This window comes from Schistocerca gregaria, chromosome 2 (genome assembly GCF_023897955.1).
Source record: "Schistocerca gregaria isolate iqSchGreg1 chromosome 2, iqSchGreg1.2, whole genome shotgun sequence".
NCBI lineage: Eukaryota > Metazoa > Arthropoda > Insecta > Orthoptera > Acrididae > Schistocerca > Schistocerca gregaria.
Genome location: NC_064921.1, coordinates 182,570,478 through 182,705,723, shown reverse-complemented (window position 1 = coordinate 182,705,723; position 135,246 = coordinate 182,570,478). Strand labels below are relative to the sequence as shown.

Sequence of the window (135,246 nt, the reverse complement as noted above, 5' to 3'; positions counted from 1 at the left end):
CCTTGTCGATAGCACTTATTAGTTCATGAGTATAAAGAGCTAGTTGTGTTTCACGAGAACGATATTTTCTGAATCCCTGCTGACTATATGTCAATAAATCGTTTTTCTTCGTGGTACTTCATGATGTTAGAATACAGTATATGTTCTAAAACCCTACTGAAAATCGAAGTTAGTGATATAGTCCTGTAATTCAGCGGCTTACTCCTTTTTCCCTTTTTGGGTATTAGTGTGACTTGAGCAACTTTCCAGTCTTCAGTTACGGATCTTTCTGAGAGCGAGTGGTTGTATATAATTACTAAATATGGAGCAGCACTGTTATTCATGACTGCTGCCCCTCGTAATTCTCAAATATTTTATTAATATACTTTCAAAGGCTCTTCTCTCTTCCACAACGGAGCCTGTGAGATTGCCAGTGGGTCCAATACATCGTTTGAAGAAAGTATTATTTATTTTTAATAAATTAGTCCATCTTTAACATACATTTACTTCACATGGTTTTCAGTCTATATGCAAAAATATATTTCATCAGTTGTAATGAGAAAAAACATAATTATTATCAGATGCTAAAGAAAAAGAATTATATCAAATGTGATTTAATTTTCCTTCTTAAACTTATTCCATTGTAAGAGTGTTTTCACGTCAGACACGATTTCACTCTTATAAGGGAGGACTGGAAAGCGAGATACAACACCGAATAAATTGCGGTTGGAACAACTGGATGAAAGTGAGTGGAGTGTTATGTAACAAGAAGGTGAGCATTGAGTTGAAAGGGAAAGTGTACAAGTCGGTGGTAAGGCCTGCAATGATATACGTGGCAGAGACATGGCCAATCACAGTTGCACAGGAAAGGAAGATGGAAGTGGCGGAAATGAGAATGCTGAGGTGGATGTGTGGGGTAACAAGGAAGGACAGGATCAGAAATGAATTTGTTAGAGGAGCTGTGAAAGTGAGACCCATGGGGAAAAAGATACAAGAGAGCAGACTAAAGTGGTACGGACATTCACAGAGGAAAGGGGAAGAGTATACTGGAAACAGAGTTGAAAATATAAAGATTGAAGGAGGGAGAAGGAGAGGAAGACCAAAGATGAGGTCGAAGTATAAGATATCCGGGGACCTAAGGGAGAAAGAATGTAAGAAGGAAGAGGCAATGGATAGAGTACTATGGAGGAGAAGGATCCATAAGAGCAACGCCGAGCCTACGTGGTATCGGACAAGGCGACAATAAAGAAGAAGAAGAAGAAGAAGAAGAAGGAGCAGTCAAACGAAAACCAAACACCCGTCACAACGAAACCATGGAAGAGTTGGAGAAGTAATTACTACACACGTTAAGACGTTTATCTTATTGAGAGAGGAAATGATCAATTCCTGTTCCATAGAACGTGGTCGTCGGCTGACGAATCCTAAACCGAAGCCACTGTCGTACTTCCTCGTCCTACTGAAACCGACGTCCAAAAATGTCTATTTGAGATCGTTAAATATTTGAAAATTGCAAGACGAAATATTGATGCTGTACGGAGGACGTTGCAGTGTTTCCCAACAAAAACGCTGATGCGTAGCCATTGGCCAATTGGCTGTGCGAGCTGGCGTTATCGAGCCGTTCGGCGAGCACTTGGGTGAACAGCTCTGGACTACTTTGGCAAAGAAGATGTGAGATATTTCCACTGTTAATTATGCGAAGCGCCCTAGGGCTCGAATGGTTGCACCATATAAGCTCATGATCAGTTTCGTCCTCAATTGAAGGAGCCCCCTACTCGTTGAGTTCCTCGAGCTTGGGACCACAAGCAATGGGCTATACAAAACATTTCACAGAAACTGCTACGAGAGGCGCCATAAAGTGAAATCGCCCAGGAGTGCTGTCGGACGGAATCACCCCGTTGCACGATAACGGCGTCCCCAACGCAGCCAATAGGATGAAGGCGTTGCCTCAGCTATTGGCGAGGAAACGACATCCTCCGTACAGCCCAGATCTTTCACCACTTGAGTTTCACATGTTTGCTGAGCTTAAGAAAGACATGCATGGACGTCGATTTCATTCGGACGAGGAAGTGCATCAATGGGAGCTGTTGTGGATCCGTTAGCGGCCGAACGCGTTCTATGGAACAGAAAGTGACCATTTCTCATTCCACAGTTCCGTTGTGGTGGATATTCGATTTGCATTTTAGTGCCCCTTATGTTTAGAAAGCAACTGCTTTCATCTCGAAATACTCGTATGAATAATACTCGTCTGCATAAATAATACTTTGTAAATTTTGCTCTTTACAGATTGTAAGCAGTATTTCCTTATAAACGTATTATACCATTTACTTGCTGTTTTTTACCTCTTCTTCACATAATCTGAAATTTACTGCTTTCCTCGTAGATGTTAGTGAGGTTGAGATCGAAAGGAACTAGGTTTCAAGATCACGGTTTCACGGTCACTAAACAGTTTATTGCCTTTCTTGAAGCTGCCTTTTCCTTCGCTACATCTACCAAAGAGACTGCTTACACTACCCTTGTCCGCCCTATTCTCGAATATTCCTGTGAGGTGTGGAATCCGCATCAGGTGGGACTGACGGATGACATTGGAAAAGTACAAAGAAGGGCAGCTCGTTTTGCAGTATCTCGAAATAGGGGTGATAGCGTCATAGACATGATACGTGAATTGGAGTGGCAATCATTAAAAGAAAGGCGATTGTCGTTGTGACGGGATCTTCTCGTGAAATTTCAAACACCAGTTTTCTCCTTCGATTGCGAAAACATTCTGTTGGCACTCACCTACACAGGGAGAAATGATCATCACGGTAAAATAAGATAAATCAGGGCTCGCACAGAAAAATTTAAGTGCTCGTTTTTCCCATGTGCCGTTCGAGACTGGAGCGGTAGTGAGACAGCATGAAGGTGATTCATTGGACCCTCTGCTAGGTATTGTATTGTTTAATAGCTGAGTAATCACGTAGACGTAGATGTAGATGTAGCTCAGGCGTCTTGAATTCGAGAGCAGGTAGTTCCTGTAGCTACGAGTTGCATTGAGGGGTGCAGATGTCACAGTATACTGGTCACTAATTATAAATCTCCGAGAAGCCTAACAGGAAGACCTATTTCCTGTCAGTCCTGACGAAGTCGCCTCTGCAACTACCAGGAACAATAGCATAGGGTATCTTACTATGGAGTGTAACACAATTGCCGTCAAGGCCCTATTTCTCATCTGCAGCATTAAAAATTCTTTTAGCAAACTGCTGCCAACTTTTCGTTGTGTCAAAGGCTTTCCAGTGTTTTACACAATATGAACAACGTAATTTGTGTTTCAAACGTAAACGTAGACAGTAATAACGATTTTCCCCAAGTCATTAGTAACTTGCACAAGGTCCACTTCCACTCATCCTGAATTCTAAGCGCCATGTCGCGAATGGCGATTTGTCAGTTGATTGCCAGAATATGAAACTAAAATCACTTCTAATTTTGGAAGTTCAAATTGTTTCTAAGTACTTACGTTCATTAATCCAGATTAGAAAAGCGTCATCACTACCTAAAGTTTGTTTGCTAAAACTATTGATATTTATTTATTTATTAGTGTCAGAAGCATTTTACAATATATAAAATACTGTACAATATTTACATGTTGTTTGTAGATACATTTACAAGATAATTATTTACACTTTTGCCGCCCAGAAGTTAGCGACCTCTATTGCATTTGGCGTTGCATGTAGCAGGTCTTCTGTTGTGCATGTTGCTGGACATTGGATACACTGGAGCAGGTGGAAGGTCGTCTGCGTTGCTCCACACTGGCAGAGTGGCGGCTCCTCTAGGAAACCCCATTTGGTCAGATTGCTCTTACATTTCGTGACATTCGAGCGTAGTCTGTTGAGGGATCTCCATGTACTCCAACTCTCTGTGTAGCCAGGTGGTAGTCTTTCGCTTGGCGTAATCCATCCCACAGTACTGGTATGCCTTGCACGCCATAGTGCGATTCGGCATTGCTGTGGTGCCCCAACTAGAGCCTCGGTAGATCTGAGGAAGTTCTTTCTGGATTTTAGTCGTGGGTTTGCTGGCTGATAGCCATATAGGGCGTGAGCTGCAGAAGTTTCTGATTTTTCCTTCTCGCTTTATGCTGCTACCTCCCGGCGGATGTCAGGGGGTACAATTCCCGCGAGGCTGTACAGTTTATCCATTGGAGTATGCTTCAGGCACCCGGTGATGATACGACAAGTATCATTAAGAGCAACATCTACTGTTTTGGCATGGCAAGAATTGAACCACACTGGGTTTGCGTATTCTCCGGCAGAGTAACACAACGCAAAGGAAGAGGTTCTCACAGTGTTGGCGTGTACTCCCACGTTGTGCCTGTTAGCTTTCTAATGATATTGTTCCTGACTGCCACTTTTTGCTTGGTATTTAGGAAGTGCCTCTTGTATGTTAATGCACGGGCAAGGGTGACCCCTAGGTATTTTGGATACGTACAGTGTTCTAGTGATGTTTCTTCCCAGGTGATTTTGAGGGTTCTAGCTGCCTGTTGGTTTTTAAGATGGAAAGCGCAAATCTGTGTTTTTCCAGGATTTGGTCTCAACTGGTTTTCCCTGTAGTAAGCTGACAGTTCTCTCAATGCTTTGGACAGATTCTCTTCAACAGTTTCAAAGCAGCGGGCTTGGGCAGTGATAGCACAATCATCTGCATAGATGAAGCTCTGTGTTCCTTCAGGTAGTGGTTGATCATTTGTGTAGATGTTAAACAAAGCTGGAGGAAGCACACTTCCCTGGGGTAATCTGTTTTTCTGTGATCTCCATCTGCTTCTCTTGCCCTGGAATTCAACAAAAAAATTTCTATTTTCAAGGAGATTCCTTATGAAACAGGTTAGCTGGTAGTCTCTAGTGGCATTGTATAGCTTCATTAGAAGTCTTCTATGATTAACTGTGTCATAAGCTGCTGTTAGATCTATAAATACAGTTCCTGTGATCTCTTCCCTTTCAAAACCATCTTCGATGTGCTGTGTTAGTTTCAACACTTGAGATGTGCAGCTCTTTCCCTGTCTAAATCCAGCCTGCTGTGGGATGTATATTGTCTCTAGCTTCTCCGTTAGTCGATGTAGTATGAGTCTTTCAAGGAGTTTATGCAGATGACATAGGAGAGATATAGGGCGGTAGCTTTTAGGATCATTTTGGTCCTTGCCTGGCTTGCGGATAGCTACAACTTTGGCTTTCCTCCAGATTTTAGGAATCTTGCAGGATTGGACACAATTGTTCATTAGGTCTCTCAGCCATGCTTTTGTTATCGGCCCAAAGTTCTTTATCTGCTCAACTCTTATATCATCGAGGCCTGCCGCTTTCCCATTTTTGCAGTTACTCAGAGCGAGATCCACCTCAGTCTGGGTAAATGGTTGAAGCTGAGTATTGGTGTCTTGGTCAGGTCGTCTCTCACATGTCTTTTTACCAGGCCTGGCTGAAAAAGGTGGTTTTCCATTTTGTACGAGTTGGTGTGCAATTTGATCAGCTCGGACATTCGCATGCATATTCGCCTGTGAAGAGTCATTATTCAAGCGTTTTAGAAGCCTCCAGGCCTCTTGACTATTTCTACTCATATCACAGTCTTCCATCAGTTTCTCCCACTGTCTTCTCTTTGCCTCGGAGATTGAGGAGAGGGCAGATCTAGCTATTTGGGAGGTCTCCTCACTGAATGGGTCTTCAGAGTATTGGGTATAATACTCCTCGAGAAGTGTAGCTGTTTCTGAAGTTACGCCCTGCATGTAGTTTGTCTTGCAGCCTCTTGGGATACATGCTCGCGAGCAGAATTTAACAAGCTCAACAAAGTGTTCAACTCTTCAGGCACAGGCTTAATTGTTTGAACTTTATCGTCCAGCATTTTTGAAAGTTTTGGCCAATCTGCCTTCTTAAAATTATACCTTCGTCTAAAACCAATTTCTCGGGGTCTTATGATGGGAAGAAATCGGCACATTATTGGTCTATGTTGTGTGTTACGTATGGGATGACACTGATTTGTGGCACTGTTGCGCTGCATTTTCACTCACAAATAAGAGGTCAGGGTTGTACCCTCGTTGCCACCTTCAACTGTCAAAGGATGGAGGAAGTTTGCTATCATGAATGAGGGAGAGGAAGTTAGTTTCCGCCCAAGATATAACGGCTTCTTCATTTTCATCTTCTCGGGTGTATCCCCAGGTATGGCTGTGGCTATTAAAAATCCCCTATTACCACAGATATCTTCCGTGAGTCAAAGTTTTTACGAGGAACAAAGGAGAATTTTTCGGAAGGAGGCCTGTACACTGACGTTATCACACAGTTGCTGAGTTCCAAGGTGATGATCTCGATGTTATTGTCATGTGTGCAATAGGCACTCAAGATTTGGATTTCAGGCTTGACGAAAATAGCACTTCCATATTTAGCATGAGGTATTTCTGCAGCTAGCTGCAAACCAGGTATTTTCGGTCGTTTTTGCTGGGTATCTCTGTGAGTTTCTTGTGTGCACAGTACATCACACTTCTGTTCACGGCACAGTTCTTGAAGCAGCTGTTGCTTAGGTAGTGACATGCCTTCAATATGTACTGAAATAACTGTCAGAACAGGTTCTAAAAAGAACCGTTTGTTTAAACGTATCTTGTTTGGACTCATAAGTGCTTCTGGAATGCTGATGTTCATTTCAGTACCTATTTCAGATACCTGTGCAGGGGCACCACGTGCAGGAATCAGCTTCACCCCCAATATTGAAATGAACATAATCTGGTACATTTTGTTAATATATTTTCTTTTCCAGTATTATAATTAATTTACGTCTTAATTTTAGGTAGTAGACCAGTGTGCATATGGGACAAATGGACCTATTGTTCGTATTTCTAAGTTCAAAGGTCCAATTCCTCCTTATCTCCAAGGTCAAGGGCCAATTTCCTCCCAGATATCTCCCCCCATTGAGACAGTAGTGTGACTTTTCTTAAGGCCGAGGCCAATATCCACCATCTCACCCCACCCTTTGCTCTCTTAGGCCATTTATATGGGTCTTGTCATCCGTGTTCTGTGCACCTTAGTCGAAGGACCAGCAACAGAGATCAGCCACCACACGGGATAAGACAAGAAAACTGATATGTAACTATTAACCAATTACTCTCATTATTTATTGTGTACATTCAATACGAGTTACAAATTTTCTTCTTTTTCACTGCCATAGTGCAGTGTAACGAAAATCAGCACCAGCTCATATGCTGGATTATGACTCACAGCTGTTCAGGTTTCCAATATATGCACCGTCTCTCATTGAACAACAGCACTTAGGCGGGTTATCTCATACTTCAGAACAGAAAACAGAGCAGTTTGCTGCTGGTAAATTGACCAATTGTAGTGGTAATGGCAGCTAAATATAATTTGACTGCCAGTGGGTCCAAACGTGTAAATACAGGTATAGAAACAGAGATTGTCATGTAGTAACAGGAATCAAGAATGTTAAATGCGATGTTAAAGTGGGATGGGAATGGGATGGGCTATGTCAGAGTACATAGATATTCAGATAATGTCCGAGGATGACCCAGCCCTTACTCCTATCAACACCAGTCTCTTTGATATTACGACACCCATCATCGAGTTGTATGGAGATGCATCATTAAACATAACTTCTGGCGACTCATCCTTTTATTTAAATATGTAGAGTGTTGTGAACTTGTGTAATCTGTAAGATATATTATGCATTGAGACAGACATGTTGAGTCAATAGAAACTGTATTTAAAAACTGTCTGTACTGACTAAGTAAACTATCTTTGTGACCACAGTGTACACGTGAGTAGCTTGTAACAGTGTATAAATACGTGTGTCCAGGCAGTAAAAAAGCCACCTACAATAATCCGACAGTTATTAAACCATAAAGACAGAGTTTAGAGTTATTTCGGTTGTTTGATCAGTTTGACTGTGATGCAATCTGAATTTATTTTGGAAAATATTGCAGTTTAAATGTTGTGTAGACAGGAACATAGAGAATAATATTTTTCGAAGGTTGTGAAAATTGTGTATGACAATATGTAATAAAATAATATTTTGTTATAAAATAGCTCTTTCGTACCACATTGTGTCAGTTAGTGCGATCAGAGATTCTATAAAAATATGCAGTCACAGAAGGGCATTGAGTATGATGTTTGTTTTTGGAAGAGAGGCTTATACAAAAACAGCATGGGTCCACTACCATCAACTTCCTAAGTTTTAGGAACTGTGAATTTTCTTGGTAGGGATTCCTTTAAGAAAGGTGTATATACAAAAAATTATTTTATTTGTTCATTTCTACATCAGTCTCACAGGTCAGTTTAATGAAAATTGGTTTATCAGTCTGACATTATGCTATCAAGCCATAATGTTTATAACCAGGTTCGTTCTTAGATATAAGCATGTCACCCTGAAACACTACAGGTACCCAGTGAAAGCTATGTAAAATATAACGGCACCAGTTGAGTTCAAATTATGATGCCTTTATTTATGTTTCTTATAAAATTACAAAACCATCTCTCACATATTTTCAGATATAAGCCACTTCAAGAGGTAATAATTATTAATATTTTCCTCCTCCTTTTCGTCAGATCCATAGCTTTCCAGTTGCAGTATCGCGACATATTCACAAACAGTTAGTTGCCATATATTTAAGATACAATGGCTTAGTAGAGTTCTTGAATTACCAACATCATACAGAACTCTTTTGCCTTTATGAATGGACAAATGTTTCGGTATTCCTTCACTGCGGTCATTTTAATTATCAAATAGTACTGTAATTATTCATTTTAGACGAAGCATCAACTGTCGCAATCTTAACCATTTTAAACAACTATATGATGGCACGATCAACAGTGATGAACATAATTTGGATACCAGCGATGCTGCGGCGTGGTATTGAAGCAGTGAATCCTTGGTAGGACGCTGGAGGGAATTGGCACCACATCTGCACACGCCACTAACGTAATTCCCATAAATTCCAGGGAGGGAGGCAATGAGCTCTAACGGCACGTTCAATCACATCTCCGGTGGGTTGGTTAAGGGACATATCTAGTGATTTGGGAGGCCAGCACATCAACTGGAACTCGCCACTGCCTTCCTCGAACCACTGCATCACGTTGGTCCGCAACAATTTGCTATACCCCTTGATCTTCGTGGTGCTTTACACAAGCTCTACTGGACCCACGGATGCCAACGTAAATCTCACACTCAGCATTATGGAGCCACCACGAGCTTTTCTCCGTTCCGCAGTATAGGTTCCAAGGAGCTGTTCCCCTGGAAGACGACGGATTCGGACCTCCCACTGGCATGTTGTGGAAGACACCAGTATTCATCAGACCACACAACTCTCTGCCACTGCTCCAACGTCCTGTGCCGATAGTCAGGTGCCCATTTCAGTTGTAGTTGATGTCGTGGTGTTAACATTGGCACACATATGGGACGCCGCCTGCGGAGGCCTATCGTTAGAGAAGCTCGGTGCACTGTGTGTTCGGAAAACTTTGACTCTGCCCAGAATTAAAATCTGATGGTAACTCAGCCGCAGTTCGCCGCCTGTCTTGTTTTACCATTCCGCCCAGCCTAAGACGTCTGGCGTCTGTAATGACGGGCGGTTGTCCAAACCCATGACATCACGTTGAAGACACTCACCACAGCACTCCTCGAACCCCTGATAAGTCGTACACTTTCTGAAATGCTCGTTCAAGCACCTGGGCCATCAGAGTCTTCCTTCAGTCAAATTCAGACACAACGCGCGTCTTCCCCATTCTACACACGCTTAGCACGCTCAGTGGTAGAATATCCATCGAGCATGTGTCTGAATCACACAAACTCTCAATAGATGACCGTACAGTTGTGTTCTGCACGGAAAGTGGCATTCCGGTCAGCAGACAACCACGCCAACGATGACGTCAGGTCACCTATTACACGGAATGGTGTGAGCCGCGTAGTCCCACACCCACAATTGCTGCGTGTACAGTAAAACACGGGGCAATGTGGCACAAAGAAGACATGTAGCTGAGTCTCTGCGGGAAAAAGCCATAAAAAGGAATGGAAGAAGGACAGTCACAAACTGATGTGGCCAGGTGGCTTATTGCGAATCGTTCTGTTGTTTCACGGATATGGGGACAATTTATAGAGACCAGGGCAGGGCCGACAGTATGTGATATCAGAGAGAGAGAGAGAGGTGTTATTTGCCTGAATGGCACGACGGTACCACCTTAGTGCTGCACAGCAACTGCTATTTGAACTTGAAGCATCCACTGGACGTGTTGTATCGAGACAAACGGTCACAGAAGGCTTCGTCAGTGTGGCCTTTACTGTCAGAGACATACTGTATGTGTACCCATGATGCGTCTTCTCAGAAGAGAACGTCTAGAGCGGAGTCGTCAACATATCATCTTTCGAGCTGTGCCCCGGGGTTCTTTTCAGAGATGAGTCCCGATTTGGTCTGGAGAGTGATTCTCCAAGCATTAGCGCCTGAAAGGAACGTGGAACACGATTTCGGGACCGATATAGAGGAGGATCCCATATGGTGTGGGCAGGGATTATCTGGATCAAAAAAATGGTTCAACAGGCTCTGAGTACTATGGGACTTAACTTCTGAGGTCATCAGCCCCCTCGAACTTAGAACTGCTTAAACCTAACTAACCTAAGGACATCACACACATCTATGCCCGAGGCAGGACTCGAACCTGTGACCGTAGCGGTCGCGCGGTTCCTGATTGTAGCGCCTAGAACCGCTCGGCCACTCCAACCGGCATATCTGGATCACTCGAATATCTTGTAGTATTACTTTTTAATTAGTAGTATTTATTTTGCTTATTAAATTATATCCGACATTTAAGTGAACATCGCTCCACGTCCCTGAGATTGGTGCGCCGATCATTTCATTTGCATCCTGCCGCAGTTTTCACGCGAGTGACTCCAAGAATGATTCGGCCCGCCGTCCGCTAACAGTGACATCGTTGTGCGACCTACACCAGCCGCACACAGGCCCGGCTTCGTTCAAATTATTGATGGTGGTCCATGTTATATTTTTAATTTTCACTAGCCGCTTCACGCCAAACCCGGCACCGAGCGTTGCAGTTTCATCGTGCTGCACCGTCCGATTGCGGGCGATAATACGCACTCGACCGCCATCTAATGGACCTCTTCTCCTTCTTCAATAATTTGGAATGCTAATTTACATTTTTGATTCCGGTTTAAGGCTAGGAAACGTCTCAATCTCTTCGTGAAGTCGTACAGGTGAATGGGCAAGGTTTAACTGTTGTCAGATATCGTGACGAGATCTTGGGACCTTATGTGCGGTTGTTGCGACCCGGGCTTCGTACTGATGGACGATAACGCTCGACCTAATACAGTTACCGATTCGAATCCTATACAGCATGTCTGGGATGCACTACGGAGACGGGTTGCATCATGTCAGCATCCACCGACCAGTCATTCATAGCATGCTCCCTCAACGTCAGACCTGTTTTGGTGCTAAAGGTTGTCAACCTACTGCCGAGCCCAATAACCAGTTGTCGGAATGTGTCTGTAAATCCGTTAAGTTGGAAGAAAAATGAAGAAAATTTTTGTCTAACGCTATGCATAAAGCAGTTACTTATGTTCTGTATTCTTTACATTGTTTCTACATTGCTATCATCTTTTTATATTATTTAGTGGCAAAATAAACTCAAACCTTGCCAAATTTCTGTTTGTTGTTTTAATTTTGGACACCAGTGTATTTCTCTCTAATGATCTGCACAGGTTTTTCCAGAAAGTATTTTGGCAGCCTCATAAAGATAAGTGTCTAATTTTGTAATAGCTGTTAATTGAGTTAGTATTATATTGTCAGTTGATTAGGGCGTTTTCTAACTTATCTACGTTCTAACGTACCTAGCGAACACTTCTCCAAGCGTATTTTTCTAGGAAATAAAACATTTCTCCTAGGCCGGTTTTCGCTTTTTTCAGACGTAGATTTGCACAAACAAGAAACTTCTCGCTAAGTATTAAGTGCAGAATTTAAGTTTTGTTCGTTCCACGTACATAAAGTAGAGCCTTATCTACTCAGGTAATCAAAGGTTTAAAGTTGTATCTTTTATGTCTTTTTAAAAAGTAGAATTGCGCATTGCGCTTACGCGATTGCAGGCCAAATTTTTCTAGTGTACAAATTCAGCGTTTTAACTTAATTTTTAGTGCATTACGTTAGTGAATTAATAGTACATACATATATTAGTGTCCTACATAACTTTAGTGTCTGCTGGAATCTGTAGACAGTAGAATATTATCGTTATTTTTTAATTAAATTCCGTAAATAAAATGATTGTAAAGAACCATGAGGGCAAAGTTTTTCAGCTTCTGGAGGAAAGTTAGTCGTGTAGTTCTATGCAGCTGTTGTGACACATGGTTTCAATGGGAGGAAAATAATGGAATGGGCATTGGGGAAGTAGCTGGGGTATTGCGAACTACGTTAATGAATAGGAAAATATCTAGACAGGAAGGGAAGGTCAGAGCCCTTGACGTTCAGCTGGATAGTTCCACAGAGGAACTGATGAGATTAAGAGGGAAGGATGGTAAATACAAGCGGGAAGAGGTAGCTTGTACAGAAACAGAACAGTATGTAACAGTTTCATTAGTGGCTCAGGAAACAAATTTGAGTTGCTACATCATTTAAGAAAGGAATAAGCTGAAGTAGACTTCTGTGTAGTTAAGGCGTAACTAATTTTCCTTAGGAAAGCGACTTTTCCAAAGAAAATAATGTACACAGTAAGAGTCAAGTTCTGTTCCTACGAAGTAGCCGTGGAAGAGGTGTGGTCCAGATTTTGTAGGAAAAATTAGGTGACAGGTATCTGATGAGAAACTTTTTCAAGACGAGTGCATGTCTCTTCCAAGTGGTAGAGGATGTAGGATCTTTGTGTCCTTTGTGGAAAGGCTTTACAAAGTTGGATCATGTTGTGATTGTGAGTGGAGCATGAATTGTTATTGATGTGGATCTGGGCTACAATATTCAGCATGATCGGCTAAAAAAGCTTCTTTAATGAACGATCTCTGAGTCATGCCAATATGGAGTTGCACTGGCTACTTTTTATGGCTACTATGTCAGATATGGGTTTGGTTCTTGTCGATGCTATTGGTAGGTGTGATTTCAGTAGGCATGGCCTGCATCTCAATAAGATAAGGGATCACAAGATTCTTGTAAAAGAACGGTGAAAAACAATGTTTGCATATCGCATCAGAATAACAGAGAATAAAAGAAACTAAATGAAATTGTATATTTAGTTGATTTAGAAACAGAGTATGAAGGAGATATAGTATGCCTGTCTGAACATCATGTATTCACATATATGGAAAAGGTAACTGTAAGCAGATATAAGGTTTCAGCACATGTATGTAGAGACAATATGGAAAAATGAGGAGTTGCTTTATATGTTAAAAGAGATCATAGTGTGAAAAACTTAGAAACGAAAAAAAAATTGTCTAGAGCAACACATAAAATCATATGTCTGTCAGCTCCAACTTAATAATGGTAATTTTATAATTGCAACTGTGTGTACGTCACCACAGGGAAATTTTTGCAATTGTTAGAGTGGGATGAGGTGGACCAGCAACCCAATCCTAATTTAAGTATTTTTGAAAACATTACCCTTAAGAAAACAGTGAAATGTAATTATAAGAAACCATGGAAAAATCATGGTTTACTGAAGAGGTAAAATATATTGTAATTGGAAAGTGAAATATTTGTGACAAGAAAAAGCTGTAATAGCCCAGAAACCTTTAAATATTACAAAAACTACTGTACTATGTTAAGGAAGACATTAAAAATTCCGTGAGTACTATGTGTGAGATTATAACTGAGACAATTTGGAATATTGTTGAAAGGGAAACAGGGCAACCAAGAGTACTGGAAGACTGTGTTACTATTAGACTGAATAGAAAGTTTATTATCAAACAATCAGAAGTTAAAATTTTTTTAATAATCATTATTAAAATGTATTTGGGAAAATGGGATCCAGATGTTAATCAAAAAAGACAAAACTAAATTTGGAAGGGACAGTTATCATGCAATTTTATAAACTTAAATTCTACTCTCCTCACCTACTGAAGCTAGGAAAATAATAAGCTCACTCAGATGTATTTGCTCACATGGAATTGATGGCACCTCCAGCAAAGTGCTAAAAGCCAGTTCCCAACAAATAAGTAGGATTCTCAGCCACATTTGTAATAGCTCATGAAACAGGGGAGTTTTCCTGATAGACCGAAATACACAGTTCTTGAACTGTTGCATAAAAAGGGGGTACGTCTGAGACCAACAACTACTGCCCAATCTCACTTCTGACAGCTTTACCCAAATTGCTTTAAAAAAGTTATTTATTCTACAATGGCTTCACATTTTAAAAAAATTACTAACAAAATGCCAATTTGGTTTTGAGAAAGGATTTTCAATAGAAAATGCTACGCATTCTTTTACTTACCAAATATTAAATGCTCTGAGAAACCATTCATCACCAGTTTAGATTTCCTGTTAGCTCTCAAAAGCTTTTGACTGTATAAATCATCAAATCATTCTAGATAAGCTTAATTATTGTGGTATAAGTAGAACAGTGAAACAATGGTTTAACTTCTGTTTAGTTGGAAGAGTACCAAAGGTTGAAATAAACTGTTCACAACATAAACAAAAATCAGCAGATTCCCAAAACTGCGCAGATATCAAGAATTGGATCCCACATGTTTCAGTCATGGGTCCCTTATTGTTCTTAATATATGTTAATGACTTGAAACACTGTATTGACGAAGATGCAAAGCCAGTTCCCTTTTCTGATGTTGTAAGTTTAGTAATCACATGCAACAATCAATAATTGGCTAAAAAAATTTAAATAATGTCTTTTAGAAACTTATTAAGTAGTTCTTTGGAAATGGACTCTCGTTAAATTATTATAAAATGCAGTGTATGGAGTCCTGTATAGTAATTGGCACAGCACCACCGATAAATGCAGAGTTTGATCCGAAGTCTATAGGTAAGGAAGAATAATCCAAATTTTGGGAGTGTACACTGATGAGAGATTGAACCGAAGTCTAAGGAAGAATAATCCATATTTTGTGAGTGTACGCTGATGAGAGATTGAACTGATAGATACAAACTAGAGATCTGCTGAAATGCCTGAGTTCAGCTACTTCTGCTGTTTGAGTTATTGAAAATTTTGACGATTAAAATATAAGTTAGTTAGCTTATTACGCCTAAATTCATTTACTGCTTTCGGATGACATCATACTTTGGGATAATTCATCATTAGGAAAAAAGTATTCACTACACAAAGGCGTGTTATCGTATAAAAGCTTGAGCTTCATCTTATTTTGACGTAATGCGTCATTAGATAAAAGTATTCATTACACAAAAACGTGTAATCGCAATAATGGCACGAGTTAAGCTAAATCATCTTGAAGACGTTTGTTTAAGGAACTAGAGACACTCTCAGTAGCTTCGCAATGTATATATTCACTTAAGAAATAGTTTTATTAATATCCCATCTAATCTCAAATCTAATAGATAGGTGCATAGCTTGAACAGAAAGGCTGATCCTCACTACTTTGGGTTAAATCTAACTCTCGCACAGAGAGTGGTGAATTATGCTGCCACAGATATCTTTGGTCAGGTACTAAATAGCATGGAAAGCCTTATGGATGGCCAACCAACACGTAAAAACAATTTAAAAGAATTTTTGAATGACAATTCGTTCTACTCAGTACATGAAACTTTAGATTCAGATCAGTAATCTTAGAAACAAGAAAAGGAAAACACTTTAGTAATGGAATGTAAGGAGACCTTTCATTAAAATGACAGATTATACATCATTACAAATTCTTGTATTCATGACCCATTGAACAAGCACTAATCAGTTATAATCCAGACCTTGCAGGTTCTCTCACCTAAATGGTTGGTAAAAATTCTGTGAATCTATTCCATTGATCAGAATATGATCCTCCAACCACGTACATGTAGCTGCAGATGTCACCGTTCCTTCCTTCAGTATCACACCACCAGAATAGGCTTATGTAAGTTTTGACTGTATCAGTTGAACTCTTACAAGTTTTAGACTGTCTGCTATTAACAATCATAAAATAATGTTGTTACTGCCAATGTACTGAGTGTTGTGAGAATGAGTGCGAACGCCCTCATTTATCTAGGGACTCCTCAGTTTAGTATCTAGAACATACACACACGGAAGTTACTCACAGCGTGGAGGAGCGGTTGGGGGAGGGGGGGAGATTGTGTTGTATCACAGAGCGCCTCAGTTGATCAATCGTTAAGACACTTCACCTCAAATGAAGCAGAGTGTGTCTGGTAAGACACTAAGCTATACACGCCACTCACTTGTGTATGATCCATTGTAAAGGGATGCTCCTACATCCATCTTACAAAGGATGTAACTGTTGAACTGATTAAGATGATGACCGATTTTACTTTGCTTGGTCAAAACTAGCCTTTGAAAGTGGTTATAACACAAACCCCCAGTGCCATAATTAATATGTCACAGATGATTTTTGCTCATTTTATAACTTTAATGGCATACATTTCCCATTACATATCAGGACGAAACTGAAGTTGAGAGGCACAAACAGCAGGTATCAGTTACCATTTATGACCTGATGCCAGAAGAAGAGTAAAAAGAAGAAGAAAGAAAGCCAGAAGGAGAGCACAATTTGCAAAGTAAGAGGTAAAACGTGAAGTTGCCGAAACCCGTACTTTTCTAGATTTGCTGGTAGGCGGCGAAAACATATAGATCCGTCGATTGAAAAGGAGGAAGAAACACTACATCAATATCGTCTTCACTCTCAACCAAGTAACCATCATGGTGAACGCCATTATCTTTCTATCTGCCTGAACTAATTTACTACGAGTGAATGTTTAGCAAACCATCTGATACACCGTTCTGGCTGAGGATCAGTACATATGCAAAATTCCTCAGAGGGTGACCAATTTTTAAAGTTTTAAAAACTTCAGCCATCAGGAGCACTGCGCCATTGTAGTATACACTGATGGAGTGCCTCCTCGCTTCTGCTGTGTGCTGTGAGGTGACCCAACTGCCTTCCATTATACCTTCAAAGTATGGCAGGTACCTATGTGACAGTGTACAAAGATGTACCCACGGTTGATCTTAGTCTTCACCATATCAATGTATACGTCGTAGAAATTAATGCAAAATTTCTGCTTACTAAGCACAAAGAATTTAATTTGATCTACCACATCAACTTTCAAATGACCAAATTGAATGATAATGATGCATTATACAAGCAAACGTTGACCATCATATTTGTGAGCAGCCATTAGAAAGAAAATCAGAACCTGCATGTAGGGACCACTCTCATCTAGCAGGGGTGTCCTACAGTGCAGCAGATGACGCATGCAAATTAAAATACCAGTTGCCACAACACATGTCCGTTTTCTACCACAGCGGATGTGATGCTCATTTCCTTTTTGAGCTCTTCGCTGATTTCAGCTAGAGAAATTATCAGTTCAGTGCCCACCCCAGAAGTTGAAAAATAAGTTTTATCCTCCAAGCGAATCACCAAAAACATTACGCTCTTGTTCGTAGACTCGCTTCGATATATGGCGTACACTACTTCAGAGGCAGTGCATCCTCCAAGCGAATCACCAAAAACATTACGCTCTTGTTCGTAGACTCGCTTCGATATATGGCGTACACTACTTCAGAGGCAGTGCATCAGGACGTGGTGCACTTCACTGGATTCATAAATCGTAATGATGCAAAGATTTTGCTCGTAACAAAGAAAATATTCCTGTACCAGCAGTACCTTGATTCAAAGCAGAGATTCAACAACACCACATTCCCTGACATAACCACATGCACCGGAAACCTTACAGACAAAGCCATAACAGATCAATAATATGGGCATGTGGATAATTATTGGCAGGAATTCAACATCTCTAATTTAGGGTAGTATGAAGATTCTTCTATGGACATCAATGGGCACTTGCTCGTACCTGCCGATATTTTCGGATATTCTGAACTCTATGCATAACCACGTACATACTGGATACTGCCTTTTAAAATACATTGCCAGGGCTTTCGTGAGATGCCATGAGGGAGAAGACATGTATCAAGATCGAACTATTAGCTGATGTCGACATATTGTTCTTTTCCCAACGCTGGATTTGCTGGAAACTTTGTCCACAGACATGCTGATGCTTATACCCCACGAAAGGATAAGCATTTCAACACAACCGGCAATCTGAGTTATCACATCCTATACATAGATGTAAACAACTCATACAGGCCTACTATGCAACAATCTCTGTCACTTGGAGGACGTGGAGGTTGTGGCTGCTGATTCTGGTGTAGGGTGTATTGCGGAAGCACACAACCATATCATGACAGTGACTTTGCCACTATGTCCAGAGAGCCTAGGTCCGTGCCTTAGTTCCATCCTGAAGTTTGTGCTGAGGGTTAAACAAAGATATGTAACGTGCTACACTACTATATATGTATATGAACAGCTTTCTTCACTGACTGGAGGGTTTTCATGAACACAAAGTAATAATGTGCCCCCTCAACAGATACAGCACATCTAGACATGCATCCTATAATCCTACTAATGACTACAAACGATACTGCTGTCAGCATATGAACTACAAGGTAAGTGGGTCAAAGGATGTGAAACTTGTTGGCCTCATATCAAAAATGTACAAGTACCACCAAGACACATGTGCCACGGAGGTGAGTGAAAAGTGTGCATTACGTGGCCTCAGCTGCACTCAGAAAGATGATTAGAAGGAGTGCCTGCAGTGTGGTGTTGCCACTGTCCTGCACAGGGTAATCAAATTAAGCATTTGATCGCTAGGCCACGTGACACAATCAACTTGAGTACTGACAAAAATGGCATTAAAGACTGCCATAGTATACAGTATATGGATTCTCTATTAATTTCTTTCGTTTTACTAGTATTAGCGTATAAGATATCTTTCTATACTGGGGGGACCATTGATCGTGACCGGGCCAAATATCTCACGAAATTAGCGTCAAACGAAAAAACTACGAAGAACGAAACTTGTCTAGCTTCAAGGGCAAAACCAGATGGAGCTATGGTTGGCCCGCTAGATGGCGCTGCCATAGGTCAAACGGATATCAACTGCATTTTTTAAAAATAGAAACCCCCATTTTTAATAACGTATTCTTGTAGTATACATGAATGTTTTAGTTGGACCACTTATTCGCTTTGTGATGGCGCTGTAGTAGCCACAAACGTTTAAGTACGTGGTAACACGTAACATTCCCCAGTGTGGACGGTACTTGCTTCGTGATACATTACCCGTGTTGAAATGGGCCGTTTACCAATTGCGGAAAAGGTCGATATCGTGTTTATGTATGGCTATTGTGATCAAAATTCCCAACGGGCGTGTGCTATGTATGCTGCTCGGTATCCTGGATGACATCATCCAGTGTACGATCATTATAATGCATGTAATTTTTTTAATGAAGGAAGTTCTATAGCGTAAGTAATGATTTCCTACTTCTTGAATGTGTACGACTTGAACACAAATATGTAGTGAATTAATTTTATATTCCACTTGGTATATGCGTATGGTGTGAAAAGAAAGAAATACTTTCATATCGATGTTTGCAGCCTTTTAATATACAATATATGAGAAGCATTTAATTTCACATATACACTCCTGGAAATGGAAAAAAGAACACATTGACACCGGTGTGTCAGACCCACCATACTTGCTCCGGACACTGCGAGAGGGCTGTACAAGCAATGATCACACGCACGGCACAGCGGACACACCAGGAACCGCGGTGTTGGCCGTCGAATGGCGCTAGCTGCGCAGCATTTGTGCACCGCCGCCGTCAGTGTCAGCCAGTTTGCCGTGGCATACGGAGCTCCATCGCAGTCTTTAACACTGGTAGCATGCCGCGACAGCGTGGACGTGAACCGTATGTGCAGTAGACGGACTTTGAGCGAGGGCGTATAGTGGGCATGCGGGAGGCCGGGTGGACGTACCGCCGAATTGCTCAACACGTGGGGCGTGAGGTCTCCACAGTACATCGATGTTGTCGCCAGTGGTCGGCGGAAGGTGCACGTGCCCGTCGACCTGGGACCGGACCGCAGCGACGCACGGATGCACGCCAAGACCGTAGGATTCTACACAGTGCCGTAGGGGACCGCACCGCCACTTCCCACCAAATTAGGGACACTGTTGCTCCTGGGGTATCGGCGAGGACCATTCGCAACCGTCTCCATGAAGCTGGGCTACGGTCCCGCACACCGTTAGGCCGTCTTCCGCTCACGTCCCAACATCGTACAGCCCGCCTCCAGTGGTGTCGCGACAGGCGTGAATGGAGGGACGAATGTAGACGTGTCGTCTTCAGCGATGAGAGTCGCTTCTGCCTTGGTGCCAATGATGGTCGTATGCGTGTTTGGCGCCGTGCAGGTGAGCGCCACAATCAGGACTGCATACGACCGAGGCACACAGGGCCAACACCCGGCATCATGGTGTGGGGAGCGATCTCCTACACTGGCCGTACACCTCTGGTGATCGTCGAGGGGACACTGAATAGTGCACGGTACATCCAAACCGTCATCGAACCCATCGTTCTACCATTCCTAGACCGGCAAGGGAACTTGCTGTTCCAACAGGACAATGCACGTCCGCATGTATCCCGTGCCACCCAACGTGCTCTAGAAGGTGTAAGTCAACTACCCTAGCCAGTAAGATCTCCGGATCTGTCCCCCATTGAGCATGTTTGGGACTGGATGAAGCGTCGTCTCACGCGGTCTGCACGTCCAGCACGAACGCTGGTCCAACTGAAGCGCCAGGTGGAAATGGCATGGCAAGCCGTTCCACAGGACTACATCCAGCATCTCTACGATCGTCTCCATGGGAGAATAGCAGCCTGTATTGCTGCGAAAGGTGGATATACACTGTACTAGTGCCGACATTGTGCATGCTCTGTTGCCTGTGTCTATGTGCCTGTGGTTCTGTCAGTGTGATCATGTGATGTATCTGACCCCAGGAATGTGTCAATAAAGTTTACCCTTCCTGGGACAATGAATTCACGGTGTTGTTATTTCAATTTCCAGGAGTGTACATTGGTAGAACCAGAATCAGCATTTTGATCTTTACTTCGATCCGTTAGTCCTGTACAGCACTCATTATTTTCCTTGTATGTGCACGGGGACTAGATAAAACACTTAATTTTCCATAATTATAAATTCGTATGATTTTAAGGTAGCCTCTGAAATCACATCTTTATCGAAAATATTACTGTATTCCAAATAGAGTAATGTACAAGAATACTGCATTTCAAGGAATTCAGATGCACTTCGGACTAAATTTTTTTGCAAATGTCCCCAATGTCTCCACTTGCGCATATGCGGTTCTGGACACCCGATTGGTATTTTGTGTGCATTTGATCAGTTCGTTCAACGAAAATAAAACAGATAGAAACTGAAAACACAATATCTGTGTTACTATAAGATGTATTGTAGGTGGAAAGTTCCAATAAATGCAGTATTAAAACTCAAGCAAGTGTGAACAAGGAGGACCATTTTGGTTTACCGTTTTTTATGCACCCACAATATAACGCAGTATATTAAAGTAAAAAGATACAGGAACTGTAATAAGAAGAGAAAACTGTAATAACTCTTCCTTCCATGAAAGCTGAAAAATTTTATCATCATAAAACTTAAAAGAGGTGTCTCAGCTCCACAACCATTCATCATAACAGAGATATAGGGTATGAACGTATATCGATTTGTAGCAGAAATGCGCAGCAGCGATCCTAGTTATTACGGACCACAGCATGTGTGTTTTCGTCTCTATTTCGTTCTCATTACAACAATTTGTCTCACAACAATTTGGCTTAGGTAAAGTAAGCACTGTGGAGCTTGTGCCAGTTTTGCGAGTGAAGATCATTACATAGGACAGACATGTGATATGACGTCACGCGCACTTCCGCCGATTTTTCTTCTGTGCCCTTGGCTGAAGGGCGCAGAACTGTGGTCGGGTACGCGGTACGGAGGACAGGTACGTAATGTGCAGAGTACAGGAGGAACCGCAGTTAACAAAAGATTTCTCATTGTCGCAGATGAACTTTTCCGATAAATTCACTGAATTTCTTAATTTTGTGCACATGGGGGCGTAGCATACTGTAGTCTGTCAGCGCGTTACTTGGCAGATACATCTAACTTGTAAGGGAAATTCCATTTTAATTGTGTTATTGCCATTCCATTCAACTTTAGTGTTATTCAGTCCGCCTGTGGAATGATTTGGTGAAATCATTAGTCCTGATTCGTACTGGCCGTTTCTTCAAGACAAACTTTGTTCGTTAACACTACAGAGGGCATGGGTTGCAGCGTCCTTCCATTTTTGCCTAGTTATTTGTAATTCTGCAGTCACTACAAATATGGAGATTGCGTTCCAATGCTTGTAGCAGTCTGAGTATATAAATCTTCTGTGAAGATTCTGGTGACGCTCTGTGCATTTCCTAGTCGAATTTTTTACGCACCATTTGCATTCGATATATTTCCTAGTTTGATTTATGGGATGAATGAGTGTTCTGTCGTGAGTGTTGAATTGTTTACCACAAATATTGGGTTTTGTACAAATTATATATATATAATGGTACTCCACATACACAGTTCCCACGGACTGAAACGCCTTTATCCCATGGCACTTCTTTTCAATTTATTTGTGAATTCTGAACGTGAATTTCGGCGTTTACTTAAGTAAATCGAAAAATTTAAGTGACAGATGGCGAATAACATACTAGTCAGGAAAAAATCGCTTAAGATATATGATTTAAGTGTATTTGTTATTCAGAGGACTGTTGTTACATGGTCGTCGAATAAAATCTTTTAATGTGGGCCGCGCGGGACTAGCCTAGAGGTGTAGGGTGCCGCAGTCATGGACTGTGCGACTGATCCCGGCGGAGGTTCGAGTCCTCCCTCAGGCATGGGTGTGTGTGTTTGTCCTTAGGATAACTTAGGTTAAGTAGTGTATGATCTTAGGGACAGATGACGTTAGCAGTTAATTTCCATGAGATTTCCCACACATTTGTACAATTTTTAATAAGGGGCGATGAAAAAGAAACATTCGAACCTGGTCTGGGAAAGGTTTCGAGATATGCCTTATGTGGGTTCATGATAGCAGAGTTACTTTCAAGCATTGAAATTGCAAGAAAGTGAAGTTCGAAGCACAGTTTTAAAATTCAGAAGTTTTATTGGATACATTGTCATTCGTCTCTCATCATGCCTAATAGAGAGTCAGAGTAACATATGTGTAGAACAGGAAGTTTTCTTGTACTGTAATTATAACTTAAGATTTACAAAGTCATGTTGATAACAAAGTCATGTTGTTTACACACTATCTTAGTAATACAAAATCTTTCCCGATAACGGTTATCTCGAACAATATTTGAGAGATTCCAGATCAATTACTAGCGCTTGAGAAAGTTGTTATGTACGTATTCGTTGCAGCTACATGTCTACACGATTTGGAGGACACAGCTTGCTAATTGCGGGAGGAAAATATCAGTACAGAACTGCTGGCCTGTGAGGTGTACCCTATGACAAGCTGTACGTGCAAACGTGGTTCCTGTTTGGATTTAGTGTCACATCGCTGCATCTTGCTTCCCGTTTGTTGATACGCTGATAACGGAATCACAGTTCAGTTTTGGTTTAAAGCAGCAAAATTCGGTAAGAGGAATTCGTAGCCAATCAGGACATGGGTATATTAGTAACCTCCTGTCATTGTTACAGCATACGCTTTCAGCTGCGAAACTGGGAAAAATTTCGATGATGATTCCAAGACGGTATTATACTTGGTAAACTGTGAGCAGTACTACGACAGCAAGGGTCTGACTCGAACTTCTAAACGTGTTCCCCTAACAACCGCTTCTGCCTCACCATTGCTTTGTACACACTCGTTTCACTGTCCTGTCATCCACCTATTAGGACATTTCACAGAACAGTTTTTCTGTACCACCGTTTCCTACACCCATTCACATAGCAACACTATAAGCCGGGCACAACATTGTAATGGACACACAGCAATGGATAGATCGTAATTTGCAGTGATAGTTGTGGGAATAGTGTTGTTAAAGAAACTTATGAGATGGAACTGGCAAATTACTTTGTAAACAGAGGTGGATACTTTTCTCTGCATCTTACCAAGGCCCTCACTCTGTCTATTATGTAACAAAACAAGGATCGTGTTAGAGCCACCTGCACGCCGATTGTTGGTTAATACTGCACTTTAACATCTGACACTAGCCATCTTTGCCTGTGTAATGGTACTGTTAGTTTATGAACGTGTGGTCTTCCAGCATACGCCGTCTTCTGGTTTTTTGGTTGGTGTAGTGTTATCCACCGAGAGTTTAAATTGCCATGCACTGTGGTTATTTATACCTTGAAAATGGCAGCGTGTTAAGTTGTCGATGTATCGGCGATTGCTGGGAACCCAACGGGGCTACAGTTGCCTAAGTTTTTTAATGTGGAAGAATCTCAAATGTCTCGTGGGCTTATTTCGTGTTCCACCAAGAATTCTCAGAAAGCAACTTCTGAGAAACTGGTCTCTGAAGAGGACTAATCCAATGCCGTAACCCATGCCTGATAAACTTTACATCGTCGTGACGTCGCATCCTTCCTGTTGACGTTTATGCTGGAACCATGCAGGGTAAGAAACTTCGGTCTATCGTGTACAGCCAGTAACCGCAGTGGAGAGGCGCCTACTCTTCAGGCTGTCCTCGGGCCTCGGCCCCTTTCTCACAGACCAGCAGCTCCGTGGCGCCCTCTTCCTCTTTGTCGTGCCCACTCCCGCCCCTGCCCTCGTGCCCACCGCCAGCAGAGAGTCGGCTGCCGCCCTGCCGCCGCTGCCGCCCCTTGTCGGCGAGCCAGCGTAGCTGGGGCGCCAGCAGCGCCGGGTCCAGGCTGGTGGGCGACGTGGCACCTGTTGCGAAGCTGGCGGCGGCGCCCACCAGCATCACCACCAGCGTACCGAGCAGCGTGTAGTACATGTAGGACACGCGGAACAGCGCTGGCACAGAGCCCGTGGCTTCTGGCCTGTAAAGCAACAACAAAGACACCTACTGTAAACCTAGAGTAATGTTCAAACGAGGCTGAATCTCTGGGGTGCAGAGTGTAAGACAATTCCCAACTATTGTACACTTTGTAAGTAGCCTGTTTACATGTTTATACACTACTGGCCATTAAAATTGCTACAACACCAAGATGACGTGCTACAGACGCGACATTTAACGGGCAGGAGAAAGATGCTGTGCTATGCAAATGATTAGCTTTTCAGAGCATTCACACAAGGTTGGCGCCGGTGGCGACACCTACAACGTGCTGACACGAGGAAGATTTCCAATCAATTTCTCATACACAAACAGCAGTTGACCGGCGTTGTCTGGTGAAACGTTGTTGTCATGCCTCGTGTAAGGAGGAGAAATGGGTACCATCACGTTTCCGACTTTAATAAAGGTCGGATTGTAGCGTATCGCGATTGCGGTTTATCGTATCGCGACATTGTTGCTCGCGTAGGTCGAGACCCAATGACTGTTGGCAGAATATGAAATCGGTGGGTTCAGGAAGGAAATACGGAACGCCGTGCTGGATCCCAACAGCCTCGCACCACTAGCAGTCCAGATAACAGGCAACGATTCGTGCAGTCAACAGATGGGGACGTTTGCAAGACAACAGCCATCTGCACGAACAGTTCTACGACGTTTGCAGCAGCATGGACTATCAGCTTGGAGACCGTGGCTGCGGTTACCCTTGACGCTGCATCACAGACAGGAGCGCCGGCAATGGTGTACTCAACGACGAACCTGGGTGCACGAATGGCAAATGTCATTTTTTCGGAAGTATCCTGGTTCTGTTTACAGCATCATGCTGGTCGCATCCGTGTTTGGCGACATCGCGGTGAACGCACATTGGAACAGTGTATTCGTCATCGCCTCGCTGGCGAATCACCCGATGTGATGGTATGGGGTACCATGGGTTACACGTCTCGGTCACCTCTTGTTGGCACTGACAGCACTTTGAACAGTGGACGTTACATTTCAGATGTGTTACGACCCACGGCTCTACCCTTCAGTCGATCCCTGCGAAACCCTACATTTGAGCAGGATAATGGACGACCGCATGTTGCAGGTCCTGTACGGGCCTTTCTGGATAGAGAAAATGTTTGACTGCTGCCCTGGCCATTACATTCTCCAGATCTCTCACCAATTGAAAATGTCTGGTCAATGGTGGCCGAGAAACTGTCTCGTCACAATACGCCAGTCACTACTCTTGATGAACTGTGGTATCGTGTTGAATCTTTATGGGCAGCTGTACCCGTACACGCCATCCAAGCTCTATTTGACTCAATGCTTGGGCGTATCAGGGCCGTTATTACACCCAGAAGTGGTTGTTCCGGGTACTGTTTCTCAGGATCTATGCACCCAAATGGCTTGAAAATGTAACCACATGTCAGTTCTAGTATAATATATTTGTCCAATAAATACCCGCTTATCATCTGCATTTCTTCTTGGTGTTGCAATTTTATTGGCCAGTAGTGTATGTTGGCAGCGCGATACATTACATTAATAACTCTGACAGCTCTGTGCGCCCTCTGTAAGAGACTCTGTGGCTGGTCGGACTCAAAGTTAGGAGTGAACAGCCAGCAGTGAATGGAAGTTAACAGCCAGCAGTGATGGCAGTTGGAGATGAATAGCCAGAAGTGATGGAGGTTGGATGTTAATAGTTGGCAGTGATGGAGGTTAGAAGTGTGAAGTGTTAGCACGAGCAGTCGGCTGGACATGTGCCCGTCATGGAAATTTAATTTTGCTGATGATTATTGGAAATGGATTTCACATTATTAAGGTAAAATTCGCTAAATACATTGTTTGCTCTACAACAAAACCTTTTCTCTGTTAACAACATGCCTTTTAATAGCTAGTCCGTACAGTAGTTAAAATCTCTTTATTTAGCTTGCTGTATTGGTACTTGCTGTATTGCAGTAGTTCGTGTAACGAAGATTTTCTGCAACATAAGTGACTTATGAAATGTAATGGTTATTGTTAGGATGTCTTCCAATTCAGGGCCATTTCTCGTGTTAATTATTTGTGCAGCCAGATTGCGTATCGTTGTATATTATGGACCATAAATCAATAGAATAACTTTGAGCTGTATCTGTCAGGGAGAGTTCTGTAGGTCAGCGTTGAAATGACAAAAATATAGCAAAGTGATAGTACGTACAATTTCACTCAGCAGTTTAAAAACACTGAGTAAGCATGCAGCAGTTTAAGTAAAATCTAATAGAGACGTTTCAACTTTCTTGGAGAAGAAGCAACACACAGCCACTGCGCACGTGCTTGGAAATCGGCCAAACACAGTGCCACAATCTCTAGTCTGCGCATTAGCAAACACACACACACACACACACACACCGACAGACAGACTGTGTGCATATGTCTGGACACCAAGAAAACGCTGAACTACACAGTTTCATACAAGTACATTTATCATGATAGGCACAGCAATGCTGAAGGCCCAGTCACAATATACAACATAAGACTAATACAACTGCATAGGCTCCTGCAGCCAGAGTCAGTTGACATAAAAGTTGTCTGAGTATCGTATCGTGTTACCATGTTATACGACAGTAAGAATAGTTTTGTCATAAGACGCAATGCACAAAAGTGTAGCACTGACCCTAGTCAATGCGGTGCTAAGATTAGTAATCCTTGCAAGTCTCTGCAACACGATTCTATCCACGGACTACAATTCAAAAATGTGTAAAATCTACAAAGTCCCACTTTTCCTGAAACTATACATCTACTCATAGCTGTTCGTCAGTCTCAGTTTGCATTTCTGCAACACCCGAATCCTTCTGTCCCCAATGCAGCCAAAAACAGCTCACCAGGAACAATCCATTTCCTTTAACCATTATGCCTTCCATCCAAATTCCTCTTCCGATCCCATGTACCTCCCATATCTTCAACCTAATAGAAAATCAATATTTTTTAGTCCTTTTGACCAGTGGAAACCCTAGAAATGATGGCATTCCACATCCCTCTACAGGCTCCAGGCATAAAAAAATCACATTAACTGCTTTCACTTATTGCCTGATCTCTATCAGGCATGCCTCTTCACTATTAACAATGTCAATTCCCGTATCTTCCATTTTCTTCTGGTCTTTGACCTCACTTCTCACATATGTTTCCAGCTGCTAAGTTTGTGTTCAGTCCATCTCAAATCATTCCGAACAGATACTTCTAGATACATGAGCCTTTCGAATGACTCCATTTTAGGAATTTCGAAAATCGACATTTCAATACAATTCAAGAGACTTATAAGCTGCTGAGCTAAAACATTATGCCTTCGATGCAACAACGTGTTGTCCCTAATTGCAACACAATGCAGCAGTGACTCTGCATTGCATGGGTTCAATGAGTAGGGATGTGGTACACAGAGTCAGTGTTCATGTAGCTTGAAACTGCCATGGTGACTTCTGTTAGTACCGCAGGTGCCATGAAAGCTTTATTCCATATCACCTATAGCATAACACAGCTGACATCAGCCAGCATCCGTGGTGAGGTGAATGTTTCCAGCAGCTGCTCACATAACAGCGTATCCAGATACGACCATAGGACTGGTGTAACAAGATAAGTGATTGATCTCATCAGGCGATACGTTTATATTGCCCCATGGTCCAATCTCAACGTCCCAGGAGCACAGCGATAGCAACTGACGTAATTTTTAGGTTATCACGTGAACACATGTGTATCATCTGCCCCAGAACACCATGTTCAACAATATACTTTTACCTCTATATCTACGTGACTTCTCTGCTGTTCACAATTAACCCTAGTATGCATGAGCGTTAGGACCTATGTTATTCCATGATGGGAGCTTCAGAAGCCCCCAATGAGATTTCTATCTACGTTTATTACGAATACTTACTTTTATTTGCGAGTGAATAACGTCTTACAAAACATATCTGTATTTAGTTCAAATTAGGAAAAATTTAATTTCAGTGAAATAAGTCTGAGTTTAATCTTTACTAATCTTATTATTTTAGCATATAATAACTTATATAAGCACTTATATAAACTGGAAATATCGTCTTGGTGAGGTAAAATGCAAATGTGTGCACAAAGCATCCGAATACAAAATAAAAAGATATATAGCTAAGTTATGTAGCAACAAAAAAATTATGCTACGCATCCGTTTGTCCAAATAAGGATAAGACTGCTTGTCACCAAGTTCAGCACATTACTGGAAACAAGCTTCACAAACAATCACACTATGTTCATTGCGTACACAGTTAGGACAGTTGAACAACACTGATCGATTTTCCTTTACAGTTAACATGGACACAAAAAGCTTCTCTTCGGGTCGTTTATCTTTGGTGGACAATATCCATTTCCTAACCCATTTTGACGCCACTTTTAGCCAGTGCTTATAGTAGGAATCTTTGTAAATCTGGAGTTTTGGTTCTAGACTCTATATGTGGACGAATAATTTCTGAGCCCAAGTCTTTTAAGAAACTCCCATTTTATGTGATTTCCCATTTCGATATTCTGGGTATTGATTTGTGAATAAACAGAAAGCATTTATACTGCAACATCCATTAGATTAGCCTATTAAACAAACGTCATCTTCTTTTTCTATCTTTGAGAAGTGCAAATACATGCCTTTTGGTCATGAGAATCTACACCCGATTTTGTTTCGTTATAAAATAAAATAATATTTGGTTTCTTTTTTCAGTGAGTTTAATCAACTGCAGTGTCATGATGCGTGGAATTAATTTGCATCACGCTCTTATTGTTCTTTCATTACATAACTCACAATAGTGAAATAATCTCTGACTCAAAATGCTGAAGACAGTATAAGTCGTGTCTCACTTGGTATCATTTCATGTGGAATTTATTTTGTTATGGTGAAGATTACCGATTGCTATTATTTTCTGCTTCAACAAATCTGCAAACAGGGAAACACTAGTAAAGTAGTTGTCCATCGTGATATTGGTTGACCTTCCTCTAAGCGTCTTTTCCAGGGTGTTTACCACATGAGCTGCAAAATTAGCTTGACGAGGGTGACCTGGAATTTTTTTCTTGAGTACATAAGCTCATCTATAGCGTATGATGTCAAAGAGTCACACAGCCAGAATATCTCTATTTCATATTTTCCTGGTTTGCTTGGAATAAATTTTAGAAATCTGCAACGCACTCTGAAAGACACTAGCTGCTCATCTGCTGTAATATTCTAGCCTGGATGAAATTTTTGTCTACAGTTGTTTGTGAATAGTTCACACTCGCAGAAAGCTGGCATAGTAGAATCTTAGCTTCTAGCTTGTCGGGTTTGTCGTCTGTCACTCTACCTAATGGCTACCCTTATTTCTTAACACCTATCTATAGAAGAAGTTGGCATTTGAACTGGGCTGCCAGTAGAGTTGTGAAATAATTTTCTTATAGAAATATCCCAGCCTCTGTAACTGTCAGTTAATAGGAAAACCCCTAGAAATGAATTGATTTCTTTGCTTGTAACGTTACACAATATTTAACCTGTTGAAGCTGCTGAGCTTCGTCCGTCCAGATTTTTACCTTGAGCTATTTCATCCACAATATTATTTCTGATGAAGTAACTCACAGCACCTTTTGCCGTCTGTGTATTAGTTCCCCTAACATGATCTGGAGAAACTTTCACTACATTGTGAGTAAGCGTTCTGCTAGAAGGAGGTGCTGATTCGCTCCACTGAGTTTCATCGTATCTGATAAAATAGCGGCCAGTTTGGGCTGCACTTGCTATATTATTTGCATTTTAAGGGTGGATTAAGCATGGCACATTATTTATGTTTTCAAGCTGCGGTATACTTCATACATTATTTAAGTTTGCAGGCTGCGTTGTATTAATAGGCAAAGCTATCATTGGTAAGCCTACATCACTTACATCCCAAGAGACATCACTAATATCTTCAGATTCTGAGCTCTCCGACGTATGTCTATAAACAGTTTGTTTCATATTTGGAAGCAATACTAGACTCACATTCGTCCAACCATTCAGAAACAATCATTGAAACGTTTGGCTCATTATTAAATAAGTTTCCTTTTTCTAGACGTACTAGATGGTTCCATAATGTAAGTAACGAACGTTTCTTGGTTAGAAAGGACGTCTAGATTGTTACTAACTCAGAGAAAAAGAGAAGAAAGAAAAACAGGGAGAATAACGTAATTTATTTACATCAGTTAAGAGAACAACACCTTTTACATCTGAGGTCAAGTTCATCAATGAACATGGAGTCCATTATTGTTATATCTAGAGCCTAGCAAGTGATACAATTTGCCAGTATAAAAACATTACAGTTATCAACATTCATAGGCTGTCAGAAGATCGTTTGCTAAAGCATTAGATTACAATAGGCCTGAAAAGGCCTGGTCAGGCATTACGTGCATAACGTTAAGAAAATACTTTTTCTGAGAATCTTTGCCATATTTAATACAGTTTTATCATGTTTCTTAATCGCAGACGTATTTTTAAGTATTACATAAGATTGTGGACACCTACATATGACTTTAATACGATTAAAAGGATGATTACATCACTTTCGGTCCTGAGGGCCCCTATCATGCATCATGTTCATCTAACCACCTTCAAGCTGTATCTCTTTTAGTCCACTTTCGAAGAGTGCACAAGACAAACGAATAATTTAATCTTTCCATTTGAGCTCTGATTTCACTGTCCCACAACCACTTCTCCTATGAATCTCAGTCTGACATTTGCTTGTTATTTTATTTGTTTTATGTGGTCACTTCACTTAAGGTTGCTCTGGATACATACTCCTAAACATTTTACTTTATTTTCTGTTTCTACCAATTTGTCACGTAGCCTGACTTCTTTTCCTATGCAAATATGTTGCATTTATTACGTTTAGTGTCGTACGCCAGTTCCTGCGTCATTTATCAAACCTTTGGAGATCCTTCTGCAAATCGTTGCAGTCTTCTGACGTTGCTACCTTCTTATAGACAACCACATCACCTGCGAACAGTCTTAAAACGCTTCCAACGCATTGTACTAGATTATTGGTATGCATTCGCAACAATAACGGTCCTGCCACATTTTCTTGGGGTACTTACGGCGTTACTTTTACCAGCCGTTGATTTTGTACCGTTGAGACCGACGCGCTGAGCTGCGTCGGCAAGGAAATTCCGAATGCACTAGATAATCTGATCCGATATTGGATAAGCTCGAATTTTTTTCTCTAAACGGCATTAAGGGGCGTGTTATATGCATTCCTGAAGTAGAGGAACATGACATCGACCTGAGCGCCTATGATTAGTACGCTGTGGATAGCATGGAGAAACAGAGCAAAGTAGGTTTCACAGGAACCCTGTTTAAAAAGAATACTATTTTTATATCGGACAGTTTTATACTTCAAATACGTTATGAGCATAAAAGAGTTCCCATAAATCTGCAGTAGATTGACGTGAGCGATATAGTTGCATCCATATGTCCTATCGCTCTTCCTGAAACAGGAACGAGCTGTGCTTTTTTCCAGTCGGTGGGTACCCTTTGTTGCTCTAGCGACCTACGATAAATTTGTTGCTAGAAAGGGAACGAGTTTTCTGGCACAGTTTCTGTAGAACTTATAGGTATCTCATCTGGTGCTGAGGCCTATCCACCATAAAACCAATCTAGTGGTTTTTTTCATTGCTCGATCACTTAACTCAATATCTATCATTCTGAAGTTCGTACGATGATTGAAATGAGGGACCATTAACGATTTTAGGCGGTGCAAAAAATTTGGAAGACCGGATTCAGTATTTCGCTCTTCACTATGTTATTTTCCATTTCGGTGCTGTTATAGTAACTGAATTATTGAATACACCATTTCGAAGCTATTACAAAGTAGGTTAGACTAATACCTCCTAGGGATTTTAGTCACGTCGGGTGACAAAATTTTATTCTCAACGTGAAGTTTAATGATACTGGTGTGATACGCATAACCTAAGTATTTCATCCCAGACTTAAAGATACATGTTGCATTTGGTGCTAATCGTATTTCAGAGACAATATTTAAGGTAACTACCCGTTAGAAAGTAGCGAAAGAATCCTTTCGTTTTAGTATCCCTGCGTAACCGATGACTAAAGAATAGCTCGTGCACTTAAGTCACTTTACCGTATATATTAGACTTCTCATTGTTACAATACTTTCAGTGGTGAGAATGCCGCGCGGGGTTAGCCGAGCTGTCTGAGGCGCTGCAGTCATGGACTGTGCGGCTAGCCCAGGCGGAGGTTCGAATCCTCCCTTGGGCCTGGGTGTGTGTTTGTCCTTAGGATCATTTAGGTTAAGTACTGTGTAAGCTTAGGGACTGATGACCATAGCAGTTAAGTCCCATAAGATTTCACACACATCTGAACATTTTGAAGTGGTGAGAATGTATAAGTACTCAAATCATTTGGACGATACACGAAATATGTGATAAGCATATGTGTCACACAAATACGGTACAACGAATTAAGTAAGCTGTAGCGAAGCACTGCCTAGCTATTGAAAACAGGGTGAAGTATAACTGTACTAAGTGTTTAAAACAGCTATCGAGATCCGGCTGCATGATCAGCTGATAAATAATGATATCTGTTTCCAGTTAAGTTAGGCCTTGAGCATGCTCAATGTGCAACGACGATCAGTTGGAATGTCGAATCACGTCATGGTAGCTGAAGAACTGAGATGACACTATATAGACGTGTCTCCTCCACGTCAGTCGCGTACCGAGCCCTGCGGTTGCAGCTGAAAGACTATGATTGCCTGCTGTTCTGCTGTGGACTTCCGCGTCCACCTCGCCAGCTGAGCCGTCCACGGATACTGCAGACCTAAGTGCGACAGTGTCATCAAAGGGATGTACATTCTATTTCCCAGCGGAAAGAAAATAAATCATTTGGGGAGCGGTAGAAGTTGGCAAAAAACTTGCCGAAATATCGCCCCATTTGGAGGAAGCCATCTGACTAATCTACCCGATGTTCCCCGAATGGATTCTGACGAGTGAACTGAGTGCAGGGCAGTCATTGCGCGACTGAGTCGGCCCCCTTCCCTGCCCCATGAAACAATCTCACGCTATGCTGACGTCATAGCTCAAGCTACACCTCGCCGATTGCACAGCGCCTGAGTTACCTGGGAGTGGTGGCGGCAGCGGCCGAGGCGATGGCGGCCGTGACGTTGGCGGAGCACCCCTCGACGGAGACGGGCAGCCGCGGGTATTTCATCAGCCCAGTGGTGAAGGCGTGCTGCGCGCCCACCATCATCACCATCACCAGCAGCATCCCAGCCGCAGACCCGATTACAGCACCCTGCGACATACCAGCTAGGTTGAGCCTCACATGTATCCTACCGTTTGGAAGGATGCGAGTCACGGATGACTTTAATAACGAAACGATTCCTACTCAAACATGAACTCATAGTTTTCCAAATGTACTAGAGTTGCCCAGAAACTAGCGCACAGCACTTTTATCCTCATCCGAAAACGATGCTACGAAAGCGTAACGTTACGTACGTATTACTGGAAGTCTCATGAGTGAGCGCGCCAAGTTTCCGTCACCTCCGCCAGATAGCGTATCTCCAGGACAGTTTCAAATTGACGTCTGTAGGGACGTACGTTACAAGCAACGATCCGTCACTGAGTTATTGAGTTTCTCACTGCCGAGAAACAAACTGTGAAGAACATTCACAAACACTTGTTAAAAGTCTATGGGGCATCTGCTGTAAATAGTACAGTTAGTCGCTGGCCACGGAGGGTGAGGTCGTTATAAAGCGGTTTGGCTGAGCTCCACGATTTGCTACGGTCGGGGAGACCATCCACAGCTGTCACAGCTGACATGTTGTAGAGAGGACGGACGCATTACAACTCGGCAGTTGACGCTGCATTTGTCAGTCAGCAAAGAAAGTTCACACAGTGAAGCACTGGCTTCGCCACCAGGACAAGCATTGGTACCGACGGGGCATACATGTCCTAGTTTCGCGCTGGAAGAAGGCCGTAAAACTGGATGGAGATTACGTGGATAAGCAGGGTGTGTAGATAAAACACCATTCTTTCATGTTTGTAATTCTCATCATGTTCAATAAAGAATTGTTGAAGGAAAAAATCCGGTACATTACTTTCAGGGCAACGCTCGTAGCGTCCTTAGCCATTCAAAAGAATTGATACAGTGAGATTAAATTGTTTTCAACGTCGGGAATGGAAACGAAGCTTCTACTTGTCGATTGAATACTTTTTGCTAAATACACACTCAGAACATAGTCCACATTCAACATTCTTCAATCTAGGAGTTGCTGTCCTGTACTATTACTAGCTCTTGTCGAAGTCCGAAATAAATAGCGGGCGTGCAAAAGCTGATGGGACTACGTAGTACTGCAATAATTCAGATACAAGTAATTTTTCTCATGGGCGTGAAGTAACCTAGAAATAATTTTCGTGATGGGACGACCTCTAGCAAACAGTAAGTGAACTCATAGACAAATGGAGTGCCCGTTACTGATCCTAGCAAGATCACATTGCGACAGGAGACAGAAATCGCAGTATCACGCCAGACCAACGTCAGCAGAGCATACTGTTCCACCTTGATGACAGTGACGTGCAGATCCGCGCCAGCGGTCGCTGCGTAGCACATCAAGTGTTATACAATGCCCTAAGCAGTCACAACGCTTTTCCGGTATTTATTTATTTATTTATTTATTTATTTATGCATTTATTTTACCTGGCAAGATTAGGGCCTTCAGGCCCTCTCTTACACCTAACCAGGCATACTCAGATTGAACGAGTTACAGTTTCTACTTAACATTAAGGACATATAGCCTATTATGCAGTATTGATGTTAAAGAAAAAACTAGATATTATAACAGTAGTACAATGATAATTATAACAATAAAAAATAATTATAACAATCAATAATAATAATAATAATAGTAATAATAATAATAACAATAGTAATAATAATAATAATAATTACTATGTATATGAAAGTAAACATACTTTTCTTTTCTGAATGTCAGTCACATTGTTAGTTGGGAATTTTGTCGTTATGTTCTTGCAGCTTGTGAGTTATTCTCATCGAGCACAGACATGAGACGATAGAATGGGGTGAATGAGATATATAAGAGGTAGATAGGTTAGAGGAAGAGAAATAGAACGGTAAAATTCGAAGCTGTGATGGAGAGGAGAAAGAAAGAGATGGGAAGGGCACAAGAATGGTGGCTATACCGTCCCTAATATGTATGTTTTGAGTTCCCTCTTGAATGTTAAGTAGTTCTGGATAAGACGCAGATCACAGGGGAGCGCGTACCATAGTCGTATGGCTGAGATGGAGAATGACACGGAGAAAGATTTTGTGTTATGTAAAGGTACAGCCAAGATGATAGACGTATCCGATCTGGTGTTGCGATTGTGGAATGATGATAGGTGTTTAATGTGAGAAGATAAGTATTGGGGGCACCAGTGGCTAAGAAATGTTTCAGAAATAAACAAATGAAAAGTAATTGCTACGGCAGAGACACAACGGTAACGTCTCTAACGCCATTGCGGAGCATATATACATTTATATCGAAACGAACTAACATATTTCTTGTAAGAGGACAGTATTCAATAGTATTCAATGTAACTCTCTCTCTCTCTCTCTCTCTCTCTCTCTCTCTCTCTCTCTCTCTGCCAGTTGTACTCTTCCTTAGAACCTAATGTGAAATAGCTCTTACTATTAAATATCGTCGTTCTTTTTATCAGACTTTCATATTCTTAGCTAACATTTGTATTAACACACAAAACATTCACGACCATACGTGCATTTCTGTTTTACTTTTACATTATTATCATTATTATTATTATTAGTATTGCCATTATTGTAACTGTTACTGCTATTGCAATTACTATTTGTGTTATTATGCTGAAACATGACTCTCTATTCAATGTCAATATGTAGAAACTTCACAAAAAGCTGTTACAAAAGCGACGTATATACACTCACGTTTAGACTAAACAGAACACAGTTTGAATCTGCAGGAAGTTTCATATCTTCCAGGAGTTCGCAGGAGAGCTTCTGTGAAGTTTGAAACGTAGGAGACGAGGTACTGGCGGAATTAAGGCTGTGAGGACGGGGCGTGAGTCGTGCTTGGGTACAGCACTTGCCCGCGAAAGGCAAAGGTACCGAGTTCGAGTCTCGGTCCGGCACACAGTTTTAATCTGCCAGGAAGTTTCATATCAGTGCACACTCCGCTGTAGAGTGAAAATTTCATTCTGGAACACCTTGAACGACTAGGATAGGTACGTTCATATCCATAGGACATATACACTAGCATGTTGTGCAGAAATGATTAGGATTTCAGTCACCTCGGTTCGGCATGTTTATTGTTGACTTGTAGGCACAGGATCTGCCATGGGCTGTCATAAAACTGGTTCCATGCGTGAAGGCACCGGCGAGTATAAGGCGCGAACAGCGTCCTGTGGTACATCCATCCATGCTGTGTTCACCTGTTTCTAAAGTTCATCTCTGGTGGTTGTTATTCGGTCACAGGGCAGCACCTGTCGTTTCACCATATCCTACATATTTTCGATTGGTGACAAGACTGGGGAGCGCCAAGTCCGGTAATCTGGCGGGGTAGGGTAAGAGGCTGACATCCCCTGACACCAAGAAGGCCCATGTTCATGCAGCAAGATGTGGTCGTGCATTGCATTACTGAAAAATTGCGTCTGGGGTGTCGTGCGGAAAAGTTATGGCTACGGGTCGCAGGATGTCATTCACGTGGGTTACACTGGTATCATTTGTGATTTGTAGTTGCACCCCATTGTACCCACCACCACAAGGCCTCGAGTCAATGCTGTTAATCTTGTGCAAATACAGTCACTGTGATCCCGAAACCCCGTCTGCTGCGAACCAAAACCTGGATTCGTCCGAAAAAAATATGTGATTTCTATTTGTTTTAAGTTTTACATGTCTAGTTCCGCAGGTCAAACTGAGTAGCAAGTTTCCAAAGTCATGCAACGTGTTAGGCATGAAATTCCAACATAAAAGTAATAAAACTAAACTCAGCCCGAACAGGTCCAGAAGGCCTAACAGTACCGACCGCCCGCGTTGTCATCCTCAGCCCACAGGCGTCACTGGATGTGAATATGGAGGGACATGTAGTCAGCACACCGCTCCACCAGCCGTATGTCGGTTTACCGAGATCGGAGCCGCTACTTCTCCATCAAGTAGCTCCGCAAGTGGCATCGTAAGGGCTGGGTCCACCCCATTTGCCAACGCCCTCCAACCCTTCCAAGTGCTAGCCGTTCCTGACCCTTATATGATCTGACGGGAAATGGTGTTACCAGCGCCGTAAGGCCGTTGCCATAAAACGAATTATAGATAAAATAAAATGTTTATGGATTGAATAAAAGAAAAGTTGTAAGTTTTTGTCAACAATATTACACAGGAAATAGCTCAACTGTACAATTATCTCCTCGACAGAGTAGAAGGAGTGGCCCTTGAGGAAACTCTTCTGCTTAGATTTGAAGGCGTCGTGATTTCTGCCAAGACTTCTGAATGTTTGTGGTAGCTTGTTGAAAAGGGATGCAACAGTATAATGCACATTTGTCTGCGCAAGAGTCAAGGAAGTTTGATGCAAATGCAGAATGGATTTCTGACAAGTATTAACTGAGTGAAAGCTGCTAATTCTTGGGAATTAGCTGATATTGTTAACAAGAAACGACAGTAGAGAATATATGTATTGAGAGTCCAACATCAAAATACGCAGACTAATTAGCAGGGGTCGACAAGAGGTTCGAGAACTTAAATTACCTATTGCCCGAACCGCCCGTTTCTGAGCCAAAAATATCCTTTGAGAATGGGAAGAGAACTATCACCTACTTCAAAAAGCTTTCGAATAGTAAAAATGCAGCGTTAGGTCTTTGAAGAAGATCCTGAACGTGGGCTTTCCACGACAGTGGAAACCAAGAGATATGAACTGTTCAGTTTCACTAATCGTGTGCCACTCCTGTCCCCAGTGACGTCGTTCTATGCACCATTGCCGTCTACCATGTTTCTGTACATTCGCCAAAGATAGGTGGAGAAGCGGAAGACGCACACATAGCACATACCGAAATAAACGACGACGGATATTCACCTCCGATTGTGTAGGATGTGTTATACTGAAACTTCCTGGCAGATTAAAATTGTGTGCCGGACCGAGACTCGAATTTTGCCTTTCGCGGGCAAGTGCTCTACCATCTGAGGTACCCAAGCACGACTCACACCCCGTCCTCACAGCTTTACTTCTGCCAGTACCTCGTCTCCTACCTTCCAAGCTTTACAGAAGCTCTCCTGCGAATCTCGGTCCGCCACACAGTTTTAATCTGCCAGGAAGATTCGTATCAGCGCACGCTCCTCTGCAGAGTGAAAATCTCATTCTGTCTTACACTGTTCCACTGTTGTGCCAGAGCTGAGGAGGACGTAGGTTTGTCCTGCAATGTCATTTGAGTGTGGTTTCTATTTTCTCGGGTTAAGGTCTGGTTGATGCGGCCTGACACATCTCACATCTTGTCGTATTCCATAGCCTTCCGTGAACCATTCTGTACAGATCTGTTGCACTGCCGAAACACTTCGTCCCAGAAGAGCAGCAATGTCCAGGATGAATACATCACATTCTCTCATGCCAATAACACTGATTAGACGGTACGGTTCAGGTATATATCTACGAGGATTCCGCACGTCTCTGGCCGTGGGGTTATAGGCGCTTCAGTCTGGAACCGCGTGACCACTACGGTCGCAGGTTCGAATCCTGCATCGGGCATGGATGTGTGTGATGTCCTTAGGTGAGTTACGTTTAAGTAGTTCTAAGTTCTAGGGACTGATGGCCACAGATTTAAAGACCCATAGTGCTCAGAGCCATTTGAACCATTCCGCACGTCTGCTGTGAAATTGATCTGTTACTTTCGGTTTATAGCGACAACGAGATGCACAGGCACATTTTACTGGTTGGTGCTGTTGCGCCACGATATCGATTTTGACCTTGAACACGAATGCTAATCATTTCTGCAGAACATACAAATGTACAAGTACTGTCAATATGAAGTCCAAACTCTAGTCGTTTGGGTTGTTCTGATTTTTCTGAAGATGAGTGTATAAATAAAGAGAGTATTTCTAACAGAAGCAATAAAATAGATAAATAAATATCCCCGTTGAGAAATGCTGTGACTCACTTAACTCCCCTCTTGTGTGTGTTGGGAAGGGGAGGGGGGCGGGGGGAGTGTTGTGCGAGAGAAAAGGAAAGAGAGAGAGAGAGAGTTTGCAAGAATGCTAGTTTCTTTCTAAATCACTCGAAACCCAAATTTCTCTTCAGCAACGACTATTAAAGATTGTACCGGTTTATGAAACAGAATGCTATGAATGATAACCGTACCGAATCTGTCACATTCCAAATATACTGTCTGATCGAATCCAAACTTAGAGGTTGTGCAGGACAGTATACCAGGAGCAGGTAATTGTAAATTGCCGACATTAGGCACCAAGTAAGTCCATATGTGTACGAACGGTCAGCGTTTGGCCAAGTTCTTCAGCTAAATAGCCGCGACACAAAGTGGAAAAATCTGAATGCAAGGGACTTAATGGAATGAATGATTGGAGGGAAACATTGATTGGAAGAAAGCTGTATGCAGCTACGCGTATGTAGCGGAGCACGTAATCTGATCACAGGAGTGTATGATCGTCATGTTGTGGTAATGAAGCGAACAGCTTAGTCGAAATTTCGTGCTCGACGTTGGAACTCTTACTGTACGTCGCTTCCTGCATGCTAGATTAATACTGAGCATGTAATTTCGCCGGCCTCCCTTCATCCAAGAACCACCTCAAAATGCAAAAGACACGGGAACTACGCCGGTGCGTTGGTGGGTTTTCGGACGAAATTTCTTTCATCTAATCCTCATGTGATGGACGCGTAATTATCGGAGGCTACTGCTGTGATCAAAATCTGTTAAATATCAGTTTTCAGCCGCACAGGAGGATAAATGTAAATGATGTGTTTCCGTGAGGCAGTGTCTCTGATCTAGAAGCGTACGTATCAAGAGTAATCTTTTAACTTCCAGAGCGAGGTCTTAGAGACAGTCACTTCCTATGTTCCAAGCAACTTTATCTGTCACATTTCATCAGAAAATCTCCTTACCACGTACTGTGAGTGACGAAAGGTACCGCTTCCTTACTGTGCAATTAGGTTTTCAGATTTGTAGTCCTTGCCACTAATGGTTTACCTTGGTGAGCTGACTGCCATGACCCTGTAGCCACTGTTGAAACTTTGTGGAGTCACATACAAAAAACATTCCCCCGAAACTTGCCCCTGTATTTTGGATTTCATGCCAGTCTCGTGAGCAGCACAGGTGACTTTTTGACTTACTGAATTCCTTAAAAGATTCCCAAACATTTATGCATCATCGTATTCTTCTTTCCATAAATGTCTCTGGGGTTATCTGACAAACTTTACAACACGTGTACCCACCTACATACTGGTCTCAGACACCTACACCATCTCTGTATTCCAAGAGCGTAATAAAGGATTGGTCGTCTGATGGGGTGGAAGGAGATGGGAGAACTTTACAGTTTGTTACAATCTCGTATCCCGTTTCCTAATTTAGCATGTCATAACGGCACTTTTAATATTTTACTGATACTTATAATTATAACACTAACAACGTAATATGCAAAACTGAAGGTTGGTAGTAACTTTCGTTTGATGTGTAACTGCCAAGTGACGTGGCTCGATGAAACTTGGGCCGTACACTCAAAGAAGCGCTACAGTTCAGAACAAAAAGCCATCTGAAAGAAAAAAGTAGTATGATGAACAGAAATGAGTTTTTATTTAAAAAAAGGTATCACCCTGAAGTCACCGAGTTTCAAGATGGAACCCTGGTCTTTACTAAAGCTGGACATGTTTCTTAATAGGGTGTGTGATCGCCACACACAGCACGTGCTGCTATGCAAACCACAAGGTGGATAAGGAGTTCTTGTGGTTTGAGTTCCATTGCCCCACCAGGGCGATTTGCAGCTGTTGGTTATGTAATCATAGGTTCAATGGAACATCAGTTAAGAAAAATGCAGTGTTTGAAAAACATTTGTCACAATCATTCAGAAGCACATGTATCGTGCATCTGATTTAAAACTACAGCAGCAGCAAACTCTTTCAACTCTTACAGCTTCAGAATTTACGGGATAGGAAACTGAAGTGTGCATTGACTATTATCAGTATTTCAGTCAGCACTACGACTCTGAACACAGGTGTGCAATCTATGTGTGTGCAGATGGGTATGTGAGGAAATTCTGTTTCTGTCACTTTCGCGTTCACTCTGAGGGCCAGTGTACTTAGTGACGACTGGCAATGAGGCATCTTCTATTGTCTGTCTCGGCTTTGCTTACTATAAATGTAAGTTTTTTATGTGGCCAATAGCAGCTTGATGTATAAATTGCTAAAGAAATTAGAAGACCTTTGCGGTAAAAAATATTCAACAAAACTCGTAGAGTCCGCTTGTAGCTGCTAATCCTCGTTTATTACGAAATCAAAGTTTAACTAGTTTCGCGATAATTAATCACATCTTCAGGTTGAATTCCTGTGGCTTGTCAGTCCTAAGAAAAAAGCACCTTATCGTTGACATTTTCGAGGCTCTTGGGTTTCACGTTATCATAAGTGAGCTGCGAAATGCGGAAAAAGATATTAGTAAGTATATAGGAAGTTTTACGATTCTTTTTTTTGGTGGGGGAGGAGGGAGACTGTCAAGACTCTCTTAAATCCGCGTGTAGATGCGGAGTTGATCTAATAAGGAAATAAATAGACCAGTCCGGCTTGTGAAACACACCTTGAAATGTTTCGCACAGGAAAAAATACAACGAAAGAAATGCACTGTCAGGATCTTAGCTGCTAAGATGCATTGCCAGTAAACAAACAAAATTGAAGTTTCTCTATTTTGCAATACAACGAACCGCTCGCTACTACGGTTTGTACAGCATTTCCTGTCTAAAAAGGGCGATCCGGCGGATAAACAGACACAGATGTGATACGACATCGTAACGCCGCGCAGCGCGAAGTCCAGAGTGCACATGCGTAAAATTTTGAGCACTTAACCATATAAAAAAAAGTCTCAGATTGTTAATTTTTCGAATAACTAGCAATTCATATTGACACTTAATCAAATGGTTCAAATTGCTCTGAGCACTATGAGACTTAACATCTATGGTCATAGGTCCGCTAGAACTTAGAACTACTTAAACCTAACTAACCTAAGGACAACACACAACACCCAGCCATCACGAGGCAGAGAAAATCCCTGACCCCGCCGGGAATCGAACCCGGGAACCCGGGCGTGGGAAGCGAGAACGCTACCGCACGACGACGAGATGCGGGCGACAGTTAATCTGTTAGAGATGTAATTGTTAATCAACTGATTGGCGGGAAAATGAAATCAAAGTTGTGTAATATGTTATGTTATGTTACATAACAAAAGGATTCCTCCAATCTGGACTTTAATATGGTTTCATCAAAGATTTTATAAAAATTCCTGCAGTTCTATTCTCATGATAATTTTTGATTAATGTATATTTTACTAACAATGAAAAGTTCTTTGTTTATGCCCTGTAGACATCACGAAAGTGTGAAGTATGTACTGAATGACGAAAACAAACGTTTTCCTAACATATGGAACCTCTCATAAAAGAAAAAGTTTTGCGTTCATGTGCTTCACAGAAATTACTAGTTTCATTTCGAGAGAATTAGTATGAAGTAAGAAATGGTCATGGCCTTTGTACTGCATATTGTGATGCGTAGCAGGCATATTTGATCAAATTCTTGCAACGCGGTGATGCAGACTGACGATGCATAAATGACTGAAGTTTGAAGATACTGACACGCTGATAAACGTGAAAAGTCGAAGTGCCACCTTCAGTTATACTGTCCATCAATGTTCAGAAAAATGATTTACACTGTCGAAAGGTTTCTTTATTGAGAGGCTCAATCACACTATTACTTCTGGGTGGAATCAAAATTATATTAAAAGTCTTTTCTGTCCTCCAAAACACTGACGTGTCGTTCCGTCAGGCCAAGATTCCAACAAAGCAATGAATAACTTTCTGAAACTAGTAAGAAGACGCCCCAGTTGTACTAACGAAAATTATTCTCTCCCACATTTACATATTATTACAACGTCGATTACAAGACTGTAGTCTGTAACAACGGAATCCTTCTAGCATCGCTTTGTGGTCCTTTCGTCGATCTGTTTCTCCCGCCGTCTGTTTATAGTATGATTGGTCAGCCTCTATATGGTTCAAATGGCTCTGAGCACTATGGGACTAGACTGCTGTGGTCATTAGTCCCCTAGAACTTAGAACTACTTAAACCTAACTAACCTAAGGACATCACACACATCCATGCCCGAGACAGGATTTGAACCTGCGACCGTAGCAGTCGCACGGTTCCGGACTGCGCGCCTAGAACCGCGAGACCACTGCGGCCGGCCAGCCTCTATAAATGGAAATTTATGCTTCCATTTGTGCGAGGCTTTTAATTCCTCAATCATTTACACTACTGGCCATTAAAATTACTACACCGCGAAGATGACGTGTTACAGACGCGAAATTTCACCGACAGGAAGAAGGTGCTGTGATATGCAAATGATTAGCTTTTCAGAGCATTCACACAAGGTCGGCGGTAGTGGTGACACCTACAACGTGCTGACGTGAGGAAAATTTGCAACCGATTTCTCATATACAAACAGCAATTGACCGGCGTTGCCTAGTGAAACGTTGTTGTGATGCCTCGGGCAAGGAGGAGAAATGCGTACCGTCACGTTTCCGACTTTGATAAAGGTCGGATTGTAGCCTATCGCGAATGCGGTTTATCGCATCGCGGCATTGCTGCTGGCGTTGGTCGAGATCCAATGACTGTTAGCAGAATATGGAATCGGTTGGTAGCAGGAGGGTAATACGGAATGCAATGCTGGATCCCAACAGCCTCGTATCACTAGCAGTCGAGATGACAGGCGTCTTATCCGCATGGCTATAACGGATCGTGCAGCCACGTTTCGATCCCTGAGACAACACATGGGAACGTTTGCAAGACAGCAACCACCTGCACAAACAGTTCGACGACGTTTGCAGCAGCATGGACTATCAGCTCGGAGACCATGGCTGCGGTTACCCTTGACGCTGCATCACAGACAGGGGCGCCTGCGGTGGTGTACTCAACGACGACCCTCGGTGCACGAATGGCAAGACGTCATTTTTCGGATGAATCCAAGTTCTGTTTACAGCATCATGAAGGTCGCATCCGGTGAACGCACATTGGAAGCGTGTGGTCGTCATCGCCGTACTGGCGCATCACCCGGCGTGATGGTATGGAGAGCCATTGGTTACACGTCTCTGTCATCTGTGGTTCGCATTGACGTCACTTTGAACAGTAGACGTTACATTTCAGATGTGTTACGACCCGTGGCTCTACCCTTCATTCTATCCCTGCGAAACCGTACATTTCAGCAGGATAATGCACGCGCGCTGTTGCAGGTCCTGTACGGGCCTTTCTGGGTGAAGAAAATGTGCGACAGTTGCCCTGGTCAGCACATTATCCAGATCTCTCACCAATTGAAAACGTCTGGGCAATGCTGGCCGAGCAAATGGCTCGTCAAAATATGCCAGTCACTACTCTTGATGAACTGTGGTATCGTGTTGAAGCTGCATGGGCAGCTGTACCTGTACACGCCATCCAAGCTCTGCTTGACTCAATGCCCAGACGTACCAAGGCCGTTATTACGGTCAGAGGTGGTTGTTCTGTGTACTGATTTCTCAGGATCTATGCACCCAAATTGCGTGACAATGTAATCACTTGTCAGATCTAGTATAATATATATGTACAATGAATACCCGTTTATCTACCTCATTTCTTCTTGGTGTAGCAATTTTAATGGCCAGTCGTGTACATGTCACATACTAAGGTTTATAGCCCCTTGGTGGGTTGCAAAATTTTAAGCTTATAATTCAATGCAAGCAAATGATCCTGCCACGTATGTAACATTTTTCTATATTTGAAAACTCGCGCATCAGACACTATAGGTACCTCCCATTGACCTACAATCGTGACTACTGGCAAGAAGCAAGAGTTCACAGTACACACTAAAAAAATTGGAATCACGTCACATAAAATATATCTTTTTTGCCATTTGAACATACACTGCATTTATCATCCGTCCAAAAGATAATAGACGAACAGTACTAGATGCAAACAAGAAATGTTAGTTGTAGCCATGTTTTAGTAGGTAAATAAAATGTTTTATTAAACCTTCGGTTTGCAGGGGAGGCAGTTGTCGTGGCAGGCCATGGGACACAGAGACGAAGGCTCGGCTGCTCAAGAAAGACTCCTGTTTTAGTCGAGGTCTGTATCAAAAAAGACCAAAGCTGCTGTGTTCTGCCCACACAAGTGATGCGCCTCGCACAAAGGCTAGTGGCTAAAACTTAAGGCATGAATACGCTAACGTTTTTAGCAGAGGGCTGAAGCCGTCTTTGTCAGCAGCTTTAACCAGACAGAACTGCCTCGGCTCTGAAAGGCTGACAACTTCTCTCACATATGCACAGTCGATGTTGCTCTGGGACAAAACTTGTAAAGATTTGACTAGGGTCTTTGAAATCAACAATTTTCAAACCAGTTTCATAAAATATTCTTTTAGTGGCTGCCACCCTGTACACAATTTTGTCACTGAAACTATCAATGGAAGCTGAAATTCGCTTCAGTAATTACACTCACGATGTGCCGTGTTATAATTTTACTGATGTGCCGTTAGTGAAGAGTATGTGCTTGCCGTGTTGCACATATGCTGTACATTTCTCTAGCCATGTGGTGAGCTACGAATTTGATAACTGTTAAACATTTTTTTACAAAAATACTTATTGAGTATCGAAGCAAGTAAAATTTTGAGATTGTGTTTATTTTAGGTTATTCTTTCTCTTTAAATAATTTCAAGGTAGATTTCGACATGTCGGAAAGGACAGTTCCCTTGTAAAACTGGTATACTGAGCAGTGTCACAGCTGTATGATATCGGTGATGCCGGATGGCCACTTCTGTCTCTAAGGAGGCGGGTGTGGGAAGCTGTGCAAGTGCAGAGTCTGCAGCATTTACACAATGACAATATTACTGTTTATTATGAAACACTTCTATGCTGCCAGCTGATGACTGTGGCCCAGGACCACGGTGCTGCCCAGCAGACAGCAGAGGAGTACGCTGAGTCAGCGGATTGGTGTGCCACCACAACAGCGTCCTACTACGACAGTTGCCTTGCTGCGTAAATCTGTGTCAGCTGTGCAGTGTCAACTATGCAGACTAGCAAGCTTTACAGATGGATTCAAATGGTTCAGATGGCTTTGAGCAGTACGGGACTTAACAGCTGAGGTCATCAGTCCTCTAGAACTCAGAACTACTTAAACCTAACTAACTAAGGACATCACACACATCTACCGTAGCGGTCGTGCGGTTCCAGACTGAAGCGCCTAGAACAGCTCGGCCACTCCAGCCAGCTTTACAGATGGACTAGTCTGCACTGCACTTGGACGAATGGGTCTGGCTCGAAAGCGCAAACACCCCAATTTCAAATCAAGGCCATCGGAGAGTAGCTAGTGTGCTAGGCGGTGGCATATACTGGATAGCATCACATCAACGCATTCAGTTCGAAGCCTTGAAGCCATTGGGACTAGCTGACAACTCATAGAGACAAGGCTTCACCAAGATGTTGATGCCGCTTCATTAGGCTGTACCTGCGAAGCCGACCATTCGACCTATGACTAGCATGGAGACTACGCCAGTCGAATGCACGGTTCTTATGGAATGCTTCTAACTGCTGAGAGGGAAGCATGTATCCAGGGTGTCAGAGCTATAGGTACAGATATTGTGATAATTTTTACCTTATCACGTACCCACGCCAGTGTGTTAGTTTTTTCTTGCATCCAACAGATTTCACACAAATAATCACATAATTTGTTACCTGACGTCTTCTGCACTGTCACAAACGGGCCACGCTGTGGGATGTGCCTGTCTCTACAGACATTACATATTACGTTGATTTGTGAACACTTCAGTGTCTGAGCTGCTGCCCAAAATACAATAAACATTGATGGCTTGCATGTTCCACATGTTCTTCGAGGTATTAACCAAACTAATAACATACTACTTGTAATAGCTGTAATTATTAGTCTGGAGATGAGCAAATTACTTATGAAGATTGTCCAGCACACTGTTCATAGTCATTAATAGGAATATCTGCACTTATATCCCTAACATTCTCTGTCTGCACAGGGCAGTGGTACTATGACAGGAGCTTGGTTCTGTTCAGGCAGTCAGCTGTGGAAATGCTGCTCAGTGCCACAGCATGTAACAATCTGGCCAACTTCTGATGGTAAAATTCAATGTTGCAGAGTGATAATCAGATGTTATGGCAGTGGCCTTCTGTGGGATTACGTCGGTAGCTGGACAGCGTACACCTCATTTGATTGCTGAGGCTGATGTCGCAGTATGAGACTGATACTCACCCACGGAGTGTCTTCAACTATTATCATTCAGCGACATTAAACCACGAAGCACTAGATGTGACTCAAGAAGAACTATACTGTTAGATGCCTATACATTTAATACTGCCTGCGATTGGTGTTTTCTGTATGGGTTTTGCGTATTCTTTAATTACAAAACTATGCTTGATAACTGAGGACTAGATAGCTGAACATGGCTGTGATATACATCATAAAATCTTTTCTACACCCTAGAGAAAAGGTAAACAGAACACCTGGTCTTGTCAAATACACGGTAATGATGGATGGCTGCATTCATCAACTCTTTACTTTGGAATTCAAGTCCAACAGGTGCAACCGGTGCATGTAGCCACGTTCCTACAGCGTAACAGAGTGATCCCTAACCGAGACTTGACATATCATCCTGTCTACACTTGCAAGTTATAAGATGAGGAAAACGAGGCATCAGTCAAGTAAAGGTGAGCTTCATATTTTATAATTATTTGTATGATATGAGGGAACTAGGGAATCGACTAAGCAAATAACTTCTAAATTCATCCTAATTTAAAATCACTTTTACGTATAGAAACAGGCTTTTGTGCCTTAAAATTTTTCACTTATAACAGAGATAGCTGGAAGATATTAGGGGGAACAAGTCTGATTTTAAATATGCTGACGAAGTCGAAAAGATAATCTGAATGTAAAATTGGCAGTCTAAGGAAACTGGGTGAAGCTTTGTCTCATTCAGGCAGTAATTTTATTCCATTACTACGTAGGCCGATATACCATAAGAGGTATAAAGGGAAAATTTGCGCCAACATGAGTTACAGATGTAATGCAAGGGAAAGAAACGGGGGAGAATACACATATTTATAATCTGTCACTTACCTTCCAGTTAGCCCACGGAAACACCATGCCCAAAGTGAATGTACCAAGCAGAGCACTGTTCGCAATTCCAGATGTGCTGTATGCTAGCTGTGAAGAGAAAGAAGACCGCTCTGTCACAAAATATATATAAATAAAAAATGATTCATCGTTAAGAAAACCAATTATGTGACGGCGTATGAAACAGACAAACGTCATATTAAGAAGCTGTACATTTGATTAATGCGAAACAGATGTTTCATGGAGAAATATACTGAGCTCATTTATTCATTATGGTAGAGGTTGCGTTGCGTTATGTACATTAGGTTACAGAGACAGGGAAATGTAATGCCTTTACTGCATTTGCTCCATGTCTTTCTCGTACTGGGTTTCGCAGTGGAATCTTGACAGCACGTGTGATGTGCGTGTCAGCGAGGCATTAAAACTTACTAAATTGTACGTGTTCAATATCTACAGTTTCTGAATGATTTTTGTTCCAAGAGTAATGCACACTTACGGTAATTCATAGAATTTTCTGTGGTTCTTATTCAGAGATTGCGGATGTGAATAATATGCCAGCCTATAGAACAATAGTTATGGATATCAATTTAGTGGGTGGAGCAGACTAGAGTTCCAGATGTACCAGATGTGACATCTCGCTTTGTCTGTGCTCGGTGGTGATGACTGTCCCAGTCGAGATGACGTGGAACGCCGTCCCTCGACCACGACAATTCCACTCTGTAGGTATTATAAACACAAACCCCTCGCGTGGTTTGGTTATTTTTCCGATTCTACGGTTCCAGGTTCGAATCCTGCCTCGGGCATGGATGTGTGTGATGTCCTTAGGTTAGTTAGGTTTAAGGAGTTCTAGGTTCTAGGGGACTGATGACCTCAGATGTTAAGCTCCATAGTGCTCAGAGCCATTTGAACCTTTTTTTCTATGTGAGATAAAAAATAGGCGCCACAAACACAGCCAAAGTCACTGTTCTGTGTGTAGTCAACGAGTCAAATTACTTGATGTTAGTCAGCAATACGATACGGTGAAGTTCAGACATAGTAAGTCAGTCAGCAGTCTTCATGTAGTTAGAAATCGTACCTTGCGTACTTGGCCTTCTTCAACTCTTCGGACATCGCTGACCTATTTGGGAGAAATTAGGGAACTCTTATGCGAAGTCTGCTCATCACAATAGTGTACAATGGAAGTAAACATTCTTTGATTGAAATTTAACTTCGGTAGTGTCTGTCTGAAGTTGTCTGTTGGAAACTGATTAAGCACCTATCACTTCATCTCCTGATAAAGGAATGACGTACAGGACAGTCACATTAAGGGTAGCATTATAAGCTTTAATCTACATGTTCTTGCCAATTCTGATTAAATTTTAGGTTTAAACCAATGTACAAGTTGTCCACAAGGGGAATACTGAAGTGCCACAATATATTTATTCCTATAACATTGTGTACGACACGTAAATAAATCAGAAATAACGAGCTGCTGGATACAGTAAGAAATCAAGTACATCTAAATATGAATTAAACGTACAAAGGACATTCGCATATTTTCAAGTATCATCTTGAAGGAATAAATTTACTTAACTAATCTCTGTTTCTTTTTCAGGTAAGGTAGGGTGGGTACGGTGATCATGGTGGGAAAACAGGCCTGATGCCTCTCAAGTTCCAATACACGTCATCACTGCTGTCAGTGAGTCTGACAGGGTAGCCTAGTTTATTAACTATTTTGGTTAAGACTGGTTCTGGGTAGTCCGATGAAAGGCAAGTACGTTACCTATGTTTATGCTCGATACACAATGGTATAATCCATCATCCTATCGCTTTGTGACCATTTCGAATTAGTTAATCATATTTAAAATCATCTCTGATCTTTTCAGTGTACTGCCAAAACTCTACTGAAACGGTCTGTTGGAGCCGCTTTGGATTGTTTTGGATAGTGTAAAGTCAAGATGCTTCGAAAATATGTCCAGAAATCATAGCAACAAAATTTTATCCTGATGCGATGGCAAATGTGACTGAGGCGGCGAAGACTGGTAAGATGTCTCTTTCTACAGCAGTAAATCAATTTTTTGTTTCATAAAACACCCAGGAAATAAAAATTATAGGAATAATTAAATATGCATTATGTGATAGAAATATTATTTGGAACTTAGTGAGAATCATCAAAGAAGAGCAAGAAGAGTGATATTTTTGAAATGGGATAGCAATTTTATGGATTTACAGCGAATGACCTACACAGGTTAGCATTCTAAATGGTGGAGCGGCACGAAATACGATGTCTTATACTAATAGCCCGTAGAGGATACAGGCCGGGCGCTGACAGAAGTGTATGACTACATAAAAATGCGTATCAAGCAGTTCATATATATATTTTTGGTGTGGTATCTTATATAATATTGACTCAAAGAGCGTAAGCGGCAATTTTCCATCAATAACGATTTCCCTTAGAATGACCTCTTTACTTCACATTCCCCTTCATGCCAGCTCTGTTGGTATGTGTTGGAATCTCCAAGCTTCAGCAATGTTGCACGCTGCCAGTGGAGCTACATCAAAATGGCGCAGCTCATTGATGAATTGAAGTATCGTTGGGGTAGTTTTTTTCAGCATTTCAAGGAAAACGTCGCTACCGCAACCCATGCTGAATTGGTGGAAGTATGGATGTGCAAGAAACCAATGCATTATCTTACAACACAGTCGTTAGGTGGCACCTATACTTCCAGTATGGTCAGCTAAGCCGGAATGACGAAGAGTGAAATGGCAGACCAACTACCTGTAAGTCACTGGGAATCATAAGAGAACTGGAAGTCCTCTTGGCTTGAGACCGGCGTAGGTTAATAGAGGTCACAGTGGGAAACATTCAACATCTGCACGGCGGTTTGAACACGACAAAGGCCGCCTCATGCAGCGTCCGCGTCTATTCAAAGTCGTCCAGATAGCGTTCAAACCAGTAAAGCTGTGGCAAGCAGAACCAGATGCCTTCTTTAACCGCCCAAACAGCTGCACTGTACATATCACTATACTACCGACACAAAGTGGCGAAACATGCAGATTCTCCACCCACGAAGTAGGAGAAGATCCAGTCATCATTGGTCAACGTATTCCTTGGGCTTTCCGCGGTGTAATGTTAAAAGATTGTGCTCGTAAATGGCAAACCGTCTCAGCAGCATACCACCAACACCTCAGCTCATTCTGCTCAAGACACAGTGACACAAGTTGCTTCTTTGGCCTATCAAATTTGGTCTCACCCTTCATGTTCTTCTGTCACTTCTTCTTTCTTCTGTTGAAGAAACGATTGCATTAGAAGCATTTCCAGTATCATGTGATTTTCGACATGAGACGCTTCGGGAACCGCCAAGATGCAGACTTCCACTATCAAAGTTCCCACCAGGTTGACCATTGTTGGGAAAAATGTATCGTACTGGCGAGTGACAATGGGAATAAGACTTGAAACCATTACGAAGATTCGTAGTCGCATCATATACATGCTAGTTGAAACTTTACGTCTACCCTTAGAAACTATACGAGATGGAGAGTGCAGCTACAGCTTTAAAAATGGTTAATCACCGTATTATTCCAAACGAAAATGGCTCAAAACCTAGCACATCATACAAAGTGCTAAATGATTGGCTGGTCACAGTACTTTTTAAACAAGTTAATTCCTTCAAACGCCTGAGAACATGTTAGATTAAGCACTGACCTCTAAGACTGTGCCAAGCTGCTCCACCAGGAGCACGAGGATGCAGGCGATGATCCCCACGACGAGCACGATGGCCTTCATGATGAGGTTCACAGTCCGCTCCGTGGTCTTCTCCGACAGCCGCGGCTGCACAAAGTCCTCGTAGATGGTTCCTGCCAGCGCGTTCATCGCGCTTGACATGGAGCTGTGGAAATCACCACAGGCTCATTGCAAACTGTCTCTCCTGAAGCCGTACGGTCGACAGGTTTTTTGGTGTGTATCTAGACGAACACTGAACTTTCTAGGCCTACGAAGACAGGTAGCTGTATAATGAATAAAATTATCAATATGGGACAAAGCAGATTTCGTTTGCCTTTGAATCAGACTATATCACATGTCTACATGAACTGTGAATATTCTGCGGCAGTGAGAAAAGTGCACATGCTTCAATGCTTTGGAGCCTTCAGCACGACATCTACAGACCCTCGAACCATATTCGTGGACGTATGCCCCCTGAAGATATAAATATAAGAAGTGCTGCTAACTGATGGCGTAAGAAAAAATAATGCGAATAAACATACGAATTTTGTAGGGTATTAGCAACTAAATCTGTGGTAATATGTAATTGAGTATTTGCAGAATGTCAGCAGAGTTGGAAATCGTCAAACACAGGAACGAGAACGTCTAAACTTCTTGCTCATGAAACTAAAGACTTCAGGTAACACATTTCGCGTCAGTTCAGAGGTCCAGGGACAGCATCTTTGACCAGTAACCTAAACGTACAGGGTCCCGGTTTCTGTCCGAGCCAATATTTAAATTCTGTATGAAAAATTATTAGTAATGGTGGCTGACGACGTAAGGCATAAGAAGTCACCCTCATTCTGCCAATGTCAATGTTCTTCTCAAACAGCGCGGAGGAGTGAACGAAGGTTCAGGGCACTCTCTTGCCCTTATGAAGGGAAGCTGTCCTCAAAAGGGGGGAAAACGAGGGAAAATCAGTGACACGAGGAAGCAGAAGGCCATGGAAACCGCCGCGAAAAAGACACATAATCTGCATTTACATGACATATGGCCTATAACTGAAAAAGTATCATGATGTATGATGATTTCTCCAGTCCAGTTTAATCCTCCATTCGGGGCAGCAGGAGGGGACTGCCAAGGGGGAGGGGAGGGGAGGGTGACTCTCAGATAGTAGTGGAGTAACTAGCCAAAGAATAACATTCTACCAGATGGAGCACGGAATTCCAGAAAGTCTAGATATAGTGGGGATCGGTGAAGTAAACTGTAACGTAACAGGGTTAATACGCACTATGCCAAGCACCAAAAGCTAACAATAACAGTGGAAGACCAAGAACGAAGCACTCGGATTAAAAACTATGGAAGGCGGGGATACAGCATTTTGCCCTTCCTGTTCAGTCTGCACATTGAAGAAGCAATAGCGGAAATAAAAAACTGTTTCAAGAGTGAGATTAAATTTCAGGGTGAAAGGATATCAATGATAAGATTCGCTGATGAAACTGAAGAACAACTGCAGCACTTCTTGAATGGAACGAACAGTCTACTGAGTACAGAACACGGTTTGAGAGTAAACCGGAAAGATACAAAATTAATAAGGAATGGAACAAATGAGAATATGATGAAACTGTGAACAGGAAGTAGGGGATGTTAGGGAAATATGGTGCTTTGAAAACAGAATAATCCACGGCGGACGAAGCAAGCAGGAAGTAGAAAGCAGACCACCACAGGGAGAGAGGACACTCCTGTGCAATAGAAGTCTGAAGGTATCAAACATTGGCGTTAATTTTAGGCGCTTCTAGAAATTTACGTTTTGAGCACAGCACTGTATGAATTTTGGACAGTGCGGAAACCGGAACAGAAAGCCTAAACGTTCAGGGTGAAGTACTGCAGGAGATCATTGAAAATTACGTGGACTGATACTATAATGAATGTGAAGGTCCTATTCAGAATAGGCGAAAGAAGACAGGAATGGAAAACAATGAAAAAGAAGAATGTAGATGTACACGTGGTAAGTGCCAATTTCTATATAGTAAAATACTCTTGAAATGGGAAAAAATCTTCATGATTTCTAAAAAGTTTTATTGACTTTATACGAAGGGTATCGTTTAGACAAAACTCATAATACGACCATAATTTAATTTTGCACCATTACAACTGACAAGAACTTGCCAAGGTAGAGACTATATTCGTGATGCACTTTTATAATATCTAATCCCCGCTGGACGAACTTGATAAAGTACAGAGTGTCTAGCATAGGTGACGAATCGATGTTTACATACAATATTTTCACGACTGACCTATTGTTTTTCGTTACTGTCTCTTTCAGAGCGGATTGCAAACACGTGTATACCTTTGCTAATAGCCACAGTCCTATGGTATTTTAGAAATGGCAACATAGCTGCACTTGGAATGTTGTTAAATTTATTTTTTTAAGACTGCGAATTCACTATTATACTCCTATAGCCTGAAATCGGACGTCGCTATTAAGTGCCAGAAAGACATACTGACTACGTACTGGCAGGGATGAGGGAGAAATGGAAACATAGCGCCTTACAAAAAAAAAAAAAAAAAAAAAAAAAAAAAAAAATTAAGCACCCAGAAGAAGAAGAGAAAATGAAATGAAACTTGTCGGGAAGAAAGAGTAACTGATGTTATTTCAGAGATTACAAAATCAATTTAAGTTTACAAGGAAATCAGTCGTATGGGGCCACTTACCATATGCCACTGCGTCCCATCTTACTGCTGGATGTATCTACTGATTCGGTTGTGAAGGGTCTCATAAAAGCGTTTTATCCTCTTTTGGGGCTAGCTGTCCTACAACTGTTGTAACTGGCCTATGATATTCAGAATACTGCCACTTGATGTCAAAGATTGCCCTGCACATGATTTATTGCAGCCATACCTGCTGAATTTCTGCCCCCAAGAGTATGTAAAGATCACACTGACATTTAACAGAGCCACGTGCCGTGTGTGGAAGAGCAATGTCCTGTTGAAAATTGCAATACAACTCTGTTGTATCAGAGGCAGCACGTAAGGACACAAGATATCCATGACTTATCATTGTGGCGTCACAGTTCCCCTAATCACTTCCAGCTGTGTCCTGGCCTAATACCTAACATTCCATGGCGTTTCACGAAATGACACCAAGAATATCACTGCTGTGGGCCTCTGAACATTAGAAAAATGGGACTTCTACCGCCATCGCTACTGTAGTCGCCGAAGATCGTCATCTAGGGTGGTGCAGAGCCCTCATTCCTCGCTCATCACAATGCGATGCTAGTCGTCAACAGTCCATGCTTCACAGTCACGGCGTCACTGCAAACGCAGTAGTTTCTGTTGTCTTGAGGTCAACGGCCTTGACGCGGTGGATTCACTGGTTCCCTCCAGGTCACCAAATTTAAGCACTGTCGAATGTGATTGACACTTGATTGGATGACCATGTGCTCCTGACCTACCGTGGTCCAATCAACCTCATTAAGTCATTTGAGGAGTTTCTTCACACGGTAGTACCTGCTCCTGGTCACCCAATTGACAACTGTCAGGACAGCAGTGTGCTGCCCCAGGTCACACAGGTCACTCCATATCCACATTCGACGACGCCTGTCAGATGTGGCTGATATAGTGGTCGGTCGGTATTGCTGGGCCCTCTGACATGGGGGAGCGGAGTTAACGGTATGGGACGGTAATTTCCTATTTCGACTGCTACTAGCCTCCGTCCAATGGTGTGAGATGACACAAAAGGTGTGTTACTTACTCGTGGATGGGAGACGCAAGATGTGTAGGTGTTTCAATGGGCTTGGTGCGCAATGTAGCGATATTACCAGCTGCGGTCAGAGGTCATCGACTGCAAGCTTGACAACGAGTACGCCTACCCCTAAGCTCCCATGCAGTCCACCATGGGGCTGCTGACACGTCCAGATGCCCTACAAATCTGGATAATGCACAATTCGACCAATTCGACCAATTCGACCAAGAGAGTCACAGTGGTACAACAATCGAGTTAGAAAACTGCTGCGGATGCAAGGGGACATTCACAGCAAACATAAACATAGCCAAAGCCTGACAGACAAACAAAAATTACGTGAAGCGAACTGTAGTGTGAGGAGGGCTATGCGAGAGGCGTTCAATGAATTCGAAAGTAAAGTTCTACGTACCGACTTGACAGAATATCCTACCAAATTTTGGTCCTATGTCAAAGCGGTCGGTGGATCAAAACAAAATGTCCAGACACTCTGTGACCAAAATCGTACTGAAGCAGAGGATGAGACACTAAAGGCCGAAACAGTAAATGTCTTTTTCCTAGGCTGTTTATAGAGGAAGGCTGCACTGTAGTTCCTTCTCTAGATTGTCGCATAGATGACAAAATGGTAGATGTCGAAAGAGATGGCAGAGGGATAGAAAAACTATTGAACTCGTTCAAAAGAGGAAAGGCCGCTGAAGCTAATGGGATACCAGTTCGATTTTACACAGAGTACACGAAGGAGCTTGCTCCCCTTCTTGCAGCGCTGTACTGTAGGTCTCTAGAAAGAGCGTAGCGTTCCAAATGATTGGATAAGGGCACAGGTCATCCCCGTTTTCAAGAAGGGACGTCGAACAGATGAGCAGAACTATAGACCTACATCTCTAACGTCAATCAGTTGCAGAATTTTGGAACACATTTTATGTTCGAGTATAATGACTATTCTGGAGACTAGAAATCTACTCTGTAGGAATCAGCATGGGCTTTGAAAAAGACGATCGTGTGAAACCCAGCTTGCGCTAATCGTCCACGAGACTCAGAGGGTCATAGACACGGGTTCTTAGGTAGATGCCGTGTTTCTTGACTTCCGCAAGACGTTTGATACAGTTTCCCACAGTCGTTTAATGAATAAAGTAAGAACATATGGACTATCAGACCAATTGTGTGATTGGATTGAAGAGTTCCTAGATAACAGAACGCACCATGCCAGTGTCAATGGAGAGAAGTCTTCCGAAGTAAAAGTGATTTCAGGTGTGCCACAGGGGAGTGTCGTAGGACCGTTGCTGTTCACAATATACACTAATGACCTTGTGGATGACATCGGAAGTTCACTGATGCTTTTTGCGGATGATGGTGTGGTATATCGAGAGGTTGTAACAATGGAAAATTGTACTGAAATGCAGGAGGATCTGCAACGAATTGACGCTTGGTGCAGGGAATGGCAAATGAATCTCAATGTAGACAAGTGTAAAGCGCGGCGAATACATAATAAGAAAGATCCTTTATCATTTAACTACAATATAGCAGGACAGCAACTGGAAGTAGTTAATTCGAAAAATGATCTGGGAGTAGGCATTTAAAATGGAATGATCAGATAAAGTTGATCGTCGGTAAAGCAGATGCCAGACTGAGATTCATTGGAAGAATCCTGAGGATTTACAATCCAAAAACAAAGGAAGTACGTTACAGTACACTTGTTTGCCCACTGATTGAATATTGTTCACCAGTGTAGGATCCGTACCAGATAGGGTTGATAGAAGAGACAGAGGAGATCCAACGGAGAGCAGCGCGCTTCGTTACAGGATCATTTAGTAATCGCGAAAGTAGTACGGAGATGATAGATAAACTCCAGCGGAAGACTCTGCAGTAGAGACGCTCAGTGGCTCAGTACGGGCTTTTGTTGAAGTTTCGAGAACATACCTTCACCGAGGAGTCAAGCAGTATATTGCTCCCTCCTACGTATATCTCGCGAAGAGACGATGAGGATAAAATCAGAGAGATTAGATCCCACACTGAAGCATACCGACAATCTTTCTTTCCACGAACAATACGAGACTGGAATAGAAGGAGAACCCATAGAGGTACTCAAAGTGCCCTCCGCCACACACTGTCAGGTGGCTTTCGGAATATGGGTGTAGATGTAGATGCAGACATAAAAGTGAGTCCCCATTCAAACTCTGTCAACTGCTGATGATACCGTCTAAATTGAATACGCTGCATGTCCGTGTCTTTCACAGTGATCTTTCGAAATATTACGCTGTTCACGCCCCTTATGTACCTCACCAAGGCTCGTAAGATCTCTGAAGCGAACACTAATAATGTTCTGTGTTGGCCTTTCTACTTGTCACAGAGAGATGGTAGCCTAATAATTTACATTTCTCCAATGGCGTGTTCGTGTATGAAGATTTTTGGCAGACAGGGAATATGACGTCTGGTGTCACCGGAGAGGAATCTCTGGAAGCTGTTGTCTCATACCTGCGACACTGTTTCGACAATCTGTGAAGTCCTGTAGAATGACTGACCTCAAACGTTCACACGATTATATTATTTTACGAATTCTTTGACTTCGGGAAATACTTGAAATGATTCCACTGCCGAGACAATGCAGAAATGTATGGACAAAAAGCGATGATTTAACCTGTACAATGGCAGACAGTACGTCTGAGCGCAATCCTTCTGAGAATTTGCGGGGGCTGAGGACACTGTTGTAACCAAAACATGGGAAGTCCGGACCAGCTTTCTCTGCCTCATGTTGATGCATTTATGAAGGAATCGTAGATTGCAGGGTGTACTTTATTGACATAAGAACGACGCATTTCACTCGGAGAGGGCATTATCAGGCTATGTTAAAAGATCGGAAATTGTTCGACAAAAGCATCAGTCAAGAAGGCATGATTGCACACAAAACATACTAAAACGCAACCATATGATTCATGCGGCGTCATGCATTCTTGATGCTTTTTGGAAGTCAATTTCTGATCTTCTGCCTTATACTGATGATGCTCTATCGGTGCGAAAGGCGCCGTACTTACGTTAACAGCAAACATTCTCCAACCTACGCATGTTATCTTAAATAATAGGAATGGAAGATTGCTGTACACGGCGCCAAGAAGGAATGGAATATTGCATTAGATGTATTCGCCTTGTTTACACCCTCTTTGAAAACAGACACCAAACGCCCTTATACTGTATCCCTTAAAATTCATCTCAGAGTGCTATCATATCATCTTACATGATACATTACTGGCTCTTAAAATTTCCACACCAAGAAGAAATGCAGATGGTAAACGGGTAGTCATTGCACAAACAGATTATACTAGAACTGACATGTGTTTACATTTTCACGCAATTTGGGTGCATAGATCCTGAGAAATCAGTGCCCATAACAACCACCTCTGGCCGTAATAACGACCTTGATACACTTGGGCGGGGAGTCAAACAGAGCTAGGATCGCTTGTACAGGTACAGCTGCCCATGCAGCTTAAACACCTTACAACAGTTCATCAAGAGTAGAGACTGCCGTTTTGTGACGAGCCAGTTGCTCGGCTACCATTGACTAGATGTTTTCAATTGGTGAGAGATCTGGAGAATGTGCTGGCCAGGGCAGCAGTCAAATATTTTCTGTATTCAGAAAGTCCCGTACAGGACCTGCAACATGCGGTCGTGCATTATCCTGCTCAAATGTAGGGTTTTGCAGGGATCGAATGAAGGGTAGAGCCTCGGGTCGTAACACATCTGAAATGTAACGTCCACTGTTCAAAGTGCCGTCAATGGGAACAAGAGGTGAGCGAGACGTATAACCCATGGCACCCCATACCATCACGCTGGGTGATACGCCAGTATGGCGATGACGAATCCACGCTTCCAATGTGCGTTCACCACGATGTCTCCAAACACGGATTCGACCATCATGATGCTGTAAACAGAACTAGGATTCATCCCAAAAAATGACGTTTTGCCATTCGTGCACCCACGTTCATCGTTGAGTACACCATCACAGGCGCTCCTGTCTGTGATGCAGCGTCAATGGTAATGCAGCCATAGTGCATGCTGCTGCAAACGTCGTCGAATTGTTCATTCTGATGGTTGTTGTCTTGCAAACGTCCCCATCTGTTGACTCAGGGATCCAGACGTGGCTGCAGATCCGTTTCAGCCATGCGGATAAGATTCCTGTCATCTGTACTGCTAGTGATACGAGGCCGTTGGGATCAAGCACGGCGTTCTGTATTACCCTCCTGAAGCCACCGATTCCATATTCTGCCAACAGTCATTGGAGCTCGACCAACGCCAGCAGCAATGTCGCGATGCGATAAACCGCAATGGCGATAGGCTACAATCAGACCGTTATCAAAGTCGGAAACGTGACGGTACGCATTTCTCCTCCTTGCCCGAGGCATCACAACAACGTTTCACCATGCAACGCCGATCAACTGCTGTTTGTGTATGAGAGATCGGATCCAAATTTTCCTCACGTCAGCACGTTGTTGGTGTCGCCACCGCCGCCAACCTAGTGTGAATGCTCTGAAAAGCTAATCATTTGCATATCAGAGCAACTTCTTCCTGTCGGCTAAATTTAGCGTCTGCAGCACGTCATGTTCGTAGTGTAGCAATTTGAACGGCCAGTAGTGCACAAGAATCGAGCGCAAAACTCTAATATCCAAGCCGCAGCATGGGCGCAAACGCTGCCGTGGGTGCATAGCGACGTCACAGCTCCCCAGTCTGGAAGACGAAAGCCGCGCAGGAAACTGGAGCACACACCGCTTCCCCCGGCCACTCCCTGAGAAGGAACACCTCATCCGGATGGCGGTAGGATCTGGAGTCTACATAGAGGCGCCATTACAAATGTAATATATGTAAACCACCACTCCGCGGCTAAAGAGAGTTTAGTCTGAGGAAGGAACCTACAACGTGGCCGATACGTTGCTTACTTTAGATTTTTAAGTATTATATTTATAAGATGGCATAGCAGCATACCCAGAAAAGGTTTCGTAAAATTAACAGCGACTGCGTTATAGTTTCCTTATGGCAGGATGTCGAGACACGCGATTTTAGGGCAGAAAGGTGTAGAACGCTCGTCTCTTACCTGAGAGCAGCGCTGAAGACTCCGGCCACGTAGAGCCCCGGCAGCATGGGGACGTGGGAGGCCACCTGCATCACGTAGTGCGGTAGCAGCTGGTCTGGCCGCTGGATCGCCTGCAGCACCGCACGCCACACACCAGAAGGCACTCAGAATAGATTTAAGGTCCGTGCAGCAACAACAGAGTCAAAGTTTGAACGTCAGTGGAGCACCAAAGGGTTCAAGGTTTGCGGTACAACTTTTGCAGCTCTTAGAAAAGATACAGTTAATCAGTAACCTAGAGGTAGTGCTAAGAGAATCACCTCGTACTACAACAATACTATGCCTGTTGTCCTGTTTATCTCGACCACTTGCAAATAATTTTTTTCTCCAGAACAAAATAAATAATCTATGAAGTAAAATATGTTTGGTTATAAGAGGCAAACTACCCACCAAGTTAGGCCTTCTTGTAACTTCTACGTTAAGGTATTCAAGGAAATGCACATCTTTCATTGAGTAGGTCTTGTTCAGTTGAAGGTTATTGTGATTACAATGTACGCCAGCAAAGAGAAAATAGTTTTATTGGTCATCTATGGAGAATGTATGTTAGCAGAACAGTAAAAAAATAGGTAACTTACTGATTACAAACACATTTTTAGATTTAATGACGTTCAGATAACTCACTTGAAAATTCTTAGTGGTAAGTTGTAACAGGCCGTGTATGTGAAAAATAGTTGATTTCTCACCTTGCTCATTAAGGGGTCGCAGTCGTAGTACAAGGAATAAACCAAGAGACCAGTCGAGATGCTCATAATGTTGGTAATAATGATACCAATTGTGAAACCCATCAGGGATCTACAACAATAAATATCACACGCAACATTAATGATATTTTCTGATTACTTGATTTGTTCGAAATATCTAACGTAAAACCAGAGACACAAATTTTACTTTCCCTAAAAGACTATATTAAAAATTCTTGATTTGTACATAAACATCATTTATCTAGTTTAGCATTAGCTACGAGTGAGAATTTCGATAGAATTGTAAAGTCTGAGAAGTGAAAATGTTAAAGTCTCTGAGACTTATGTGGTGATATTACTTTCCCCGCAACGCTGACGTTTGGTTATTTCTATATAATTTTGTTCTGTAAACTGTATGTTAGCAGTACTATACGTCTTATGTAGCTATGGGGAGCTATTTTGTGAATGATCATTCTGAACACATTGTCTGCAAAGCATTATGGACACTCTTACAACACGGGTTGTTTTAGTGAATGGCAAACTGTACGATAGGAAGGTTGCGTAACGTTAGAGTTGCAAGACGAAATAGATAAAAGAGTCCTCTACAGTCGTACTCTTCTACAGCTGTACTGAGAAATGTAAAGGGAACTATCACTTCGTAAACCAGTGAAACAGTGCAAAGACAAAAAAGAAAAAAAGTCTTAAGAATAATTCTGTATGTTACTATCGGTACTAATTAGCATATGATATGATTTCGGAAAAACAAGAGACACATTTTGCTTTAGATTAGACTAACATAGTCTTATCAAAATCTTACCAAATACAGTGCTTCCTGCATACGCTCGAAGGGATCACATTTTGAGTCTCGGGTAGCCAATTTTCAGTCAGAGGATGTGAAGTTAATTTTATTAAGAGGAGTTAGAACGCAATCTAATTCTTTCACATTTTCGGATTTTTATCTCATTGTAAATATATATATAACTTATAAACTCACATGGAAGTACTTTATTTTATTTTTTAAAAGATAATACACACCAGTACAAAATGTTAAAATTTTTTCGTGCATTACTTCAAAATCTTATAAAATTTGTGTAATTTTTTATATAAAAGAATGTGGAATATAACGGTTAAATGTTGATCATGTTCAGAATGGAATGAACACCAGGTTGAGGAAGTTGAAACAAAGTTTGAGAGACAAGAAACTTTCTGATGTTAAAAGCTTAAGAGGAATGCTGACAAACAAAATGATTAATGAGGTAGAGCAGTATTATGGGATGGCTATTAGAAAAAAATATTGAGGATTTGGTGAAAATGAAGCAGGCAGTATGGGCTACCCTCTTCCACAGGCTGTCAGCTGATGAAAAGCCAGTACACCAACTTTGCCCTCCTGGACCTGATTCATGGTGTAATTATCGCAATATGCAGTACTCAAACAGTTCATACAGCCATAGATATTCCATCCCAGTAGCAGTCATGGATATTATTAAACCTATTCACAGAGCTGGCAAATTCTGAACTACTGAAGAAGTGTCTGCATGGTCACACTCAAAATCTCAATGAGTCGTTGAATAATATTATATGGACTCGCTTACCAAGAAAATGTTTTTGTTGGAATGAAGACTAAAAACTGGGGGCTCAGTGATGCTATTATTGCTTTTAATGATGGCAATATTGGTAGGGTGGAAGTTCTATAGCACATGGGAGTTAATCATGGAGCAAACTGCACCATAGAAGTAGAACGGATGGACAAGGCGCGCATTGATAAAGCAGTGTATGCAGCACACTTGGACACTAAGGAGTCCAGAAAGAAGAAAAGAAGAAAAAACTTGGAAAAAGGTCAAGACTATGATATACAGTACGGTGCAGGGTGCTTCTGAGTGACTAAAAATAATAAAATTAAGCTTATACTGAGTTACAGCCATTTGAAACGTAAGAAGCTGTTCCTTAAAATTTCCATTTTCTGTTGCATTTTCCCTAAATATCAGAAACCTCTTTGAGTAGAGTATTCAGATTTTCAGGAGTAACGACATACATATACTGAATCAACTGAACTAAATGAAGAACATAATGTTATCTATAATTAAAATTATTTAGGATAACCTACAAAAAGTACACACAATTTTAACTGTGTGATTAAAAAGTTGTATTTCCGAAATCAGTCGCTGAAATGCAATTATTTTAGTTCCGAAGACTCAGGACATACAGATTAATGTCCTGTAAAAGTTTCATGTCAATGGCTACAATGGTTCCTGAAATACAGGGAATCCAAGTCACTAAGAAGGAGCAGTATAAATAGAAGGTAAAGAAAAAAGTGCTCGAACTAAAATTGGCTAAAATACGGATTCAGTCTTTCTCTCCTACAAGTCAGTCTGTACACCAAACGAACAACAAGGGGATTAAAAGAAGAGTTTCGGAAGTGGAATGAAAATTCGGGGTGAAAGGATATCAGTTGTACGGTTCCCTGATGACAACTCCTATAGTCAGCGAAAGTGAGGAATGAGTGCATAATGTGTTGAACAAAATGAACAATTCACTGGTCACAAAACATGTGCAGAGAATAAACCAAAGAAAGACGAAGCTACTTAATAGCAACAGGAATGAGCTAGCGATAAACTTCACTTCTGTACTGAGTACACATGATAGACGTAGTGAAATAATACTGCTATCTTTGAAGTGAAATAACGCATGACGGATGAAGTAAATAGAATCTAAAAATGAGAGAACGCACTCAGCAGTCAGGGAAAACTTATGGTACAGACTGCCAGTCTACTGGTCGCTGCAAAGCCGAAACATGGTGATTTGTTTTAGTAGAACATGGCTAAGACATTGACTTTTAGAATCTAAAGCGATACAAAGGTCACTCTCCCGAGTCTAACGGGCTCATGTCACCTATAACAGCACTTACTAGCAACTAATAACGTTTACACTAACGGTAATACTACTGCTATTCCATCTGTTTCTACTGCTGTTGTTGCTAATAATAATAACAATAATACTACTTCCTACCGCCCTTACAACAAGAGATTCACGGGCATATCCACAAATTCAAAAATAACAGAGCTTCGAGAGAAGATGATTTCGTCAAAGAACTGTTAAAAATTTGGAGCGAATTCCCTCAATGAACTCACACAAACCACGACAGAGATTTCGCAGAGAAAAACATCCCCATGACTGGGAATGAAACATAATTTACCCCCTACACATTAAGGCCACCAAATGAACATGAATAACCGTCGAGCAAATTTCACTTCTGTCAGTAGGCATCCTGAAAAGGGTTCAGAAACAACTAGATCATAAAACTGGAGAATATCAAACCGGATTTCGGACTTACCGAAAGTGTATAGGGCACGTACTCAATTTAAAAACAACATTAAAATACAAAACGCTCAGGAATAGTACGATCAAATGCTTATTTGTGGACTTCTAAAAAGCATGTGATGCCGTCGATTGGTAATATCTTTTTCTTTTCCTCGAAGACTCGGAAATCCTATTCTCACCACACAAATACTCACCAACACTGCAACCGAAGTAAAATACATGATCGAGGTGTCAAAACCTTTCTGATCAAAATAAATGCATGGCAGGGTACCGGTCTGTCCCCTACCCTCTTTGATATGGTTTTAGGCAAAGTCATGCGAGAGTAGGAGAAATCTTAAGAAGCAAAACCCGTACGACATGGAAGACTTAAAACTGACATCCAAGTTTAGTGTCTAACTTTCGGAGATGTATGGCAGTACCAGCACACCACGAGACGGCAGTAATTAAACAGACCGAAACTCTCAAGAAATGCGATGAAGGAGTTGACCTCCAAAAATATTCTTCCTAGAAACCAAGTACGTCTTCTCTAAACATCCTGCTCGAAAACTGATTACAAAATGTGATCAAATGGAGAGAGCTCCAGACATCAAGTGCTTAATAGAAATTCTTGGACCTACGTGGGAAGAGAAACTGACACAGAAAATTCGATGTAGAAACTTAGCAAAGCTTACTGTAAATACAGTGTGCACACCGAAAAATGTATGTCGATAGACACAGCAAAATAATGCTCTGTGACGCATTCATGAAGCCTGAAATCTTGTACACCAGCGAAACGGTTACACTGCAACAAAAAGGTTATCTGGAAGAAATCCTAGAAGAAGAACGCAAAATTCGAAGATACTCAGTCAGACATAAATAAAGTACGTATACAGGCAATCCAAAAGACGGCTGAAAATCTACCTAATATCGCGGCAGACAATATACAAAGAGAACTGAAATTTTAAAGTAATATCCAAAGAATCCATCTACAAGATTTAGTCAAAAAATTCCTACGGCTGTAGAACAATAAGAATATACTCCAGATGCAGCACTCAAAAACCTTTTGCAAGCAACTGTGACAAACTGGAACAAATAAATGTAGTAATAATAATAATAATAATAATAATAATTTGTACCAGGTACAAAAATTTTTATGTACACAAAAGAAATCTTTCAAGGCACGCTATTCTGAGGAAATGAAATTTGGGCAGACTGCCGTAGCTAAGAGCTTTGAAAAGTGGGGAAGATGTGGTTTGAGAGATAGATATTTAGTTCATTGGTGCTACTCGCACGTATACAACATAGTAGTGCCTCAATGAATGTACCATCAACGGTCTTTTAAAAGTGGGCAAGGAATGGCTGATTGATAGAGTAGGACAGATATGCGTTAGCTCTAATTGTAACAGGGATTTCTACCATTTTATATATTAGGAGCGGTTCAACTCGATAATACGGTAGAGGAGACAGAGTGTAAGGATAGCTCTGCATAAAATGGTGATACGCCATGAAAAAGCACAAGTCATAGGTATATCGTACGCAGGCGTTTATCGCCAGTTCTAGACGCTGTGGACCTTTGTCACTGGACCTGACAGCATAACTCCGCTGCAATCAATCTTTAGAAGTATAACAGTTTGTACAGTTTCCTTTTCATATTAAAAGGGAACAGCTTCTCATATTTTTGAAGAACGTGGAGAGACGCCTTTCCCCTCTTGCACATTGCATCCATTTTTGATCTTAAACTCGTTGCTGAGGGTCATCACAATGAACCAATTGGACGAACTGGTTGCCAAGTTGGAGAGGGGAGGCTATAAATTCAATAGGACAGTGCCAGTTTTAAAATAAATGCAGCAGTTAACGAATGCTCCATAGTGGTAGACGGAACACAGAACTGTTGTGATAGCTGCTAGGTCACCTTTTGGCGGCTGCCAGGTCCGGGAGAGCGATGAACCTCTGGACCATGTCCTGGTTGATGGCGCGTCCAGCCATCCAATTGGCAGTCACGCCGAGGGTTACCGTCCAGAAGGAAGTGCGCACAAACGGATTCAGCGTCATCCTGTAGAAGAAAAAAATAGTGGCCTCACATCTGCCTCTGTCCTAAGTTTGACGCTCCTAAATGGTGAACGTATTGTTCCTTTGACAATATTCTGACTTGCAACAACCAAATGCCTTTCGCTACTAACAAGAAATGTGCCCAGGTTCGAGCGACTAAGGCCGACAAAAAATTATTTGAGAACTGAAAGATTCCATCATATTTTAGTAAACTTGTGTGCAAGGAGAGATGCAGAGATTTGTAATTGGAAATAGTAAGTGTTATGGCTGTCAGTCGCAATTTATAGTTATTGCACATCTAGATTTCGGACACTTTGTGGATGTTTTCAGGGTGACCGTGTGAAGAACGAGCTAAAACAAGGGAACGCGCATGGCTTATTAAATCTACAGTTGCATAAGCAAGCCACACATAAAATACATAGCAGTAAATGGAAGTTAAAGCATTAAAACACTTGTATATGCACACAGTCTCGACTGGACACGTCAGAGGTTTAGGTCAAACTGCGGGAGCTATTTACAACACAGCCCACTTTACTGTACGTAATACAAAAATATAGGTCCCTCCTTACATCTATAATGCATTGAAAAAGTATTAACACTATTTTGCCTTCACAAATCGCATGTTTTATCACTTTATTTAACGTTTTATATTTTTTTAAATACACTACTGGCCATTAAAATTGCTACGCCACGAAGATGACGTGCTACCGACGCAAAATTTAAACGACAGGAAGAAGATGCTGTGATATGCAAATGATTAGATTTTCAGATCATTCACAAAACGTTGGCACTGGTGGCGACACCTACAACGTGCTGACATGAGGAAAGTTTCCCACCGATTTCTCATACACAAACAGTAGTTGAGCGGCTTTGTCTGGTGATGTTCAAATCTTATGGGACTTAACTGCTAAGGTCATCAGTTCCTAAGCTTACACACTACTTAACCTAAATGATCCTAAGGAGAAACACACCCACCTATACCCGAGGGAGGATTCGAACCGCCTCCGGGACCAGCGGCACAGTCTATGACTGCAGCGCTTCACACCGCTCGGCTAATCCCGGGCGGCGTTCCCTGGTGAAACGTCGTTGTTATGCCTCATGTAAGGAGGAGAAATGACGCTTTTCCTTTCGTACACCCAGGTTCGTCGTTGAGTACACCATCGCAGGCGCTCCTGTCTGTGATGTATCGTCAAGGGTAACAGTAGCCATGGTCTCTGAGCTGAAAGTCCATGCTGCTGCAAGCGTCGTCGAACTGTTCGTGCAGATAGTTGTTGTCTTACAAACGTCCCCATCTATTGACTCAGGGATCGAGACGTCGCTGCACGATCCGTTACAGCCATGTGCATAAGATGCCTGTCATCTTGACTGCTAGTGATACGAGGCCATTGGGATTCAGCACGGCGTTGTGTATTACCCTCCTGAACCCACCGATTCCATATTCTGCTAACAGTCATTGGATCTCGACCAACGCGAGCAGCAATGTCGCAATACGATAAACCGCAATCGCGATAGGCTGCAATCAGACTTTTATCAAAGTCGTAAACGTGACGGTATGCATTTCTCCTCCTTACACGAGACATCACAACAACGTTTCACCACGCAACGCCGGTCAACTGCTGTTTGTGTATGAGAAATCGGTAGGAAACTTTTCTCATGTCTACACGTTGTAGGTGTTGCCACCGGCGCCAACCTTGTTTGAATGATCTGCATATCAGAGCATCTTCTTCCTGTCGATGGTTAAATTTCACGTCTGTAGCACGTCATCTTCGTGGTGTAGTAGTTTTAATGGCCAGTAGTGTAACAATTTTCGTAGATACAGAATTAAATATTTTTAATAGTTCTTTTAAAAAATCTTTTGATAATAATGCAGTATCTGTAATAAAATCAAATAATAACATATTTTTTAATAAAGTGAAATGTTTTTAAAGGCTTCCATTCCCTATGTCACCTCCTTAAGCAGTGAATTTCCGAAAACAATGATAAACGTAGTTTGTCATGAGAATCCAAATTTAAATTTTCATAGGTTTTGATTTAAAAGTGCTTTCACAATAAAACATTTCTCACCATAGTTAACCTGCTACAGTCTTGAATTTCTAGAAATACTGATTCTAATATTTGTTTTATTTTTAACCGACAAGTGAAATACCAAAATCAAAAAGACGTTAGTGGTTGTTTAATAATACTTTGGTTTCAAATACTTTTCACCCACTTTTCTGCCGTTGTAGGTGTTAAATCTAAAAAATTTGCAAGAAAGCTGAAACACCTATTGCCTTTCTTCTGACCGAGAAACCAAACACCAATTTTCGAAGGTCTAGCTTCGAAATTGCTTTAATAGCAACAGACTTCCCAAAAACCTTCCCTCCCCTAGTTCATCAAATCAGAGGAGGCATTTTGAAAAATTCATTCTTAAACGACGCTTACAATACATAAGATTGACACCCTTCCCCAACTTCTAGTTTATATCCTTATAGATTTGCGTTGGCGATGATGACTCGTTCGGTCAAGACACAGCGTTTTATACACATCCATATACGAGGGTCACTCCAAAAGAAATGCACCCTATTATTTTTTTTAAATCCATCTTGTCCAGCAGAAGGTGTGGTTTGGAATTTTTTTTCCTAGGCGAATTTGAATGATGCCATTCCACCGATTGCCTTTTCGTCTCTGGTGAAAAATGATGGAGCCATGTTTCATCACCTGTCACAATTCTTCCAAGAAATTCATCTCCACGATTCTCATACTGTTCCAGAAGTTCACTGCATACCGTTTTTCTTGTTTCTTTGGGAGCCACTGCCAACATCCTGGGAACCCACCTGGCACAAACCTTTTTAAAGGCAACACTTTCAGTATTCTGCAAACTCTTCCTTCCCCTATCCCAACGTTCACTGTGATGCGTCTGTCAGCAGTAGCAAATTCGTTAACTCTCTGCACATTATCTGGAGTGTGTGCAGTACCAGGCCTTCCACTGCGAGTACAATCCTCGGTATTGCCGTGCCCGCTTTCATCACGTAACCTGCTTGCCCACCGACTAACTGTACTGCGATCGACAGCAGCATCTCCATATACCTTTTTCAACCTCTTGTGGATGTTTCCCACTGTCTCGTTTTCACAGCACAGGAATTCTATGTTAGCACGTTGCTTCTGACGAACGTCAAGTGTAGCAGCCATCTTGAAGACATGCTGTGACGGCACCACACACGGGAACAGGTTGAACTAAGTTTGAATACAAGCGGGAAGGATGTATCTACACACTGTCAAACTTTCACACATGCAGAATGAAGACTGTATTTTTATAAAAATAGTGTGCATTTCTTTTGGAGTGACTTTTGTAGCCGGCCGGAGTGGCCGAGTGGTTCTAGGTGCTACGGTCGCAGGTTCGAATCCTGCCTCGTGGCATGGATGTGTGTGATGTCCTTAGGTTAGTAAGGTTTAAGTAGTTCTAAGTTCTAGGGCACTGATGACCTCAGGAGTTAAGTCCCATAGTGCTCAGAGGCATTTGAACTGTTTTGGGCCTTGTAGCTGAATTAGTGCGTGGCAGCTGAGGGAGTGACTCACTCGAAGAGGTCGACGCGGCCGCCCTGGTCTGCGATCCTCCAGACGTTGAGTGGCCCTCCAGCGGTGTAGAGTCCGAGCCCCATGACGCCCAGGCACGCACCGAGTGCCACCACGCTCTGGAGGACGTCCGTCCACACCACCGCCTTGAGGCCGCCCTGGAACACCAGCACGTTCGTCACTACACCGTGAGATTTCTGTTCTTTGTGGTTCGCATTTCAGCCTGTGGTAGATGACGTAATGTCTACTTGGGTAGGACTTGTTCACTACAGATTGGAGGATTCTTCTATCAGCAGTTATTGCGTAATTCTGTGGATGATTTGCTTTGTAGAGCCAATGTACACAACTGGCCATTAAAATTGCTACATCAAGAAGAAATGCAGATGATAAACAGGTATTCATTGGAAAAATATATTACACTAGAACTGACATGTGATTACATTTTCACGCAATTTGGGCGCATAGGTCCTGAGAAATCAGTACCCAGAACAACCACCTCTGGCCGTAATATCGGAATTTATACGCCTGAGCATTGAGTCAAACAGAGTTTGGATGGTGTGTAAAGGTACAGCTGCCCATGCAGCTTCAACACGATACCATAGCTCATCAAGAGTAGTGACTGGCGTATTGTGACAAGCCAGTTGCTCGTCCTCCATTGACCAGACGTTTTCAATTGGTGAGAGATCTGGAGGATGCGATGGCCAGGGCAGCAGTCGAACATTTTCTGTATCCAGAAAGGCCCGTACAGGACCTGCAACATTCGGTCTTGCATTATCCTGCTGAAATGTAGGGTTTCGCAGCGATCGAATAAAGGGTAGAGCCACGGGTCGTAACACATCTGAAATGTATCGTCCACGGTTCAAAGTGTCGTCAGTGCGAACAAGAGGTGACCGAGAGGTGTAACCAATGGCACCCCATACCATCACGCCTAGTGATACGCTAGTATGGCGATGACGAATACACGCTTCCAGTGTGCGTTCACCGCGATGTCGCCAAACATGGATGCGACCCCCATGATGCTGTAAACAGAACCTGGATTCATCCGAAAACACGACGTTTTGCCATTCATTCGTGCACCGAGGTTCGTCGTTGAGTAGACCACCGCAGGAGCCCCTGTCTGTGATGCAGCGTCGAGGGTAACAGCAGCGTTCGTTTCCGAGCTGATAGTCCATGCTGCTGCCAACGTCGTCGAACTGTTCGTGCAGATGGTTGTAGTCGTGCAAACGTACCCCCCTTTTGACACAGGGCTCGAGACGTGGCTCCACGATCCGTGGCAGCCATGTAGATAAGATGACTGTCATTTCGACTGCTAGTGATACGAGGCCATTGGGATCCAGCGCGGCGTGCGGTACTACCCTCCTGAACCCACCGATTCCATATTCTGCTAACAGTCATTGGATCTCGAGTAATGTCGCGATACGATAAACCGCAATCCCAGTAGGCTACAATCCGACCTTTATCAAAGTGGGAAACGTGATGGTATGCATTTCTCCTCCTTACACGAGGCATCACAACAACGTTTCACCAGGACACTCCGGTCAACTGCTGTTGGTGTATGAGGAATCGGTTGGAAACTCTCTTAATTTCAGCACGTTGTAGGTGTCGCCACCGGCGCCAACCTTGTGTGAATGCTCTGAAAAGCTAATCATTTGCATATCACAGCATCTTCTTCCTGTCGGGTAAATTTCGCGTCTGCAGAACGTCATCTTCGTGGTGTAGCAATTTTAATGGCCAGTAGTGTATTTGCACTAGCACTGAGTTTGCATTCATTGGGATTCGGTTATAGTGAAGGAGTACAGGAAATAGTTACAGGAACATATCGGCTTGCTAGAAGGAATGAGATGCCAGCGGCCGTGGCGTAGTGATAACACCATTCCCGTCAGATTACCGCAGTTAAGCGCTATCGGGCTTGCTTTCCAATTGGTGGGGTGAGCGTCTGCTCTGGCGAGCGTAGTTGGCAAACGGGGTGCACTCAACCCTTGTGGGGCAAACTGAGGAGCTACCTGATTCTAAAATAGCGGCTCCGGTCACGAAAATTGACAACGGCAGGGGAGAGACGTGCCGACCACATATCCCTTCATAGCCACACTCAAGGACGCCTGGTCGGTCAGTAACTTTGGGTCTACAGAGACCCTTCGGACGGAGGGGAATAGGAGTGAGAGAGCAGGAAGATTAATTGAGTTCTAGACAAAGTTCAGCTAGTCTGTTTAAGGCACATAAGAGCAGGAGATACACTTTGAAAAGTTAGGAGATACGGGAAGTTTCCGGATGGATTACATCACTGGGAAATCAGATGTTGCATTTTGAGACCTATCCAGTGAATGTAGACGGATGCTTGAAGTATTCTGAGGCAGTACGTAGTGCGATAATGAATAGTTAAAATGAAAGTTCAGTTGAAGAGTAATGAACATCTCTGAAAAGGGTAATCATGGAAGGTGGGAGGAGAAACAAAGATACAACGAAGGCTACCACAAATATAGGCCTACTACACTTGATCGACGAAAGAAGGAAGAACACAAATGTGTACGTAAATTCATCAATACAGAACTACAAATAACTTTTGAATGAAACAAATACGAAGTACGGGGAGATAAGGCGAAATGATTACAAGAAAAATATGAAGAAATCGAAAAAGCAATGACTGTGGGATTGACTCAGCTAACAGAAAAGTCAAAAGAACCTTTAGTGAAATTAAAACCAATGATGGTAATATTAAGAGTAAAATGCTAATTCCACTTTTAAATGCAGAGGAGAGAGAGGATAGCTGAAAAAAATACTCTGGAGGCCTGTATGAGGGGGAATTGTCTGATGACCTGACAGAAGAGGAAACTTGAATAGACAGGGAAGACATCCATTATCAGAGACAGAATTTAAAAGAGTTTTGGATGACTTAAGATCAAGTAGGCCTGAAGACACAGATAAAATTAATTCAGAATGTCTGAAATCGTTGGTGGAAGTGGCAATACAACGACTACTCACGCTGGTGTGTAGAATGTATGAGACTTGCGATATACTATCAGACATTGGGAAAAAACTTCATCCGCACAACTCCAAAGATAGCAGGAACCGACAAGATCGAGAATTACCGCATAATCTCGTTAACAGCACAGGCATCCAGGTTGCTAGCAAGAATGGTGTACAGAAGAATGGGAAAGAAACTGAAGGATTCGTCAGATGACGATCAGTTTGGCTTCAGGAAATATTTAGGCAGAAGACAGGCAGTTCTGACAATGGAAGTAAGACTGAAGGAAATAGAATTGCTCGTCCTGGAAAAAGCGTCAGACTATGTAAAATGGTGCAATACGTTCGAAATTCTGAGAAAAATAGTGGTAAGCTACAGGAGAAGACAGGTGATATACGTACAAGAATCAATAGGGAAGAACAAGATTGGAAGACGAAGATCGAAGTACCCGCATTAATGGGATGTAAGAAAGGGATGCAGTCCTTCGCCTCTACTGTTCAGTCTACATGTAGAAGAAGCAATGACGGAAATAAAAGAAAGGTTCAAGAGTGGAAATAAAATTCAATGTGAAAGGTGAGATTGCGAATTATACGAAGTTAAGGAATTCTAGCTAGGCGGCAACTAACCCCTGATGGACACATCAAGGAGGAAATAGAAAGCGGACTAGTAAAGTGGGCATTCCTGGCTAGCAGAAGCCTGTTACTATCAAATACAGACCTCAATTTCAGGAATAGATTTCTTTGAATGTCCTTTGGAGCACAGCATTGTGTTTTAGTGAAACTTGGACTGTGGGAAACCAGAACTGAAGAAAATCGAAGTCTTTGAGTTATGGTTACTGTTCAAAATCTAGTGGACTTATAAGAAATGAGGAGTTTCTGGAGAATCGGCGAGGAAAGGAATATTGCGTCGATTCTTGGAGGAACACAGACATATTAGTAATTTGAAAACAACGTATTAATTTTCCAGAATAGTACTATTTTGAAATATTAATACTTTCAATTCAAGTTGTTACGTATACTTGTGTAATGCTAGAGAGAGCTATAGAAGGCGAAATCTGTAGAGAAAGACAGAGATTCGAATACATGCAGCAAATAATTGAGGACGTAGGTTGCATGTGCTAAAAAAAAGGTGGCACAGGGATTCCTGATGAATCGCATCAAACCAGTTAGATGACTGATGGTTCTGAATAAAACAGTGTTAAAGTGGAGTGTTCCAAGAGATTTCTGTAGGTTTAGCATGATAATGGAAGGAAGACATTGAAACATGTTCCAGGATTTGTAGATGTAAAAAAAGCGTTGTAAATGCAAACTGTTTCCAGATGTACGATACTTCTGGGTACTGCATATACGTTGTAGGGAAGGATGTGTAATGTAATATACGTAGAAATCCGAATATGAGAATTAAAAATGGAAGACCAAGAACCAATTGCCCCTATTACTCGAAAACAGAATGTAAGACATGGGTGCAGGATGCAGTTCTATTGTTCCTATTGTTTAGTCTGTACGTCGAAGAGGCAGGGTGGAATTAAAATGGAGAGGGGAAAGGATATCCTTGATAAGCTGCTGTCCATAGTGTGAGCGAGGAAGAGTTGCAGGACTTCTTAAAGGCAATTGATGGTCTATAGATCGCACAGTGTGCTTTCAGAATAAACCGACAATATACTCAAGTGGTGGGGAGCAGCACAAATGACATAAGCCAAATTAACATCAGCACTGATGACCGCGAGTAGACAAAGTAAATGAATTATGCTACCTGAGAAGGAGAACAACGCGCGAGGATGCAAGAAGGACATACACCCCAGTCATAAGACAGGTAACGGAGTCATTACCAGTCAAAAGACGTTTACTAGTGTCAAAGATTGGCGTCAATTTGAGGAAGAAATTCCTGAGAATGGATGTGGATAATGCGCCGTGGAAAACCTGAAAGTGAATGAATGAATGTCGTATGACTAGGGCCTCCCGTCGGGTAGACCGTTTGTCGGGTGCAAGTCTTTCTATTTCACGCCACTACGGCAACGTGTGCGTAGATGGGGATGAAATAATGATGATTAGGACAACACTACACCCAGTCCCTGGGCGGAGAAAATCTCAGACCGAGCCGGGAATCGAACCTGGAATACTGCAACCAGTATAGGATTTATAAAATACAGTCTTGGTTGCGGGTATTTTTGTTTTCAAATTTCAATGGCGCGTTTCGCCTGAGGTAGGCATCTTAAGATTATCTGCAATGCAAAAAATTACGGAAATAGGTTTAGGGAAACATGCTGACCCCACCTTGTGCAAAAACGTACTCTGCGTGTAACACTTTTTGCAAAATTACATACGCAAGTCACGGCGCATGCCGTCCGTAAAACGATTACACGTTGTGAGTACATCGGTAAAATGCGGCTGGAATACCAAAAAGTTGAAAATCTTCACTTCCTGTCAAGTGCGTTCCCCAAAAGAACCGGACAGATGAAAAAATTTTGAGTAAATATTTTAGGAATTGATAGAATAGAAGTAATTAGCTTTGCAATGGGAGCTTAAGGAAATGTGAAAATAAATACCTTACTCGTTGCCGTGCGTAAAGGACGGAGAAAGTATGATAATCGGCCGCCGAGTGCAAGTAGTGCAGAGGAATCAGAGACATAACGTTAGCTAGACTGTTCAGTATCAAATGTGCAGGACTGTATTCATATAGAGAACGTAAATACCCTTATAAATCACAGTCCACATAATTCCTAAAATGATAGCGCTAAAAATTAAAGTTAAGTTTAAGTGTCCGGTAAGGTAATTATACGTTATGGAAAGGTCGCCATAAATATAAAAACCAAGAATTAATTAAGTCTTAAAGATAACGGAGTCGAACAAAAAGCCAATGAGATACCCTAATACTACCCAGCACCTATGTTAAACTTCTTTACAAAGGGACAAAAACTGATTTAGTTTTGATAATCATCGAGGAGGCCATCAAAAACATGCGGTAAGCGATCTCAGATTCCTCAAGTATATTGAGTTTTTGACCCATATGGGCATAACGCAAAATTTGTGTCTTACTGAAAGTAGGCGGCGATGTTCTGCGAATAACGAGTGTAGTTTTATCTGCCCTCTTTTCGTGAGTAGGTGTTCCTGAAACGTAGTTTTAAACATTTTTTTCGGTTGTCTAACAGTCATTGTAAATAATCTGAAGATGTTTACCTCAGGCGAAACGCCTCATTGAAATTTGAATATAAAAACCTACCCAACCAAGAGTGTATTTTTATCTCAGAAATTAGGACATTCTTTGCACAATCAGTGCGGAGAGGACTATATGGAAAACATAGTTCAGAATAAGGGACAGGATTGTCGGATATGTGTTGCGACGTCAAGGAATTTGTATTCGTGGGAGCAGCAAAGGATAAAAACTGTTGACGAAGACAGAGACTGGAAAATTTTCAACAAATAATTGAGGATACTGCTTGAAAGTGCTACACAAACAAAGAGTCACGTACACGCTGGGAATTCATGGAAGGCGGCACGAAATCAGTCAGATGACTAATGTTTTAAATTAATAAAAAGAAAACAGAAAGAAAAAAAGAAAGAAAGACAGTTGCAGGTTGGAAAATAGTACAAGTACACCGTGACGTATACTGGAAGAATGGTTTGATGTGTATGAATGTGACTAACTGGAATTGTTGATCTAGATCAGGAAAAGAACATCAAAATGCTATAAACTGTCACAAGTATTTTAAAAATCGTGCTGTTTCTGAGTGTTAATACGATAGGGCTTATGTGGCACGGAACTTCATCTTCAGCAGAAAAACTGAGTTGCAAAGATGTCTGAAAAAATAAGGCGTATGTTTACATGTCCAGCGATGTGCTGGACTGAGTGGATAAGGATTTCGTGTTCGCCTGGATTATGTCAGGGGCAGAGTTCCAGTCCATTGGGGGGTGGGGGGATGTGGGGGTGGGGTGTGGGGGGGGGGGGGGGTGTCTGTTGCGTGTAATACAAACTACTAAAGAAACTTTGCTCCTTCCTTTGGACGAGGTGGCAAACATCACTAGGAAGAAGTGAGAAAATTCGTTCAATTGTAACACATCTATATCTACATTTACAAGGGTACTCTACAAATAAGAGTCTGGCAGAGGATTCATCGTACCACCTTCACAATAATTCTCTATTATTCCATTCTCGAACAGCGTGTTGATAAAGCATATAGCTATATGTCTTCGTGAGAGCTCTGATTACCCTTATTTTATTCAAAATGTTCAAATGTGTGTGAAATCTTGTTGGACTTAACTGCTAAGTTCATCAGTCCCTAAGCTTACACACTACCTAACCTAAATTATCCTAAGGACAAACACACACACCCATGCCCGAGGGAGGACTCGAACCTCCGACGGGATCAGCTGCACAGTCCATGACTGCAGCTCCCAAGACCGCTCGGCTAATCCCGCGCGGCCTTTATTTTATTATGAATATCGTTTCTCCCTATGTAGGTCGACGCCAGCAAAATATTTTCGCATTCGGAGGAGAAATTTGTTGACTGAAATTTCGTGAGAAGGTTCCGCCGCAACGGAAAACGCCTTTCTTTTAATGATTTTCACCATAAATCATGTGTGATATCAGTGAAGTGCTCTGCCCTATTCCCGATAATACGAATTGTGCTGCTCTTCTTTTGACTTCCTCAATGTACTGTGTTAATCCTATATGGTAAGGAGCCCACACCGCGCAGGATCTGAGGACGCACAAACGTAGTGTAGGCAGTTTCTTTAGCAGAGCTGTTGCATCTTCTAAGTGTTCTGCTGATAAATCGTAGACTTTGTTTCGCCTTCCCCATTACATTTTCTACGTGTTATTTTCCATTTTATTTGATTGCAGTTGTTATTCCAAGTTGTTTAGTTGCATTTACGGCCTTTAGAGTCGACTGATTTATTGTATAACCGAAGTATAACGGATTCCTTTTAGCACCCATATGCATAACCTCACGCTTTTCATTATTTAGGGTCATGCCAATTTCCGTACCATACTGATATCTTTTCTAAATCGTTTTTCCATTCGTTTTGATCTTTTGACGTCTTCAATAGACGATACACAACAACATCATCTGCAAACAACCTAAGACGGCTGCTCAGATTATCTCCTATATCGTTTACATAAAGAAGTAGCGGCAGAGGGCGTATGACATACTGGGGGAACACCAGAAAGAACTTCTGTTTTCCTCTGCTACTTTTCATCAATTACTACGAACGGGGACCTCGCTGACAGGCAATCATGAACTCAGTCAAGATTATGTGAGCTGTTACATATGCCGTGAAGCATTCATTTAATATCGATGCTGTCATGAATGTCTCCTTTCCTGTTTGATGTAGCAGAGCATCTAAGACTTTCGAACTAAAAATAGGACAAGGCGATGATACAGTTCACAGATTGAAGGCTAATAGATGCAGTTAAATGAGGATAACTGTGAATTGTGAAGATTTCTGAGTAATACGATGCAAAGAGTTTACTTTGCTCGTTCTCAGACGTGATAGAAAAAAGAAAGTCAGGAAATATTAGTCTGAGATAGTATTATTCAAAGGTCAGAATTGTTTATCAGCTGAAAGTGCAGTGCTTTTCACTGAAATAAATATTTTGTTCAGCAGTCGACGAAAACTGTAAAATACCTAAGGAATTTCTTTCCATGTACTATAGCTGCACTTGCTTTTCACTTACTGTTCAGAAAACTAATTCTGTGCACATTGGACCGACTTTAGGGCTGTGTAAAAAATAACAATCCTAGCACCGTACAATAACTAACATTAAAATATGAGCAAAGAATGGTGGTCAAAACTTCTCGCTATCACATGGGGCAATTTTCATTTACGTTCATATTGTAAGAATCAGCTAATATGATGCTTAACTGCTTTGTAGACTTTTAAAGCATTTAAAATGTAAAATGGCGCAAAAACATCAAAATTCTGAGAAAAGTTTTGAATAACCTGTAGGAAAAAGACGGGTAATGTAGAAGAACGAAGGATATGGGCTTAAGATGGGCCGTTATTTGTAAACGGGGACAAATTTCAGAAACGGATACCTGAGAGGATAAAAAATTGAGATGTTCATATCATATGGCCGTAAATTGGTTCCAAGGAGGCAAATCCCCTTGGAGGTGGATGCAGATAGTGTAGGTTTTAGTGACGAAAAACGCACGTGATAACACACCAAGTAAGTGGGAATATTCTCCCTTTTTGATGATGCAACCTTGTTCTATTTGCAGGTGGATTTTTTTCTGATTAGCCGTTTCATGATATAATTTCAAAGCAAGACGCTGCGATTTTGTATACCGTTGTAGCTATTGTGGCAGAGAGAACACGGATGTAAAGCTTGAGCTGTCGTTGGTTACATCATATGTCTTTATTAATAAATACTCTCTGCGTTTGGCAGTCACGACTCTGTAAAGCAATTCGTTAATAGGTGCAATATATGTGAGACAATGGTGAAGCGCAGCTGTCACACAAGCTGGCTGTCACTATTGTGAAGCGCGATATGCACCTATTCACCAAGGAGGAATGGCACTTCATGGCCGCATTTCAATACAGGATTGCCTCATTCAGTTGCTGTTGCGAGTGAGGACAATCACATGGAATGCTGCAAGTGATAGCTTTCTGTACAGTTCGACAGATGATGTCAATACGCGTCAATAAAGTGGCAATGAAATGCGTTGCACATCTTGGCAGTAAATGAAAAATTATTAGCTCTAATAAATACTGCAGGAAAGAATCTTGAATGAAATAAATCTTACCTTACTCCTGCTGCCTGAGGTCTACCTGCTGCTACTACAGATGTCAAGTTGGATCGGCAACGTTTCTATTGTTACGTAAAGACAGTATGCTCTTTCTGCATAACATTCCTTCACTTCGGGGATTACCTTCCAGACCGAAGACACAAAGATGTAAAGTATCATTTGTCTTAAAATTCTTCGTCTCCTTAGCAACCCTGATGTTGACAAAGGCCCAAATAAGTTCAATGGCGTTGAATCCGCTATGCGCTACATTCAAGCACAGAAGTTTCTTTTCCTTGTCCATTAAGAGCAATGCACTTTCCAAAAGATATTATTATGAGCCAAAGATCTGTTGCGCATGTTCCAGTGTGTAAACTTCAGTAAATTCTTGCCATGGCAGGTCATTAAACAGAATCTCCACATTGTTGAGTTCCTCCTATGCAGTAACGCAGTCCTTTCTCGACTTCCTGGATGGGTTCCGTGATACTGAATTTATCATCATGTGAAATGGAACCTGGTCTACAACAATCGCCGATTTGTTTGTTAATTTTTTGAGAACGCTCCTAAATTACTCTTTGCTGTGTCTGGCATTCGTCTCAGAATGATAATCTGGTCCTCCTTTTTTGCCCAATGAAACGTAAGTCAGCATTCTGCACGAACCAGTCTTCGTCCCCGGTGTGTCTTCTTCCAGGGCCGCGTGGTGTCTGAATCCCGCCATTTTAGCCATTCCATACCTAATCAGTTTCTCTGTGATAATCATATACATTTTCCGACACATAATGTGTCTTTTGTTCCTGCCATCCAACCATTCTGGAATGATTTGCGCCACACCAACTATCAACAGTGTAATACACAGTCCATCCAATGTTTCGTAAGTTTTGATTTCCCGCAAGAACTCGCCACTTTTCCGTGAAAATTTGTTGTTTTCCATCAGCAAAGGTTGTATGTAGAATTTTTTTGTATACGAAGCGCATTTTTCGAATAACACTCCAAAGGGTAGTCTCATTTTTACTAGGAAAGTCTACCGCTTCATCCATCAACTTTTCCAAAACGGCTGCTGCTGCAGTTGGAAATAGCTTTTGCATATTTTTGTAGTAAATTTTTCTTCTTATGATTTCCTGTGTAAACTCTTGCAATGGAAACTTCTTTCGCCTGCCGCAATTAGATCTTCTTTTTTTTTTGTTTCCTTTTTATGTAGGACGAAGTTTCATTATACTCTCTCGGAAACCCGCGCACGGCTCTTGTTCGGTCTCTAAGAAGCACACGCACCGTAGATTTTTCACAAGTTTGTAAATGATGCGTGGTTTCATACAGGTACAAGGCAACCGACTGTGTTACGATAACTGTTTCAAACGAGTACACAGCAACGAATGTGAGCACGATTGTTATCTATCCGAGGGGAAGCCCAGCTGTAAATACTGTGACTATGAACAATTAAGTGGAAATAGTGCCTGGAGGCTACATTGCACACGCAATCAAGAGCGCGTAAGGACTCAATAGCAAATAAAATAATGATTTTATATTAGCGTTTTATGTAGATTTTTGTGCATAAAAATTACAGCTTTGGAAGGTAACAACAGAGCTTGTATCTACATTTCTCGTTAATCTCTACTAGGCAAACTGCGGTAATCTACATTCACCATTATTAGGAGAAAACGTATAATCTGAAAGCAAGGAAAATTTGCCTGTAAGTAAAGAATGATTGTAGCTTTGAACGGTAAAAAGGACTTGTAACTCCTAATGACGGTCGGTTTCTGTGACTCCACACAGTAAGTCTCGCCAAAAGTTGCTCGATAAAGGGCGCCTTCTCTTAAATACTAACGTGCATGTCCCCCCCCCCCCCCTCCCTCACTGAACTAAAATTTGACATTCGTGCACCAAAAATGTAGCTGTTCCCACAATTCCCACATGATGGCACTCGTAGATGTATGTCAGACTCTGTAACCAGAATGCTAGCTCAAAGTCAAGGGTCAACTACAACTACAAGTTTCTGTAGAAAATCATGCCGAAGATACTAGAAGCACGGGTAAGGAAGTACAGTTGGAAAATATCAAAATGCATTCAGGAATGGTAAAAGATATTTACCCCAAAACAACTGATAGAACATAGAGCCTTAAAAAACAAAAAGACATAGTAACTTTCGTTGCCTTCACAGAGGCATTTGAGTTCATCGACAGGAGGACTCCTACAAGGATACTGAAGAAGCGAAGACTGGTCAGCAGTAAACGGGAACTAATAACGGAGATTGTAATAAAGAGAAGGGCGAGATTTAAGGGACCACTATCTTGAATGTGTTTGAAAGGAAAGAGAAATGGACTTTCCCCATTTTCGTTCAGCGTAGTAATAGACGAGGAGCTCAGATAGCAGGGATCAATAAGCGAGTAATGAACAGAGATGTATACAATAAAGACGCTACAAGGCCAAAGTTAGGTACGCCGCCACTTATACATCTGAGACGACAACACTGGGATGAAATAGTCCACAAAAACCACAAAAAGAAGAGAGAAGAAAACGAGGAAGGTCCAAGACACAAAGAGACGGCGTGAGAAATGGCTGCGAAGACTTAGGAAAGAACTGTACCGCATCATGACTATAACAGTAGAAGTTAAATTGAAAATAACGAGGTTTGACAGACATGTAATCAGGATGAGTATGGATAGAATGGCGATATATGATGAGAAACAACAGAGTAGACAAGAGGAAAAACAAGACCCAAATGCGTTGCTGAACTCAAGTCAGACAAGGAGAGCAACACGATGGAAGGAAAGGAAAATTGGAGAAGCATGTGGGTACCGACAAGATCGACAACAGAGGAGGATGTAGTAAATGAATAGAGAGTCACCACGAAGCAGACATGAGAACAGGATACCGATGATCCCAGAAGTGGAAGGTAAAGGATAAAGATATTCTTGAAGGAGGAGGGCAAAATGTAATTCACGAAGGGGCTACCCGTAGTGATAAAGAGGCCGTAACGTCAGAAGAAGAAAGAGTGTAAGAGGAAGAAAAAAATAAATTGCAACTTCACTCGTAAACACCATGAATTCCTTCAGTTCAGATAACCTTCTACTGGAGGCTTTGATGCCTACAAAACACATTCAGATAGTGAATTTAGGTCGAAAAGACAGCAGTCAACATTTTGAGGCGTTGTGAAGAGAGCCCTCGGCTCACCTGTTAGTGGACTCAGTCAGTAAGCTGCTGCTATGTGTGTAAATAGTCATATCTCACGGACACTATGCTATGTTTAACGTATATCATTTATGTACTCACCAACATAGTGTAGAAGATACATACAGCGCATACAATAGGTGAGATCACGTGCACACTGATACCAGAAACTGAAAGAAAGAAACACAGAGAATTACAGACACTCGCCTAAAACAATAAGTGAATTGATATGTTGTTTGCGCTCATGTGCAATACAGTGTGATATGATAATTCAGAAATTCTTCTGGTAGTATAGTTGAAATACATTTGGCCAAATCAAATATTTCTGTTACTACTAGTTATTTTACGGATATGGCCCGCTAGAACTGAAGGTATACCGGGGCAGTAGAAACAATCTTCTATAATTTCATGAAGTGTTTACTAACAGATCAGTTATAGTTACAGTACATGCGTTTGGTGATAAATGTCGAACCAGCTGGTTCATTCTCAAGCCTGACCTTCGGAAGCAAGTGCCTAATCTTCATAGCCAAGATCAGAATGGTAATATATGCATTACAAAGTGATCGCAGATGACTGTGACAATCAAAATATGCCTATTTAGCAAATGTGATTCTGACTTGTTAAGAAATCACATGTTGATTGTGACAGGAATCTGCAGTCACTCCGCAAAGCACGTTTCGCCGTTTTGGTGTTTGTTATTAAGGTTAGGACATCCAGTGCAGCCCCAGTAGGTAAGGTCTGAGAATAAACCATTTGATTCGAAACTTGTCACCAAATATACGTACTGCAACTACATATTTGTCAATAAACGCTTCCTAGGATACTAAAAACGTTGCTGGTCCTAGATCATCAAAATGATTAAAGTGAAAAATTCTTCTACAATTTAGGACTAGTAACTGAAAATCAGGCAAAACGATTACCTTGGACCTTCAATTTCAACATACTATGTGTCTACATATCTGTTCAACAGTGTGTTATTTCATGATGTGTCTTAATAAAGAAATCTGATACCCTACCCATCCGCTATCTGTTATGTATCAACGTGTCAATGAAACATTGCAGGCAACTGACATATTGTCATTCATCTCCTATAAGGCGCTATATCTGCATACGTGATACGCTTACAAATACTGTTTTTATTAATTTCCATTGAGTTTAAATCTAGAAGGAGCTTCTGAGAAATCTGTTAGTTTATTTAAAAAATAGCTTTCTTAATTTGCTGCAGTGTATTGTATTTGAGAATTACAGCTGATAGTTACAGAAGATGGTGTAAGATGACAGTGGCGAAACATAATAAAAAAATGGATGTTAAGAATGGACGGCAGGAAAGTCCGTTGTAATGGAAATGAAGAATTATAAAGGCTGATTGACCTGCCTCTACCAATGCCTTCGAATACTACAGGAAATGTTTGCATACTCTCGACTCGCTAAGTGCCAACTATTAATCCTCTATCAGAATTGAACAGGATACTTGGGCTTCGTTTTTGGTGGAGGCCACGGTTTTCGAGTTATTCAAGAAAAACGCGTTTGAAGTTAACTTTTGTACGTTTTTCTTGAATAATCCGAAATTACAAGCTGTAGCGAAAACGCACCTCAGTAGGAAATTTAGCTTTTTTTTTTTTTTTTTTTTTTTTTTTTTTTTTTTTTTTTTTTTTTGTGTGTTGGGCTAACGGTTTGCAGGTAGGGAATGAGGGAGTATGGAAATCTTTCACGTCGTTTCTGACGGCATTACGAGTTGCATAAAACCAATGGTAGGGGCATCTGAATAAATCCACATGTTTTCAGACAACCACTTACAGGCATAAAGAAATATTATCAGTCATATATAGAACACTGGCCATTAAAATTTCTACATCACGATGACCTGCTACAGACGCGAAATTTAACCAACAGGAAGAAGATGCAGTGATACGCAACTAACAGAAGCTGAAATCGTCATAGGTGCAGAAAGCTACCTAAAGCCTGAAATAAGTTGTGCAGAAATTTTTACTAAGTCTCAGACGGTGTTCAGGAAAGATAGATTAGGCAGAATTGATGGTGTAGTGTTTGTGTCTGTCAGTAGTGGTTTATCTTGTAGTGAAGTCGAAGAAGATACTCCGTGCGAATTGGTATGGGTGGAGGTTATACTTAACAGCCGAAATAAGTTAATAATTGGCTCCTTCTACCGACCCCCAGACTCCTATGATATAGTTGCTGAACAGTTCAGAGAAAATTTGAGTCTGGTAACAAGTAAATACCCCACTCGTACGGTTACAGTTGGTGGGGACTTCAACGTTCCTTCGATATTTTGCCAAAAATACTTGTTCAAAACCGGTGGTAGGGAGAAAACATCTTCCGAAATTGTCCTAAATGCTTTCCCCGAAAATTATTTCGAGCAGTTAGTCCACGAACCCACGCGAATTGTAAATGGTTGCGAAAACACACTTGACCTCTTAGCCACAAACATTCCAGAGCTAATAGAGAGCATCAGGGATTAGTAATCACAAATTCGTTGTAGCTAGGCTCAATACCGTTTCTTCCAAATTCACCAGAAACAAACGCAAAATAATTTTATTTAAAAAAGCGGATAAAGTGTCACTAAATGCCTTCCTAAGAGACCATCTCCACTCCTTCCGAACTGACTACGCAAATGTAGACGAGATGTGGCTCAAATTCAAAGATATAGTAGCAACAGCAATTGAGAGATTCATATCTCATAAATTAGTAAGAGATGGAACTGATCCCCCATGGTACACAAAACAAGTCCGAACGCTGTTGCAGAGGCAACGAAAAAAGCATGCGAAATTCCGAACGTTGGCTGAAATTTACAGACGCGCGAAATTTGGCACGGACTTCAATGCGAGATGCCTTTAATAGGTTCCACAACGAAACATTGTCTGTAAATTAGATAGAAAATCTGAAGAAATTCTGGTCGTATATAAAGTACACAAGCGACCAGATGCAGTCAATACCTTCGCTGCTCAGTGCCGATGGTACTGTTACCGACGACTGTGCCGCTAAAGCGGAGTTATTGAACGCAGTTTTCCGAAATTACTTCACCAGGGAAGACGAATGGAATATTCCAGAATTTGAAACACGAACAGCTGCTAGCATGAGTTTCTTAGAAGTAGATACCTTAGGGGTTGCGAAGCATCTCAAATCGCTTGATACGGGCAAGTCTTCAGGTCTAGATTATATACCGATTAGGTTCCTTTCAGATTACGCTGATACAATAGCTCCCTACTTGGCAATCATATACAACCGCTCGCTCACCGATAGATCTGTACCTACAGATTAGAAAATTGCGCAGGTCGCACCAGTGTTTAAGAAGGGTAGTAGGAGTAATCCATCGAACTGCAGACCTATGTCTTTGACGTCGGTTTGCAGTAGGGTTTTGGAGCATATACTGTATTCAAACATTATGAATCACCTCGAAGGGAACGATCTATTGATACGCAATCAGCATGGTTTCAGACAACATCGTTCTTGTGCAAGGCAGCTTGCTCTTTATTCGCACGAAGTAATGGCCACTATCGACAGGGGATCTCAAGTTGATTCCGTATTTCTAGATTTCCAGAAAGCATTTGACACCGTTTCTCACAAGCGACTTCTAATCAAGCTGCGGGCCTATGGGGTATCGACTCAGTTGTGGGACTGGATTCATGATTTACTGTCAGGAAGGTCGCAGTTCGTAGAAATAGACGGCAAATCATTAAGTAAAACTGAAGTGATATCAGGTGTTCCCCAGGGAAGCGTCCTGGGACCTCTGCTGTTCCTGATCTATATAAATGACCTGTGTGACAATCTGAGCAGTTCTCTTAGGTTGTTTACAGATGATGCAGTAATTTACCGTCTAGTAAGGTCGTCCGAAGACCAGTATCAGTTGCAAAGCTATTTAGAAAAGATTGCTGTATGGTGTGGGAGGTGGCAGTTGACGCTAAATAACGAAAAGCGTGAGGTGATCCACATTAGTTCCATAAGAAATCCGTTGGAATACGATTAATCGATAAATAGTGCAATTATCAAGGCTATCAATTCAACTAAGTACCTGGGTGTTAAAATTACGAACAACTTCAGTTGGAAAGACCACATAGATAATATTGTGGGAAAGGCGAGCCAAAGGTTGCTTTTCATTGGCAGGACACTTAGAAGATGCAACAAGCCTGCTAAAGAGACAGCTTACACTACACTCGTTCGTCCTCTGTTAGAATATTGCTGCGCGGTGTGGGATCCTTACGAGGTAGGATTGACGGAGGACAGGGCAGCTCGTTTTGTATTATCACGTCATAGGGGAGAGAGTGTGGCAGATATGATACCCGAGTTGGGATGGAAGTCATTAAAGCAAAGACGTTTTTCGTCGGGGCGAGATCTATTTACGAAATTTCAGTCACCAACTTTCTCTCTCGAATGGGAAAATATTTTGTTGAGCCCAACCTACATAGGTAGGAACGATCATTAAAATAAAATAAGAGAAATCAGAGCTCGAACAGAAAGGTTTAGGTGTTGGTTTTTCCCTCGCGCTGTTCGGGGGTGGAATGGTAGAGAGATAGTATGATTGTGGTTCGATTAACCCTCTGCCAAGCACTTAAATGTGAATTGCAGAGTAATCATGTAGATGTATATGTAGATGCAAATGATTAGCGTTTCAGAGCATTCACACAAGGTTGGCGCCGGTAGCAACACCTACAACGTGCTAACATGAGGGAAGTTTCCAACCGATTTCTCATACACAAACAGCAGTTGACCGGCGTTGCCTGGTGAAACGTAGTTATCATGCCTCGTGTAAGGAGAATAAATGCGTACCATCACGTTTCCGACTTTGATAAAGGTCGGATTGTAGCCTATCGCGATTGCGGTTTATCGTATCGTGACACAGCTGCTCTCGTTGGTGAATATCCAATGACTTTTAGCAGAATATGGAATCGGTGGGTGCAGGAGAGTAATACGGAACGCCTTGCTGGATCCCAACGTCGTCGTAGCACTAGCAGTCGGGATGACAGGCATCGTATCAGCATGGCTGTAAAGGAACGTGCTGCCACGACTCGATCCCTGAGCCAACAGATGGGGACGTTTGCAAGACAACAACCATCTGCACGAACAGTTGGACGACATTTGCAGCAGCATGGGCTATCACCTCGGAGACCATGGCTGTGGTTACCCTTGACGCTGCACCACAGACACGAGCGCCTGCAATGGTGCACTCAACGACGAACCTGGGTGCAGGAAGGCAAAACGTCATTTTTTCGGATGAATCCCGGTTCTGTTTAGATCAGCATGATGGTCGCATCCGTGTTTGGTGATATCGCGATGAACGCACATATTAAAAGAGTATTCGTCATCGCCATACTGGCGTATCACCCGGCGTGATGGTGTGGGGTGCCATCGGTTACAAGTCTCGGTCAGCTCTTGTTCGCATTGACGGCACTTTGAACAGTGGACGTTACATTTCAGATGTGTTAAGACCCGTGGCTCTACCTTTTGTTCACTCCCAGCGAAACCTTACATTTCAGCAGGATAATGCACGACCGCACGTTGCACGTCCTGTACGGGCCTTACTGGATAGAGAAAATGTTCGACTGCTGCACTGGCCAGCACATTATTCAGATCTCTCACCAATTGAAGACGTCTGGTCAGTGGTTGCCGAGCAACTGGCTCCTCACAATACGCCACTCACTACTCTTAATGTACTGTGGTATCGTTTTGAAGCTGCATGGGCAGCTGTAGCTGTACACGCCATCCAAGCTCTGTTTGACACAATGCCCAGGTGTGTAAAGGCCGTTATTACGGCCAGAGGTGATTGTTCTGGGTACTGATTTCACAGAACCTATGCACCCAAATTGCGTGAAAATGTAATCACGTGTCAGTTCTAGTATAATACATTTGTCCAATGAATACCCGTTTATCATGTGCATGTCTTCTAGTTGTAGCGATTTTAATGGCCAGTAATGTGGAAACTGCAGTAGTCTAGAGTGAAATGATAACGCTGTTGATCGGACACATGTGGTACAATGTTTATTGTGGGAAAATGGTGAAAGTCATCACTTATTTGGTGCATTATTACATTATTGCAATTTCGTGTACACGAAGATGGTTAAAAACTATGGCGGCCCAATTAGGTATGGATCTCTTTGAAATAAGAAAAACCAACCTTCCGTTTCCTATCTGTAACTCATAATATCTCTAACGTAGTTGTGTTCCACTCAGAACGTAGTTCCTAGAGCGAAATATACCACGAGCGATCGTAAGCCTTTTGACTTGTCTGGTTATTTATGACCCCTATAACTTCCTCCTGTTTTCCGCTCTCACAGCAGCAGTTACACCCAATGCCCTGGTAATTTATGGTGTAAATTCCAATCCATATCTTCTGCATTTTTAGCGCTATACTCGTCCCTCTGGTAGTAAAGAAGCTATTCGATTAACATATTTCTTGATATCCTGTCTAGTAATCCGATTCCGTTCTATTCCTTTCCGCATGAGTATTACATAGAGCCACATCATATTTTTGGTTATCAGTCAATTTAATTTCTAGCATTTTTGTGTAGCACTCGTACGGTTTGATTCGTTCTCAAGTTGTCCCACAGTTTACGCTTCACTAAAACAATTCATATTGAGAAGCTACTTTATCATATATGATGTAAGTTTCATAGTAGAAGACTTGCCTTTGCTAGTGTGCCTCTTATATCTTCCTTTCGTTGCTTGCCATGTATTATTTTGCTTCAAGGTGGCAGCACTTATTACTCCTACTCTATGTTACCGAGTTAGGTAAGTGTCATGTGAACACAGTTCTACAGCTCCCTAATAACTTAGTCTAGCTTTCAGTTATCATCAATTAATATTTTGTGCTCAGTACGGTGTTCATTCCATTAAAAACATTAAAACTTTCCTTTCGTTTAAACCTAAACTGATAGCAAAAAAAAAAAAGTTCAAAAAGGCACTGAGCACTATGGGACTCAACTGCTGTGTTCATCAGTCCCCTAGAACTTAGAACTACTTAAACCTAACTAACCTAAGGACATCACACACACCCATGTCCGAGGCAGGATTCGAACCTGCGACCGTAGCAGCAGCGCGGCTCCGGATTGCAGCGCCTGGAGCCGCACGGCTACCGCGGCCGGCAAAATGATTGCACCATAGGACTATTGTACTGGAAGAGGGGAAAGTTGTGCTTAAGAGAGACCCAGTCAGATTTTTGTCAGTGAGTCGCTACAGAAACAGTCCCATCCCACATACCTGTCGTTGCTAACATCGTTTCTCTGCGCGGCAGGCCTAATCATAAGAAAATGTCCAGATTTGGCTATAGATAGGACAAGCTACCACACGAGCGACGTAAAATGGTTAGTGAAAATATTGCTCATTCGGTGCCATGTCCTGTATGAGTGTGGGTGAAGTTTCAGTACGTGGCTTACGTGTACGCCTACACCATACAATGTTCAAAATTCTTAGAAATTAAGAGGAAGCTGACATTGATTATTTGAGTCTTTAGTGGTCTGAGGACCTATTGTTAGATCTACTTTGAACAATACTAATCTCTAAGACTCGATCAGTTACATGTCAGTATCATATCTGAGCAACGACTTTCCGGTTCAGTTAACAGTGTGATTACTTCGTAGCTGACGTAACTTTTCATTCCCTAATACTAATCGCAGTAGCTTTCATTATCACCGACGACGCAGCTCATTCATCAACTACCTCCTCAGCATGAATTGGTTGAGAAATGTCTGCGGCCACTGAAATACCTGCTCTTCTGCGGGCGCTACGCTGGGCAGATTATTGATAAGACCGTAATTTCTACTATGATGAGCCAGATCATTATGTTCAAATGTTCAAATCTGTGTGAATTTCTATGGGACCAAACTGCTGAAGTCATCGGTTCTTAGACGTACACACTACTTAAACTAACGTATGCTAAGAACGACACACACACCCCTGTCCGATGGAGGAGTCGACCCCCGTCGGGAGGGCTGTGCAATCCGTGACACGGCGCCTCAAACCGCGCGGCCCTTTCCTCGTGGCCCAAAACATTATGATCACTTCCGCAATAGTTTGTTTGTCCGTCTTTGAACGAAATGCATCGCCGATTATGCATATCAGGGATTGGCCATTTTATTGGTGGGTTTGCGGAGGTATGAGATATTAGAAGTTTACGTACAGGTCATGTAATATGAGTAAATAACTGGCCGCTGATTTTCGTACGCCGTGATGGCGACCCAGGCCAAATTAGATCGCCGAGACAACTGTAGCATAGTTTGGCTCAAAGGCACGGAAAATGATGTTCTTGAAAGATGATATCGCCTGCGCGGAAGGCATAAAGCATGATGGGAAGCAGGTGGTTCGCACCTGCCAGTCTGTCTTCGATTACTACCACAGATCCCAAGCAAGAGCATAAGAATGTCTGTCCTAGCATACTGCTGTTCCCATCAGCCTGTGTTCATGGCGCTCTGCATGTTTCGAGCTGCCGTTCACCCCGATTATGGTGGGTGTGGAGACGAGCTACTGCAGCAAAAGTGTAATTTACTTGAAGGGTCCCGAGCCCACTGCTATCGTAACTGTCATTGTCTCTGAGTCAACATGTGAACACATACGTGTGATCTGCTGCGTAACAAACGTTTAGCGATGTATAATGAACGGTGTGCCCCGTAACACTTGTGCGTGCACCAGCATTATGCTCTTTCGTCAGAGATGCCACGAATCTACCCTACTTTACAGAGCAGACAATCCTCCGAACCCCACATTCTGTGCAGAGTCGTGGACGTCCAACCTTTTAGCGCCTAGCCAGTTTCGATTCCCGGCGGGGTGAGGGATTTTCTCTGCCTCGTGATGACTGGGTGTTGTGTGATGTCCTTCGGTTAGCTAGGTTTAGTAGTTGTAAGTTCTAGAGGACTGATGACCATAGATGTTAAGTCTCATAGTGCTCAGAGCCATTTTTAGCGCCTAGTGGTAGTTTCACTGTCCTTCTTCCTCATTCCGTAGATTCTCACGATAATAGCATGTGAACATTCGACGAGCTTCGCCGTTTTCGAGATACCCATCCACAGGTTCTCCGTGATAATAATCTACCCTTAGTCAAAGTCGCTTATCTCTATGGATTTCCGCATTTGCAGTTCATATCTTCGCTAGGGTTGCCCCCGTCTGTGTCTGCTCGCATACATACCTTTGTTACTGCAACTTTTGCCCTCGGCACTAACAGGCGGCATCCAACGTCGCGATGGGTGATGATCATAATGTTTTGGCTTATCGGTGTACATTTACCATGTCACTCTCTGATTTTTAGTAGTGCATATGAAAGCAATAAAATATCGGCTACATGTCCCTTGAAACTGATACAAAGCACTGTAATTCTTCCTCACTCCCACATTTCGTAGACGATAACATTGTCACCACCGTTCTTTTTTCCATACAGATCCTACTCTCTGAAGTTCCCTCTGTACCGTGGAACTTATTCGCTGATGTCTCAACAAGTGCTGTCATCTTGTCTCATCTTCCTGTCAATGCTTTCCACACGTAGTGTTCCTCGCCGAGTCTTAGAGAATCTCATCATTCTGTATCTTATTTTCAAGATCCTTCTATAGCACCACATCCCAAACGCTTAATTCGTTTCAGGTTTATCCACAGCGTGTGATTCATTTCCTTATGAGAAACTTCGACCTCAGACTATGGCCGATATTTGATATGGGGCTGTGCGACAGAATTAAAGGGTCATTTAGTGACAGAATTAAAGGATCACTTAGTGACTCCCACTGTGACGTATATGTTTCATATTTGACTCAGAGATGCTAAGAACTTCCTTTGTAATGGTGAAAAAGCTTGGCGCACTGCAACGTCACACTCGAGTTCGGTGATGCTTCAACAGGAGGGTGTCGTCACCTTCGAGGACAAAGGCCAAATCTCGGAAGTTCATGTAAGTTCATGTGGGTTAAAGAAGTCACATTGGCACCAAATTTCATCACAGTTTTTCTCAACGCCACCGTGGATGTGTCACATGATAAGAAGGTCGTCACTGAACCTATTCTCCACATTCCAGTTTCGTTACGAATGGTCTCTAGTTGATCCAATCTGTTGTAGCGGCACCACCGTTTATTATAGGAAAAGTTAGTTTTGTGTGATATTTAGAGTATGGGCCAGATTGCAGTATGTTACACTGATCAGCGGTTGCAAAGTGGAATGGGGGCCACAGGGCCATCGAACTGTTGAAAAGAGTAAAGACAGAGGTTCGCATGGAACAAGCTATAGGCAGAAGGGACCTATTGGCGCAGCCGAGTTGTGGGGTGTAACTGACTCGGAGCGATGCCTTAGCGAAACACAGGCACGCAGCCGAGTATAAATAGGTGTTGTTTTCTAACGAGATTCAGTCAAGTGTGGCAGCTCTCCTGGACGGTAGGGCGTGTCACTCCGCCGGGCTACACACAGCAACAGATGGGCGACAGCATCCCAGTCCACGGCGGGTCGTTGGTTCGACCCTCTGAGGCCGACGCGGGGTCCACAGCCAGCCAGGGCGGGCCACTCTTTGGCTCGCTACCGCGGACAGTCATCGCGGCTCCCGACACACGCCGGAGACTTTTGTGGCGAGAGGCTGCAGATTCCGAGGCAGGATCGCCGGTGGTCGTTGCCGCCGTGTTCCCAGCTATGCCAGCCAAGGAAGAAGCAGAAGGAGGGCCGGCCTACGGCTCCCGGTGGAGCAGCGCCGTTTCAATGGGGATGGTGGCAGTTGAGTCGGCTGCTGCCATAGCCATCCTGACGTAACCGGGAACCCTACAGCTGGCAAACAAGGCAGGCATGACACAGCGTTGCGTTGCACAGGTCGCTGGGGCAGTGGCCTCAGCATTGCAGGGCCTGTGACGCAGACCGAGGTCAATGAAGCACTGTGGTGGAAACGAAGATATCATTTGAAACGTTCGGTATGGTTTTAATACGGCATCTTTTGGTACCCATCCACTACGTTTTACATGAGGACAAACGTTGTAGTAATGCTGCACTGACAAGGTGTGCGATAATATTAAATAGAGATGCAGAGTTCTGTAATGTAAGAACAGAAGAAGCCATACAACCACTCTTTGGAGAACCACGAAACCACTTCTGCTGCACCTGATGACTTCCCATCAATTACTCCACACTGTGGGCTTTTTGGCACTAAATTACGCATATAGTTTCACAATTGAAATATTATTCCATCGGTACGCAATTTGATGAGCAGCCGTTCGTGACGAACTGTGTCAAAAGCTTTGTGGAAATCTGGAAATATGGAAGGAATTTGAGATCCGATTTCGTTAGCACTGATTACTTAGTATGAATAAAGAGGCAGTTATGCTTCACAAAAACCTTGAGTCTGAGGTTGTTATGCGAAAGTATGTCGATATATTTCATAATTTAGGATCCGAGTAAATGTTAAAGAACTGACGAACGTAACTGTAGATAACGTTGTGTCAGGGTAACCTTCTAATCTGAAGAAATGTCGGTTTTTCACAGCCGATCTGTCATAGTGATGTTACTCTTTTCCGCACTGTAGTAGGAGTTACATTTTACAATATCTCCAAGATGCGTTTGAAGGTCTGACTTGCTTTACTTAGAACGTGCTTGTTTGCTTATTATTTGTTGAGTGATTTGGAATCTTGTGGTAACGTCAATATGTATATGAAAGCCTATTATTCCGAAATGTGGTAGTTCTTATCTCATAAGACTTCAGTGTGATGAACATCAAGGGGAAGAATTCTCTTGAAAAGTTAAATTACAAACTAGACCTCGTCTGAGTTAAATTTTTCATTTTCCCATGACTAATTTTCACACCATTAACTACTGATTGAACTGTTTTGGGTGCTTCTCAAGTGACAGAGCCTCGTCTTTGTGATAATGTTCGTTTCTTCGTCTGAGACTGGTAGATACATGGCGGCTCATCTTCTAGACTCGTTTACTCACTCTGCGAACTACTACACCACTTCTCTTTGAGCCATTGTTTCCATGCAAAGCTAAGAGCTCATAAGGAACTGCCTCGTCGATTTATTCCTTATAAAATAGGAACTATAACAACCTTGCTGAAAGTTTGAGCCATATTGCATAATGCCAGTCTCTGAAGGACTGAAGTAATTTTTTTAAAACATCATCCTTGAACAAAGAGGCTGTAGTTACTCTTCGGTTTAGTCTCCTCTACTTTGAACAATATAAAAAAAAAAAATTTAAGGAAAATTTCGAGATTTTAATGCTTACCTTGGTTGAAGACTAAAGCCGGTACGTAGATGAAGAACGGGATATGAAGTACCATGTTGAAAGCATAGATCCCAGATGCTATTACCCGCAATGTCTTGTTATATCTGCGCTCCAAATACTGAAAGTAATGCAAAATTTCAAAGTACAACGTTAATACCCGTCAAATGAAAGTAAGGTGGAAGAAATATTGCAAAATAAAACACATTCCAAACATTTACCTTCACTGTATAGTAAATACATTAACGGCGCTGTATTCATTAACTAATACCGATCGCATCCTTTTTAAACTCTACAGCATCTACATAAAACAGACATAAACGCTATCAGCTCTTCCATTTATGGTAACAATATACTTTCTAATATATCTACTTCACGCATTTAGTAGTGTAGTAATAACTTTGTATTATTACATTGAAAGACTAAATAAAAAGACGCATAACAAAGAAATTATCAGAATAGTGCGGAAATTGTAGATATGATGTACATGTACAAACAAACAAAAGATTACAGTTTCCGGAAAATTGGATGATTTCTTCAAGAGAAACAACTTCACAAATTGAGCAAGTCTATAAGGTGTTGGTCTAGCTCTGGAACATATGAAAGCAGTTATTCGGCTGGGCTTTGACTGATAGATTTGTAGGATGGCCTCCTGAGGGATATTGTGCCAACTCTGTCCAGCTAGCGCGTTAGATTGCCAAAATCCAGAGCTCACTGGAGGGCCCTGCCCATAAGTCTCCAAACGTTTTCTGCTGGGCAGAAATCCGACCACCTTTCTCGTCACTGTATGGTTTGGCAAGCACAAAGACGCAGCAGAAATTCTCGCCGTGTGTGGCCGCGCATTATCTTGTTGAAATGTCAGCTCCTGATGGGTAGCCATGAAGGGAAACGAAACGGGGCGTAGAATATTGTGGACGCACCACTGTGCTGACACGGTAACGTTGTCCTATGGAAAGTAATGGCCTCCAGACTATCACTCGTGTTTGTCGATCCTTATGGCAGGTGACAGTCCGGTTGGTAAACCATTGCGGTCCGTAGCCTCCCCAGACAGATCTTCACTGGTCGTTGGGGGTGAGTTGGAAGCGGAACTAATCCCTGAAGAGAATTCTACTGCAGTCGACGAGTTTCCAGACGAAGTTGTCTTAGAAATTATATTTTGTAGTGTTTTAGACAAAGACCCGATTGCCCACTGAACTTCGATTCAATAATGTACGCACTGTTTACTTATACTGTAAGTTCATTAGGATGTTAACAATACTGTAATGGAACATCGTGTGATGTGTGTTACGATTCGTACAGCTATTGAAAGAAAAATTGTATGCATTGAGTATTAAATACTGTGAGTTGAATAACTCACTTCATGCAACGGCGTGACAATGTAAGTTGTGTATACTCTAATGGGACCTCTTGTTCTTAGTTTGACTTAAACAGTTCAGCACAGACTATCGCGCAGAGTACTCGACATTTAGTCCTGTTAGGAGAAGCATATATATATATATATATATATATATATATATATATATATATATATATATATGCAATATTTCCCTTTGTGACTCTCTGAATCAGCATAAATTCCAGAAATCAGTTTCCCAACCAATTAAAATATCTATTCCGTTTTAACTTCACAATTAAGAATTTTCCTTGGAGTTATAGTGACACTTCATTTTTTGCAGATCTGCGACATGACTTCCATCAAATAAGAGGTTGTTTGGCGAGAACGCTGAAGTTGAAGTTTGACCTACAGGTAAGGTGGCTTAGACCTTACACCATAGGTGATGTATACTGCAAGTTACTTCATTATACTGAAATCCACATGTCTATTAGCTTTAACGGGAGGTGAGGGGAGAGTGGCTTCCTTTTTCAAGTGACTTCTGAAACACTGATTAATTTACATTTGTCTCAACTGTAGTACCTTCGATAAACTTTTTTTTTCTTATAATGGTGAAACGTTTGCACTTGGCTGCATCGAAAGATATCTTTAAAAAAAACGTTAGTTCCACAACCAAATGGCCCTCTGTTTGAGTGTATTTGTTTGTACTTACATATTACGAACTGCATGATGAGGGTCATTATATATCTACAAAGTAAGGAAGTTCTTCCTTTTTTTCTGTTTACTCTTCAACATCGTTACTTCTTTTTGCTTCATCTCACAAGTAAGGTTTTCCACCAATCACGTAACGTATGTTTTCATACTTTGAGAGGAATTTAAAGAGTGTTTATTGGTTCTCAGATCTGAAACTCGATAAATGACAAAGATCTGTAGATGGCCAAGTGTTAAGATCTACCTCACTACAAGAGTTTTCCTGTATTAAAAGTTTTCTAATGTACTATAGTCTTTATCTTCATCTCATCCACAGATATTTAAGGCATCCATATTTTACGGACCTTACATGAGCTCAAGGCATAACGACAGTACAATACAGTATGAAATCCTCACAAAGCTATATTATTAACAAAAAGTAGGTGCAGTAATCTTATGTACCAAAAACTAACACAATATCTACAGAGGTATGCATAAATAAGTTAAAGTGAAACGCGTTTTGGAGACGAACTGAGCAGGTGGTTAATGGACTGGGGTAAGTGGACTGAGGACTGAGGGTAAGTGACTTCACGGCTTTAACACGCCTAGGCGAGACCCCACAAGAAAAATAAAAATTCACCTCTAACGAGACGGTGGTTGGCTGAAGCCATACTGGACGATGCAAATGCGACATGGTGGAGAGAGCTCCATTGTATTAAAGCATTTTGAGAACTAAAAATTTCTACATCTCTCTCATCTTGCAGCAGACCCCACAAGTTGTGGAAAATAGCGAGCGATTTGAGAGCTTTGCATCTGCGAAGTGTGGACGATATGCTTCATGTATCGTAGTACCGACAGCAAAGACGTAGTTAATTATTCCTGTGGGAATTTTTGCGGGCAATGAAATTTTGCGTGTTGCTCCGACCCTTGGTGAGTGTGCAATAGCCATTACTTCGACTAGGGAAACATTATCGTTCTACGGAACACAGGAAAGATGAGGCTGAGTGAATTCAGTCAAGACCAGAGCAGGGAATTACCGTTTCAGATTTTGCACATAGACAACGTTGTTGCAGATCCTGATTGGTAAAGTACCATTGCGCATTAAGCCACAGTAAATACTTAGTCAACATTTTGCTCACTCCAACCGGAGTACACTTTGACCACTGAATATCAGAAGCTAGGATACTAAACTACCCTTGTATTATGTGCATGACAGTTTTTTCATTGGTTTAAATGGTAAATTTATTCTCTACCAACTTATTGCATTGACCAGCTACGATAATGTAGACGTAAAGTTAATAGATGAAGATTTTTAATCAATCTTGCCTGTGAAAACATTTTTATTTGTAGAGATAACGATTTAATAATTGCCAGTTCAATGTATCCAAGAGTTAATTATTTTGTTATTGAGTGTTGAAAGTAATTGAACATGATTGTTGTGTATCACTTGACCCCTGAGAACACTGATGATAAATTAGATGTAGAATGAAAAAGGGAACAGGTGTTTTGACTTTCTAGAATAGAACTCAAACTTTAATTAATTCATGCATTCTAGTTACGAGACAGCAGCATTTCCAATTAATTTGTTATGATGTGCACCTAATATTAGCTGCTTTACAGGGTCACATTCATATTTATATATAATGTCTGTTAGAATGTCTGTTTACCGCACATTTGCGCGCATATCTTACAATATTTAGGTGGCGCAGACTGTTTCAGTGTCGTCAATTGGCGAAGAATAAAGTGACATGGTTCAAGTGGCTCTGACCACTATGGTACTTAACATCTGAGGTCATCAGTCCACTAGAACGTAGAACTGCTTAAACCTCACTAACCTCAGGACATCACACACATCCACGCCCGGGACAGAATTCGAACTTGCGGCCGTAGCGGTCGTGCGGTTCCAGACTGAAGCGCCTAAAACCGCTCGGCCACTCTGGCCGGCAATGAAGTGACATGATCTCTCTATTAAGAACTTGGAATCGGAAAAGTAGGCCAGTCTTACAAAACCATGTTGAAGGTATGATGCTAAAATCAGTCAGAACAGTATTCAACTTGCTTATTAAATGTCTGCTGCCACGGGATGATAGGTCCGACACTGTTCAGTACTGAGGAAATTGGATAATGTTTTATTTCGTCCATCCCAATTGCACTGATAGATTAATTTACTAGAGTGATCACCGGCCCTCAATGAGACGCCCATTTTCAAATCACAAACATTGTTATTAACTGTAACTACTCGCACAATATGGTGCCAAAGAGCATGAAAAGCTTCTGTACAGACAATATACTGTTGACAACAAGTACCTTAATTACACTCCTGGAAATAGAAAAAAGAACACATTGACATCGGTGTGTCAGACCCACCATACTTGCTCCAGACACTGCGAGAGGGCTGTACAAGCAACGATCACACGCACGGCACAGCGGACACACCAGGAACCGCGGTGTTGGCCGTCGAATGGCGCTAGCTGCGCAGCATTTGTGCACCGCCGCCGTCAGTGTCAGCCAGTTTGCCGTGGCATACGGAGCTCCATCGCAGTCTTTTAACACTGGTAGCATGCCGCGACAGCGTGGACGTGAACCGTATGTGCAGTTGACGGACTTTGAGCGAGGGCGTATAGTGGGCATACGGGAGGCCGGGTGGACGTACCGCCGAATTGCTCAACACGTGGGGCGTGGGGTCTCCGCACTACATCGATGTTGTCGCTAGTGGTCGGCGGAAGGTGCACGTGCCCGTCTTACCTGGGACCGGACCGCAGCGACGCACGGATGCACGCCAAGACCGTAGGATCCTACTCAGTGCCGTACGGGACCACACCGCCACTTCCCAGCAAATTAGGGACACTGTTGCTCCTGGAGTATCGGCGAGGACCATTCGCTACCGTCTCCATGAAGCTGGGCTACGGTCCCGCACACCGTTAGGCCGTCTCCCGCTCACGCCCCAACATCGTGCAGCCCGCCTCCAGTGGTGTCGCGACAGGCGTGAATGGAGGGACGAATGGAGACGTGTCGTCTTCAGCGATGAGAGTCGCTTCGGCCTTGGTGCCAATGATGGTCGTATGCGTGTTTGGCGCCGTGCAGGTGAGCGCCACAATCAGGACTGCATACGACAGAGGCACACAGGGCCAACACCCGGCATCATGGTGTGGGGAGCGATCTCCTACACTGGCCGTACACCTCTGGTGATCGTCGAGGGGACACTGAATAGTTCACGGTACATCCAAACCGTCATCGAACCCATCGTTCTACCATTCCTAGACCGGCAAGGGAACTTGCTGTTCCAACCGGTCACTGCACGTCCGCATGTATCCATTGCCACCCAACGTGCTCTAGAAGGTGTAAGTCAACTACCCTGGCCAGCAAGATCTCCGGATTTTTCCCCCATTGAGCATGTTTGGGACTGGATGAAGCGTCGTCTCACGCGGTCTGCACGTCCAGCACGAACGCTGGTCCAACTGAGGCGCCAGGTGGAAATGGCATGGCAAGCCGTTCCACAGGACTACATCCAGCATCTCTACGATCGTCTCCATGGGAGAATAGCAGCCTGCATTGCTGCGAAAGGTGGATATACACTGTACTAGTGCCGACATTGTGCATGCTCTGTTGCCTGTGTCTATGTGATCATGTGATGTATCTTACCCCAGGAATGTGTCAATAAAGTTTCCCCTTCCTGGGACAATGAATACACGGTGTTCTTATTTCAATTTCCAGGAGTGTATAATAGCCTACGTGTTCATTGCACCTGACTGACCCAACTGAATGGTGAATACGAAGAGGACAAAGACAACCATCGAGTTTCGAGTTCACCATTAAATTTTTTAACGGGAATAAGTACAACTCCGTCATTTTGCGCTGTCGCTCTTACCTCATAGGCAGACGTGACTTGCAGTCCGAAGAAGACAGGCAGGTAGATATAGTGGATGGTGAGGGCGGTGAGCAGCGCCGAGATCCACGACCACCCCAGCAGGCTGCCGTACAGGTACACCTCCGAGGGCACGCCAACCAGCGTTAGGCCGGACGTGTGGCTACGGCAGCAGCACCAGCGTTACAGTGACTGTAGCTACTAGTAACAGTTACTACTTCTACAGTGCTGTCAAATCAAAGGCAGAAACTGTGTAGGAGTTCGCTTCTAAAGCAGAGGCTAAAGAGTAGTTGCTGCCCGCTCTTTGAAAAGATGTTACTTAAATGGTTCAAATGGCTCGGAGCACTATGGGACTTAACATCTGAGGTCATCAGTCCGCTAGAACTTATAAACTACTTAAACCTAACTAACCTAAGGACATCACACACATCCATGCCCGTGGCAGGGTGCGAACCTGTGACCGTAGCGGTCGCGCGGTTCCAGACTGAAGCGCCTAGAACTGCTCGGCCACACAGGCCGGCTATTACTTCAGTTTCGAAGTTAATTGGTCAATTGGATATATTAATTTTAAGTTGCCAGAACAGCTAGTCACTCTACAGAATTCTCCCCTCACTTCTACTATCGTTGTACGTAGCGTCACCCTGATAGCGCATTTCTTTGACTACACAGTGATGTAGCGATGTAGTGCAGGGAAGCTGGCTCGGAACCCTCAGGACCATAGCTGGGTCGCCAGTTTTGCCGTTAAGCGGAGGGATACTCTACAGTCCAGACAACTTGGCACCACCATAGGCTCGTCCACCACTTTAGGGTACTACCTGACCACGTTTTGCTAACTGTAGGGGATGCCTAGTCAGGGTGGCGGTACTTTCTGGGCACCAAAGCATGCGTTGGAACTGGAGCCAGTTGTGGCAGGCCTCTCCAACGGAATATTCCAACCGAGCTTCGATAAAACCGCAGGGCACCCCGATTGTTCTCTCTAATTTTGGACTCCTTTACTCGCCTTCATCGGCTGCCTTCCGCCAGCACGTAAAACATGTGAAGAGCTTGCATGTGGAGAGCCACCGCGTCATCATTCCCTCTTGCTGAATAATCAGCCGTTTCCACTCACTGTAGGGGCTCCATGAAGTGACCGCTAGGTCACCTAGCTGCAGTTGTGTATAACGTAAGGTGTCAGACATTTGCAGCGTTTGGCCCATTGCAAGTATTTCGTTTGCTAAAATGCAAGTACTACATCGCTCAATCACCGTTCACGCCCAAGCCCAACCGCTGTACGTGCGGCGAGTTGCATCCTCAGGTGACGTCGCATGTTCAACATTTCTCTTCCGTTTTTGGGATATTTCTCGGCACTCTGGAGCCCATGTGTCACACACTGCCTCTTTTCAGTGTCATCCATGTCGCATCGATAGCTTTAAAATGTTAATATGAATAACTCTGTATAAACAACGTATTTACTTATCTATAAAATAAATGGTTTAAAATGATACTAGATGCGTGTCTTCAATATGGTTGACCATCGTGTAACTATACATTCAATTTTCTATAGCATCGCCAGATCACTTGTGCAGTCGAAGAGGACACATAGTATGTTTCAAATGGCTCTGAGCGCTATGGGACTTAACGTCTGAGATCATCAGTCCCCTAGAACTTAGAAATACTTAAACCTAACTATCCTAAGGGCAACACACACATCCATGCCATAGGCAGAATTCGAAACTGTGAGCGGCCGTGGTGGCCGAGCGGTTCTAGGCGCGTCAGTCCGGAACCGCGCGACTGCTACGGTCGCAGGTTCCAATCCTGCCTCGGTCATGAATGTGTGTGTTGTCCTTAGGTTAGTTGGGTTTAAGTAGTTCTAAGTTCTATGGGACTGATGACCTCAGATGTTAAGTCCCATAGTGCTCAGAGCTACTTGAACCATTTTTTTCGAACCTGCAACCATAGCAGTCCCGCGGTTCCGGACTAAAGCGCCTAGAACCTCTCGGCCACACTGGCCGGAGGACACATAGTAGTTTTGAATACATTATAATATTTACATCTACAATCTGCAATCCACTCTAAGAATCATGAGAGAAGCTAGTTATAACTATACCGCTTACTACAGTTTTTTTTTCTTTTCGCGTACGTACCACGGAATGTATAACTATGTAAATGGTTCTTTGCATAATGTAATTTTTATTTTTAATCATTTTGTGCCTCAGAAGCTGAATAATGCAAATGTTAATGAAAACCATTACGTCTTTTGAGCAGGTGGTTTTGCCACACCAAAACTAGTTTGGTTCTAAATCTACTTTCAAGGTGACATGAGAAATTCTCCAACAGACATCGTTCCTCATTCAAAATGTCAGAAATGAGGCATGCCGGCTTTGTAGGTCGAAGAAAAAACCTAGATTCTCGTTTATCGTTTCATTGCACTAGGAAGTTATCCATTTGTTGGTTATTTACTTTTGATCAGGTCATGAAAAGCACGCCGACGTTCACGATAATCGTCAAAAAGAATCAGTATGCCACGAAATGGTACACTGAAGCCCTGAACAATGACGATTTATAAGGGGCAGTCAAATGAAACGAGACAGTCGGAAGAAAGTAAGTGAACTGTTTATTATTTCAAAGGTAATCGCCAAAAATGTTCGTACATTTAACCCACTGTGACACAAGACGGTCAATGTCTTCATGGAAAAATATTTGCGGGCCCAAATGTTGCCAAGGTAATTCCCGATACGCTGAAGAAGTTTCTCTGACATGTCCTTACACGGAGGTACAGCCCCTGGCTCTCCCCATGAGAATCCCATATTCTTGTAGTCTTGAAGAAGGCTACGCTTCGGCGGTTTGGTTGGGAAACACTTCAGCATTCTCCGTACAATCCAGATCGTTCACCGTGTCATTTTCACATATTTGGTAAACTGAAGAAAGACGGGCGTGTATGTTGGTTTCAGTCGGACGAGGAAGTTCAAGAGCGGGTGCTGTTGCAGATCCGTCAGTGATCGATTCATTGGATCAGGAATTGATCATCTTGTCTCCAAGTGGGGTGAATGTCTTAACGTGTATGTGGAATACTTGGAATTGGAAGCATTCCACGGTCCTGTTCTGGTGGATGTTAGGTTATCATTTGACTGCCCCTTGTACTGGCCTCAGAACTATCCTCAAGAGCTGAAATTTCAGGCTGTTTTGTAAGCAAACCATACAACGTAAATTTCTAGCACGTTCTCTAATCTCTCTTCGGTGCAGTCGTTTGACTCTACAAGATGTTTACTATAAATTGTCATTAGAGAACACTATTCCCTTTGGCTATCATTCTAATAGCTCATTAACATCATACCAAAATAAATATCAGGAAACACTTTATTAGAGATTAATCAAACGTTAACCTGTGTAAAGAAGTGTATTATTAGAGATTCCATTTCACAACGCTAGTTTCAATTTTTAAATTACGTGGCGAAACTTTTTGTTGTGGACACGACCCTGTTAAATGAACACGAAAGGTTATAAATATGGTATCATTCACATACAAATTAAGTACGCATGTTCAAACTTGGAAAGATATGGTTTAAAGTTTTGTATTGGACGGAGTTTCGAACACCTAATCGATTGTTAATTAAGCATAATTGTCAGGCAACGAAATTTTGCACCAGTAGAGAGATTATTGAAAGTGATACGACGAGACGAAAATTTTCGGCTGACTCATATTCAAACCCATCAGCTATCGCCGTCATTTCCTATCTATGAACAGACACTAAATATCTGTTTATTTCATCAGGGCGACATGTGCTCATGTCTGAACTGGAAACAATATGACTAAATGTTTTGTGCTGACTGCAAATCGAACCCTCGCATGTCATCTTTGTTGGCCATATACAAAGAAAGAAACGTGAACCATTGAACTCTTTTTCTAGGTAGGAGTGCCCCGTGGGAACCTGAAATGACACGATTAAAAGCTTTGTGTCTGACTGGGGATCAAATGGTTCAAATGGCTCTAAGCAGTATGGGACTTGACATCTAGTCTTAGAAGCACTTAAACCTAACTAACCTAAGGACATCACACACATCCGTGGCCGAGGCAGGATTCGAATCTGCGACCGTAGTACCAGCGAGGTTCCGGATTGAAGACCCTACAAACGCTCGGCCACAGCGGCCGACTGAGTTGGAGTCAAAACAGGCGTCTATTGATATTGTTGACAATACGTGAAGAGACGTTAAAACTAATATTTATTATTAATCTCTAGTTTTGATTGCACATACAAGAGCGTCAAATGACATGATAACAAACTTTAAGCTGTATCTGGATTCGAAAACGAGAATCGTACATTTCGTTTGAAATCTTGGGGAATCAACGAATTGATACAATTGAAACTTCCTGCCAGATTGAAACTGTGTACCGGACCGAGACTCGAAATTGGGACCTTTGCCTTTTGCGGGCAAGTGCTCACACACGGTAGAGCACTTGCCTGCGAAAGGCAAAGATCCCGAGTTCGAGTCACGGTTCGGCACACAGTTTTAATGTGACAGGAAGTTTCATATCAGCACACATTCCGCTGCAGTGTGAACATTTTATTCTGGAAATGATGCAATTGTCTCTTCCTGTGAAGAGGAAGATCTGAGTTCGAATCCCGGTCCAGCACCAATACTTTCATCTCAAGCCCAAATACAATAAGAAATCAATGCCCAGTGACCTTACATGACGATTGGTTCCTTAGTAAAATAAAATTTCTGATACATGAAAGCGTACTCGCTACAGACTTTCCACTTACAATAACTTCTTCCGCTGTCCAGTTCCAACTAGCACTGACCCTCTTCTGGTCGGTAGTAAAGGGATATCATGTTCAATATGGATTTAAAGTCAGGGTTCAACCCTATGCTATACAGTTAGTATTAACAGAGGTAAAATAGGTCTGCTCGTATTCGTTATAAACGATTAAAAATGGTCATCTGAAGTGTTATTCGAATCAGGATCTTACACATTCAAAACCAAAGTTATTCCAACATTGTGTATTTTAGACTACCGGTCAGGATAGAAGAGTTGTGACGGTATTTCTAGTTCAAGGATATATACACCTCGCTGCTGGTGAAATGAGTTGATATTTATTTCTTCAGGGCTAAAAACCAGCTGCAGTATTTGCCCTGTTCGAATCACTAAAGACAGAACATTTTTGCCTCGTCATATCATTCTCACTCATCTCGCCATTGGAGAAAAATTTCGACATTTAAAATTAGTTTGAACTTGCTTAACAGTCGATTACAAGTTGTGTTCCAAATGCCGCCCAACTCAAAACTCTGTATGGCGTCTTTTCAAGTTTAAAAAACGGTAAACTTTGTTTTTTGTGACTGAAGCCAATACTGAGTACAGATGAGTTTTTGTGTTTAGTTACCAGAGACCAAGAACTAGTCAAAGACTTATAGATGTCTTTCAATGGGTTTTAGTTCTGAAGAGTTGCCAGGTAGATGAGAAGACGTCTAGAGTAATGAATGTATATTTTGATAGTTGTAGTTTTTGAAAGTTAATCTTACACTTCCTCAAAAACTCCTCAACAACGCTTTTACAAGGAATAGTGTACCATTCATAACCGTGTAACACGGTTGTAGAACGATTATAACGGACAGGGGTGGTAGACGACTTTCACAACTTTGTTAATGACAGCTAGTTTGAAGTCCTACAGGAATTTCTGCTGTCAGTGTGTGTATGTCCATATCTCAGTTTCCGAGCAACCATTGTGTAGACTACTGCATAAATGAACATTAGGAGTCGGGTACCTATCAGAAGGCCATTGCTCACAGGAGTGCTGCAGGTTACACGTGTCTGTGGGCCAAAATATACAGAAAGAGGACAGTCTTCACTGGCGACGCTTAGTGCTACCCACATGAGTGTAGCTCCGAGATGAAGAGGTTGGCACTGGAGAGGAATTAGTTACGAGCGATATCAGAGGAATCTGGTCACTCATGACGCAATAATATTCAAAAAATGGACAGCTACCCCTTGGCAGTTCCTTCTGCCTCCTCACGCTGTTGATCCATCTTTTAGGAATAGTTTGCTACCACAAGATGCTGAGGTCGTTTCCATGTGATGTGAGGCGTTGAGCACACAGACAGCCCTATAACGCATTTAACCCACCTAGAATAAAGGGGGTACTTCAAGTCAAATGTCCTTCTTTACTGTTCTGGTTGTGGTTTCTATATCAAGATGTGGGTTCACTCCCTCTGGGTATCGTGAAGAGGATGTTTATTTAAACATTATCAGGAGTCGAGTGTTTCCATTTTAAATGGTTCTTTATCTTCGTGACCATTACGGCACACCAGCCCCAGTTCTCGATACCAGCAGTATCGTACTACTTTTCTGCGAAGTAACAGACATATTTTTGTGACAATATTCACATTTGGTTTCATTAATGTATAGGTACTTCAATGTATCGATTTATTACAGTGACATGCTTCTTGTGTGTATTATTTCTGTGAGACTGTCATAGTCCTTAACTTACTTGTAACCGTTTTGGCGCGAATGCGGACAGAGCAGTCTTTGTTTCACTTTGCAGAAGATAAAAGAACAATCAAGTCTTGTGTTTAGTTAAAGTGGAAATTAAATACATGAAGATTGATATAAAACTGTTTTCTTCATGATGTGACAATTAAGAAGAAGAAGTATATGTGAATTTAGAAGAAGTTTAATAAAAATGTTGATCGTGAACACGAAGTCAAAAATTATTTCTTCCATACCATTTTTCTGATCTGGGATTGTTTGATCATTAAGAATTTCCTGAAAAACGCATTTGTTAGGTCTTCAGATATTGCTAATATACTTTTTAGCAGTCAAAGTGGAATCACCCTAGAATCATCAAGATGATCCATAACAACTTAGACGAAATCTACGTGGGAATCCAATAAAGATAAGTACCAAAATTAATGACTTTTTCCCAGTGACTTCATTATTTCCATTCTGACGATACCATCCACAGTCAATAACTTTGTTGTGGCCTGATAAAGTGAACATATTCTGCGTGAGCAACATTTATACTCTGATTCTAATCTACTTTGCTAGTGGTGGTATTGTTAGACTTTTTTCTACATCTTCATGAAGAGTATGCTGTAAAGACTCCCGTGTTCCAGAAAACAACATCCATGCTCACATGGCTGCAAGCATACGTTTCCTGCTTTTACGAGCACTCAGACACCCTATTGTACCTCAACTGGCTCCTTAAATTAGTAAATAATTTCCTAAAATACCTGGATTTTGGAACAGTGGGTGAAACATAGGTATCAACATCGCCATAAGTCCACAGTTTGGTGGCTGCATGGGACCAGCGAGGGGCTTTGGAAGATTATACTATGCAAGGAGAAACTTGAATATGCTCTTCCTCATTAAAGGGAAGTGAACATCAAGGCTAGATGTTGCAAGCTTCTTTTGGCATTGGGTGTCTAACTTCTTGTTCGTTGTACTTATTTACTAGCATTTGTATTGCTAATTCTTATTTGGCTGCAGGTGCCAGTATATTTTAATTCTAATGTAACAGATAACAATGCCTGGAATTGTACGCTCCCAAGGATGTATAAAGAAGAAGCATGTTCGATGTTAAGGAGGTTGGTTTTGTTTGATGACAGCTGTGGTTTGACGGTACCTGGCGATCTGGGAGATGGCGATGGGCAGGACGCCCATCCGCTTGCCACCGTGCAGGTAGTCGGCCTTGGAGGTGGTCTGCTGCCGCCGGAAGAAACCGTAGTAGACGCCCACCGCCCCGGAGACGACCAGCATCAGCAGGAAGACCGCGTGGTCCAGCCAGTCGAACCTCAGCGGACCCACGTCGAGGCCCGCAGCTGTGCCGTTGAGCAACATCTCCCTGCCGGCAGGACACGTTACTTTCATCAATACGGTTTCCAAGACCTTCCTTCCAAAAAAATATGAACAATGCGATCTGATCCTTCACCTACAGCACACGTCTTCTTATATGAAATTTGGAGCCCATTTCACGGAACTCCTCCACAATCTAGGGAGGAGTGTCATGTCCTCAGCAAGTACCAGACAAGGAAGGCGAAATTTAATTTGGAAATTCTTATTAATATCTGTAACTTTAGTTTCATTTTCTCAATATCCCATTACCTTTTCCAGAAATAAAATGAGCAGTAATCGCCTAATTCATACATGTGTGTGCCTCTTGTTTTGTTTTCGATTTTTGATATCATATTGGTCAAAGTTTCTTTGATTACTTCACCTCTTCTTTCATTAACTTGTGATTCCTCTAGAATGTCGTACTGTATAATTTTGAGAATTTAATGGATGATTTTAGTGTTTAGAATGTTTTCTGCTCATGATCACCCTTTTAGAAATCCCAAGTGACACCATATAATTAATTGACCTATGTGTCGTAGACTTGTAAGTACTGCTTTAGAGATAATTTTGTAGCCGACTGAAAGTGAGGTAACTATTCTCAAATTATTTACATATAATATTTCCGCTTTCTGAAAACCTGAGAAAAGTAAATCACGCTGTCATTTTTGTTAATTCTCTTGCAACACTAGATTTCTCGTCACACATTTTTAAACATCGGATCTAACTTTCCGACACCTATTTTCAACAGTTTGGCTGTTACAGCCTCTTTCCCTTCCAGTATTTTGTTTTTAGGGACTTTTCCTTTGATGAACGATAATTATTGGTTCTGAGCACTATGGGACTTAAATTCTGATGTTGACAGTCCCCTAGAACTTAAACCTAACTAACCTAAGGACATCACACGGACGGTCGCGGTGGCCGTGCGGTTCTAGGCGCTTCAGTCCGGAACCGTGGGTCTGCTCCGGTCGCAGGTTCGAATCCTACCTCGGGTATGGATATGTGTGATGTCCTTAGGTTAGTTAGGTTTAAGTAGTTATAAGTTCTAGGGGACTGATGACCGAAGACGTTATGTCCAATAGTGCTCAGAGCCATTTTTGACATCACACACATCCACGCCTGAGGCAGAATTCGAACCTGCGACCGTAGCGGTCCCGCAGTTCCAAACTGTAGCGCCTAGAACCGCTCGGTCACTCCGGCCGGCGAACGATAATTATTGTTTATAGCTCAGCACTATCTTCTGGCTTCTGGTTTCTTGTGCTCAGCAAAGTCTTCCTGTTCCGAGAAACCGCGTGGTGGTGCCATTAAATTGGATGAATGGGTGTAGTCTTTTGCCCCCACTGTTCAGTCTATACTTCGAAAAACCAATGTCTGCCATAAGCGAAAGGTTCACGAGTAGGATTAAAATTCAGGGTGAAAGGGTATAGCTGATGGCATTGCTATCGTCAGTGAAAGCGAAGAAGAATTGCAGGGTGTGTTGGATCGAATGAACTGTGTAATGAGTACAGAAAATGAGTTGATAGTAAATCGAAGAAAGAGAAACTAATAAGAACCAGTAGAAATTGGGACATCGAGAAACTTAACATTAGAACTGGGGATCAGGAAGTAGACGAAGTTACGGATTTCAGCTACCTAGACAGCAAAATAACCCATGACGGATGGAGCAAGGAGGACATCAAAAGCAGCTTGGCCCCGCCAAAAATGGTATTCCTGTCCAAGAGATGTCAGCTAATATCAAACGGAGATATTAATTTGAAGAAGAAGTTTCTGAGGATGTAAATTTGGAACACATCATTGTATGGTAGCGAGACACGGGCTGTAAGAAAACTGAAACAGGAGAGAATCGCAACCTTTGAGACGTGCTGACACAGGAGACTGATGAAAATTAGGTGGAATGGTAAGATAAGGAATGAGGAGATATTCCTCAGAATCTTCGAGGAAAGAAACACATGGAAAACACGGACAAAAAGAAGGGATAGGATGGCAGATCATTCGTTACGATATTGGGGAATAATTTTCATACTACTTGGGGAAGCTTAGAGGGTAAAAAATGTAGAAGACAGAGGTTAGAATATATCCAGCAAATAATTATGAACGTAGATTGCAGTTGCTACTACATACGGCCAACACAAGAGGCGATCTTCTTTTAACTGTCCAGCACTAGGCATCGAGACGATAGCCAGCGTAGCCATGCTGTTAGCTGCCACGGAGGAGAGCAACAACACAGTGGCCCGCTGCATCTGCACTGTAGAGCATACAGGGTATTCTGAAGTACCTCCAAAGTAAACTTGTAGAAATGCTCTGTTCACTGTTATGTGTCTTTTTCCATATGCCTTGTTGTTGTGTCGCAGTCGTATTCTGGAACGGCTGGGCTTCGATAAGGTGGGGTAGCTTGCGGAGTGTTTCATTGATGAACAAGGGTGGCCATACAGAAAGCGATGCATTTTCTTTTGTTATAGATTGTGCTGATTGCTGGTCCCAATTTACCTCCGATGGGTGGAGTCACGAAATGGCCACATTACTACTACGTTCACAATAATTAGTGATCTGATCGTGAATAATTACTTTTACTGTTCTGAACTGAAATGGTGTCATGGGGAACCTTTGTATTGTATCTTCATTCAAGTGTGTAATATTCTCGTAACGTATCATTTGTATACAGGCAAAGTAGTTATGGTTTAGGTTTGTTAAAGGTAATGACAATTGTTTTCGTTAAATTATAAAAACAGATTCGTTTAATTTAATCTTTTAATTGAAAAACAAGTTGATTTTTCTTAAATCATAAATACAGATTGGGTCCTTTTAGTTGGGGTGATTACAAAAACCAAGAGGGCTTTTCATAAAGAGAATATTTTAAGTTGTAGTTTTGTTTTCCATATTTTTTACTATTAAAAATATTGTTGTAATAAATGTTTGTAGATCGTTTTAATTAAATTTAATGGCACATTTACTTCCTTATTCAGCAGCATGATAATCTAATCTGTCACTATGATGTTCCATTTGTTTTTGGATTTCACTATTTCCTCTGTTAGATAAAATATATTTCTTTTCCTGTAGCTCATTTCTCGTCCTATTAAGCATTGTATAGACAGGTACTGGTCTCAGAGGTCACGTATCTGTATCATTATTGTCCACACATCATTGGTGCTGTCATTACTTTGTACATACACTCCTGGAAATTGAAATAAGAAAACCGTGAATTCATTGTCCAAGGAAGGGGAAACTTTATTGACACATTCCTGGGGTCAGATACATCACACGATCACACTGACAGAACCACAGGCACATAGACACAGGCAACAGAGCATGCACAATATCGGCACTAGTACAGTGTATATCCACCTTTCGCAGCAATGAAGGCTGCTATTCTCCCATGGAGACGACCGTAGAGACGCTGGATGTAGTCCTGTGGAACGGCTTGCCATGCCATTTCCACCTGGCGCCTCAGTTGGACCAGCGTTCGTGCTGGACGTGCAGACCGCGTGAGACGACGCTTCATCCAGTCCCAAACATGCTCAATGGGGGACAGATCCGGAGATCTTGCTGGCCAGGGTAGTTGACTTACACCTTCTAGAGCACGTTGGGTGGCACGGGATACATGCGGACGTACATTGTCCTGTTGGAACAGCAAGTTCCCTTGCCGGTCTAGGAATGGTAGAACGATGGGTTCGATGACGGTTTGGATGTACCGTGCACTATTCAGTGTCCCCTCGACGATCACCAGAGGTGTACGGCCAGTGTAGGAGATCGCTCCCCACACCATGATGCCGGGTGTTGGCCCTGTGTGCCTCGGTCGTATGCAGTCCTGACTGTGGCGCTCACCTGCACGGCGCCAAAAACGCATACGACCATCATTGGCACCAAGGCAGAAGCGACTCTCATCGCGGAAGAAGACACGTCTCCATTCGTCCCTCCATTCACGCCTGTCGCGACACCACTGGTGGCGGGCTGCACGATGTTGGGGCGTGAGCGGGAGACGGCCTAACGGTGTGCGCGACCTTAGCCCAGCTTCATGGTCCTCGCCGATACCCCAGGAGCAACAGTGTCCCTAATTTGCTGGGAAGTGGCGGTGCGGTCCCCTACGGCACTGCGTAGGATCCTAAGGTCTTGGCGTGCATCCGTTCGTCACTGCGGTCCGGTCCCAGGTCGACGGGCACCTGCACGTTCCGCCGACCACTGGCGACAACATCGATGTACTGTGGAGACCTCTCCCCCACGTGTTGAGCAATTCGGCGGTACGTCCACCCGGCCTCCCGCATGCCCACTATACGCCCTCGCTCAAAGTCCGTCAACTGCACATACGGTTCACGTCCACGCTGTCGCGGCATGCTACCAGTGTTAAAGACTGCGATGGAGCTCCGTATGCCACGGCAAACTGGCTGACACTGACGGCGGCGGTGCACAAATGCTGCGCAGCTAGCGCCATTCGACGGCCAACACCGCGGTTCCTGGTGTGTCCGCTGTGCCGTGCGTGTGATCGTTGCTTGTACAGCACTCTCGCAGTGTCCGAAGCAAGTATAGTGTGTCTGACACACCGGTGTCAATGTGTTCTTTTTTCCATTTCCAGGAGTGTTTTTTAAACAATAGATCTCTTCTTACTATAATGTCTGTAGCTTTCTGTCCACATCATGTTTTGATATGTTAGTGTGGTCATACCCGAGAAAAAAGTTCACATTATCTAACTTTCTTAACTTCTGTTTTGGATTTGGAGGTATGTGAATTACATTCGTTTTCTACCTTCCCAGGCGGATACCATCCTCATTGCATATCAACTTCCGTTTAGTCTCACACGAATTGTCATCTACAAAGAAAATTTGATCTAGAGTAAAGTTACAAATATAAGTGTTTTGCTTAAAATTTTTGCCATTTCAGTATGACATTGTGGACATTTGAATTAAAAAGAGTAGATGATACAAGGCACTCTTGAATAATTACATATGTTATTTCAGATTTAGCTATTCTATTTAAATTATTAATGTATGTTCTGTCATACATTATTTGATTTATTATCAAATATAGCGAAAGGCCCAAAAAACTGAAACACTTTCTTTATGTACCTTGTAAAAATGCTTTATTAATTTCAATAAAAATTTTGCTATATTGACTGTAACCAAGAGCGTTTCACCACAATAGTGAAATCTTCATGCCTTGCTGCATTTATTACAGTTTTGTGAGCGAAACCTAAAGACAGGCGTATAAAATAGAATATCTAATCTGGAGATGTGATATAATATTTAGTAATAGAAAAAACAATCAAGCAACGAATCACTTTACTGAGTACAGTTAGTGTTGCGAAACTTATTTCGGTGTTTAGAATATTCAGGAACATAACGAAAAGAGCAGCGACACCCTGGTGTCTACAGAATCTTAACTCACAGAATTTGTGCCATCATATTTCCAGAGAAAATAAACGAGCAATGATAACTCCAGAAACGTGGTGAAACCTTTTTGGGCTACAAAATGTGTCCCTTTAATTATATTAGAGAGAGATACGATCACTGAGCGTAAAAATAAAAAAAATATATCTAATTTTGGGCGTTTGAACTCTTTTTGTTAAGCATAATGGCTAAATTAATTTGTTTCTTATAAACACAAAGATTATCTCAATAGCGGGCAGCACATTTTAAATGTTAACAATTATTATTATTTTAGTTCTTATTGTTATCTGTGTGCCTACTTTTTTTTTTTTTTTTTTGCGCTTCTCCATGCTTGTATTGACAGATTTTTCATTAGGGTACACTGTCTCTTCGTTTCTTGTTTTAATGCAAGTGTGTGTTACACAAAGTCTTATAAGTATCTCTACATATTTTTTTACTTCGTAAGAAATATATATTATTTACGAGGGGTGTTTGAAAAGTCCGTGCAAAAATAAAAACTACTTACATGTTTGGGGTAAACCTTTTTTTATTTTTCGACATAGTCTCCTTTTAGACTTACACATTTCGTCCGGTGCTGTTCTAATTTGTTGATCCCATTCGAATAATAGGAATTTTCCAAGTCTGCAAAATAGCTATTAGTTGCTGCAATCACCTCCTCGTTGGAATAAAATCTATGTCCTGCCAGTCATGCAAAAGGACTTTTTTGCCGTCCAATCGCCGGCGTCTTTCTTGCAGCTCGGTTTCCAAACGGTCCAATAACGATGAATAATATTCACCTGTAATAGTTTTACCCTATTCCAGATAGTCGATGTGGATTATCCCTTGCGAATCCCAAAAGACAGTCGCCATAAGCTTTCCATTCAAAGAAATGGTCTTTTTGGGTGCAGATTCTCCCTTGGTAACCCATTGTTTAGATTGTAGTAGATTGTTTTCAGGAGTAGTGTAATTGTCAAAAGTTTTTTGGTCCTATCTACTTACTCTTTGAGTTCCTGAGTAGAGTGGATATAGTATCAGTCAGACAGTATCATCGCATAGCAGTACGTGTTCACAGTCCTGTAGAGTTTAATGGAAGAATATTTTCTGGAGTCCATACACTTCGGGTAGTGATATCTTTAGGGTGCACTACAGTGCCTCATTTTGAAGGCAGACTAAGGCAGCGCTTTGTCTGTAGGTAACTGGAACGTTTCCATGCCACTGGAAGAGTAAAGGGTTCTCTGTAAACAAGGTCTGCGTGAGATGCACTCAGACCTTCTTTATCCGCCGTACACCCATCCCCAAGAACCTACCGGAAGGCATCTGTACATTACTCTCCACGGCACATGAGATCTCTTTTTAAGGTGTACTGCCATCATTCTACGAGAAAATTACTTTGTGGGTGGTAAACTGTTGTTGGATAGCGCTGGACACCACATACAGGACAGAGTTCAGTGAAAAGAGCTAACTCGAATTGTCTGCTTTGATCTGTTCTTATTACGGCAGGGAAACTCAACGGTAAATCCCTTGCTGTTAAATGTTTTTGCAGCTGTTTCAACAAGGCTGTCTGAAACTTCTGTAGCCGCAAGGCTGTAAGTTACTCTGTCCATTGCTTATATAATATGTAGTTATCCATTTGAATCAGGGAGTGGCCCAGCGAGATCTAAATGGACGTGCTGAAAACGGCACCATGAAACGGTGTAATGGTCGAGTCATGGTTGAACATACAACCTATTTGGGAACGCTGGCAGGCAGGGAGTGTTTACGTTCAAGATTGACAACTTTTCTTGACTTTTGGCCGTACGAAACTGTCAGTGACAAGCTCCAATGTTGACCGATTGCTGGGGTGGGAAAGTACGTGCACCTTATTGAAAAGGGATCGCCTCAAGGTGCATGGTGCTGGTGGACGATGGCGGTTTTCGGGGAATGAGATAGTAATTCTCACGCTTTAAATGCACAATAACATTGTGTTGTTATGCAAAAGTCCCCAAAGCTGTGCGTCCTCTTTTTGCCGGTTGCAAATTCACCGAAAGACATACGTATTGAAAGAACATTTATCTTCGAAATGAAATCATATACAATATGGTCCATTCCATTCATATGTCGCATGTGTTGTTAATTCTGTGATGAAGTCCAAATTGCAGAAGCACTGAGATCAACAGTATTTTGCCAGATTTTTAATAGAATCAGCTACGGAGTGGCCGTCTTTGTAGAATGTCAAATGTCTGCACTCATTGTTATCTTCAAAGTACCATGTTGCTTCACTTACCGCCAGCAGTTCTTTATCAGACAACAATTTGGCGTAAGTCATGAAAGGTCTGGGGTCGTGGTGGATGACATATTAGTCAGTGAGCTGAGGTGTAGGCTGAATGCCAAACCAAATTACCGAGGAAGATAACTTGCGACTATCTCAGCTTACGTTTAATCATCGTTGATGATGATGACACGTTTGTGTAAAGTGTCGAGGACTGGGTTAAGGAGCTAGTCGTGTTCTGTCTGGAAGTACAGAAAACCAAAACTCTTTCTAGTTAGTGCAATAGAAGGGAATTTAAAAAGAGCGCTGTCTGTACATCTTTTCCATGTTCATATTTCATTTTTAATATTCTGTGGAATACGAAGACATTCACGCTGTCTAGCAAGGGTGATCAGAGCTGTGTTTGGAATATAACGAGGGTACACAGGAATATGTAGGAATGAACTTGAACAATCCAGCTCCAACTCTTTAGGCCCTGCTAAATAACGATCAAAGTCCTGAATATTTGTGACAGGGTGACTATCCGATTTTGTGCGTGATTTGAGTGCCCAGTAGTCGCGACATAGTCTAAAGTTACCATCCTCCTAAGGTACAGGCTGACTGTGTGTGGCCCAAGGACAACTGGACTAATGATTTTAGCTTGCAATAAATACCTTGCAGAGTGTATCACGAGCCAGTCTACCCGGTTTTTGTGAGATTGACTGACCCAGTGTGTTGTTTGTATCATGAACTGTACCATTACTGATAGCACACTGTTTTAACTGCACACAGAAATGAAATGTAGCGGAGAAAATACGCACAGTAGGTGCACAACCACCAGAGGAGCCATGCACAGGACTAATATGTACAGGTGCTGATGAAGCTGTTGTGCGCTGCTCCGGTGGTGTGTGTTTGCTGCAGTCTGACTCGTGTCTGCTGACTCGTTCGTGAAGATAGAAATGGAATGAGGCAGCTCCTGTGTAAGCTGCACCAGGTATGAACAGGCGGTAGCGAACTTGTGTACTGACGAGAGCAGTTTGTCACGTACTCCAAGGTTCTCGTTGCATAAGGGCAGCATTTCCTATTATATATTACTGTATAGCTTTAGTACATTGTAATCGGACTGGAACAGCGCGACCACTGCAGGTTCGAGTCCTGCCTCGGTCATGGATGTGTGTGATGTCTTTAGGTTAGTTAAGTTTAAATAGTTCTACGTTCTAGGGGACTGATGACCTCAGAAGTTAAGTCCCATAGTGCTCAGAGCCATTTTAACCATTGTAATTGTAGCAGCAACGACAGGTAGTCTTTAAGTGTCTGTTGATAGTGTTCACATGTGAACGAATTGGGTGGTTTGTGAGCTGAGGTCCGTATTCATTGGATTCATAACGGACAGTGAAGGGCCGATAAATCCAGTGGCAGAACGTCAGCTGCTGTAATGCAAGGAAGTCAAACGTGACAGATTGGGGGAAAAGTGAAAATGCCTTAGAATGTCAGCTCCCAGTACTGGATCACTTAAATCAGTCATGAAATCGGTGATGAAACATTTCGAAGAGAATTTGTCTTCCAAACCGAAGTCGAAGGTTTGAGATGTGATTCCATACATTATGATGTATGAACCGTTCGTCACACAGAGTTGGAAGGCAGATAAAAGTTTTCTTGCCAGTGGTCTGACACCTGGAATGATTCTCACATCCACCCCTGCTTCACTGAGAAAATAGTGATTGGATATGTGATCCAGGAAGCAGGGCCTGTCCTACAGTGACGGTGTACAACGCAATTGACCCACTTGTCGAAGTAATAAACGAATTGAGTTGTAGGTACTATCGCTCTTCCCGTTTGGGTAGTCACAGGATGCCTTTCAGTTGAGCTTTATCGCCAAAATGTTTGGGAAACCATCAGAGGTGCGGTCATTTAGCCAGTGGGTCGAGTGTTGTTGCCTGTCAGGAGTCTGTTTCGGCCGGATGAAGGTGGACGCCAAAGTGGGTAGAAGTGATGTCAACATCGGAGTTGTCCTCAAGCTTCTCGGTACTGTCCGAACACTTCCTGCCCCGAGACACGGCCTGTAACCTGGATAAGGCGCAGCTGATCGTTGTTGTCTGGTGAATTTAATGAATTCTCGATAATGGAATGCTGCAAGAAGTCTGTATGCTGAAGTTAATCTTCCCTACAATGGTTAATTTCATGAGAAACCACTGCTAAGTGAATACACTCCAAAGGGTCCACAAAGTGTGATCTGGAATGAGTAGTGTGTCCATTAAATGTCGGAGCCGTCTCCAGAGTTGGTAAGGCGTTTTTGTGCCTAAATGTTCGTCGTAGATAACTTGCCGTAGTTGCTTTTATGGTGTTTGGGCGGGAAGTTGTATTGACAGCAATCTTCAACGCTTCCTACATGTTGATGGCCGTGACTGACAATAAGACATCACTAATAAGGTCTGCGTGTTCACTGAGTTGACAAGGTATAAAACGGCTGTGCATTCACGGAGCATTCATTTTTACTCAGATAATCTATGTCACAAGGGCTCCGAGGAGATTATGATCGCGCTACGGTCGTTAACAAACATTGAACACAGAATGGTAGTTAGAGCTAGAAGCAGGGGACATTTCTTTTCGGAAATCATTAGGGAATTCCGTATTCCGAGATCCACATTGTCAAGAGCGTGTCGAGAACATCAAATTTCTGGCATTATCTCTGACCATGGAAATGCAGTGGCAGACGGCCTTCACTTAACGACCGACTGAACGGCTTTTGTGCACAGTTGTCAGTGCTAACAGACAAGTGACACTGCGCGAAACAAGCGCTGGAATCAAAAATGGTTTAAATGGCTCTAAGCACTATGGGACTTAACATCTGAGGTCATCAGTTCCGTAGACTTAGAACTACTTAAACCTAACTAAACTAAGTACATCACACAGAACCACGCCCGAGGCAGGATTCGAACCAGCGACCGTAACAGTCGCGCGGTTCCGGAATGAAGCTCCTAGAACCGCTCTGTCAAAACGGCAGGCCCACTGAAATCAATGTAGAACGTACGACGATCGTATCTATTAGGACAGTCCGGTGAAACCTGCCGTTAATTGGCTATCACAGAAGACGACCGATGCGAGTGCCTTTGCTGACAGTACAACGTCGCTTGAAGTTCCTCCCCTGATCCCCTGACCATATCGGTTGGAATCTAGACGACTGGAAAGCCGTAGCCTGGTCAGATTTCAGCTGGTAAGAGCTTATGATATGGTTCGAGTGTGACCCCGCGAATCATGGACCAAAATTATGAACAAGGCCCTTGGCGTGCTGTGGTGGCCCTATAATAGTGTGGTCTATGTTTATATTGAATGAACATGGGCCTCTAGTCCAACTGAAGCGATCTCTGTATGGAAAGTATTATTTCCGGCTGCTTGGAGTGCATTTGCATTTATGTACTTCATGTTTTCAAACACCGTTGTCACGGTGGCACAGTTGTTACCGATTGGTTTGAAGAACATTCTCGAAAATTCGAGTGAAGTGTTTTGCCACCCACATTGCGCGACGTGAATCCTATCTAACTTTTATGGAACGTAATCGAGAGGTCAGTTCACGCACAAAATTCGGCACCGGAAACGCTTTCGTAATTATGGACGGCTACAGAGGGAACATGACTCAATATTTGTACAGGAGACATCCAATGAATTGTTGAGTCCATGCCATGTCGAGTTGCTGCAATACGTCGGGTGAAAAGAGGTCGACAAAATATTGGAAGGTATTCTACAACTTTCACACTGCATTGATGTATGTGTAGTGAACGATGATTTTCGCTCGTCACAAACCACGTGTTGTATACCAAACACATAATCAATAAGTTCTGTACGGAAATAGCTCCGTTGTAACACAAAAGTCCTTCTCTCAGCAATTTCCAAGGTGGCCTACATCTCGGCACGGACTCCTCCAAGTTTCAACGGACTTCCGCATAAACTGACTGGTTGAAATATTGTTCCCAGAGTGCACGCAACAAATGGCAGACAAAATAGTTTCGAGATAGTGTGAGCACCGATTTGTGTGGTCTTATTTACGTATTTCATATGTATTATGTTAATGCGTATAATATTTTACACACTACGTGAAAACTTTAATAACACGATGTAATATTTAGCACTGTAACACGCGATAATTTGCACGCTTCTGTCGAAGGAGACACAATGGAAGGAAGATGTAATACTATCTAACCTAGAATATTAAACGCAAAAATCATTGACGGTAGTAAATCATTATCTTTAGTGTTCTTATGCACAAGTAATATTCCTTTTTAATAAAAGAATTAAATTTACAGATTTTCGTAAGTTTAGATTAAGTAAATATATTTTCTTTCTTTTGTATCAGAAGCTCAGCTACTTGAAGACTTTGAGAGACCTCTACAGTTCCATGGAGATATCTCAGAGCTCGAAGTTATACCCGGTGAGCAATGAAGCCATTGTTTGAACACCACTAATAAAAAGTGACAGTGACTCACGCGGCTTTGCTTTAGATACGTGACTGATAAATGTTGTATACAGAATCCCAGAATTTATCCCCTTTGGCAACACTCAGATGTGTCTGAGTCATTTCCACTAGCACCAGCATTTGAAGAAACCATTCGGCAAGGGAAAGACTGTGATTAAAAAACATATTTTCTTAAAGTGAGGGTTTTCCGAAATTCCCGTTACAAGTTTCTAGGACTAGTGGAGGGGAGACAGCACATAATATTTTGAAAAGTAATCAGTGTCTAGAGATTCACCAGATCAGTACAACAAATATTTGGAAACATGTTAGTACAGCGACAACTTTTAAAAGTAACTGTTTGGGAGTGATCGAGTACGTCACTTGTTTTACAATACCAGTCATTAATAAAAATCGAAAGTACTAGTGCTCTGGTTCACGGGTTCTCTTCACGACGATTCAGTACGGCCTCTTCCGCCTCGGATGTTCGGTATCTCATTAAGGCACTCCAGTAATGCCTGCTGGCGGCGGAGATGGCTCTTCCTCGAAGGCGTTGCTTAATTGTAGCGAAAAGGGTATTTGATGTTATCATACGTTGTGGATAACGATCTTGATAAAGGCGACGCCATACGGTAAGCTCATGCAGATGTACTCGTATTCTGCAAATGTTTACTCAAACATGTTGCTTTAACACTCATAGGCATTTGAATGAGTCTCAAACTACATCAGAGAGGTAGGATGTCAAGTGATATCAGCCAATCCGACGTAAGCACCTCCGACCATGACTACCCTTGTGCACACCTACCTAGCAAAAATGTCTTCAAATGGCTGTACACCGAAACGGTACGCTTCCAGACATGGATACCAATTCAAAGCGTTGTCTACTTAGCCCGCTCTACAAGTCCTAGAAGCTTATAACGGAAATTTCAAAATACACTGAATGTTCCTTATGCTGTTTTGTTGTTGCTGTCGTACTGTATAAATCGCCATCTTTTGCCCCTTTTGGGAAATCACTAAGTGACATCTTTTGATATCTCAACAGATGTGTCAGTTTTTGGCTATCCCAAACTAAATATGTATTGGCATATGGGAACTAACAGTGACTGTAGGGGCAGATTGAATGTCAAGGACGCATTAATTTGCAATAAGAAGAGCGCTAGCTGGCGATCTGAGATCGAAAGACAAGTATCGGTAAAATTGTCCTTTATTAAACACTGTCAGAGGTAGCTGTTTACCAAGTCTTAGTACACAGACGGCAAAACAATGATCGAGCAATACATTCATGGAAAGCACAATGAGTGTTGCGTCGAAAATTTCGTTTGCCACATCTACAGACGAATTACCTTTTGATTCCACCGTGTAACTGAAACATAACACTGTATTGGAGTTCCATGGTTTCTTGAACGTGTAGGTTCTATGATTTATATGAACCGATATTTAACTTCAGTTGAGCTACTAGACTATCTCCACTCAGACAGAAGCTGTCAGGGTACAAGAACAATTCAGTCTTCTTGAGTTCCAGGTCAGAACCACTTCCAGTCACATTCATAAATGAAAAAGGCAGGTCGGGGCTAAGTCGATCAATCCCTTCCTGGTGATGGACGAGTCGCCATTAGTAATTGGTATGACAAGAAATGAATTACTGTTGTCTCACATGCCGCTGGAAAATTTCCCCTGGGACAGTACAGGCATTGGTCAAAGCAAGATAGAGATTATGTCAATATCACAAGACATATTACTGTTGAAAAAATAATGACAATATGAGTGGGGTAGAATGTTGTATCGTGTCACTGCTGTGTGCTTACAAAGTGAACGAAAAAGAAAGTTGACAGTGTGATAGATACTGAATCTGCGTCATTTTGCTCGTGCTGTTGCGTGTAGCAAAGACTCTACTGCACTGAAGACATGAATGAAAAATGGATTACCTACGATTTAAAACTGAGAAATTAGAGCGTCTACTCCGTTCTGGAAATGTTTCATTTGCTGAAAACAACGAATCTGCGGAAGACAGCAAAGAAGTGGATAGAGTTTCCAGCTCCTTGAAAAGAAAAAGAAAGTTCCGGCACCAATTCCGAGAGGTCGTGACTTACGGAAAGATTCATCACTGTAGACGGCCTGCTAGTAAATATGTAAGAACGAGAGTTTTCTCCACAGAGTGCATACTGATTTGTGCCATCAGGAGAGAACAAATTAGTATCGATATTTTCGCTGAACTCGCTGTGAGAAATCCATGTACGTTTATATAAAGTATACTTAACATTTTCATACTGTAATTGTACATTTATATCAGGTTCTTTATCGAACTCGTCAAACTTATGTATTACAGAATAACGTAAACTCATTCTACAAGTGTCTGCTTGCGGTACTAAGGTGTCGTATATGACAGACGCTTTTCTCCACAAACCAATGAATGAAAAATTTAGGAAAGTGAAATATTTCCTTACTAATTTAGATCATAATATCAAATAAAACAGAATTTTTTAAGGAAATTAAATCTATCTGGTAATGGATCTGAGTAGTATCCGTTATTTTCTTGTCATAAGTCTCATTTATTATACAGTGGCGAACATTTAAAAAAATAGTGGACTGCTGACTCCTTCTCACTTGATCAAGGAACTTCTTTCATGCAATGTGGCGTAATTTTCGAATGTTACACTCGAGTCTCTTTAGTAGAGGGAGAACGGCAGTATGTGCGTTTGTGTGTGTGTGTGTGTGTGTGTGTGTGTGTGTGTGTGTGTGTAGAAAAATGTGTCTACCCAAGAAATTTGGATCAATAGATGCTTACTGAATCATTTCTCGGTTTTCAAAGAGATAGGAAGAAAATTGTGCTAAGGGGACTGGAGATGTTAAGTGGGTAAAGAGAAATAGTTTACTGATTTCATGAATTTATCTAAACTATTTTGAGTGATGAAATTACTCTCCATTTAGTGTTATCATCAGCCACTCAATGTTCACCGCTGTATAAATGCCTCCTCCAGACTTTAAAAATAGGTTTTCAGCTATATGTGTCTATACTAACCGCTCCTTCCTCTTTTATGACGTCATATATCCCCCTTCAATTAGATCGTCTTACTAACGTTTTCCCATCGCTTGTAATCCTACAAAGAGTATACTTGACACATCAACCATTCACTCGCCTGCCATCATAGTCTCCCTTCCTCCATTTTATTTGAAATATTCTTTTATTAATCACATCTTCTAGTCCTGTTTGCTACCTATCCAAACATGCTTCTTTCTGCTGCTTGTCGCCCAGTCATCAGCCACTAGACTAGATTGTTTTCGCACTACAAGTTCGTGTCTCACTGCCGTAAGGCGACACTTTAACCCTTGTTTAATCTCAGTTTACTCATTCACGAAAAAGCACCCACGGTCATTTTATTACTTTTGTTCATTTCTTCTCTCGTCCATACAATTGGTATCGTCAACTCCCCTAAATACGAAAGCTCGTCGATACATTGTATGACTTCATAGTTAATTTATAATAATTTATCTTCGAAAATTTTCGAAAATTGTTTTTGATCGTGACGTTGTAGATCTTCTGGACTATTTTCAGTCACTTGCTATCGTTGTAGTAGTTAATCTACACCAGAGGCCAGTGGCAGAATATTTCTACAAAAAACAACACCCGTTAGATGCGCTCTCAGCAGAGGAAAGCCCACAAAAAAATTTCGTATAGGATGGCTTTCACATCGTTCTGAACGAGTGAGTGTTACCTAGAAATTATTTGTAAGAGTAGCCTTAGAATAAAATTACATATTGAGGTGCTGTTAACCATTACATTTAACATGAAACATTTTCTTATGAATAAACAGACTTGATTAAGACAATCGATAACCACTAAATTTAAAATTATAAGGTCATCAAGTTCTGTTCACACTCGCAAGTAGCACTTGGCCAAATTAAAATATACAGGCTCTATGTGACAAACGTGAGTGATTATTTTCTGAATAAGATGACTGCAATGGCAATTAAACAGATTACGAACAAGCCGCCTAATTATTTTAATTTAAAATTCACTATTTGTTAACTGAGGTGAACAGTTAACATAGTAATAGAACGTTAATTTCTCACTATTCCCAGTATGTGACATGGAAGTGCAGCTTCGATTTATATCTTCTTCTGTGCACTAATTCATATCCTTCAGTATACTAACGTAAACTACAATAACTAATGCCGAACAAACCAGTCGAGACAAAGAAGTTAAGAATGACACAGCAAATTTGAAGATAATAAAAATGATTTCATTTTTTTCTAATCAGATCTTACATGACCCTTATGAACGCCATACAGTAGAGTTAATAGTAGTTTCACTGGACAGGGCTAATAGTCTGTTTCATAAATACATTTCTCTTCTGTCCCCTCTAAATATCAGTAACATATCAATGCAAATAGTATGAAACAATTTTAAAACCACTGGTCCCATATTTTAGATGAAACATAAAAGAAAATCTGTGGTAATGAGAGGATGTTTATTGTCAATTTCGTGTACATTAAGCTTGTAAAATAGTTTAGAGGAAATACAGAAAATCAATCGATATATTTTGACCACTGTGATATAAGTAACGAGACATTAGAATCATGTAAAAAAATGCAGGTTACCAAACGGTTTCATGATTGAAGAAGATGTTCGCACTTCGACATGGAAGGCTTATATAGATGATATCACGATATTAAAAATACAAAAGGTAAACAAAGAAAATCTGAATAAAAATTCAACTTCAAAACTAGAGGCAAAGTAAAAATGATTAAATATAGTTTTTTTTTTTTTTTTTTTTTTTTTTTTTTTTTTTTTTTTTTTTTGAATGGGGTCTCCAATAGGATCTGCGTGGATCACGATCACCACAATGATATTAATAACAGAGGGAGGGTCAACACAGGTCGTTGAAGTAGAAATCTTTGTTTTTATTGCAATTCGATTTCAGAAACTGCGTGAATATCGTAAGTGCTCGAATGAAAGCCCTGTGGACTAATAAATAACAGCAGTCAATCTGCAATATCTGCATACTTCAATGAAGAGGACTCGTCAAACAGAACTGACAATAAATATATTTCTATAAATATTTATGCTAATTGCAAAGCACATAGCTCTAAACCATCCCAAATCGAAGCAAGTAAACACGAAAAGCTATGTCACTTGTTCAATGAACATTAAGGTTCCCCAAAAATTGGTACACCATTGTTCTCTAATCGTAGGTTTTCATCTGCTGTCGACGAGCGTTAAACCCAAAAGAAAATCTTGCTTCACATAAAAAGTATGAGATAGAACAGAGATCACGTTGCCACATCAAAATTGGCAACGCGAATTACTACTGTAGACATTAGCGAGGGCTCACTGCAGTCTGCAACGTAGTAACGACGGCGCTCCTAAACACCACGCCTCCCCTGTCAGGATAGCAGCGCCATCACTATGTGGTCAAAGTACTTTGGAACTAGCGAGAGCTCTGCCCCAGTTGGAGACGGCAGCAGCAGCAAACATCATCGCATAGGAGAGTGTCACTTAATGATTCTGATGGGATGTACTTATTAATATTGAATATAGTTGCTCAGGAGAACTGTTGTTGATTACTGCATCAAGTATGCTTTGCTAGTCAGTGACCGTTGTAATTTATCCGTAAATACTGTGGCAAAGTAGTGTATGAAAGTGAAGAAAATCTTTTTTTATTTGTATAAAAAAGTGAACCAATATTTCACATGTTCTAGTTTGGCTAGTCTTCCCCAGAGCAGTCAAAGAACGAAGAGATGTCTATGAATGAGAGCACTTTTGCCTAGTCATAACAAAAAGTGTCCAAAACAATAGCTGAGCCGATGTACACTGTTTCCATAAATTTCGAAAAATTTCATAGGCAAAAAAACTCACACAAATTTTGACATGTCACAGTAAATGAGAATATGTGCCATCCTAAGTTTTGTAGGACTTACATGTTTATCAGTCGCGTGATACTTGACATAGCTTTTAAAGTTTTAATTTCTAGCACCTATAAGCTATCTAATAACCGAAGGAACATTCATCGGTATATACGATGCGATGACAACAGCCATGCGATGGCGATATTCACATATACAGATTGCGTTAGCATCCTCTACACACGGTATAAAAGGCCAGTGCAACGGCAGAGCTGATATTTGTACTCAAGCGATCCGTGTCAAAAGGTTTCCAATGTGCTGTGTCCGCACAATGGGACATAACAGACTTTGAACGAGGAATGGCACTTAGAGCTGTAAGCATAGGAGAGGTCATTTCTGAAACCGTTAGGAAATTCAGTATTCCGCGATGCAAAGGGTCTAGAATGTGCCGAGAATTCCAAACTTCAGGCATTACCTCTCACCGTGGACAACGCAGTAGCCCACCACCTTTACTAAGCGACTGATAGCAGAGGCATTTGCGTAGCGTTGTCGTTGCTAACAGACAAGTGGCACTGCGTTAAGTAACAGCAGAAATGTGTTACGTACAACGGTCTTGTCCGTTAGGACATTGAGGGAAAATTTCCCATTGACGGGCTACGGTAGCAGTCAACGCACGCGAGAGCCTTTGTTAAGGCCACGACACCACTTGTCCGTGGCCTGGTCAGATGAGTCACGATTTCAGTTGGTAAGAGCTGATGGTAGGGTTTGGATGTGGCACAGATTCCACGAAGCCAGGGACCGATGTTGGCAACAAGGCACGGTGCAAGCTGGTGGTGGCTCTGTAATGTGTCAGTTGTGTTTACATGGAATGTACTGACTCCTCTGGTCCCACTGAACCAATCACTGACTGGAAATGTTACGTCCGGCTACTTGGAGACCATGTGCAGCTACTCATGCAATTTATGTTCCCAGAGAATGATGACATGTCACTGGTCCACAGTTATTGGCGACTTGTTTCGAGAACACTGTGCACAACTCGAGTGAATGATTTGGTTATCTAGATGCATCGACTCGAATCCCATCGCTCATTTGTGGGACATAATCGAGAGGTCAGTTTGGGCACAAAATCCTGTACCGGCCACACTTTTGCATTTAAGGACGTCTATAGAGGCAACATGACTAAGTGTTTCTGCAGGGAGCTTCCTGCGACTAGTTAAGCCCATGCCATGTCGAGTTGCTGTACTATACTGGGGAAACGAGGTCCGGTACGATATTATGATGTATCAAGTGCCTTTTGTCACCTTATTCTATATTTATTTGATCGACTTGAAAAGAGATGTATAGCCAATATTGACCAATTATGGTTTCTAAAAGACGGTGTTATCGAATAGAATACCCTGCTTCAAGAGTGTGTGATCAATTGCCAAAAGTTATCTGACAAGAGAAATACATAGTTACTACAAGCAGTACTGGAGGAAAGTCCTCGACTCAATGTTTCATCAGATTCTGACAACTTTATGTTTGATTGTTGGACCCCAATTCTCGTGGCGACGGGCCATAGTGTAGGATATCAAGCTTTGTTGAGGGACGTCAGCCATTGTTGAATAGACGAACTGCAGTAGGGAATGGGGTGGGAGGGGGGGGCCTGTCAAGTTGATGAACAGATTCAACTCTGGGCGATATTGTTAGTGATTTCTGGTAGAATTCCTCCTGCTCGCAGAATATGGTGACAAATTTTGACAACATGTAGAGCCAAGCATTGCTATGGACTTCCTAAATGTGACTGCATCACCACTCCATCTATCATATTTCCTTTTCGTATATTATAGAGAGAGTAATATCGTAGAATTATGAGTTCACTCTTACAGAGTGGAATGTGTGTAAAGTGTGTGTTGCTTATTACAAGCGTAAATATTTAAGTTGTCACGTTCACCTGTGAAGCAGACCGGAAATCAGTTAAAGAACTTTCTTTTCACCGACTTGTCTCACTTTACCTTATAAATAGACGGAGGATGTGAGCTTCTTTGGAAAGGACCTGAATTCATTGGTGTACTGGGTAGTATACGTAAATGCTTATAATGGATAACGTCCGAAGTTCAATGATGCTCTTTGTGGATTATGTAGTTGTATACAGAGAAGTCGTAACACTTGAAAACTCCTTTGAAATACTAGAAGAACTACAGTACATCGACCCTTGATGTAGCTATTAGTAGTTGACCATCAACATAAACGAATGTAATACATTGTGCCTGAAACGGCAGAGGTAACCATATTTTGTGATTACACGCTTACAGAATACTGCAGTCGAAAGGTTATATTTAATCCTGGTGTCAGCATCCTGCTTGCTAAAATTTCCTAACTCAAATTCGCATAACATTATCAGCCCTAGCTCCTGGTATAACTCAATCCCCTCGGTGACCGAATGTGATGGAGCTGTGCTTACGACTCTGGACACTATATAGGGCATCAAATCTCTCTGACCATCCTGATTTATTTTTTACACAGGGCACCATATGGACACCAGTTTGAGGGTCGTGTTGATTTGATTTCCCTAAATTACTTATGCAAATGCACAGCCGAAGTCCTTCCCTATTCTTCTCCAAATCCAAGCTTGTGCTCCGTCTCTAATGATCTCGTCGACACATGAAAGCTAGTACCTAATCTTCCGTTGTATTTATCCACGATGTTTCCTTGACAACGTCGTGGACGACGTGTTCTTCTGTCCTTATTTCATTGAGTGTAGTCTCAGTCCTTAGTGGTTTTCACAGCTTCTATATCTCAAATAAAGCTAGCTCTGTAGTGATTAGTGACCTTAGAGCACACTTAACATTTAGATTCCTCAAAAGAAAACAAAAAGGAAATGAAATATAAAAGTTTAAAAACTTCCGTTTTTTTTTATTTCAGCCTCTTTTCGCCCGCAGAAAAGCAAATGTAAATAGACAGTTGCTGCATTTCAGCTTACCGTGGTTAAACACTTGTTCTGTGATACTGTAAACAGTTATCTTCTGCACTCTTGAGTTTCCTGTTTGTTTAGCGCTTTGTCACTGTTTTCTTAACACAAAAGCGGTTCACCTGCTGCTACTGCTGCTGGTGCCTTCTCCAAAGCTACTGGATCAGCAGAGGTGCTCCCGCTACCTAAGTAGCCGCTCAACTTGGGTCGGCGTTATCTAATACTGACGTAAGAACACGTGTCACGATTCACTTCACATTGTCCTGCCACATCATTCCCCGTTTGCTTACGTACATACGGTTGCGTAAGGAGACAATGGAGTATTACACTACGTCATACCTGAATGACGGAAAGCTATGCATGGCCAAATTATCTATTTTCATGAGGAGTCCCAACACAGAGACCATGAAGTTTAACTTGAAATCCTACAGCAAACACTTATGACTTAGCGTACATTATTTACGAACATGTGTACAGCCGCGTGCTATCCTTGCCACAGAAAAAACTGGTCTGTGAATTTAGAAGCTACGTCTCCCGCTCCTTGAGTACGGATCTGATACTAGATCGCAAGTATAAGTAGTCCCGGTATTTCACTAAAAAGCGTCGCATTAGGTTTTATACATCGGCAAACCTCATTATCGAAACAGTAGCATCATAAAGGATATCAAACAGTGTACATTCACATATTTAGCGATACAGTGTAGCAGGAAGAGTACATGATTATGTACGTAGATGTTTTGGGAGTATATTGGGTGCGAATTTTGATACACGTAATGGCGACCACCGGCAGTAACAGTGGCTCTAATGAGACAGGTGGGAGAGTCAAACTAAGCTTGAATAACAGGCACGAGTATCTCATTGCATGCAGCTTCATCTCTACGCCAAGTCTCATCAGTCTCAGTGGCTGTAGAGTATCTGTCCCTCGACATTCCATGAACCGATGCAGATGAGAAATCTCGACCACGCCGTCGAACACCCTCTGTGTTGAGGTAATTAGGACATCACTGAAAACATGTGGTCCTCCGTTGTCTTGTTAAAACATAACGTGACGGAGCCCTCGAAGATATAAGACGGCAGCTGGTTTTAACATGTAAGAAATATAATGGCTGCAGTTCAAATTAACAGCTGTATGAAACACAGGTGACCGTATTGTGTACCTCATGCCGCTTGTATTCATCACGCCAGGTGAAGGGGCCATACGACGACAGTGAATGTAATCTGGAAACGTTCATTCTCTTCGGATCTCTCACAAACGGAAACATTTTCTCTCTCTCTTTCCCTCTCTCTGTGCTGCTTCAAGTGAAGCCGTAACAATACTCCAGATACCGTCCTACTGTCCGAGTAGGGATCTGTCATGCTGCAAAGTAGCCAACTATGTCATGGCTACAACCTCCCACGGCCAAGTGAACAGTAAATTTGTCCTCCCGGACGATAACTGAGTGGGACCATTGAAATCCTGTATAGTTGTGAGAATGGCCCTCCTGAATCCAGAGGCACTATATTCACTTAGCAGTCGGGTGACCCAAACCAGCAACATCGCGGAATGAGAAGCCTTAATCTGAGAGATCACCATCCTGCCCCTGTCGAATTCCGATATGTACTGGTTGAAGTTTCTCATTCTTATATAAGGCATGAGACGAAACAAAAAAATGTCCACAGCTTGTGGGCTAATGGCTGGCGTAGCTACCTCTGGATCATGGGGACCTGGGTTCGATTCCCGGCCGAGTTGGGGATTTTCTCTGTCCGGGGACTGGGTGTTTGTGTTGTCCTCATCATTCCATCATCAGCCATGAAAAGTGGCGATATTGGGCTGTGTTCCTATTGGGAAAGTGTTCCGGCGCTGATGACCGTGCAGTTGAGCGCCCCACAAACCAAACATAATCATCATCATCGAAACAAATTTCATATGCGATTTCGGATAACCACTACATATTCTTTCCTTAACCACAAAATGTAAATGACGTTACTCGTAGCTATTTTGAGCAGTTGAGCTGGAATACTGATCATCTAGATATCCAGACATGTGGTACGCTTGATGCCAATTTGTCGTTTGTCGCACGCCGCCTTCACGATGCTACCTTTTTAATGGCCCCTATTGTATTTAATCTTGTGGCAATACACCGGTTCGACGACACGCTGTTTGTCGTAATGGTATACGGAGCAATCGACGCATATAGGAGGGTTGGAATTTTAACAGTATCTCTAAACTGGTCCTAGGTTGTGTTCCAAAAATGAACAGCATAGAGACCGAAGTAATGGTACTTACTGCAGGACCTGACCATCATTTTGCAGAACAATGCTGAAGCAGGTACAGTGCAAGCTGCTACTGATTTGTTTGACTGACGCTTCTGCTAAGTGATATACCACCTACTGCACTCTCCTGAATTAAGCCCTCATGAGTTCAATTCGATTTCTACACTGAAGGAAACATTTCAAGGAATTCGCTTCGGAAGTGCTACAAATTCGTCAGGCAATAGACCGTGGCGCTCGAACTGTCAACACAACTGGCACTGCTAAGAGTATCCTACGACTTCCACATCGCTGGCGAGGGGTTATACACAGTGCTGGTGACTAGTCTGAAGATCAGTAAAACTTTGAAATACGTATCTATTTTGTACGAACTGTAAATAAATATATGCAACTACTAAAGTTTCAACCCTCATATACAGCGATCAGATGCAGTGAAAAGACGTCTCGGATGGTCTCACCGAGTATTGAAGGCGCTCCATTGACGTAAAACTTGGAAATTTGTGGTAGGTTCATATGGGACCAAACTACTGTCATCGGTCCATAGAGTTACACACTGCTTAAACTAACTTACGCTAAGGACTACACAGACACACATGCCCGAGGGAGGACTCGAACCTCCGACGTGGCAAGGCGAGTCAGATCGCATGACAATCCCACGCGGCTCCATTGACATCTTTTTGTGCCTAAACTTGTGTAATTTGTAACCAGGGAGCTATTTAAAACCCTTATTCATGATCACAAAACAATAAATTTTGTAATCCACCTCCGTGCCATGATTCTTCGCTGGGAAGACAATAATCTCTACACAAACTCTGGACATCAGAAGAAGATAAACAGTATTTTCGATTATTACTGACTATAGTCTACTCTAGATACTCCTTCAACACGGAGACCTACAAATAGTTACTTATTCCGCCGTTTGCCGTGTACTATGTAGTTTATTACTAAAAACTACAATCAAATGACAACTGGTAGTTTCCTTCACGAGTGAAATACAATCCAAAATTCTTTCGATGCCTTTATACTCGACATTACCAGTGCAGGAAACGTGACACAAGTAATGAGCTATGTGCTGTGTACTTCAGATGTTGTGCTAATAACGTGGCTCGATAAGTGTAAAGATAACATATTTGAGTCGCAACTACAGTAGTAACGGTTGTCATCTCTTTGTGGATACATGGAAATCCCACGGAACTGACGATATTACAAAGGATGTTTTTTCGTGATATCACCTTAATACTCCGTTATGTAGCCATTGCCTCTTAATATATTTCCTATCTAATATTTGGTATCGTAGCTAATGTCAGAAATTTACGTGGGGGAGTTGGAAAATAAGTTTCCCCTGTCGACTGTGGTCAGAACTGTGTGTGAAAGGAAAAAAAAAAGCGAATGACACATTCAAGATAAGACCAGCACTGTAAGAGTTTACATTTTGGTAATAAAAAACTAAACAAAAAGAAATCAATTTCCAAGTACATTGAGACAATCGTCATTTCTCTTTACTACAATTGAACACCCCCAGGTTCCTCAAACACAACCTCTTGCATTACCTCATTTGCTCAAGGTAAATATATTTTTTGTAATTGTGCCGCAATCTATTTTTCCGATATCCGTCTTCTTTTTGACTTACTTAAAGGCATCTCGTACATTACGCAATGACCCGACATAATTAGATTGTCAGTCATGGGGATGCTTTGTAACGTGTTTGACCCGATGTCATTGTTTTATGTTGAGACTATGGTAAAGATGGTGTTTCTGAAGTTAGTCAGCTGGCCGTTATAACCGAGCGGTTCTAGGGGTTTCAGTCCGGAACCGCGCTGCTTCTACGGTCGCAGGTTCGAATCCTGCCTCGGACATGGATGTATGTGATGTCCTTAGGTTAGTTAGGTTTAAGTAGTTCTAAGTCTAGGGGACTGATGACCTCAGATGTTAGGTCCCATAGTGCTTAGAGCCATTTGAATAATTTTTTTTTTAAG

General features: G+C 42.1%; 1 protein-coding gene across 1 annotated transcript; it reads right to left on the bottom strand.

The window, feature by feature from the left end:
* Nucleotides 1-23,150: 23,150 nt before the first annotated feature.
* LOC126335613 (sodium-coupled monocarboxylate transporter 1-like) lies at nucleotides 23,151-131,158 on the bottom strand. Its single transcript, XM_049999066.1, has 13 exons — nucleotides 131,033-131,158; nucleotides 109,990-110,208; nucleotides 102,395-102,554; nucleotides 96,507-96,624; nucleotides 84,432-84,499; nucleotides 71,485-71,639; nucleotides 67,793-67,933; nucleotides 62,587-62,695; nucleotides 61,868-61,977; nucleotides 53,049-53,232; nucleotides 49,367-49,453; nucleotides 34,109-34,284; nucleotides 23,151-25,011 (listed from the first exon to the last, which is right to left on the bottom strand). Exons 2-13 carry the CDS (start codon nucleotides 110,202-110,204, stop codon nucleotides 24,678-24,680), a joined length of 1,857 nt encoding a protein of 618 aa, XP_049855023.1. The 5' UTR covers nucleotides 110,205-110,208; nucleotides 131,033-131,158; the 3' UTR covers nucleotides 23,151-24,677.
* Nucleotides 131,159-135,246: the final 4,088 nt, after the last annotated feature.

Coding starts and splice junctions, on each gene's coding strand:
- LOC126335613 (XM_049999066.1), bottom strand. CDS start 110,204: ATGTTGCTCAACGGCACAGCTGCGGGCCTCGACGTGGGTCCGCTGAGG. Junction 96,625..102,394: donor AAGTCACGTCTGCCTATGAG/GTAAGAGCGACA, acceptor CATTACTTTCAG/TATTTGGAGCGCAGATATAA. Junction 34,285..49,366: donor TTCCGTGGGCTAACTGGAAG/GTAAGTGACAGA, acceptor GGTATGTCGCAG/GGTGCTGTAATCGGGTCTGC.